Source organism: Sabethes cyaneus, chromosome 1, assembly GCF_943734655.1.
Source record: "Sabethes cyaneus chromosome 1, idSabCyanKW18_F2, whole genome shotgun sequence".
Taxonomy (NCBI): domain Eukaryota; kingdom Metazoa; phylum Arthropoda; class Insecta; order Diptera; family Culicidae; genus Sabethes; species Sabethes cyaneus.
Window position 1 is genome coordinate 119996803 of NC_071353.1, and position 141386 is coordinate 120138188.

Consider the following 141386-nt stretch of genomic DNA (forward strand, 5'->3'; position numbering starts at 1 on the left):
AAAATTTTATGCTCAAAACCAAGCGCCAGTTTTGTGCGAATTTGCAAACTACGGGACTTCAGCTGGCTACGTAATCCGTAAAAAGTCCGATTCGCGGCTGCAACTCGTCGTTTCACTTCGCGGCTTACATCGTTGTCACATGTCACGAGCGTACCAAGGTATATAAATTCCTCCACTACTGCATATCGTTCCCCATCTAACTCCACCTCGCCACCAACACCACTTGAGCTCCCACGTTTCCTACCAGCAACCATGTACTTCGTTGTGGCGGTGTTAATGGTAAATCCCAATCTCGCCGCTTCCTTTTTAAAGAACATGAAGGCTTCCTCCACTACTCTACGGTTGATTCCTTTGATATCGATGTCATCCGCAAAACCAAGAAGCATGTGAGATTTCGTGTTGATAGTTCCGTTCCTCTCCACGTTTGCCCTTCGTAATGCACCTTCCAAGGCAATGTTGAATAGCAGGTTAGAGAGTGCATCCCCTTACTTCAGTCCATCCAACGTCACGAAAGCAGCTGAAGTCTCACCCGCTATCCTAACGCAAGATTTGGATCCGTCCAGCGTCGCACGAATCAGCGTAACTAGTTTCGTCGGAAAACCATGTTCTAGCATTATCTGCCACAGCTCATTTCGTTTAACTGAATCGTACGCCGCTTTAAAATCCACAAACAGATGGTGTGTTTACAAGTTGTACTCCCGGAACTTGTCTAGCAACTGACGCAGGGTAAACATCTGATCCGTCGTGGAGCGACCCTCACGAAAACCAGCTTGGTACTCGCCGACGAAGGACTCCGCTAACGGTCTCAGTCTGCAGAACAGGATACGGGAAAGCACCTTGTAGGCAGAATTGAGCAATGTAATTCCTCGATAGTTTTTACATTCCAGTCGATGTCCCTATTTGAAAATTGGCGGGTTACAATTTTTTATAAATAATCAAACTATTCCTGAACTTAGTAATTAGAGAATATTTTTTCCATTATTCTGACCACGAAATGAGCATTTTAAAATTGTTTCAAGCAAATCAAAAATTTGGGCACTAGAGGGTTAAGAGCAGCTCATTCATATAGCTAAAGCCAATGGAATTAGCGCTTGATAAGCTTCTATACAGCCAACATGTTTCTTGGGTTATGTTGTCGGCATATATTAGTACTTTAAGCTCCTTGAGAATGAAGGAAAGAGGTCCCAAATGATAGCCTTGAGGGACACCAGAAGTGACTTGAATCGGTATCGAGCATTTTCGAATTTTGCTTGGCAGCCCAAGCAACAATGTTAGTTTTATTGTGCTCTTATGGCGGTCTCCATGGCTAATTTTGGTCTTAATCATAAGAGTGTAATAAAACCCAAAATGTTACTCGGGAGAGGTGTTACAGTTAAATAATCAAAATAGGTGCACTGAGTGCAGGACAGCCCTGCAAGCGATTATGGCAACTCGACGATAACTGGTCGGTGTTAAATCAGACCAGACCAAGTCGCAAAATTGAAAAATATGAGTTAATGACAGCAAACGATCAAGAATTTTCTAAGCTATATTTTATTCTAATCAGATTACATAAGTGATGCAAACAGCCAGAGTTAGGAGATGATTTCGAACGATTGATACATATAAACCATACAGAACAGCAAACTTTGAACGCGTTTTTCTCGAAATCATAGTTTTTCCACTTGGTTCGGTCTGACTTAACACGTCAGATTTTCAGCCAATGACAAGTTACAAAGCCAAAACAAAGGAGCAGTGAACTCCACTGGTGCCATTCTGTCAGGTCCAGGATCTGTTGTGGCATCTAAATTTTTTTTTAAAACCTGCAAAATATCCTGAGCATGGAGCTAGTTGACGCCCATATCCTTTAAAGAATCCGGATAAAATGCAAAATAGCCGCTGTAAATGTTGTATAAATAGATGGTAGGAAAATTGTGGAATTTTAATTTGGTTTTCATGTAGTTCAAGAAGTTTTTAGAACTGGACATTAAGCCGTATGAATAAAAATGAGCATTTACTCAGATTTGCTAAATTCGAGCAGTCGAGTAGTCGCCAAAAGTATTTGCTCAAGTTGATATGATAAAAGACTTTGCTCTGACAGCTATTTTCTCCGTGGTAGAGGTTACTTTTCGAACATCGGATTCCGTATGAATAAAACAAGTTACTCGGAGTAAATTTTCAGCAAATCCTGAGTAAAGCTCATGAAATCTAAAGCATGCTCGGTAGCATGCTGCAATTTTGCAGGTAAATAACGAAATTGTAATTTTTTAGTATTTCTGGTGCAAAATAACGAAAAAGTGATCTGCTTTAACTTTTCGATTAGAACTGTCGTCCGAATGAAGCTATGTGCATATTCAACAATTCGAACGCCTTTCTGTATCTTAACGGGGAACGTAAAAGCGCCGCAATATTCATTTTGGTAAAATACTATTAGACTGATGTCGAAAATTTTGTACGGAAGCTTGGATCTGTCTAAAGCCTTAACAAAATCTGAACAAAACGACTTACTGCAAAGCGCAATAAAGGTCAGTTTGAATAAGAAGTCAGTTATTCAGTAACAGTTAAGTTTGGTTACAATTGGTCTGTTCTTAACGCCTTGGTCTGTGCACGCGAGTCAAGCTAAAAAAACTATTTTTAAAGTTATTTCAACATGACCTATGAAAAACTAATCTGCAGAAATAAGTGGTCAGAAAACAGAGGAGCAAAGGCGATGCCCTTACCCTCAAAACTGAGGGGCCGAAATATTCGGAAGTTTTGAAGGCCATGAGAGGGGACGATCAGTTGAGGGGTCTTGGCGTGGATGTGCGGAGTATCCGCCGCTCTCGCACGGGCGACATGATCCTTGAGCTCAAAAAAAAAAAATGCCGCTGAAAAGGGTTCTGCCTACAAAGTGCTGGCAAAAAAAGGTTCTTGGCGATAGCGTATAGAAGCGCACTAACGCCTAAGATGAAGTCCGTTTCTACACAGGTCTCGTCGTCCATAACGTGGCAGCGTGGTTTTGTCAGCTTTTGATCGTATAACTTCCGGGCACGGCTTTTCGCGACCGTATTCTGTTTTTCGTTACGGGTTTTTGACCTTCTGTACCTTGAATATACGGAATCCAGCTCAAGTCCAATTAAACGGCAGCGATCCGGGTAAAGGGGAAGATTGGTGGGATCTCGCCAGGGTAATCGAGCTGGTGCGGGACCCAAACCACAAATAGGTACATTTTCCAGTATCGGACGTACAAGAGAGCAGTACTGGACTTTCAGGCAATGAGGATCCTCGAAGTCTTGCGATGAACCCTAGTTGTCTACTCGCTTTAGATACGATCGCCGTGCGGTGCCTGTTAAACATCAGCTTTCTGTCAAGAACGACGCCAAGGTCATTAACGTGATCCACTCTGTTTAGCCCATTAAGCTTGCCCATTAATAGCATACTCGAAGACACCCTTTAGGTATTCCTAGTCAATTAAAATACAGATATCGAATACATAAAGTATACTTTATTAAGATAAGTTGAACTGTTAAGTCGACATTTATTAATTTTTTTTTGCATCAATATATGCATAAAATATACGTAGCTTTTATTCTAAGTTCTAGTTCAGTATCTTTAAGACATATTTGCAGCATACTTTATTTTAATTGTGGCCCTACAATGGCCTTGAAAGAAATCATGCGCCAGCAAATAAGCTAAGAAAATATTCTTGAAGATGTGAATGAAGTTATCAAATTTCTTGTCTACACATTTGGTGATTCGGGCATTTCTACGGCACGCTTGTTTCATCTGCTTGCTTCATCTTCATTTCATTTGTGTAGAAAATGTTCAAGTGAAATCGTTGTTTGAAGAGAAAAGTGTTCAATTTCACCACTCGTTCGTAGAACTTAATCTCCAACATTTTGTCACCTAGACTAATAAACAGAATTATATTTTCAGTGTTACGTTTAAGTAAAACTTAGGAAAAAACTAACCTATAGAATCAAGGTATTCCGCATTTGCAAGATTCCCAGCTATTTCACCTAAATAACTAGCGCAACGGTTTTTTTTTCTACCAGTCCACTCCAATCTTCTATACCTATAAAAAAGGATTTCTATCTGTCTGTCTGTCTGTCCGTATGTTCCTTATAGAATCGAAAGCTACTGAACCAATCGGCGTGAAAATTTGCATGTAGAGGTTGTTGGGGCCAGGGAAGGTTTTAGTGATGGTTAGAGACCCCTGCCCCCACTAAGAGGGGGGGCTCCCATACAAATGAAACACAAATTTCTGCATAATTCGAGAACTAATCAAGCAAATAGAACAAATTTGGAAGTTTTCGGTGACAAGAATTTATTCTATGATAAATTGAGACCCCTCCCCTCTTTATAAGGGGAATTATAACTCCTCTCTCCTTTAAGAGGGGGGACTTCCAAACAAATTTCCTTATAACTCGAGAACTAATCAAGCAAATGGAACCAAATTTGGCATGTGAAGGTTTTTGAGGGCAAGAATATTTTCTATAGTGAATTAGGACCCCTCCTCACTTTCAGAGGGGGGGGCTCCTGTACCAAAGAAATACAAATTTTCTCATAACTCGAGAAGTAATCAAGCAAATGGAACCAAATTTGGCATGTGAAAGTTTTCGAGGGCAAGAATATTTTCTATGGAGAATTAGGACCCCTCCCCACTTTAAGAGGGGAGGCTCCTATACAAACGAAATACAAATTTCCTCATAACTCAAGAACTAATCAAGCAAATGGATCAAAATTTAGCACGTGGGTGTTTTTGGAGACAATTTTGTTTTCTATGATGAATTGGGACCCCTCTCCACTTTAGGAAGGGGGGCTCCCATACAAATGCAATACAAATTTCCTCATAACTCGAGAACTAATCAAGCAAATGGAACCAAATTTGGCATGTGAAAGTTTTCTAGGGCAAGAATATTTTCTATGGTGAATTAGAACCCCTCCCCACTTTAAGAGGGGGGGCTCCTATACAAACGAAATACAAATTTCCTCATAACTCGAGAACTAATCAAGCAAATGGAACCAAATTTAGCATGTGGGTGTTTTTGTAGGCAAGAATGTTTTCTATGGTGAATTGGGACCCCTCCCAACTTTAAGAGGGGGTGCTTCTACACAAATGAAATACAAATTTCCTCATAATTCGAGAACTAATCAAGCAAATGGAACCATATTTGGCATGTGGGTGTTTTTGGAGGCAACCATTTTTTCTATGATGAATTAGGACCCCTTACCTTTTTAAGAGAGGGGGCTCTCATACAAACGAAATACAAATTTCCTCATAACTCGAGAACTAATCAAGCAAATTGAACCAAATTTAGCATGTGGGTGTTTTTGTAGGCAAGAATATTTTCTATGGTGTATTAGGACCCCTCCTCGCTTTAAGAGGGGGGGGGCTCCTATACCAATGCAAAACAAATTTCCTCATTGCTCGAGAACTAATCAAGCAAATGGAACCAAATTTGGCATGTGGGAGATTTTTGAGTCTTGAATTTATTTTACAATAGTTAGAGACCTCTCACCCCTCTGGTAGGGGGATATGGACTCTCATATAAATAAAACAGAAATTTTTGCGAAACTCACAAACTAATCGAACTCGAGAAATTCGAGACTCTTCCGTAAAACATTAGTCAATACAAGACCACAAAAACTGTCTATAGTAACACTAGATCATTCAGGACGAGACGGTCGCGAGTGTTGCCGGTGACCCGCCGTCGGAAATGCCGCCCACTGGGGGGCTTGCATAACTCGAGATTGTAACAAAGATCATCCGAGATTCATGATTTATGTACAACACAGGTTAATTTGTGGCAATACGAAGTTTGTCGGGTCAGCTAGTTTATTATAAATGCAAACTACTTGTTTGGAAGTTCTTTGGTAAATGACAGCGTTTTGACAGAGTAAACTCTATGTTCGAAAGTTCGAACTTACTATGATTCTTGTTGAGTAAAGTAAACGTTTATTCATACGGAATTGAGTAAATGCTCTGAGACTTTACTTTACTCTGAATCGAGCTGAGTAAAAGTTTGCAGAGTAAATGCTCATTTTTATTCATACGGCTTAATATTTCAAGATCAATTTTTGAATTGTTCTCTGCAAATGCATTGCTGTTGGCTAAATTTAGCTGGTTACTTACTTACCAAATCTATTGCTAAGTTTTCACTACTGGTGTGTTTTTCACCAATTGTGTAGGCCTTTTGTTTGCGTTTTTTTTTACTTTTTTAATCTGGGTTTTATACCAGACTGGACTTTTTGTACTTTTGTGATGTTTTCTTTTCTTTAATAGCATGTTCCGTATCACTATTTCTAACAAAATTTTATAAAATATGTCTACATCAGCTTCGACATTTTCATAAATAACGAGAATAAGTTGACAGTTAACAAATTCTACGTCTAATATTTTTATAGTTTAGCTTTTCGTATTCAAAAACTTCTTCGTACGCGCAGTCGTTGGGCCATTGCCAATGGCCCATTGGTATTCGTGTATAAATGAAGAATATCCAATTCCTGTGTTAAATGCCTCATTTTTTCACAGTGAATTTAATGATTCAGTCACACAGAAGTCTTCATAAATGTTCGTGAGCAAAAAATCTAGATCTGTTAATTTGGTTCAGTTCCAAATTGGAAGATTTATCGAAAATAAGGTGCAGTTTTTCAGATTTTCAGTGTAGTACACGTTTTGGTTCTTCCAATTACAGTAATGTTCCGATTTTGTCAGCCCCATGTTGAATTTTGGGCTGACAAAATGGGGAAACTGACAAAATCGGGAAATTTTTTTTCGAAATTTTTTTCAAAATTCAAGACTTAAGACCTTGCAATATCAAAAACTTCTACTAACAATTAAATTTTAACCCTCAATTGGTCAACCAAAGGCTCAATGAACCGGGCACTGCGCACTGGTCCAGAACCTTTTTTGGTGCACATTAGCTTTGAGCGGGAAAACGTGGTTTTAGGTTAATGGAGCCTTTGGAAGACTTTCTTAAAATTAAAAGTTCTATCGTCCAGTGGAATTCAAACTTTGATTAATCCCCCTAAAAGCGAAATAAAAAAATTATTTTTCTTCAGTTTCAATATAACACATTGATGTGTTCTGCAAAGTTTTACAACATGTTATCACAAGAAATTTTACTGAAGACAGTAACCTTCTATCTCTTCACCAAAGATAGAAAAATCCTATTTCTCATAAATGAAAAATCGTTAAAATTGGTTTTTCTATTTTAGCTGTTTTTATAGTTGTTGTATGACTTTTTCATGTTTTACAAAGTTGTACAAATAGTAAAAATACACAAAATTGCTGAAAATAGTATACCTCTATGCTTGCTTGTTTAGGAACTATAGAACTTTTACTATAAAAATACCGTAATTTTGACCCTGAATTACTCGCAACAAGGCATAATTTTATTCAAAAAGTCTCCCCAGAGAATCAAAAGCAGGCTAAAAAGTTTTATAAATTATGTTTAAAAGCACTAAAGTTAAACAAAATGTATAGGCTGACAAAAGCTGATAAAATTGGGGGTAGACAAAATCGGGAGCTGACAAAATCGGAACATTACTGTGTTTCTGTATTTACTTTTTTGATTATTTTTATGTTGAAATTCAGTTCAAAATTTTGTTCGTCGTTATTATTCTGTAAAGCATATTGATGTTGCCCAATATCTTTATTTTTATTCTCTCGAATAGTTAAGAGTAATCAAGTGGCTCAAGTTTCATTGTAGTTCGTATGGACAACAATATAAATAAAAGTCTAAAATTTGATTTAACTATCAAGATGTTTGAAAAAAAAACTTACGTGAACATATACAACCCTACTATTACAAACAAATCTAAACTCCCTTCACTACAAGTCACCTTTCACCAGCAAATCTGTTCAGCGACTCTCATCCCCCAAATTGTACATAGATGTTCGTTTTGAAAGGCTCATTCAAAACATCACACCATTACCGACGGCAGACCCTCTAAACTGTTAAAAACTAGCGATCCAAATAGTCTTAATTGTACCCTATTTATAGGCATAAGCAAATATGGCAAAAGTAAAGAAAATCGCCGAAATAAATGTACTTCACAAAACCCAATCAAACAATCTCCTCGAAACCAAAATCAACCAACAAAGCACAATCGACTTTCCTTCCTCGACCTGGGTCGACGATAAGGACATCAACAAAATCAACAATAAAAAAGCGTACGTTCTTATTTTGCATTGTTTCCGATTTTCCCTACTGGCTGTGATGACCGATCTGATCTGATCTTCCGTGCCACAATCGAACCGGAAGTGTCTCGTTAGCGTGCATCTCTTGAACCGGGAGACGGTGACGGACAGCAGCAGTAGCAGCAGCGCGGATGTCGCCTTTCGTCAATTCGTAATTTGCCACGCGGAACAGGCCTAATTGCCGTTCGTGTGACGGTAAATTTGGTTCGCCCCGTTAGTTGGTAAAATGTTCGCCTGTTCGCCTATTCCCATGCATATTCAATCAACAATTGATGTCCACATCATTGGTGAAAACAACAACACAGCGTCTGCAACACAATGGCGAACCGGATAATCAGACGCATATTGTTTCCTGCCCGGTACACGTGCACTTCAATGGTGCATTGTTCCATGGCTGGTCGAGAATATGGTTCAGAACCATTGCGGAGTTTTGAATCTCAAGGGAATGGGAAAGATTTAAAAAAATATATCAAATAGGATTACGACTGTCGATTCGCTCGGAAGCATCCCTTGACTCGGTCTCTTGACTGTGGCTTTTTTGTTGTAACCATTATTATTATTGTTATTATCATTACCCATTGTGCTGCAGCGTCGTTTAAGCGGATTTGCGTGGTGCTGGCTGATTATTTGCTGGTAGGTATTTATGTGTACACTGCAATGGAAAAGGGATCGCAAACGAGTGGATTGGGAAATTAATTTTACTTTGGTAGTCATAGCAACATCGCATCGTCGGATTAGAGAAGTACAGCGTATGTATTCAGGAAGCCGGAAGCAACCGTAAGTATGCGTACGGAGATGCAGTTTCGACGGAGGGGTTTCCTCTTGTGATTGCCGCAACAGGTAAAAAGTTGGCTTTGAAACTGAAACGGATTAGGCTGATTAATTATATTTCCATTGTTCGAAGGCGTTGGATTTTTCGGTCAATGATGATTTGCGAAAGCGTGGTTGCCTACTGGCGCATTTCATCGGTAGGTACTTTGTTCCATATCCCATTAGCCAAGTAAAAGAGAAAGTACTCAACCGGAATTGTTTATTTACGTAAGTTTTTCGTGAAACTTTCCCATCAAAAACGTAAATTAGAAAAAAAATGATATTTTGCTTTAAATCTGGAAATAAGAATTGCTTTGTCATGTCTTGATGAGCATTTCAACGAATTACAAACATCCCCAACAAACATTTTTGCTGCATAACTGCTCGTTAAGTGTTTGTTACTTGGGCATTATCCATATAATAGTTGAATAAGCTTTTTTTCAAATAAAATGTCTAGCTTAGTGAAGGAATTATGTGTTAGGATCGCAAACCTATACAGTGAAACTTCGATTTTTGTTTTGAAATTCGTGTTCGTTTTAGGCAATACTAAACTTTAAACTTTCAAAAATTCAGTTATGATTTGTTTGTCATCCAGTCCGATGTGGTTCAAAGAGTAATCAATATCTGCGCACCACAGGGTCTGGGAGACAAATTAGGCTCGAATCCATTTATAATTGGCTTCCATTTATAGTTTGGTTTGATCTGTGGACCTCCATCAAGAGGAACGTTATACAATCTTACCCCGTTGCTTCAATGACGCTCCCTCTTCTAATTTTCCGCTCGACACCTTGTCTCCCCTGAGATACTATCATCGTCCTTGTTTTATTACTTTCTTCTACCATTCCCTCCATCGATTGTAAAAAATGCCGTTATAGAAAGAAAACTCCTTATGACTGTGTTATACGGATACCCCTGATCTTCTGGAGAAATCACCTAGTGGCCAATTTAGACCGTAGTCTTTCGATTGTACATTCCCAATTGATGCTGGGCCCTATTCTCACAGTCACCTCGCCTCACTTTACTTCTCTCACACGCCCTATTCTCACAGTCACCTCACAGTTTGATTTGAACAGTCACCCAGGTGAGCGGGGTCACCTAGATGACTGTGAGAATCGCAAATTGTCACCTCACCTGAAAAAATTTAGTTGAGGTGACAGTGAGAATAGGGCCCACTGTCGAGTTTACGATGAATTTCGCTTGTTGATCGCTTGTTGCACTTAGACTTAGGACCGATTTGAGTAATAAAAATTACGGAAGTTATGATCCTATTGCGCAGGAGCAGGAGGCCCTTCCTGCTGCTAATTATCGCCAAATCGTTCGGTAATATTTTGATTAGTGCTATGATTGCTCCTACCGCCTTCTCACAGGCACATAATCGACTCGACTGTTGAAGTTTATCCCTCCTCTGTTGGGTACTCTTACCACTGAGTCCAGTATTTAGAACTATTGTGGTATGCCCCGTTTCATTATTTTACCATACGCTACAAGCTTACCTACCACTTATCGAGGAAGTGACAGGCTGGTAGCTGGAGCGAGACATGTGCCAATCAGGGACGACTAGGTTTATGAACCTAGTACCCTGATCGACGACGCCAACCGGATCTCCCCTTTTTGAGATACTGCAGTCTGCGTACTATTTGTGCTCCACGATTGCAGAGCAAGTGTTCCGAGGTTAAATATCATCTTGTACGAAACTAAGATTCCGAAGATGATATTTACTGGGACAATATCCTGTCGCAAGACCGGTAAGCTTGCTGAGATCTCTCTTATTAAGACTCAGCGACTTTTGAGTAACTCTCATCCTCGACGTTATATATTTTAGAGATTGTTTGAGCGATTGTACAGCCATCTTGATGGCCATAATTGTTCGGCTCTCCTTTTGTTTCAGCCCACCCTCCAGCCCACAGTTAGAGATCAGGCAGAGTGAATCTCGACCCGTGAATAGAGAGTTGGAGCCACATCTTCGTTTGTCAACTCACAACGAGTCGGCGTGTTGAGGATAGACAAGGATCAGGACTGAACCTCTGCTAGCGCATCGTTCAAGGTCTGTTCCTCCCCTATTCTCCTCTCCACCTCATTTGTTTCTTTGTTTTTCGGCAGAGAGAGCATGCACGGTAAGAAATCATTCACTGCATCAGTGACCGGCTTGATGCAGCAAGGGCAAATTACTGTGGAGGGCGCCCTGGTACTCCACAGGCTCCGTTGCGGCGAGAGAATTTATAGAACCCCCTACACCATTCATCCCACAACACGGGTCGCGTCACGCTTTGGATTAAGGGTTTATCCATTCAAGTTTTTACATAATAGCCATGGATAACAGCTATTAAAACCATCCTCAGGGCTTTGGGCCTTCTGCTTTGGTTCTTAGTAGTCTTACCTCCTACAAGCAGCGTTGCCAACCGGTTTTTTTTTCGAAAATCTGGAAAACGAAAATAAAAATATCTGGCAAAAATCTGGCTTTCATTTGGCCTAACGGAAGACAATGTTTGAAAAGCGCCTTTTTTGTCTGATTAGGCATCAAAAAGTCTGGAAAATCCAAACAAATCTGGAAGGTTGGCAACGCTGCCTACAAGAACCGTCTTGCAGGCGAAGAGTTTACACTCAGCCTTCGCATGAGTGCCCCCTTCTCTGTCCGCATACGACCCTAGTTTTCACCGGTTGTCCGATTTCCACTAAGGAACGTATCCCGGATGGTACCAGGATGAGGTAGAGATAGGAGTTGCTGAATAGGAGGCTGTGGAACTTCGTGGTAGTTCTGGAGCGTATTATTCAACCATTTATCATCCTTTACTGTTGAAGTTTAGTTGGTCCCCAGATAACACAAGATCGTAATAGAAAGTTCACATTAAATCGTTTTCATGTCAATTTAACATTGGAATTGAATAATGAATAGAGTATGTCAAAACAAAGTAAACAATAAGTTGTTTTGCAGTCGTGCGTGTCCTCATATACAACTCATGACTGTGAATTATAAAGCAGTATAGATGATTGCAATATTTAGTTATATCTCAATCATATATTCAGGAGTATTAAGTTGCGTGTTATAAAAACCGCTGTATAAAATACAAAATAGAATTAAAAATAATCGTCAAAAATTTTCACACGTATATTGCCTCCACTTTGGTACATATATGCTCTTATCTGACGTGAAATATAACTTTTTCGTTCAGATATGATGTCGTGTTTCTCAGTTGCAATCGAGATATACAAACCATATGGTTTACTGGGTCGTCGATGATCACGTTCAAGTGCTTTTCCTCATGCTTAGAGTCGATAAAAATTTCCCAGTCTGGAAATCCCAGATCGTGATTTTCACCTGCTGAACTACATTTCGGTTGCTAAGTACTGGTTTCTCCATTTCCTGATAAGCTTGCTTACTTCTTACTTCTCGCAGGGGGGAGGGCTCTGCTGGAACCAGCATTACTCTCCACTACACTCGGTCCTTGGCTAGTCGTGGCCAACTCGTTGAGCCTCCCATCACTTGCCACAGTCGGCTTCAACCTGGTCGAATCATCTAACACGTTGGGACCCTCTATTCCTGGTGCCAGCGGGAAGAAAACAGATTTCAGTCGTTCCCTGAGATGGGGCCGTTCCACCGTAGCCTGTCGACTTTTGCCAAATGTTCGATAAGAATCTCTCCAAGTAGTATCTGTACCTCGGGGTTCATAAAGGACGGGGTAGACTGGATTCTAATTAAACTGGAATGATCGAGACCTGATGTGAGGGTGTCGTGTACTGATAGTTTAATTGTCAAAACATTTTGGCGCCAACCGAAAGAGTGTGGGTTAGAGTCCCACTCAGTAATTGAACTACGCAATATATTTTGACCTCACCTTTAAGTTTCTCAATATCATCCAGTCTACCATTCTTCCTCACCAAACGCTCCTTCACCTTGAAAGTAACAAAAACACTAATGTTTATTCTGTTCGTGAACGATTTGTGCTTTACCATACAATCTCCCAAATACATGTTTGCAGATGATCTCAAATTCTTCCGGGTGGTAAAGTCGGCAGCTGACTGCTCGAAGCTAACTGGGCGGTTATGAGGCCTAAAGTTTACGATAGATGCCACCTCGATTAGCAGTGTCCAAAACGTTTCATCACTTACCGTTTCATACCGCGGACAACGATGCTAAAGCGCTCTTAACCGACCGGACCATGCGTTCCCAGTATCCCCCCACATGTGGCGAGGACAGGGGGTTGAAATGCCTTTGCCAATTCCAATATCTTCCTCCAGCTACACCAGTAATCTCACGCGATGACTAGAGGGCGTAACTCACGTGTAGCATGGTTGAGCTGATTTACTAGTTCCCTGTTGAACATTTACACTACGTTCAAACGATCAGTCGAAATAGTCTGCTTCTTACCGTTGACATTTAGATGCATGTATTTATTGTTCCGTTGTAGCACTTCAAAGGGACCTTCATAAAGATGCCAAAATGGTTGTTTGGTAGAGCCCCTGGAATAAAGATGTACTTACAGGTTTTAAGTTCCTCCAATACAAATACAGGATTCGTTCCGTGGTGGATGTCCTCTGCAGGTTTTATTTGTTGACAACTTGACGAAGGTCGAACGAAAATATTCTGATGCGGGCGTTCGAAAAATTCCTCAGGTACACGAATGTCCAATATCGAGTGTAGTCCCTTTGCCATTTCAGCAACTGAGCAGCCAATATCTTCTTTAATGGTTGTACGTATTCCTTACATGATTGAGGGAAATTTGGTGCGCCAGTGCTTCGCATTGACACATGTTGACTTACTTGACCTAGTTGTCATGCCGTCCTTAGACAAACCCTGGTGAACATAGTTTCTCCAATTTACTTGGTTGTGTGGTACCGCTCTGTAATTCCTCGGAGACCGTATAATCTCTGCCAGATCTCGCTCCACCTGGTCTAACCATCTTGCTCGCTGCACTGCTGGTCGTCTTGTTCCAACCGGATTTGAGGCAAACACCATCTTTACAGGGTAGTTGTCCGGTATATTTTCAATATGCCCAGCCCATCGCATCCGTCCAGTTTTAGCCACCTCTTGCATACTGGGTTCACCATAGAGCTATGCGAGTTCATGGTTCATCCTCCACCTCCATTTCATTCTCCCTTCTCCTGTACACAGCCGAAGATCGTTTTTAGCATTCGTCTTTCGAAAACTCCGAGCACTCACAGGTCCTCCTCGAGCATTGTCCAATTCCATGCCCGTAGAGAACAACCGCCTGCAAATGACGGATCTCGGTAGAAGCATGTTCGATGAACCGGAAAATACTGAGAACCTGAGCAGAGGGTTCAAAGCCCCAAAAGAAGGATGGTTTTAATAGCTGTTATCCATGGCTAAAAGTAAAAACGTCAGTGGATAGACCCCTAATCCAAGATGTCATGCGACCCGTGCCGAAGGATGAATGGTGAGGGGGGGTTCTAATAATACTCAACCTCAAACACCTCAGCCTCAGCCTGTGGAGTTCCAGAGCGTCCTCCACAGTAATCAGCCCTTACCGAATCATGACGGGCTCTGATGCGGCGGGCTCTTCTTTCCCCTCAACTCGTGGGATTCTATATGAATAATCAAAATAAAACAAGTTTAACTTCTGTGAGCGCGGACAGATTAGATAATCGGTTCGCAAGAGATGGCATCCAGAGATCTCCACCGATGAATACGAGTAGAAGCGCCAGCGTAAGCGGAAAGAGAAACGGCACACCTGTCGCTTCAACTGCATCTACGCCGGACGCAGCAATGAACAGCTCGTCGCTAATAAAAGCAGTGGCAGGAAAGAGAGACATGCTACCAAGAGTAGTAGCGGCGTCTCATCAGCTCGATGCCGTGGCTCGAGTTCGTGGCGGGTCGCAGCACCCTAGCGAAAGACCTGAAATAAAGTCTGCTCATGCTTCGGGGCACCATGCGTGCTGCGACGAAGGAGCACAGCGAACTCGAAGCGCGAGTAAAAGTGGCAGAGAAAGAGATCTAGAAGGCGTTCGAATCGAGGTCTGCACGAACGGATGCTTGCCCATCAATGACTGACCACACCGTGGCCCTCGCGACTACGAAGCAGTCCAACGACAACAAGGTATCCACCAAAACGCGCAAGGCAATCCCCAGAGGAAGAAACCCCCACGGGCCCGAAGAAGCGCCTGGTCGCAAAGAGTCGTATGCCAACCGAAGAACCCACTAAGGGTAACAAGACGCTGTTAGCGTCCGACAACCAGTGAGAGTTGGTCAAAAAGAAGAAGGCCCGGAAGAAGAAGGAGGATCGAGCTCCACCGAAAGTGGCCAGAAAAAAGAGGAGCAAAGGCCTGCCCTTATCCTCAAAACTGAGGGGCCGAAATATTCGGAAGTTTTAAAGGCCATGAGCGGGGATGATGAGTTGTAGGATCTTGGCACGGATGTGCGGAGTATCCGCCGCTCTCGTACCGGCGACATGATCCTTGAGCTCAAAAAGAATGCCACTGAAAAGGGTTCTGCTTACAAAGTGCTGGCAGAAAAGGTCCTTGGCGATAGCATACAGATTCGCGTACTAACGCCCGAGATGACTCTCCAGCTTAGAAACCTGGACGAGATCACTGAAGCGGGCGAACTAGCACGAGCTTTCAAGGAGCAATGTAACGTGGTGGTGACTACCGAGGCAGTTCATCTGCGCAAGGGACCGGCGGGAACCCAGGTAGCAACTATAAAACTTCCACTGGTTGACGCAAATGCAGCCCTGAAAGTGGCTAAGCTGAAGGTGTTCCAGCAACCGGAGGCCTGCTTCCGGTGCTTTGAGAGAGGGCACAAGTCCTGGAGCTGTAAGAAGCCAGACCTAAGCCGCCTGTGTATGAGAGGTGTAGCGGTACGGCCCATATAGCGAGGGACTGTACTGCGCCGCCCAAGTGCCTGATATGTACCGGCCAACGGGACGCTAAGCACACAACAGCAGGCCCAAAGAGCCCGACAGGCGCGCCGACGACTAAAACACGGGCGTAGTGCAGGTAACGCAACTAAACTTGAATCACTGCTACGCGGCCCAGTAGCTGTTGTACCTAGGAGTTATAGAGTCGTTGACGGACATTGCCATCATCTTGGTCTGGGATAGGTCCGGGACGGTGGCTATATGGACGACAAGCAGGTTCTCGGTTGAAGAGGTTGTGTCAACTGCAGACGAGGGACTTGCGGTTGCCAAAGTGGGTGGAGTGTTCTACTGCAGCTGTTATGCTCCGCCGAGCAGTTTACACGGATGGTAGACCAAGTATCAGTTGTGCTGACTGGTTTAAGGCCGTTGGTTGTGGCGGGTAACTTTAACGCTTGGGCGATAGAGTGGGGAAGTCGTCGCACGAACCATAGGGGTTGGATTCTGCTTGAAGCTCTGGTAAAGCTTAACGTAGATCTGGCCAACGTCGGCACCATAAGTACCTTCAGTAGGAACGGTGCGGAGTCTATCATCGACGTGACCTTCGGCAGTCCTGGTCTGATAGGAGACTGGAGGGTACACAATGGCTACACTCACAGTGACCATCAGGCGGTCCGTTATGGAAGACAGCATACTTCGATCCCGAAGTATTTGTGGAAGCGGTCCGAAGAGAGTGCGGTGATCGCGGTATGCCCGATCCGAACGCTGATCACTTGGTTGCGGTACAGTCGCGAGCGTGTGACGCTACCATGCCCAGGAAAGGTCGACCCAGGTATTGGAGGTCACCGGCTTACTGGTGGACAGATGAAATTGCGCAACTACGCGGAGCGTGCTTTCGTGCGAGGAGAATTAGGCAAAGAGCTCGTTCGGCTGAAAGTCGAGTAGCACTTGTTGCTGCACGTGCAGCGCTTAAGAGTGCGATAAAGGCTAGTAAACGAGCCTGCTTTAAAAGGTTATGTGCTAGTGCCAATGCGAACCCGTGGGGTGATGCCTACAGGGTCGTAATGGCAAAGACCAAGGGCATAATGGCGCCCGCAGAGCAATCGCCAGAGACGCTGGAGCGGATCATCGAAGGCCTCTTTCCGCGCCTCGAGCTGAGGCCCTGGCCCCAGGCCGCTAAGTCGTCCCACGGCCGACGTTCCAGTATCTCAGACCATGGCGTAGAATGGTCGGCCTCCCAGCCGAACATCCAAAGTAACATGGGCGACGGCGGTTTAGAGGTCGGGGAGGAAGTGGCGATAGTTACGAACGAGGAACTCATTGAAATCGCTAAATCCCTAAAGGTGAGCAAGGCACCGGGGCCAGAATGAATCCCGAATATGGCCATTAAAGCGGCTATTCTAGAGGCTCCCGAATTATTCGGGGCAGTAATGAGAAAATGCCTGGAAGCTGGCCATTTCCCGGACAGATAGAAGCGACAGAACCTGGTCCTATTGCCGATGCCGGGAAAACCTCCGGGCTGTCCCCTCGTCATATAGGCCGATCTGTCAGCTCGATACTGCCGGCAAGGTGCTGGAGAGGGTTATCCTTAACAGACTCGTACAGTACACTGAGGGTACAAACGGTCTGTCAAGGAACCAATTCGGCTTCCGAAAAGGCAAATCTACGGTGGATGCCATCTTGTCTGTCACTAAGACAGCCGAGGTGGCAATCCAGCCCAAGAGGACAGGTATTCGTTATTGCGCAGTTGTCACGCTCGATGTGAGAAATGCGTTTAATAGTGCTAGCTGGGAGTCCATAACCAACTCGCTTCGGAATATCCAAGTGCCAGTGTCGCTGTACAGAATTCTGGAAAATTATTTCCAGACTCGTGTGCCATGCTACAACACGGAGGAGGGTCAGAAGTGCATTCCAATCACCGCAGGATTCCGCAAGATTCCATACTGGGCCCGGTGCTGTGGAATGTCATGTATGACGAGGTGTTGAAGCTAAAGTTCCGAGTAGGGGTGGTGATTGTCGGCTTTGCGGACGACATCACCTTGCAAGTCTACGGTGAATCTATCAGAGAGGTTGAGTTGACGGCTGCCCACTCTATAAGCATTGTTGAAGATTGGATGCGATCCAGGAAACTGGAACTAGCGCATCATAAAACGGAGGTTATCGTGGTGAACAACCGCAAGTCGGTGCAGTAAGCGAATATCAACATCGGGGACTGCACTATTTCGGTCGAAGACAAGCTCAAGTTCGGGAACTACGTCGACTATGCCTGCAAGAAGGTTTCCACAGCTATTTCGGCATTGTCTCGTATGATGTCTAATAGCTCTGCGGTATATAGCAGCAAGTGAAGGCTATTAGCCAACGTTGTCCAGTCCATACTCAGGTATGGCGGGCCGGTGAGATCATCGGCGTTAGCTACTAAAAGCTATCTAGCCAAGTTGGAAAGCACCTATCGTCACAAGTGCTTGAGAGTGGTGAGTGCGTATTGCACAGTTTTACAAGACGCAATCTGCGTCTTAGCGGGTATGATGCCTATTTTCATCATGATCATCAGCGAGAACATAGAGTGCTCCAATCAACGTGGAACTAGAGGCATACGGAGTACCACAAGATCGGTCTCGATGACCACATGGCAACGAGCATGGTCTAATTCCACAAAAGGCCGGTGGACACATCGACTTAGTCCTGAACTATCCGGGTGGGTCAACAGAAGCCACGGCGAAGTCAACTTCCACCTGACACAAATCCTGTCAGGGCATGGTTGTTTTAGACAGCATCTGCACAAGTTTGGGCATGCGGAGTCCCCTGTGTGTCCCGAATGCGTGGATGTTGAGGAAACTGCAGAACATGTTTTCTTCATATGCCCTTATTTCTCGGGCGCGAGAAGCAACAGAATGACAGTGAGCGGATAGGACACTACTCCGGATAACTTAGTCCAAAGGAAGTGTTCCAGCTCGGATGCCTGGGGAGTGGTCAATGCCGCTGCTACCCAGATTGTACTTGAGCTACAACACCGTAGGAGAGCCGATCAACGGCGAATAAACAGCCTAACTACCATAGTCCAGTAGTTATCTAAGAGGGTGCGTTAAGCACAATAGCCCCTCCCTTAAGTAATACCGATAAGGTACTGGTATGGTAAAAAGCTAAATCATTCAGCCTGCTTTGTTAACTTGAAAATCTGTATATAATACATATAATATAAAATATCCGTAATATAATAATAAAATATCCGATGGAATGAATAATAAATTTTCAGCTCCATAGTTGTGCAGCACATGCGCATTAAATTGTATCGTGCATATTGGTACGATAAGTGGATAAAATCAACGCGCCATCCAAATTTTGCAATTTTTTGTAACTATAGTCAATAAATATAGTCAATAAGCCAATCTCAATTTCTGCCGAAACCATTCATCTGCTTCTTGTCATATGAAAACTGATTGATAATAACTTTCTTTCTGCAACTTACACTTTGCTTTGATGAATTTTGGATTGTAGGCTAAATAAATACTAGAATATGGCAATATGGCGTCCCATAAAAAATGTTTTGGGTGTTGAACGGTATCAAACCATCCAGTTAGCTTCGTGATACGATGCTGGTCTAACAAGCCAGTCGTCATATATTCGAATTTCGGCTAGGCGGTGCTTGCTAGATAGAGTCAGTAGGATCGTTGGACTAGCCCCGACATTAACAGCCGGCTGCGAAGTTTGTCGATAAAGAAGGGTAATTTCTAAAGACGGTATAACCCAAATGTTTTGCTTTTTCGGTGTTGAACTAATATTCTTCAGAATAGCAGCAATAAATCTATTTGGTCAGTGTGTTATCATTTTAATAGCACTAAAAACTAACAAATTTATTGTGACAAGCAAACATAATAAGATTTACGTCGACAAATTTGATGATGATCGCACATTTTATGTTTATCTCTAATGAGCGTGCCTCCTATATTTAAGTCGTGTTGGTACGCCACATTTTATTGCTACGCCTTAATTTATTAGAGATGTGGTGCAGTCAAGTAGTTTTATCGTGGTAATACAAGCAACCAAAACAAATTTGCTTTAACTGTTTTAGTATCTTTATATTGCGTCTTACCGTAATACAACAAGAGGGAATGATTAAAATACCACAATACAACCGTTAAAAACTTTAAATATAACGGCTTTCGAATGGCTGTTTGGGTATGAGAGCTATTGTGTGAATCACATCGAGTGTCCCTTTGCTCGACTAGTCTACTTTTGGCATTATGTAAGTCACACGCGACACGGGTTTGTCGAGCAATTCGACTGAGTCGACCGGTTAAAAGCTAATGGCTCAACTGTCAGCAAATGACGAGTGAGCTTGCATTGTTTTGGCGGTGCATTAAGCCGCTCTGTTGTCCGCTCTCCTCGCACTCGAGCTGCTCGACACGACTTACATAATGGAGTCCTATACCAAATTGTTTAGGTATGATGTTTTTGATACGATCAAGAAGATAAGAGACCAACAAAAGGGATTTAACATTTGCAATGACAATCTCAGTGCAATTAACAATAATGCATTTTTCGTTCAGGATGAAGATAGAAGTTGAAGTTGCTTCTTCTGTGGTTTCGGGGAAATTCTCAAAATTAATATACATTGCCTCTCAAAACAAATACGTTTTTTAATAATAAGGTTAAAGCAAATTACAAACGCTTTTATTTCTACGAAAGAAAGATACAACAATTTTTATTATTGTAAAACATATAGAAGTGAACAATGTATCGACTATGTCGTCATAATTTTCCAGACTATTTTTAGAGGCATATTTACGAAATCTTAAATAAGTTGGATGTTGAGTAATAAAATAATTAGTGACTATTTATCCATCCAGGCTGTGATGTCAGTCCTTCCACTGGTATAACGGAGGAAACTGTTTAACTCCACGATGAGAATTGAATCCAGAATGCAGGCTTCTGAAATGACACTGAATAAAAGAAACCTGTGGAAGAGAGGCTAGAGAAATTTAAGTAAAACCGTGTAGTCCAAATATGCATCCTGTGGAAAAAAATATCCTGTATACTAGAAAGCAATTATGAACCATCGAAAATGTAACAGAGCTTGAGGAAACCATCAGTATCAGTCTCTTACTTCATATAATACCCGAATCGAACAAACCATCAGATCAATCAATAGTGAAATACAACTAAATTGAAAACAGTAACATACTAAGATACAACCTTGCGTGATGCTCCACAGCTCGGACGAGGTAAAGACGCCCGTCGGTGCGATGAAATCGTAGGAGAAAGCCTTACTACTTCCCTTCGAAAATTTCCTCGTAGCGTTGTGTGACTTTTCTCCTTGGTTTTCCTCATCGCTGCAGGGATGTGTTGGTTGGGTCAGTAAATCGATTTCGAGTATTATGTTTTTTTTTTGGTTTCGGGTTCGTTTTAATTCAGTGCACGGTACGAACGATGAGGAGGATTGTTGAGTTTGAGTTTGGTGCAATGAGATGAGAAAGAAAAGAAAAAGAAGGAAACAAAGTGAAGAAATGATCAAAAAATTGTCTCCAAGCACGGTTGGGTTAGAAGAGGTTTGGTAAGATAAAAACGATAGAGAGCGAGAACAAAAACTGAACCATTACTATAAACTACCACAACAAAACACTAAGCTGAGGGGTGTGTCAATGAAAGAAAGCAACTGCCGCTGGAGCAGCTGTCAACTATGGGGCAACTGCCAGGGTGGCGGCCGGTTCAATGCCCCCATTTGCCGGAAATTAAACAGATAAAAACAAATGCTAACATTTTTTTATTGGTAAAATGAAATGTCGGTTTTCAACTGAAAACCGAAATTCAACTGGTGCTATATAGATTATGTCGTTCTATGCGGGGTTTTGTGATGAAAAAGAACAAAAACGCTACACATTTAAGCGTTTGTTTGCCCGAAAACAGACAACTAAATCTTGCTACGGTGGGTGTAGTTTTGTGCGAAGTGTATGTGTGTATCAAGAGAAAACAAACTTACCTGAAACCTGTGCGAAGAAAGAACAGAAAGAAAGTAATTTATAGACTTTGCCTCAGGACGCTTAATTTTGAGGTTGGTTTGATTGTTAGCAAGATGATAGGGTTTTAATTTTGAGAACTATTCACAATTCAGCACCAATAGCAAAGATACCCGAACCGCCTCGATCGGTGGATGCAAAAATTTTAAACTTGAAGTGGTTTTTTTTTCATAAAACTCAAATTTTAACGAACAAATATGATACGGAACGAAAAAAAATCGAAAAATATTCGATCGCCTGGGAAAGCTCTCTAGCGCAGACCGCGTTTGGTCTGCAAACACAAATGGAGCTACTTCCAGGAAATCCACTCCCGATTTTAACCCGAATAAACATTGTTTTTACACTTGCGAAAACGGTCAGTATTTATCTTGTGGGAACATTTCCAGAAAGGATCATATCTTCACACCTTTCCGGGTGCGAAATGAAAACCCTGAGCGAGGTTCGATTGCCACCAAAGATAAACTACAAACCTGAAGCCGTTCAAAGAGTTAAGAGCAAAGTTGACCTATTATCTATTCTTCCCGCTCGGATCAAATATCAACACTCGAACCTGACACTGCACCGGACCGGTCGCGATCCTTTTATTTTCCTCCAGTAAGCTCAACATATTAACGAATATTGATCCGGTAAATATTGGTGCTCGAGTCTTTTACTGATTTTTCTTCAAAAGAAAGCAAATTGATTGCTTTTTTACTCACTTTTCAATACCAAGCGTAAACAGTGCACAGAGCCAAAGTTGAAGAATGAAAAAAGGGAACGGAAAACAGAACAATATGAGTCCGAAAAAGGAGAAAAACAAAATAAAACAAACCACTTTTCAAGTGGACGAAGACTCCGCCGCTCAATGCCATCATCGTAGTGAAGCGCAAGGCAAGCGGAGTCCGCAGCATCCAGCAACTAGCGCAGAAAGAAGGTGTAGGAAAGTAGCCTCACGGTGTCCTCCACAACAAAGAGCTCTAAAAGGCACACAACAAAACAAGGGGGCGCTGTTTTCTTAATGTTTGCCTCTTTTGTGCTGAAGAGACAACAGCAGAGAGCCATCCATAATAGGCGGACGAGCCACAAGGACTGCCAGCGCACGAAGGAGAAAAATATCGAAATTCAAACAACAAAACACTGGCTGAAGAAGTTTCAAATAAAATGGATTTTAGGGAAACGAAATAAAAGAGCACCAAATTATCTGGTCATCATCGCCGGGCTTCGATAAATGAGAGCTGTGAGCGGGTTGGGCCGGACAGTGGGAGTTGCGGAAAACTGCACCGGAAATTATTAAGTAATATTGACTAAATATTGCTGTTTCGAGAAGTTTTATACTTTTTATATCATAAACCAATATTTTGCTAATTCAACTTTAACGGACGCAACTTCAGAAAATTATTATGTTTTCCTAGGGGCTTAACAGCTGGCAAGCACGAATGTATAATTCTAAAACAACTAGCCCAATTAAATGTACCTGAGCTCAAAAAACCAATGCGGGCGTTGTCGGTAATCCAGACCCACTGTCCACAGTTCAAACCCGGGCAGGCATTATTCAAGCAGCCCGCAGCCCACAACCTACTCCGCTCAGGGTCAGCCGGCGCAGACAGCGCGGGGTGCGAAAATTGCCAAATCATGCCCATTTGAAAGCCTACAAATAAAAACAATCCAAAACACACCAATGATACCCTGTACTTTGATTGTTTCCTTCTTTTGGTGCCGACGCAGGCGGACCGGCCGGACTGGTCGAACCGAGAGGCGCGGCAAGTCCGGTTCGGTGAAGGATGATGATTTAATAGAATCGGCTGCATTAGAGATCGGTTATCGATGGACATCGAGACTTCCCTTTCTCGGCCCATCATCAAAGGAGCATCCACGCTAGCCACATCGCGTTGGTGTCTCGTTCTCGTAACTGCCAGCAAACACCCTAGCGTACCTTCTAGGGACAAACTTCGATGTCTAGAGCGAGACATTCTCGATTTCGGGTCAGCTTGCGAAAGTGCACTGGAACGAACAGCAGTCTGGGGTTCGTTCATTAGTATGCATGCCGCGTTGCAACCGCTCTCGTTGACCAGCAGTTTCTAGTACATATAAAGAGTACAAGTGTTGGGGAACAAAAAGGCCAGTCGAAACTGAGCTATTACACAATGCGAGGCTGACCCCAACATATAAGCCATTTGCTTTTGTAAAGAATCAATTTGCAATCGATCTTTTGCGGCACAAAAATAACGTTTTGTAGCAACACGTACTGGTGTGCCCAGCTTGGGGCACACTGGGTCACGTGTCCTTGCTTTGCTGAAATTTATTATAACAATAGCGTGTTCAGAGTATGATGCAGCTCACGAAGACGATAACTGAAGAAAAATATTGCATCATACAGTTTAAAATATTAAAATTTTTCAATTGAATTGTGAAATCTTGAATTTGATGTTTTTCAAATATCAATAAGAAAATTATACTTTGTATTTTCAACATAATCGAAAATAAGACGAGTTACATCAGTAAGAACAAAAGAATATTTTTTGACTAGAACGATCGCCATTTGGCCAATAATTCAAATTTTAATTAACGAGAAATTAGCCCTCATCATGTATTCAAGATTACCATGATTGCTTTGAGTGTGTTAGTAAATCGGTCTTAATAGCTCTTTAGTTGCAATTTTTTAAATGTAGAACAGTAGATTCGCTAGGATAAATGTTTATTTATCTTACAATATCGATAATCTTCAATATGCAAGTCAGTTCCATCGACAAAAATGTTTTTCTGACGAGAAAACTGCTTATGAGCACATGCACTTCTAAATCATCTCAGCATAAAACATAAAGCCTAAAGCGTACACACACAATACTAACCTCATCGCGTATCGCATTTTACCTAAATATTCTAAACAAAACCGGCCCTTTACTTCACTTGAAATGCAGTAGTTAGAAACATTTAATTGTAGCACATCAATATCTGGCTCATTATCCGTCAATATATCTCCGCAGTTGGCAGAAATTTACAAAATATGAAAGCACCCGAGCACCTAATCTACATTTGCACTTGCAAAAGACACTCTGCATGCACTATGAAAAAATCTGTCTGTACAACTGGCGTAAAAACTTGCGCAGTTTTGATCCACCTTTTCACTTAAAATTGGCGTTTTTGCGGCTTTTACTCATATAAGCCGTTTTATCTGAAAATCTAAGTTTTATAGTAAGCTTTATTTACTTTATTCTTAAACATAAGACGAAATACATGCCGACTGCAAACCAGATGTTTTTAAAACTATTCCGGTAATTGAACGTATCGATTTTTCAGAGTGCATCTATTTCATGCGGCAGGGGGATTCTCGTATTCTTTCTTTTATATCTTGCTCGTAGCAAGCCAGTGGTGCCATACAAAATACTAATAATGTGACTTTTTTGTCATATAATAAAGAAATTCAACGGAAGATATGGCAACATTACGTTGGGTAAAGAATACTAGCGAATTTTATGTTAAGCTCTCGCGTGACTTTCGCTTAAAAATGTTCATCATATGTTATACAATACTTCCGTTTTATAATAACATAACTCGTCAAACTACATGTACACACACAATGCGTTTGGTTATTTGTCGCTTACAGATTTTATTCTATTCGCAAAACAATACAAATATAAAATAATGGTATCTTAATGATCACTAATTTCACCTTAAACAAGAGAATATCGATGATTCAACCATGAGTTATGTTACACACTGAAAACCAACTTTTTGGATCTCTGGTAATTGTGAAATTGAGTGTACAATCGTTCCGCAATTATTGGTCACTTTAAAACAAACCGCTTGTCATAAAAATATATATTTACTAGCTGACCCGACGAACTTCGTATTGCCACAAATTAAACTGTGTTGTACATAAATCACGAATCTCGGATGATTCTTGTCACAATCTCGAGTTTTGCAGGTTTCTGAGGGGTTCAACCTTACATGATTCAATTTGGCAGTTACGTAACTATGAAAGCATCCCAGGTTACCAAAAAGCATCACCAATGCTATTTAAATGCAAGCCTATTTAAGTCGCCTTAAATGCTACTTAAATGTTATTTTGGCAAAATATAAAGGGTGTACCACATCAAATTGCACCACAGAAAAAATACTTTAGAAAATTACCTAATTGGCCGATCCTTTTCAGACAACAAAATATAACCCATTAGTAAGCTTTTGACATATTTGTTTCATTCAACTTCAATACAATTACCATATGCTCGCACCTTACGCTTAACTTCACTCAAAAAGTTTTGTACAACCTAGCAGCAACTTCATCTGTATGGAAATTCACTTTTTCTTCATGTCTTCCTCAGACTTGACCTCCTTGGGATGCTTCCGTAGTGCCTGCTTCACAAAGTCTAGTATTTTTCGACCCGCCTTGGAGGCGTTCATGTCCTTGGGTACGAAAGCGACTCTGTTGGCTTCGTACCACTCCAATACATCCTTTGAATATTGGCACGAAGGTAGATCCAGCCAGAAGATCGTAGGGCCCTCGTATTGTTTCGACAGAGAAAGCAGATGCTTCTGTGGACACTCCTTGAGGTAGATCTGCCCGATTACAGTCTCGGTAGTCACTAACGGCGCACTCCGTTTGCCACATGATGTATTTCTTGGCCAAATCATGTATTTCTTGTCAAACTATGAAAGTTTCTGCATCCTGACTTCCTCCGGAACATCAAACATGTGCTGGGTGGTGAAGTACAGTAGCCCCGGAAGCTGCCGGAAGTGCGCCTTGACGTAAGTCTCATCATTCATGATGAGAGAGTTGAAGATTTTCCAAGTGCTTGCGCAAAATAAATTCGCGACGTTGTTTTTCGGGTGACGCCATTTTTTCCAATTTTCGAAAAACTGACAGCGATAAAAATAGAGTGTAAACCATATACTACAAACTACTTCTACTCAAATTTTCCAGAGAAAATACCCAATGGGTAATTTTCTACAATGTTTCTTCCGTGGTGCAATTCGATGTGGGACACCCTTTACAGCTACTTTACTGCTAACCTTCTTATAGTGCTGACAATGCTAACTTGCAGCTAATTACCGACACGAAGAATTTGAATAGAATTTTGGATGCCAATTTACACCACATATGCAGTCAAAAAGCTGATATACAACAACGTGCAGTATAAAATGCCAGATATGCTGATTTGCTGCTTAGGTTAATGCTTATTGGTTACCTGGGATGGGTAGTTTAATAAACAAATTTGCAATTTTTCCTCACAGTAAAGTAGAAAACAACTCCCCTCATTGTTTAGCCAGAAAGCGGATAGCAACATTCGCCGGGATTGTACAACATTTCGCCGAATACCATTTCGCGAAAAACCTTAAGCGGAATGTACCATTTCACGGTAAACTTTTTAGTGGAAAGTACCATTTCGCAGGGGTGATCCCCTCTTTACTCGCTATCGCGCGTTAGGACCCAACTGAAAGAAAAAAATAGAGGCTAGTAAACCTAGGAGAACAAATAAACCAAGACAGTGACCCCCCCCCCCCCCCAGTGGCCGGCGCTTCGGACGGCGGGTCTTCGGCTACACTCGCGGTCGTCTCGCCCTGAATGATCTAGTGTTACTCTAGATAGCTTTTGGGGTCTTGTTATTGACTAATGTTTTATAGAAGCCTCGAATTTCTCGAGTTCGATTAGGTTTTAAGTTACGCAAACATTTCTGTTTTATTTGTATGAGAGTCCTTATCCCGCTACCACAGGGGTGAGAGGTCTCTAACCATCATAAAATAAATTCAAGACTCCAAAATCCAATTTGGTTCCATTTGCTTGAATGAATGATTAGTTCTCCAGTTATGCAGAAATTTGTGTTTCATTTGTATGGGAGCCCCGCCTTCTAGGGGGGGGAGTGGTCTCTAACTATCATAAGAACCTTCCTCGGCCCCAAAAACCCCTACATGCAAATTTTCGTGCCGATCGATTCAGTAGTTTTCGATTCTATAAGGAACATACCGACAGACAGAAATACATTTTTATAGGTATAGATTATTAAATATTTGATTTATTATTTCTAACTTATTTTAGCAAATATTCCATCTTTCAATTGACTAAATGAAGAAAAAATGTGGATTTAGTTAAAACCGCAATTATGGGTCAAAGTTAGCGCTATAGCAATTATGGGTCAAATTGGTACATATTATTAGTGAATCAGAAATAATTTGTTTCATTTGTTTTACATTCCGAATTAACAACGAATAACCGACAAATGGCGAAATACAAAAAAAATTCACGTCCTTCAAGAAATAGAGAAAAAAGTTTATTGAGAATATACTCACATAATGAGCAACAAAAATTCTGTTGAAGTAGTTGCGCTAAACAAAGGCGTTCATGTATTGCATAGTTTTCAGGTATGCCGTCATCCGGGGATACTTGCAACACCGGGGTTACTTGCAACACAGAGAACTTGCAACACCTTTGCGCATAGTGCTTTTGACAGCTCTAACGCATTTGTTTGTGTACATAACCATTTGTGGTCAACGCCGTTTTAAAGAAGGGACGTTTACTTATTGTTTAGTTAAGTCTAACCCAATATATTATTGTTTTGCTTGTTTTTATACGATTGGAAAGTAATTTCACGCTCAGAGTAGGAAAATGCATATGCAAAGTTGCACCAGTTCATTGACATGACATTATTTTTTATCGTCTGGTTCCTGTACACAATTAGTGCATCATATGAGCTAACAAATAGCAGCTTTGAGCTTTGTTTATATTTTGAATTTGGAGAAGAAACGATGAATTCGTGTTGTTACTTCCAATATGGCGCAGCTTGCAGCACTTGTAAAATGGATAGGTATCGTAATAGACACTATGTACAAAGTAAATTTGCACCTGTACGATGTTATTTTGTCTACTGCTATCTCCAGAAAAATGAAAACTGTGAAAAATTCCACGTTCTTTGAAACGGAAATTTGGAGTCTTTAAAATAAAAAAGCGATAGACGAAATTGGGAAACAAAACATGCCTCCAGCATCCCTTGTTTCACTACAAATACACTCAAAATATCTAAAAATAGTCATTGGCGGTTTTAAATCAAATTAAAAATCATAAGAAATGCAACATCAGAAAAGTGTTGCAAGTAACCCCGTTTACTGGGTAATTTGCAACACCCCTATTTTCGGCTCATTCTACAGATTCATTTAGCTGACATTTTTCCTCGTAATCATAAATCAAAAGTACTGACCACTGTACATGTTTTGGCCACTTACACTTGGACCTAAGCGGTACACTTCGAAAGTTATACCAAGTCAAAGTTCAAAAGTGTTGCAAGTATCCCTAAATGACCGTACCGTACCGAGAAAATTCGTATTTTAATGTTGAGCCTTTTGAAACTCAGTTAAATAGGAGTTCGGCCTTTCGCAATTTGGCAATATAACATTTCGGCCTTCTGTAACAGTTTTTGAAATTCGGCCATTTGGATTTTGGCTATTCGTTATTCGGCCATTCGGTACTAGCCCAATTTATTCAGTGATTCGCCAAATTAGAAATGTTCATCAACACGACTAAAATCTCGGCCACACGATGTAATTGGTACGTTGCGGCCAAATTCAGTACGATGAAAAGGATTAGGCAGTAACGATGACGCCCTCAGAGTGTTTTCAGAAGCGCGGAAATTCATAAGCGGAAGTAATTTCGGTAAATCTGTAAATTTTGCCACACAGAAGTTTGGCCACGAACAAAGCCTGTTGTACCTTACGTCGACAGTCTAATTCAAGGTAACCAATAAGCATTTCTAATGCAATTTAATTGCAAGCCAATAAGCATTTAAATTGCCTTAAATGCTACTTAAATATTATTTAGGCAAAATATGCGGCTACTTTACTGCTAACCCTCTTATAGTGCTGACAATGCTTATTTGCAGCTAGTTACCGACAAGAAGAATTTAAATACAATTTTGGATACCAATTTACAACAGTTCTGCAGTCAAAAGGCTGATAAACAGCAACCTGCAGTCAGGGTTGCCACATGCACAGATTATTCTGTGTTTGACAGATATTTGAAAGAAATCGCCTGTACAGAATCTGTATGCACAGAATACAGATTTTCGCCAATTACACAGAATAAACAGATTTTCGAGTTTTCATATGAGAGTGAAAGAGACGGAAATAGTCAGCAAAATGACTCTCCGTCTCTTTCACTCTCATTGTTTTGCATTGGACAGATTTTTGCACAGATATTTTTCCTCGATGCACAAATGGCCAGATTTTTCCAACAAAAAACACAGAATTTTATGTGGCATCCCTGCCTGCAGTATAAAACGCCAGGGATGCTAATAAACGATTGATTTACTGCTTATACTAATGCTTATTGGTTACCTGGGAGGTATCTATACTAAGTAAACGACAGCGGTCGTGACACGGAGGTAAATTATTCGGGTCACGCCAAGACAGATCACGCAGGCCCAATCTTCTCTGCACTTGTTCAATTCGGAGGTTCCAATAGTGCTGGTTCAGGGTTCAAATTAGACAAGCATTTTCAGAAGCGGACGGACGGGGACGAGTGCGCAATAGAGTGATTTAAAACAAGGTGGATCGTTAAAATCTCGTGCCGTTGATAAATGTGGTCCCAAGTTACTGCCTTGAGGTACACCCGATTTATTTGCGAACGGGGACGATAACTTAGATCCAAGTTACACTTGCAGAACCCTATCAAACAAATTTTGGGGCATAACCATGTGACAAATTGTTGCGTGGCACCCAGTCGTAAGATTTTGTGTTTGTCAAACAGTATACGGTGATTGATGCCGTCGAAGGCGGCTTAAACCAGTATATATCACATCCACATCCACAAACATAAGAGAATGCTTTTAAACTTCAGAAAATCTTCCCTATGTGAAAGATTTGTAATTTCTTGTGCAAAAGACATTTTTATAACAAAGAAGTACACACTTGAAAAAAGTACCGAATTCGGTAAATTATCGTGAATTTTACCGAACTCTGAGCAGCAGAACGTTCGGTAAATTTTTTTTATGATGCCAAACATTACTAATGATCCGTAAACGTCGATTGGCACCATCGAATTTTACCGAACGTTCGGCTGCTTAGAGTTCGGTAAAAAAAATTAAGTGTGTACTGCTAAAGCTTCAGCCCACCGGCAAAAGATAACGACAGCAATTCCATCAACCCCAAAACAGTACCCTGTTTTCAATTTTTTGCGGCAATAGTAATCACTTGCAGGGTAATCTCAAAGATATCGAAGTCGAAGCAATTTGATAATAAACTAATATACCTAAAATGACCCCGATAGTCGATAGCATCACCAATACATTAATGGTACTATTGTCTTATTCTTTCCAAATAATTTTATCGTTCCTTGTTTTTGAGAAATCGCTTGTGTCCGGCCATACAGGACTTCCACACTAAAAAAAAAAGTACCGAGTTCGGTAAATTACCGTAAATTTTACCGAACTCTGAGCAGCAGAACGAATTGACGATCGACACTTTTGTCATCGATCATGATCTTTTCTGGGACCAAATATCGACCATTATCTCGTCATGTATAAGATTCAGGTAAGGTTGTCGAACGCGGCGAAAGCAGCTCGCACTGAGAGAACGCTATGTTTAAACATCCAACAGATGGTGTGGCAACGGAATACGCTAGATCAACGTCAACGTTTGATCAACGAATCGCAGAACAGCAGGAAGTAAGGGAAGAAGATATAAGTGGGCTGTGGAGGAACCTTCATGGTGTCACTGAAACAACTGCGCGAGAGATGATAGACACGATGCGTGTGAGACAGTGTAACAACTGGTTCGATGACAAATTCCAGAGAGTGATAGTTTAGAAGAACCAAGCTAGGAGTCTAGGTATAGGAGAGAAAGGTAAAGAGCGTTTAGTGCTGTGGAAAAAGAACCCACTGTCTGAAAAAAAAAACGCGAGCACGAGGAGCACATGCTCGCCGGCGCAGAGAAGAGATTCGTCAGCAACAATACACAGAGTTTCTTCAAAACAGTGAGGTGCAGGAATTTTGCCATGCTTGTGATGCGCAATAATAGTGCTGGCAACCTGCTTACTGACGAAGCGGCGGTAGTAGCCCGGTGGAAGAAGCCCTTCCAGACACTGTTGCATGGAGAGGTAAACGCGGAGATCGGCAGGGACAGGATAAGAATTGAAAGTGATTACCAAGCTGTGGAGCCACCAACTCATGAGGAGGTTAAAAAGGCAATCAATGAGCTGGAAAACGGAAAGGGTACTGTGAAGGACAGTATACGGGCTAGATTTCTGAAAACGGGGAGCAAGCGGTTGTACGAAGCAATCTACCGGATCATTGTCAGAATCTGGGAGGAAGACTAAATACTGGAGGAGTGGATGGATGTCATCATTTGCCCTATAGAAAAGGACATCTATGACGAACCCCTGGTCGGCGCGCCTCACTTTTGGGACAACTCAAGATAACTGGCAACCCAGGCGCAGCAAATGTCATCATCGGTAAAAGTGAACACGAGAAGGAAGAAAGTGCAAATCATTTACACGCGGTTCGGTTCATTCTTATACAATTAAATTAAATTTGATACTTAAACGTAGTGTCTAAAATATTTATGTGATAGTGAATAAATTACTTACAAGCTAATGTTTAAACTATCTACATACTAGAGCTTAAATACGAGGTTATACTCTATGCTACGATTCCTGATAACTTAACTTAAATCGCACTGATTGGTACATAAAACATGAACTAATAGAGGAGGAAGTGTAGGAAACCAAAGACAAATCAGGAAAGGTACTAGAACAGAGAACTACAGGAAGGAAGTTTTTGGACATGGAAAACACTAAACGAAGTTTTTATCGTCCTTAAATAAACGATTAAAAACTTGGAACCACCTTTCGCTTTCGTTGATTGTACATCAACAAAATAAAAACTTCGTTTACTTGCACCTGTAAGCTCGTATGAAACCCGGAATGTCGTGAGGTGGCCAGGAGATGCAAGAGGTTGCTGCCGTCGCTGATACTAATGAGCAGCACTGTAAAATGTGCGTGAATCCGGACAACAGCAGTCGTTCCCAGTGTGATGCATGCAATGCCTGGTACCACTTCATTTGTGTTGGTGTTACTGCAGACATAAAGTATCAGGACTGGCTCTGCCCTACATGCAAAGCAGTCAAGGGAGCCAGGAGAAAACGTAAAACGTTTGCAAAAGCCCCTCCGTTCGTTCCACCCGTAAGTACGAATGCAAACGTTCAGGAAATTACTTCTACGCACACACAAGTGCCTCATTTATCAAATAAAGCAGAGGCTGTGCGTTTAGAAGCCTCCGTATCAGTTAGCCATTCGAATACGGCGTACAATAATGTTCTACCAACCATCCCCATTGTCCCAGTTATACAACCTATGCCAGTTTCACCAGAATCGTTCCCCTCTACGGTTACTCATGCTCAATTGATACGGTCGACAACCGTCATACCGTTTGATAAAACAGTACCGCCCGTAACGTTCGATCAGTATAATCCACACCTCTTGCCTAATGCGTCAGTTCCCTTTACATTACTACCGTGGGCTCAATCAAAGCCGTCGCATGTAAGTCTATCACCGTTCTCACGCGTACCGAGCTGCTATCGCGAAGTGCATCCACAAGCTCAGTGCGAAACATTGCCTTCGAATGGTAACCGGCCGATTCTATCGCTGCAGTGTAACACGTCCTTATCATCACGGAATATATCAGTCGCCAGTCTAACCGAAAGGACATCCATGAACGTTGCATCCGCAAGGACAGGAATCAACCCATCCGATAACAAGATACAAGTTCGGATGGACGATTCCAGTCAGAAATCAGGAAAAGCAACTACCACAATGTCCAAAAGGGAAAAAAGGCTGCAGTTGGAGCTACAAATTCTAGATGAAGAAAGGAAGCTGCAGGAAAAAGAACAAGCTAAGAAGCGCGAATATCTCCGGGAAAAACACAATCTTCTGAGAGAAATGGTTAATAAGTCAACGACGAAAGATGTAGGTGAAGCGGGGGAAGGTAAACAGATGCTCAACCACAAAGAGAAAATGCAGGCAATCCAACCAGCCCAGATTCAGCACGGAGCTGAGCAAGGCACATTCATCATCAAAAAGGTTCCATTCCAACCAACGGTGCGCCGGAGTCAGCCACCTCCTCATCTAACGACGCAGCAAAAACAATTGCGCATCCAGCCTATTTTAGAATTTGGCGAATTAAGGATAGGTGAACGCACACAGTTTTCTTCGAGAATCGATAACGCTAGGGCTAACACAGAGTGTTTCAATCCAGAGCAGCATTTTACTCCCAGACGAATAGTTCTACTGGAAGATGAGGGAAACAACTTGTCGCGTAGTCAAGTAGCCGCTGACCAAGCAGTATCGCGTGAACTCCTGTTGTTTAGCGGTACATCCGAGGAGTGGCCGCTGTTCTATTCGTCTTTCGTCAACATGTGTGGCTACACGTCAGAGGAGAATCTGGTGCGCTTGCAAAAGAGCATAAGGGGTAAAGCATACAAAGACAATTTTGCAGCATCTCAAGTGCAACAAACCAGCGCTATTGAAGGTGCAGTTGGTGCGGCGAAGGCGCAAGTAGCCCCACACAAGTTTGTACCAATCCCGAGGCACGACCTACAAGTCGCGGTCACGGGCGTGCGATTAGCGAATAAAGCAATCAGCAGCCTATCGTTAAGGGTAGATGAGAAATACTTCTGGACCGATTCTCGTAACATATTATACTGGATACGGTCAGGCCATCGCCAGTACTCATAATACGAGACTTTTCGCGTGAGCAGCAATGTGAAAAACAGTGAAATGGCAAAGTGGGGATGGGTCAGCACGAACGATAACATGGCAGATGACGCAACTAAATGGCAACGGATGCCAGACTTTGAAAATGAAAGTCGTTGGCTCATAGGGCCGAAATTCTTGGGGCCGGAATTCCTGAGACAGGAAAGCGATGACTGGCCTGCCGAGCCGTTCTCGTCTGATTCAACGAAGAAGGAAATGCGACCAAATTTGCTTCACCACCGAATCTCTTCAGAACCCCTTATCTCTGTAGAATGTTCCAGCAATCGGAAACTTGGATCAAGCTCGGTAGCTAGTGTGTTCATAAAGAAAATCCTGGTGGCATGTAGTAGGCGTCTCTCTGTCGCGGGGGTGAGTTATTTCGATCCGTTTACTGTTGCGGTAATGCGAATTACCATGAATTCCTGCGTGAAGGTACTGCGGAATTACCTAGTGCGAAGACATCGGTCCATCCGGGCCCATTCAGTGATTTCAAACCGACAACTCAGTTCGACGAAAGTCTTAATATGTTGCAGCGTTCCTGGCACACTTCTATGGCAGAGGCGAATGTCTTCTGATGGCGACGGGTACACGGTTATTTGCCGAAGTCCACAAGACGTAAGAAATATCTTGGCGATGTTAAGATTCTCGAAGTGGGCTACACAGTGGTCATCATAGACCATCATAGTGATCATCAGGTGATTTCTGTTGGCGAGTGGGAAAGCGGCAGTGTGCGATATACAGCGGCTCAAACAACTATCGGAGGAGTGTACGAACTTGCAGTGATTAACCTCGCAGTGCTGGAAGTTCGGCGCGAAGTAGAAGTAAGCCGAACTGGCTTACTTGGGGGGGGGGAGTATGACGAACCCCTGGTCGGCGCGCCTCACTTTTGGGACAACTCAAGATAACTGGCAACCCAGGCGCAGCAAATGTCATCATCGGTAAAAGTGAACACGAGAAGGAAGAAAGTGCAAATCATTTACACGCGGTTCGGTTCATTCTTATACAATTAAATTAAATTTGATACTTAAACGTAGTGTCTAAAATATTTATGTGATAGTGAATAAATTACTTACAAGCTAATGTTTAAACTATCTACATACTAGAGCTTAAATACGAGGTTATACTCTATGCTACGATTCCTGATAACTTAACTTAAATCGCACTGATTGGTACATAAAACATGAACTAAACACTTAATAGAGGAGGAAGTGTAGGAAACCAAAGACAAATCAGGAAAAGTACTAGAACAGAGAACTACAGGAAGGAAGTTTTTGGACATGGAAAACACTAAACGAAGTTTTTATCGTGTTTAAATAAACGATTAAAAACTTGGAACCACCTTTCGCTTTCGTTGATTGTACATCAACAACATCGATTCGAGTGTCAAACTTATCGAGGCATAACATTGATCAATTCTGCCTATAAGGGGCTCTCCCATATCATCCTGTTCTGTAGACTGAGATCGATAGTAGAGTGATTTGTCGGCGAGTACTATGATGGTTTTCGTGAGGGTTGCTCCACGACAAATCAGCTGCTAACCCCGTGTCGGTTATTAGACCAGTTTCAGGAGTACAACTTGCAAACTCATCATCTGTTTGTGGATTACAAGGTGGCGTACGATTCAGTCAAACGAAACGAGCTGTGGCAGATAATGGTAGAACATGGTTTTCCGATTAAACTAGTGATGCTAGTTTCGTGCGACGGTGGAATGGTCAAAATCATACGTCAAAATAGCGGGTAAGACGTTGGGTAGATTGAAGCAAAGAGTGCAACCTGCTATTCAACATTGCCTTGGAAGATACAATAAGGAACGGGACTATCATTACGAAATCTCACATGCTCCATGGTTTTGCGGATGTCGTCGATATAATCGAAATCAACCGCACAGTAGTGGAAGAGGTACCGAGGTGGAGGAATTCATATATCTTGGTACGCTAGTGATATGTAACAACGATGTAAGCTGCGAAGTAAAACGACAAATTGCAGCTGCGAATCAGGCATTCTACGGATTACGTAGCCAGCTGAAATGCCGAGTTTGCAAATTCGTACAAAACTAGCTCTCTACAGTAGTGTTCGACATCGGAACGAAAATTAAAGTCCGAGTTCCGGTCCGGTTAAAAGACGGCACGAACTTTGTTATTCCGACTATAAAGACTAATAATCCGGTCCGATTTGGCTCTGTTCAGGTTCCGGAACCGGAACTGAGCCAAATCGGACCGGAATAAAGTCGGAATAACAAAGTTCATGCCGATTTTTAACGGACCGGACCGGAACCCGGACCACAATTTTCGTTCCGATGTCGAACACTACTCTACAGAACATTAAACCTCCCGGCGGCCCGGCTTTACGGATATGAATTCTGGACGCAAAAGAACGCTGCTCGACGAATACTTGAGGTTTTTGAGCGTAAAATTCTGCTATCTATACTTGGTGGCAAAATGGAATGTGCCGCAGGTGCATGAAGAGGTCGTAGACTACGGGGCAAACCACACACCTGAGGGATGCGCGCTTTCGAGGACGATGCACGTTTAGCTAGTGTTTGAGGGGTTTCGAGAATGACGGCACAGAACCGACAGTACTGTTAAGGCAAAATCGGTAATCTTGTGGCTACAGAGCCCGTCTAAATAACTCACTATTTTTTTGTTTTTTTTTTTAATTTTAGGCCGAAATATAGGTATTTTTAGAAACTCGAAGACAAATCGCATTGCATTAGCAATTTGATCCGTAATTGATGAGTTTGCAGTGTTTCGTTTCCTAATTTGTATTCGAATTGTCTTATTTTTCCTGTATGGACTGCTCACTGTGTTCAGCATTGCTGATCTATAGTGATATCGCCCGGGTGTTTGCTGTATAATCTGCACCGCGTTTCATTTTTACTATAATTGATTCGATCTCACGACAACTAGCTTGTCAAAGCAGACTCGGTAACCTTGCTGTTACGGAGTCCCCCTCGATTTGTCCTTGTTGACATCTTTTGTGATTCTCTCCTAGGCTATTCCACTCGTTTGATAATTCCTGCCGGCCGTTGTTGATATTCTGATCAGGGCCCGGCATCGTCGAAACAAATAAAAGAAACTGATTTTCTCTTACCTTCGCTTCATACATGAAGTGACTTGCGTCACTTGTTGAACAGAACGTTTCAAGCAAGCTTCAGTTGAAGTTGGAGGTTGTTTCAATTGACGACGGCAGAGAGTCAGGCACGATTTTTCGACATTGACTAGGTTAACTTTAAAATGCGTTACATTGTAGCAAATGTTACTCAAATTCAATTCATTTGCATTCAAAGTTGCTGGCCTTCTTCTGAATATTTGATAGAAAAGTACAAATGAAAAGTTGAAACCGATAGTCGTGACAAAGTGAAACCCGTTTCGCTGACGCTGACTGAAGCCAGTTTGAAACGGAAGCGGTGCTGCTTCTGTTGAAACCGAAGCTTCATTGTTGAGTGACGCTATGCATTTGAAGGTGACGTTGTCGGGCCATGATTCTAATTATCTGTGCGTCGTTTACAGTTGTTTTCGCCTATTATGCTGACATTGTTTATTTTTCTGCCTTGATCCGCCTTTTTTAAGCCATCAGATTCAAAAACTTATGGATACAACGTTATTCCGAACCAGCTTTTACCAATCCTCATTGTTCAAGGGTTAGGCAACATCGTAGTCATTAGATTCGAAGCTAGTATTAGTGTCTCATTTACGTTTAGGTCCCAGAAGCAGGGCTGTCATTCGCTCACACTATGCGTCCAATGTTCCAATATTATGCCTTGTCGCACAGAGCGATTCGGCAACACACCTCTACAGCTTATATGCACACAGCGTACGAGCGAAACCGCAGTGGGCACGAACGACAGCACTCGGTGAAAATCGCCCAGTGAGTGATCATGCAAACAGCACTTGGTGCTGCCGTTTGCCACACACCGTGCGGAATTAACGCAATTTTTTTTTTCTTTTTACAAATTTTCTGCCCTTTTAAAAGAGAAAATACACGCTGCACTAAACAACTAATATAGTCTATGTTAAGTTAGTACGGATCAGGTGACGCAACAGTAAAAATGTTTTTTTCAATCACACCGCTTCAATTGACCCAGCACAGGGTGTACAATCCATCCGCGCAGAGTGCGGCTCTTGGTGTGGTAAAGCACGCAAAACAAAAACAAAAAATTACAACTTGATTAAATCGAAATTTGTTTATTGCAAACCCCACAAAATGGTTCCACTTTCAAAATATAGTATTTCACTATATATTATTATAGATAGACACAACATAGCGTATCGCTCCATAACGCACAATCGCTAACGGGTAGTTACATTAACTATTTCAAATGTCCTCATAGATTAAAAAAGAACTGGTTCACAATCAAACATTAAAGTGTTTCTTCAAATATGCACTACTCCAGCATTATTTTCACACTCGAATTAACCTTTGCCGAGACTATCATCAGTTCCTTGAAGGTCAATCCGCCCAACCAACAACCAAAAATACAAGTCGTTATAGCCGGCATCTTCCCTTTTATTATAAATCGCACAAAGCCGCCCTGAGTCGCTTACACTCAAAAGAAAAATAAAAAACCCTTCAATCAACCAACCGCCATCGGACATTGTTTTCCTGTTCTGTTTTCGATTCCCTCACAAAATCGGAAAAGATTTCGCTAAATCATCTAAACATAGTGTCGATATCTGAAAAGAATCTACTCTGCACAGGGCCAGCACTGGGCCACTCCACCATCATCGGTGCGGCAATCTGGACTCAGTCCGAATCCTGGCGCAACACACGTGTAGGTATAGCTGAGAAAGTCTCCCCATCAAAGCAAATCAACCTGAACGAATCGTAATCTATCCCTGTGCTGGCTGCAAGGTAGACACTACTACTGCTTCGGGCTTTTTTTTCATCAACCACATCGGACGGAAAGAACCCTCACTCATACGGAAAGAAACATCCTCCGCTCCGCTCCTCGTTTGAGCGACAGCTGCTTGGATGCCGACGATGGAAACACACCCGTATACTTACATTTAATAAAGTTGGCCAGATAGAGATCCAGTTCCTTAATTAATACTTGTATATGGTACGGATTAATGCACAGGCTCGGGCTGGTACAGTAGCAGGCCTTCTCGAGCCGTTCACCGTCGGTGCTCTCAAGCGGGATCGCCTTGAACAGAATCACCATCACCAGATCGAGACGCCAGACCTACGGTGGGAAGCACAATGTGACACAATACGTTAGAAGCATACATACATATCGCAATAATACCATTCTACGGATAATCCTACTTGGTCCGGTCGCACTCACCTTGTCGGCCTGCCGAAGGCAATCGATCCGGCGCATCTTGCCCTTCTGGTCCGGATTGGACAGGATGCACATCGAGGTTTTCTTTTTCGAGATGCAGTGGACGAAATTTTCCCGACTATCGTGGGTGATGTCCTTGCGCAGTTTCCCCAGCAGCCGGGCGGCCCATTTCTGCTTTGTTTCCGGATTTTCGTTCTGTGGCGCCCCCCAATGGCGACAGGTCGAGGATGCCGTTCGTTGCGATTGTGAACGAATGCATGCGTTTGGAGGTTGAGAGGGAGAGAGAGAGAAAGAGAAATAGAAATAGAATGAATGGAGACGTGTTTATGAGACTTCCGGTTACTTTGCAGGCGGCCAAGTGCGAATGGAATGACTGGCCATACGAGACGGAAGTGCGTACGTGCGGAAAATTTACAATGGTGCCACCGAACGAATGCATCGAATGGTTTCCGAAACTGGCTGCAACTTTTCCCTGCTGGTAGCCAATCGATGCATCGGAAAGTGCATCAATGATGGCCAATTATTCCGAACCCGACGGCCGCGTGAGTGGAATAACATAAATGGATTGTGCTGTGAATTGTCGATAAACTAAACAGAGCTGTGGGTAATCAAAATGTTTAAATTGTTTTTTAAAGTATTTGATTCAACTATCATCGTGGCATGGATAGGAGGGATCTTAGATAATTTAACTGACTTGTAATAAAAATGCTGAATGGACAACAATCTCGAAACAATCATTTTAGGATAAAATCACTGGCATAAACGCTTCAATTTCCTGGTGTGAACAATTTTAGCCGACATCACTTGAGCTTTCGGATAAATTAATTTTTTTGTATTGTATTTTTTTGTATTAATTTTTTTGTATGTATTTTTTTTGTATATTTTGTAATTTTTTTGTCATATTATGGCACGAATATGTCGGCAAACTCAAAATCGTCATTTGAAATGGTTTTAAGGTTTGATATTTCATACACTCAGATTCAAACAAACAAATTTCAAAGTTGCTTACATATTTTTTCCGGATTATGTGATAGACTTTACATATTCATACTATTTCACACTTCAAGTAATGTTATGTCACGAAATGCAGACATTTTCATGCATTTTAGAGATAAATGTTTTTTCGCCATTTTCTTAACTTTGTTTTCCGCCATTTATCACAACTTTGCACTGTTGAAAATACAGATGAAATGATAAAAACTGACAGATTATCTTATATTACCATAAAAGCTTTTTAATTCTTTCCGATGTTTCGAGCAGTTTTTAAGGGATTGAATATTGTCCGTTCTTTGTCGTTCATCTTTAATGTTGTTGTTATTTTATTTGAGAGGTTTTACACTTTCATTATTCATATTCATTCATTAAATTCATTCCCGCTCGATCGTCCAACTCCGGCGGACTATAGGAAACGACGATGAAATCTTTTAAAACCTATTTCAAGAAAATAATCGACTTGCTAAGTCTAACGTTGAGCTGGTGACTGTACTTGCGCAAATTGAAGTCGGTTTAAATTCATACCCTTCGTTACCGTTGTTTTTTCCTTGTTGGGTACATTTTCCATTGCGATCAGATATTTGATCTATTGTGACACCGCTAAGTAGTGATCCAAATAATCTTAATGAGTTGCAAAGTCACTTCACCGAAAAGTATCAATTAAAACCAGACAAGCAAAATCACTTTCTTGTTCATCAACCGCTCACAAGCATTCAGCTATGCTCCAAACTTAGATAATACCATGCAACAGATTATTTACGCCATAGAATTTTTAACAAACGACCTGCACTAAATGATCGAAGCATATCTTTCGAATCTGCACAATGGCACGAACTGGATCAGGCAAAGTGAAAACTTACGTATCAGCACAATAGTATTGTCCAAGAAGGAAAACCTTCCCCTTTACGCTGGCTGCTGAAAAAGTGATTCAAGTACACATCGGCGAGGGCAACGTCTATGTGGTTAAGTGTCAAGCCGAAAGAGGAAATATACAGGAGAGAAATCTCTTTGCATTGATAAGTAGTAGTAGCTTTTTGGCCAGCAAGGCGTTTTCGATGGCTGCGGAGGCCAGAAGTCTGCTCACCCTAGTTGTTTAAAAAGTAATGCGATTTGGCTTTCGCCGACAGTAAAGTATACTCGTTCATCAAAAATTCATGCGATTACCATGTCACCTGGTGGTAAATTCATCTATTAACCCTATTAAGTACAGAAAAAATTGACAGAGTTATTGGTTGACTTGCGGCAGCCATGGCGAAAATAGTCAAGCAACTACGTTCGATACTTTGTTCGTACTGTTAACTTCACCCTGTAGCGAAGAAGTTGGACATCGAGGAGCACTTCATGGCCGCCGGATTTAGCCTATCCGCTATTTTCAACGACCTTTCGCTTCAGGAGAAAGGCGAGAGCTCCGAAGGGGCACCTGCTTCCGGCCGCCCGACAATTCTGATCTTTTGGTGGACATTTGACTTCGGCCCATTACGGCAAGTGGTCAGTGGGCAAGAAGGACCGGGTAAAGTAAACATTATATCGAAGGCCGCCAACCCTCCCTACGTGCTCCATCTGCGATCGAAAGAAAAATTTTGGGCGAACCTCAAATGAAGGTTCTACTACAATAATTTCATGCACGGATAATTTCGAAACGGAGAAACAGCAGATCGCCAAGGTCACGAAAGAACTGAAGAATATGCCGCCATCCGTCATTTTGTTTTTAAACGACTACAGCTTAGGTTCCGGTCAACTGCCGTAAGGCAGAGTATTTCTAAGGCAGGTTTTTAGGAAAATTTGTTCCAATAAATAATGTTTTATAGTTATTTTTGCAATGCATTCGTTTGTTCGAAAGTCTCATGTTCCCGATCTAACAGACGGCTTTTAAGCAGCGTACGATTCAGTAAAGCGAAATTAGTTTTAGCGATAAGTCGGGCATTATTGTGAAGGGTCATAGAAAGCAAAGCCTTCGGTCTAACCGTATTGGTATTATCCTGTAATTTAGTAACAACCGGCTATGGAGCCTGCGTCGATAATGAAGGGTCAAGTTGACCGATCCTTTTCAAACTTTCAGACAATAAAATATAACCCATTAGTAAGCTTTTGGCATATTTATCAGAGTTGCGTAGCCTACACTCGTGTGGTCTAGTTTTCTCACACATGCGTACTCATTCTAACGAACACGCCGGCATAAGCATCCCTTTAAAACTCCCGCTCTCTTTTCTTCATGTACTGCAACAAGTTTTTGTGAGTGTGTGTTAATCCAGCAACTGCAGTCGTCGCTCGTCGTTCGTCGTTGCAGCCCGATCTGCCGATACCGATTACTCGCGACGACTCGTACTCCCGCCCGTGAGTAGAATCGAGGGCGAAGATGAAGAAGAAGAAGAAGAAGAAAAAGGAATGCAAAATTGTATCCCAGTGCACCACCAGTCCCACTGGCAGCTGATTTCCCACGAGTTTTTTGACTCGAGAATAAGCTGTGCAGGGAAACGATGTGATGATGTGCGTGCGCGAGTGTGTGGGTAGCAGAATGTCTGCGTATGCGGCGTAAGCGTTGAATGCTATGTTTCTCATACTCTTTCACGTGTGAGTAGGCATGATTGACTTCTTGCTCGGTTCGCAACATTAATATTTATTTCATTCAACTTGAATATCATAACCGAAAGTTCAATTTCAAGGTCAATAAATCTAATTCAAATTTTCATTTTCCATTGGCTTTTGAGTAAAGTTTAGACTTTTAACTTCCAAATTTTCACATTTGACACCTTACTTTTGATTGTTGAATCTGAACTTTGGTCTTCTGGCCTTGGTTTTATCTCTTGACTTTCAGCTTTGGCTTTTGAGTTTTGAATTTGAGTGTGCTTGGCTTTTGAGTATATACTCTTAACTTTCGATTATTAATTTTTAACTTTGAGTTCGTGACTTCAATTTTTGACTTTTAACCATCGATTTTTGACTTTCATCTTTCGATTTTTTTTTTATTATTGCCGTAAAATTATTGAGTAAAAAGGTGAATTTACGACTTTAAGCGACTTTACAAATTTTATGCCAAATTCCCATTTAATATTGAGTCCAAATTGAAATCTAATTTCAAGTCGCTGATGAATCCAGGCTGTAGCACAAATCTAACATTCTCTACACTAGCGTGCCTAGGCTGGGACACTCTGGGGCACGTGCACCACCTTTTCTGTAAAACTATTTTAAGTTTCGCGATGCCACTTTATCATGCAAAGATTTTTTGATATTTAATAACGAATATGGGTTTCGTTTGACATGTAGGTAGTTAGCGCTATGTTTTTAACCTAATCGGCTGGTATTTTTGTGATAGGTAATAAAAGATTCGGCATCCTACGATTACTCGATTTTCCTGGCCAAAACATGTTTGAAAAGTCGGTGCCCCACCTTCGGATTATATCTGGGCACGCCAGTGTTCATTACCAACAGCAGATTTTCAAAATTTTGTGTTTCTAGCTTGCAATCGAAGTCATCTTACTAAACAACAACAACAACAACCTAATCCACAAGGGACTTTTGGCAGCCAATTCAACCAAATTTCACCGTCGACAATTAGTTCGTATAAAACCACCGTCAAATTGCATTCCTTTTCGCACAATACGACGATGCCTGCCGGCTATCGATGCGTACACGTGGCATCAGGTTTCTCCCCGGCCAGCAGTTGCATGCCTCTCGAGGATCCGTTGCCTATTATGTAGGTATACATATAGATAAACGGGGAGATGTGGCTTCATCTTTCGTCTCCGCCGCTGCCGTAACAATTCACGGGTGGAAAATTATCTGGTGATTAGCGATTGTTGTATTGAATTAATTTTCGGCTTGCTGCGATCAACCACCACCCTCGGAGGGGTTGCGCTCAGTTCGTACCATAGCATAGATAAGGTGATTATCTTGTTATTGTTTGGTATGAGTATTAATATTTCATATGTTTTCATCGGCAAGGATGACGTCTGCGGTAGCGATAGACATCAAAGACTCCACGGGGTGTATTATCCGGTGAGGACGATTTCCTTTGGGATTTCAACAGCGAGTCAACGAATGGCTTCCGAATATTGAAGGAATAATGAAAAGGATTTAAATAATCAAAGAAACTTTGTTCCGATCTGGACAAAATACGAACGCAAAAATAAACGCAACAGCACAGTTTACAAACATTTACTGAACGTCAATTGCGACACATGTTGTGCACCGCCCACCAGTCAGCGAGAATCAGCATGTAAAACATGCAAATTTCCCCTCTCGCTACTTTTTAATTGGAAAATAAACGTTTCCTTTTTGAAGCCGGTAACGAAATTAGCTCGGCTGCGAACAGAATTTCATACTTTTCTCTCTAACAGCAGCCGCAGTACACGGTGGCTGGCTTCGAATTTCGTCAGCCCTCCATTAGTTGGCGATAACTTCGTTACCGCAGGCGCGTTTGCCGTCACCACTGCTGCCGACACCCTAAATGTTGCTGCAATGAGGCGCACTGATGCGCGGGTGTTGGAAAATAGGTACTTTTTCCAACCCCCCTTTCGTTTCGGTGAACTTTAACGGATGATGTGCGTTTGTTCCTATCGGTTTTTTCCCAACTCGAGCAAGCGAAAGGCCTCTCAGCGATCCCTCTCAAGAACCGACCAAACCATTTGTCGGTTGATTGAGATGGTATCAGGTTACTTGAGTGCTTCGGATTGCTCCCGAGCGTGGCCCTTTCGGCATCGACATGTTGCGAGTGATGGGTGCAAAGTAATTGAATAATTGGCGCTATCAATATATATATCGTTTGTAAAACATATCAAGCATAGCAAAGTGTTGTACTTCCCCGGCCTGTTTTCTACTCCCGCGAGGATGGTCCATTACCGAGCCGGTCGGCCAACCGGCTAGAGCAGCTAGTCTGTAATAACGAAGTTAAGTAATAGGACTTGCAACAAATAAAGTGTCTATCATCATCATCATCATCTTCATCATGATCCACACCTACTGACTGATTCGATAGTGCCCAAATAGAGCTCCGGTTCGGACTCGCGCCGGTCCCAGCTGACTCCGGACCCATCGATAGCAGAAACAGGTTTTTCTTCGTGCCCAGCAGAACTTCGGTCGGAACTTCAAACGGCCGGCTTACTGGTGTACGCCTTGATGGGTTTGTTGTTGGTTTCACTTTCCAGACCGGGGTAAAATGACTAACAGCTTTGTAATTGAGTGTTTTCATATTGTATTAGCTTTTTAATGGCCGGTACAGCGGAAGGACTTCTGCTGCTGCTGCAGAGCTGGTGTTAAGTTACACACGCAGCTGGGTCGGAAAGTTCGGTGCAAATTTCGTTTATACTCTTATAGAGCATGATTTGTATTTTTAATTTGCTTGAAGTTTTCCTTCAAACCCGGTTTTGTATAGAGTTTACTTAAGTTTGCAATGAAATGAGTAAAATGCCGTTGATGTTTTTTTGCAGTGAAGGACTTGCTAGTAGTATGATAGAATTGTTGTTCGAAAATTGATATAACTTTGCTTGAATATGTTTACATTACTCAAATATAATTAAAATATCATTTTTAACCGCTTTAGCACGTGTATTCCACGGCAGGTCAAAGTTTACACAGAATCTTCCAAGCAAAAAACATGCGTATCAGGTACTTATTTTAACTTTGTGGGTCTCATTATTATCATTGGAATTTACTGAAAGAGTTAGTCCGATATCATAGATTGGATCAACATTGTCGTAGAATAACATACCCTTGTCCTTTTCCAAAAACATCAAATAAAGATTGTCCCAAATTTCATGACAAAGATTTACCACACAGATTGAAACCAAGTTAACCTTTCTGCTTTGCTTATTTTGTGACGTTCTTTAAGTGGTACATCTTGTGCACAACATATTTCAAATGCATCCATTAAAATCCGTTTTAAGTCCAATTCCGAACCTTATTTAATTCCAATTTCTCCTCCGATTTCAAGTACAATTTAAGTCTAATTTTAAGTCCCATGTCCTCGCAGATGGCATAGAGGTATGATGCTGGCCTAATAAACCAGTCCTCGTATGTTCGAATCTCGGCTGGGAGAGGCTGTTAGACTCAACAGGATCGTAGCAACTGGCCCTGCAATTGTCCTGTACTATATCAGCTGGCTGCGAAGTCCGTCGTATACAAACAGAAGGTCAAGTTTCGATAACGGAATGTAGCACCTAGGCTTTGCTTTTTTTAAGTCCAATGTAATGTCCGATTTTAAGTACATTACAAGTTTAATTTTAAGTTTAAGTTTAATTTAAATCCAATTTCAGCTCCGATTTGAAGTCCAATACTAAGACTAATTTGAAGTGCAATTTCAGCTCCAATTTAAAGTCTACTTTCAAGTCCAATTTTATATCCGATGGTCAGTCCAATTTTCTACTCAAATTCAATTCTAATTTCAAGTCTACTATTTCATGCCTAATTTAAGCTCAACATCTAGTCTAATTTAATTTCAATTCATATTCGACTCAAAGTCCAATTGCAACTTGCATTTTAGTTCAATTTTGATCCAATTTTAAACAAAACGTCAAGTCCGAGTTTAAATCCAACTGCTACTCTAATGTCTAATCTAAAGTTCAATTTTAAGTTTGATTTCAAGTCCAACTTAAATTTCTCGTCCCACATTCCGTCTTCTTTATAATGTTTAGTGTAAAGAATCCTAATAGTGGAAGTCCATACTTTAGAGTTGTTAACCTACCCAAGTAACAATTTCTGGCTGATTGATCAATCGCTTTTACAGCTGATTTTATCCAACCTGTGGCTGAACTATGGTTTAGTTTCAGAAATAAAAACCTTTATTCAGCTCCTAAATATCTAAGTCTGGTAATTTTATCAAGCTGCGGGCTTGTTAATGGCTGCATTCGAAAGTGCACTGAAAAACTTAGAGACTACCCAGAGCTGGTTTAAGGCGTTCAAAGCTGCATAAAGTAAGCGCTTAAATGGTGTTTGAACAAGCGATGTTTAAGCTACTTTATGTCAAACAAGCTCTCTCCCAAAAGCTAATAAACAAGCTTAATAGTGGATTTTTCTGCTAAATAATCCACTTCTAAACAGCCATTAACATCAAACCATTTTACGGCTGCTTAAAGGTGTTAAAATGACTTTATAAACCAGTAGAAGTTTTCATTAGGCTCACAGCACCCATACTGTCAGAGCATTGAATTTCGCAATTCAGCTGGTAGCAACAATATATGGTTTATTTCTAATTCCCGTCGTAGTAAGTAAAGCCATTCTAATTTTCATCATTTGTTGGATGGATTTAATGAATACTCCAAAAGTTCTGCTGCTGATTTGACTAAAACACACTTACCTTTCGATCCGTGAACTTTGAAATCACTGAAAAGCGATTAATAAAGCATATTATTGAAATTACGCAACTGACTTTATATCTTAAATTCGTCGTACCGGTTCAAAATCCGTCCATCAAAAATTTTTCATCGTCCGAACGAAAAATTACAACTATGATTACGAAGCTAACGTGCATGTATTTGTGTAGGACGGCATGACAAATGTTATTCTGCAAAATTTCTGCAGGTCAGGCAAGTTTTCCTGGCTATAGAATAACAACAATGCCTTGCGTGAATCATTTTCATTTATGAATGACGCAAATTAAAACGATTAGTCGACATTTTCTTCTTCGTCTCACGAAAAAACGTAGGAAATTTGGCTGGTAGGACTTCTTTAATGATAAAAAGCATTTACATAGATCCCAGCTCACTTTGATTGATCGCGTATGATAGACAACAAACTAAAATATTAGGGAATAACTAGTTTTGCATTGTGTGTCATAAAAATGCTGATATTTTTAATAATTTGTATTGGATAGGACGGGAATAGGCAATTACGACGAAACGGCAACACACCCTACGTCAGTTATCTACATTATCGACTGCTTCAGGTGTAAAGATATTCCTACTATCTGTTCTGCAGATACAGATGGAGCGGTTCACACGGTGAGTGCTCATGGACCAGAAGTTAGCGGGTGCAATTCCCGAAAGAAGACATGCATTTTTAATTAGCTTACTCATACGAATTGAAGTTATTCGAAATTAAAAATATCTCGTTCGACAATGTTCAAGACAAAATACAAATGACGCGTTCCATTTTTTTTTTTTTTTTTTTTTGACGTAGGACTACGTCTTACGGCAAGTTTTGAGATAGGGTGTCATTCCAAAAAATCGAAAAATGCGAGCGTCACGAAAAATGAAAGGTTTTGAGCGCTAATAGCTCAGCGGTTTTCCGATCGATTTTCAATATTCTTACACCAATCGATCGGAAAATCTTCTAAGAATTGACCCGAAAGAAGAAAAGTATGGATTCTTGATGTTGAACTATTGAAAAATTGAAAATAATGAACCTATGTTTTACCAGAATTCTCGCTTCGTGATTGGTTGGAAGATTCTTTACGATGATCTAACCTATACCAATTTGATACCTGTGCTTGGGAAGTAAGCCAAAATAAGTGACAAAGTTTCCTCATTTCAACAAGATTTCTTAACACCGCGGTTAAACCTAGACCATTTTGATGTCCTTGCTTGGGAAGTATGCCAGAAAGAGTGACAAAGCCCCCTCGTACCAACAAATTTCTTACGAACGCGATTAAACCTAGTCCAATTTCATGTCTGTGCTAGGGAAGTGTGCCAGAAAAAATGACACAAGTTCATTGTCCCAACAGATCGCAAATTCTTTACTGCGAGACGATTAAACCTCGGCGAATTTGATATCTGTGTTGAAAAAATGTACTACAGCTGTTGAAGTGTTCGGTTATAATACGACTCTGTATGAATACGCATGCTTGCCATTCCATTAGAAGTGTAGTGAAAAGATGTGCTGTTGATAAAATAGGATTGAATTGGTAAAATCCCTTCAACGTGGGGAACCATGGGTAATAAAAACAATTTTTAATTTCAGTAAGGTAGCAGGAAAGCAATAGTTTGTGTTCTTGCTTTTGCTAAATTGTTTTCAAATGTACAATCTTTGGAGATGGAGATTTGGACGTATGCAATGTTACTACTTTGATAAATGTTACATACAACGCATGTAGCATGTATATATGTTGCATATAGCATGTATACATGAAGAATCGAGTGATTACAAGCATGAATACATGCTACTAAAACTACAAACGGAGGAACGTGCTGCTCGAGCCAAAGATGCTGATACTATCACTACAAAGACACTTACGTAGTCCTGCGTCACCTATATATACGGTCGTGTCTTGTACACAACCCCTCTGATTTTTTTTAACTTTAGAAATAGATTTTTTTGGCGGCATAAAGGTTGATGAGACGTTGATTAGGCGACTGGAAAAGCATAGCAAAACTATTTCTCGTTCTAAAAATAGAATTGACAGCATTACGTAAATTGGCTATTTAGTAGCTCGGAAAAGTCTCCATTAAGTTTCGTTGCAGCTGCGAAAGCAGCCAATAACAAGCCCGAAGCGTGATAAAATCACCAGATTCAGATGTTTAGGAGTTGAAAAAAGGTTTTTATTTCTAAAACTAAACCATAGTTCAGCCACAGGTTGAAGGAGGTTGAGGACCATTTTTTCGAACTCAGAATGGAACGGTCCGAGGTGACCATAGCTAAATTAAATGGTTCCCTCCCATCCATTTACCCACCCATGATAACCAAAATATTTCTGTACAATAACTGTTGATGAAGTATATGGTTCGGTAGACCATAGATGAACTATATATTTCGGTACAACCATTGATAAGTAAAATGATTCGGTAGGATCATTGTTCAATGAACTATATAGTCCGGTACGACCATAGATGCATGAAATGGTTCGGTATAACCATTGCACTGTGGTCCAGAAAGCCAAATTAGGTGGAAAAAATTGTTTACTCAGTAGTCGTTGATTTTAGACTAGCTTAAATTAACCAAAATCTAGAAATTATCTTCAAAACGAAACAAGCTGGAGCGATACTTACTTCAGCAATTTTATAGCTTGAAGTATTTTGAGTAATATTGCAGAAGACGTAATCCCTCTATCTCGAGCCGTTTCCATATTAGGGCGATTTTCCTGAGTCAAGTTAGGGTAACCCTGCTATTTTGCGATTTTTTTTTATTTTGCATTTAAGCATAAGCATAAGCATAGGATAGCGCCCGTGTGCTGCTACTCCGTTGTTGACCAATGAAAATTGCAAAATGATGGCTGGAAAGAGCATACTTGGGACAGCACGCTATTCCTCATTGTGCAACCTTATCAGGTCCCTGCATGCTGATCAATACCGACGCCGGCCACGTCCGAATGCGGGTCCTGGTGGGATGGGAAGGAATGTTAGTCCAATACTTGTTGCTACTAAAGACCAGGGCATCCTCTGCATCTTCACAAGTATTTCGGGAAAGGAATTGTTGTTAGTAGATGGGGGGAGTTATATGAAACTATCAGCATCTTTGGCTCGAGCAGCACGCTCCTCACAATCATGTGGAAGATCTGTGAGACTAACCTGACTATTCAAAAATTTTCTGGTAAAGCCAGTAGTTACGAAAATTAAGATACATTTTAATAAATTTAATATAATGCCATTGGTGCTCATATACAACCATAATTTGATAATTTATATCTAAAAATATTATGCACATGCGAGATTTAAAGTGATTCGAAAACCTCGTGACAAATTTGAATTTATTATACCTGAAAACAAAAATCAGGCATAATGAAACAAGCCAATATAGTTCCTAAGTTGATAAGCATTTCCTCCTATCAACGCTAATATGCAGAGATATAGCGCCCTACACGCTTTTTTTCACCCTACACGCTTGATTTTTTTTTTTTATTTTGCATTTCTCGCAAAACACCTCTTCAGATGACTTTTGAGGCTCAATAAGACGTAACTTTTGGTGGAAAAAGATACTGGCTGTCTACTTTACTTCTACACTTATATTACATTTTGTGATAAAAATAGGCCGTTTTCAAATGTTAGTATCTTAGAAAGATGCAAGCAGAATTAAAATCGGTTGATTGCGTTGGAAAGATCGTGATTGTTTGTGCATAATATCAAAAAATTGGAGAGGGGATTTTTGTCTATCTCAAATAAATCAACATTAAATATGGATTGGATTTGCGAGCGGGATGTGCAGAAAGTTGCTATGAGACTGTACACTCGCGAGTTCATAGTTAACAGAATGTATGCACACAGTAGCAGCAGTTGTTTGTCGTAGGCTTGCGTGAAGTAAGCTTTGGATGCTGTGCTTCTCACACTCGCTCGCCTGAGATTTTCACCCTTATCGAAAACAGATGTACAAGTAGCTGAAAGACGAAGGAATGGTGGCCTCTGATGAAAGGGGAGGTGCGAATCAGTGAAATCCCCGTCGCGGGTAGAAAACTATTTAAATTTTTCATTCGGTACTGCTGTAACCCTTAGCTTGGTGAAGCGAAATAAATTACAAACCTTGTAAGTGTTGCTTCAATGATTTTGCTTCATCTAATTTTCCGCTATTTCCCCTTCACGTCTTATTCCACTCTATGATACTATAAAACACATATGATTTTATTACTTTGTCTACCATTCCCTCCGATTATTGGAAAGTCTACCGTTTTTAATGTCTAACCTCATTATAAAGTTCAAGTCAACAAACATTAGATTTGGACCACTCAAACAACTTATAACGGTCTAAATGCAAGATAATTACAACCACTTTTACTTATTTGTACCTCCCCCTCCCCTTTTTAGCGACCACCCCGTTTTTGTCAACCCCCTGTGCTCAAGAAACGTCAAGAAACGTGTACGCCAAGTTTGACGAAGAACAGTCAAGGCGTTCCGGAGTTATGGCGCAACTTCTTTACTTCTATATACCTAAATATGTTAAAACCATTCATATTTAAAGTTGATTTATTTGAGATAGACAAAAATCCCCTCTCCAATTTTTTGATATTATGCACAGAAAATCATGTTCTTTCAAACGCAATCAACCGATTTTAACTCTGCTTGCATCTTTCTAAGATACTAACATTTGAAAACGGCCTATTTTTATCGCAAAATTTAATATAAGTGTAGAGGTAAAGTGGATAGCCAATTTCTTTTTCCACCAAAAGTTGCGTCTTATTGAGTCTCAAAAGTCATATGAAGAAGAGTTTAGCTAGAAATGCAAAATAAAAAAGGTATGGACTCAGGAAAATCGCCCTAATATGGAAACGGCTCGAGATTCCCTCTTCTGCAATATAACTCAAAATACTTCAACCTATAAAATTGATGAAGAGAATATCGCTCTATCTTGTTTCGTTTTGAAGATAATTTCTGGATCTTGGTTAATTTAAGGGTCACCCTAAAATAGCTCATGCCAAAAAAGCGGCATCCTAAATCAAGATTTTGTTGCTAACACGTAAATAGTCTAAAATCAACGACTACTGAGTAAACAATTTTTTCCACCTAATTTGGCTTTCTGCACCATAGTGCATTGGTAAATAAAATGATTCTGTATCGTATGGCATTTAATTAAAATAGTTCGGTACGACCATTGGTAAATAAGAAGGTTCCATATATCACAGAATTGAACGGTCCTGTTCGACCATAGATAAATTAAATGTCTCGGTACTTTTATTGTTGACTCAGCTAGCATTTACATATGTATACTGAGATTACAAATGAGAATTATGTACTGATATGTATGCAACAAAATCGTATTCGATGCGCAGAACTCACCTTATAGGAACCATTCTGGAGGCGACATAGGGTACGGGAGGGTATTTTCAGCCCTTTAAGCGGTAGCCTAAACAATATTCAGGAACTTCGTTGAAATTATATTCATTCGAGACAAGATTTTTATACTAGTTGATAGAATAACATTTACTGAATATCGGAGTACATTTAGGTCTTAATGAAACGCTACTGAATTTGAGTTATAGCCGCGAGAAATGATGAATTCGCTGCGGCTAAATTGGGCCCATTTTCTATAGTGGTGTCCGTGTTGTTTAAATATTCGGCAGCACGAAAATACCTGCGTGGTACAAACCATAATAGTTATAAAGCAATCCACCGAATAACTACTGCGCGTGCGCCCACCTTAATTTCTTAATTGCGCAATTAACAATAAAGCTGGTTTTTGACATATTGTTGTGGCTTATCTAAGACTTATCGTCTACCAAAAACCAGCTGTATCTATTTATATTTGTTCTATGAGGAATTACAATGAGCAAATAGCACCATTTAAGGGCCTATTCGGTGGATTACTGTTATGCAAAAAACAAAAACAGATCAAAAGAGAGACAGATGGATAACGTGATAACGGATAACGGATAACCTGTCGGTATTGTCTACATACCGGCTCATTGAAGATAATTAGTTTTGCCGTAACAACAGCTTGCTCCTGGCGCTAGTGTACATTAAATTGTTCATATGCACTAGCACCAGAAGCAACTGGTTGTCACTCAAAAACTAGCTATGTCAACACGATAGAAGAATTTCAGGCGAATTTGCATTGACTATTTGTAGTAGTGTAAATAGTGTAAATTAAAAACAAAATGCTTCAAATTGCTAGGGAAAGAAAATTGATTTATATTTCCATATCAGAGGGGAATTTTTGTGTTCTTTCGTGATAAAAAGAAGTAGAATTGTTCTGTGATACCGTATTCACAGCTGTTAAGTTTCTAGAATAAGTAAACGTGATCAAACTTGTGTGTTTTCCAAACCATCATCAAGAGCGTATACACGTAAGCGATTGCTTCTATTTTTTCAGCCGTGCTACATGCTAGTGGAAAAACAGTGGTTTTGTTGTTTATTGAATAAAATTTAGCAAATTACTTACATTTTTATAGAAATAGTTATAACACATTAAAGTCTATGAGTACTACATGCGTTTCAGTGGCAAAGTTTTCATTTAGGAAAGCGCAGCGAAAAAATGGTAATATTTGCCGAATTTAGTAGAAAGCTGGAAATACCTCCGGTACCCAACGTACTGAGGAATAATTTTCAACGATGGTATTTAGGTATTTCTATACGATAAGCTCCGATTAAGCGCAACCAGCTACATAGAGCTATACAACTTTGTGCTGAAAATCGTATGTTTATCAGCCACTATCATTATAAACGATGGAATGTGCGTGCTTTATTAGGTTTTATTTACGATTCCGAATTTGTTAAAAGATATTTATGATAATTTTCGTGCATTGATATACGAGTGTATGGTTCGGTACGACCATCTATCCTGTATGTTTGTTAGTTTCCCCCTATTTTTAACAATATTTCCACTTATTGGACTATACCAAGCAAGACTTAAAAAAAAACAAACAAAATGTAAAAACCCAATCATTTTAAGTAAAGAAGTTCGCAGAATCAAAGAGGGTTATTTACAAGTTTTGTTATCTCAAAGTCTTGCTTGGTGACAGCCCAATAAGTTTAAAGATTGTTAAAAATAGCGAAAAATTAGCAAAACGGAATACCCCCGATGAAAAACAGAAAAACAGTGGGAACCACGCGATTCGCCGGAAAATTATATATAAGTTCACTTGTATGTAATCTGCTAAACATTTTTCATTTTAAATTACAAAAAAAATCCATCATATTGACAAATTAGATAGAGAAAAGCTTTGGGCTTAGATGTCCTTTTCTAAGACTTGACCCTTCTTCATCGACAGACTTCACAGCCGGCTAATAGAGTACAGGACAGTTACGGGGCTAGTGCAACAATTCTACTAACTCTATCTAGCAGCACCGCCTAGCCGAGATTCGAACTTACGATGACTGGCCTTCTAAGCCAACTAAGCGGTTAAATTAGATCAAAACTGGTAACAGAATCCGATTGCTCGGCCAAAAACCCATCGAAATAGTACATTGGCATGTCTTGACATCAAAATAATTTAGAGATATTTGAACCCGAAAAATGACTTTCGAGAAAATCTGCAAAAAAGGAATTAGCATCACTGTTAGGGGGATTGATCAATCGGCATAAAACGTTGAGAAATTGCTTATGGGATCAGATGGCACAATTATGCCAACTTTGGTTGAAATCACTGATGGTTTTCCTGGTCACCTGAGATGGAATGACCTATTGGTTCGGTACGACCATAATTCGGTACGCCCATAGATGAACGAAATGGTTCGGTACGACCATTGATAAGTCAAACGATCCGGTACGATATTTGATATGAATAGGTAAAATAATAGATGATTAAAATGGCTTGATACGCACTGGTAAATAAAGTGGTCTTGCAGGCTTGCCATTTCCTCACTCATTGTGCAAAAAGTGCAACTTTTTTCATTCAACTCAATGAGCTGCTGTCAATGAGCTGCTGCTGTCACAAATGAGAAATACATCCACGCAATGAGAAACAGACCAAAAATAAAGAGAAATATAAACAATCTATAGATTCTCATTGTGCGAAAAATGAGAAACTTTCGAAATCGCTCGTACTGCAGCAAGCAACGATACGGGAATTACTTTGTTGCCACATCTATCATCCACCATCGTCATACGCAACATTTTTTGCACTGTTGCCGCTGCGAGAAGACTAAACAGTTTTTTTGTGCCCTATCATGGGCAGCCAAAAAGTGTATTAATACTTTGTTGCTCAGTTTATTCCGCAATGAGAAGAACAATGAGCAGGTTGCTGAGCAATCGCGATCAGTAAAAAAGAGAAAAGTTCAAACAAATCGGAGCAACATAAATCGCGACTGAGTAAAGTGTGAATTTTTCTCTTCTCTTTTTTTATTCTGAGGTGGAACCATCCCTGTGGTCTTGTACAATCATTGTCGAAAATCTGGCTTTATTCGGTATGGTGCTACCTGATTATGACGTAATTTTACTAGTTCAAGTACTTGACAGGTTAGAAGGAAAGGTAAAGTTTCCGCATTACTGGAAAGACCAAAACAGGAGTCACGTGAAGTCAAAGTTTCTCTTAAGCTTACCCTACGCGTCGAATCTTCCTCAATGCCGAAAGATTCGGAAACTTGTATTTTCTCTCAGAAAAGAAAGTCAATGATATGGGAAACCGTTTTCATCAGGTACGCCTAACCAGGTAGCAGTGAATTGTGTTCTTCATGGTATAGATTGAAAACGAATTTCTAAATTGCTAAGGATTTGAACAATGACCTGACTGCTGATCACAGTCAGTCGTCTGCAGTTGGTTAACCTTTACGTCCCCGACATAAAAAATGACGGTACTTGCAGTTACACTTTTGGCTCTATCTCTACCTGTTTCCATTCGGTTTTTATGTAATTAGTTTTAAAAGAACCACATTAGATTGGCCTTTAATGAAAAAATAATTTGATAAATTATGGTTCCATTTTCCCGGAGATATTCCAGATCGCAGTGGGATTTTTTTTGACGTCATAAGTAGCATGTGAAATAAAACTAGAAAGCGGCTTAACAGCGCGCACAAAAGTTATCCATTTCATTTGTGGTCAATAAGAATGAATCTTACATTATCCTGTAGAGCACAAATTCCTGTCTCACACTACGGAACATCCGTTATCGGTTCTACCGGAACTGAAAATTGGCCATTTTGAATTCTCTTCAGTAATATGACAAATGGGGTATCAAATTAAAGGATTTTTCAACACGAGTTCTTGGGTGGACTTTTGGATGTATTTTGAGCCGATCTGGACATTCCGGAACATCCGTTGTCGGTTCTTCAAATTTTATTAAAGGTCAATCTGATGGGGTTCTTTTAAGACTAATTGCACAAAAATCGAATGAAAATAAGTGGAGATAGAGCCAAAAGTGCAACAGCAAGTACCATCATTTTTGATGTCGGGGACGTAATGGTTAACAAGTAAAACTTGGACGATTCTTTGTGGCTGTAAAATAGACTTCACACAAAAACATAACCAAAATGCACAATATTATGAAAAATTAGTAGTTACAGAGATAAGATTAACAATGTCTGTATATAGATGACACGGGATACTAAAATTTAAAAATCGCGAAGGTCCTACCCTGAAATACCCTGTACTCTGTTGGCTCTGACATTACCCTACGTTATTGGTAATAATATGAGCCATTGCCTGATCTGGTTTCACCAAAATTCCAATAATGCTACATTAAGCATAAGTTTGTCCGTACTGCCAGTTATTAAAGAGCATTTAGATGCCATTGAATGGTATTTCGTGCCGTCCGAACATGTTCTCTCTTTTTTGGGCAGGCAGTAACTATATGAGGCGAATAATTATCGGTTGGATGAACTGCAAAATTTGATATATAGACCGAAAATATGTTAGGTTCTATGGTAAGTGGAGCTGTTCTCTTAATCCTTGGCTAGGACTGCAACTGTCAAGGTACGAAAATTGATTCACATTCGTCAGTTCGTGAGTGCAGTTGTAACCTGCTTGTAGCATGAAAGAACACGATCAGAACACTTGTACAACCCAGCTAGCATTTTCATATGTATAAAAACGATAAAAATCTGCATTACGTACAGATATACATCCTAATAAATCGTATTTGATAAGCAAAATTGGCATATCCGTACTATTTTGGAGGCGATATACGTGATTACGAATAAGTGCGAGTCGCTCCGTACTACTATACGATTTTGTGGTGAAAATCGTATGTAAGTCAGTTATTATCATTATATACGATAGAAAATTAACTTGGTCCTATTTTATCCAGCTTTAGTTACGATTTCGAATTTGTTAGGAGATATTTACGATAATTATCGTACATTAATATACGAGTTGGTGCTAGCTGGGAATGAACCTATAAACAACGATATCTAAGTCGGATTACCACTGGTGGTGTCAAGGTTGTTACTAGCTCAAAATCTTCCAGATACTTGGTAATGTGCCAGATTTTTACCAGACCGTTTTGTCAGTTTCGCCGACTTCTAATTTCAGACAAAATTTTACATCTGAATTAAGCAAAAGCTATTGACAACCCTGTGTGGGGCGCACACTTAGAACGAAGAGGAACTGGAAGTGAACTGAACAGCTTGGAAGTCGGATAATGACTCTGGTTTCTTTTTATGTCATTTCAATATTCTTTAGGTACGTGTCATGAAAGCGGGGCTATTCTTGGTATATGTAATGATCTTCCGTGCCTGAGCAGCAGGACGGAAAATGTACAGAAATTTGCCTTGCGATTGGAAAACAATATTGTTATGAAAATCGCACAATTGCTGAATCTTTTATGAATCGAATGGTACGCGAACCATCAAAATCCGTTCTGATTTGGAAGAGCTATTAGTGTTCAAATTTTATTCCGTGACACTGGCCTATTCAAATCTAAATCTCGTAATGGCATCCTATTCTGAGTGGCACCTAGCAGACTAAGTCAAAGTGCCACTTTGCCCATCCTGCACCTTACATACATAGGTATAGTTACCTGAAAGTCCCGCTTGCATTTGTTTTCCTCGTTGTGGGTCATCTTCTTCTCGTGCTTCTTGAGATAGCGCCGTTTCGCTGCCTGCAGGTTGAACCAAGTGTAACTGAACGACTTAACGTAAGGCAACAAAGCTTCGATGAACGGGTGGAAGTCTTCTTGTTGCTGTGGGAGATTCGCATCGCATCGCACCAGCAACCATTACCGAGGATGTCCCGCCGAGGAGCCATCAAACCGGAAAGCAAAGCAAAGAGTAAGAGAGAGAGAGAAAGGTGGTGTGTTCGTGGATACATTTAGTATTGGCAATTAGATTAGATTAGATTGGAAGACTGAACGGAAATGGATTGTGATCGATTTCGCTACTGATTGACTGTAGCGAAACAGACGCGCATCGGATTGCAGTCTCAAAGAAAATTCCTCCAGCTAGATAGTGAAAGATTTCATTGAATTTGCATTCCTGCTGAACGGTTTCAATTTGGAGTCCAATTACCGGGGGTGGAATTTTGCGGCTTGCCAGTTCAGGATCGAATTCCAGACTGTGCACCTCGAATTGCTCTGTGGCTCTGCCATCGACCGAAACGGATAAATTTTGAATCGAATTTCCTGGAATAGGGCATATTAATATGTATAGCAACAAAACCAATCAGACCCGTCCATCGGGTGCGCTCGGGTGCAGATTCCGGGTGTGGTACTACGCTTCTGTGCTATCGGTCGTCACACTTACCTGTGACAGAAAGGGACCTTTGATCGAAGATTTGGAATCCATGATAAACTTCCTGTGTGTGCGATGCGGTGTGGTGTGGTATGGTTCGTCGTCAGTCAGTTGTCGGTCGAGGCCATGCAAAAGGAAGAGCACAAAATAAACACCGGTAAGTGAGTTTGTCAGCTACATAATAACGTGCGAAGAGATTTGTTTGGTTATTGTCTTTATTTAATTTTTTCGTCCGAAGCAGTTAAAGGGGTTTTCTGTGCGCCTTGCGTCCGTCGGTCTACCACTGGTCGGCCCGGGCACGATCAGCGCCAGTCAGCCTGTTGCGAATTGCGGAGTGTTTGGATAACGGTGTGGTGGAGGCCTTTTGCCACTGCCACCTTCTCGAGACTCGCTTCTCCATCTCTCACTCGTTGCGAGGTCGAAGACAGACGAACGGATTCCAATCGGACGTCGATCTGCGGTAGTGAAGTGAGCAAAAACCAACTGCTCAATTAGTGTCGTGCAGTTGGCAAGTGAGAATTGATTACAAATTTTTTTATAATTTTACAAATAACAGACAAGTGCTTATGAAATTTACTAAAGAAAACAGTCAAACTGTCTTTACTACAAAAAGGAATTCTACGGAATTTGTTCTTTGTTCTTTGTTCTTTGTTCTTTGTTCTTTGTTCTTTGTTCTTTGTTCTTTGTTCTTTGTTCTTTGTTCTTTGTTCTTTGTTCTTTGTTCTTTGTTCTTTGTTCTTTGTTCTTTGTTCTTTGTTCTTTGTTCTTTGTTCTTTGTTCTTTGTTCTTTGTTCTTTGTTCTTTGTTCTTTGTTCTTTGTTCTTTGTTCTTTGTTCTTTGTTCTTTGTTCTTTGTTCTTTGTTCTTTGTTCTTTGTTCTTTGTTCTTTGTTCTTTGTTCTTTGTTCTTTGTTCTTTGTTCTTTGTTCTTTGTTCTTTGTTCTTTGTTCTTTGTTCTTTGTTCTTTGTTCTTTGTTCTTTGTTCTTTGTTCTTTGTTCTTTGTTCTTTGTTCTTTGTTCTTTGTTCTTTGTTCTTTGTTCTTTGTTCTTTGTTCTTTGTTCTTTGTTCTTTGTTCTTTGTTCTTTGTTCTTTGTTCTTTGTTCTTTGTTCTTTGTTCTTTGTTCTTTGTTCTTTGTTCTTTGTTCTTTGTTCTTTGTTCTTTGTTCTTTGTTCTTTGTTCTTTGTTCTTTGTTCTTTGTTCTTTGTTCTTTGTTCTTTGTTCTTTGTTCTTTGTTCTTTGTTCTTTGTTCTTTGTTCTTTGTTCTTTGTTCTTTGTTCTTTGTTCTTTGTTCTTTGTTCTTTGTTCTTTGTTCTTTGTTCTTTGTTCTTTGTTCTTTGTTCTTTGTTCTTTGTTCTTTGTTCTTTGTTCTTTGTTCTTTGTTCTTTGTTCTTTGTTCTTTGTTCTTTGTTCTTTGTTCTTTGTTCTTTGTTCTTTGTTCTTTGTTCTTTGTTCTTTGTTCTTTGTTCTTTGTTCTTTGTTCTTTGTTCTTTGTTCTTTGTTCTTTGTTCTTTGTTCTTTGTTCTTTGTTCTTTGTTCTTTGTTCTTTGTTCTTTGTTCTTTGTTGTTTATTATTTATTGGGTCTTGCAATCTAATATTATTTATTTAATTTTGATAAAATTTCACGTTTCATTTAGAAAATTTACAATTTGCGCTTTATGCTCAGCTCGTTCCCTTGAATAAGTTTTATTAACATCTAAAGTTATGTTCAGGCAGGTCTTGACTTGGAATTAGTTTCGACTAACGAAGCTATTAAGCGCAGTATATCGATTAACCCGGCCAACCCATTTCCCCCCTCGAATGATTCACATTACAGCACAGCAGTACCGTCATCGTTGTCAAGAAAAAACCGCTCCTCGCCAGCTAATTTGAACTTATGTCCCCATTCCCTCCCTAACAAGCCAAACGACCCCCCGCTGTAATGCGCCATCTGAAGCTAAAGAATCCAGAACATTTTCCTAAGAATCGAGCCAAATCACTTTCATTCATCACATGCCTTATTTCCTGGCCAACGTCCCAATGTCCGCTTTCCCTCGCCCTGAACCGGTTGGTTCAGCATTTTTCCTCCCGGGTTTCCCGCCCGGGCTTTCCACCAACCGAAGACTTTTCATTCATTCATTCGGATGATAACGGTCTTGGCAAAGTTCTAAAATAGTACTACGCTCCGCTACTACTGCCGTGTACTCTCCGCTGCACCGACCGACGGCGCTCAGATGGACGTCGTCGCTTTTGGCGTTGGTTTTGGATGCCGCTCTCGCTGCTTGGACAGGTGAGACACTGCCAGGTCCGCGCCAGAGAGCGAAAGTGTCTATTTTCGAGCCAAACGAAATGCAGCAGCAGCAGCCGCCGCAACTTGGTGCGCCGTACCTATGCTGCACCGTACTTGGCCAGCCGGTGACAGTAACGTCAGTATCACCAACCGGCCGATCAGGGGTATCCCAATCTCAGCCAGTGCCAACTAGACCAGCCAGCCAGACCGCGGTCAAATGAGCCAAGCCGGTGCAGTGTGTGCGGCATTGCACGCGTGTGTATCATTATCGGCCAAGTGCGCCGACAAACGCATCATCAGCAGTCGTCGTGCCAGTGGTTGCAGCGGTGCCAGCTAATTCGTTTCGGTTTCCGCTCGGTGCGAAGACAGTTTAGATAATTTAAGAAATAATTTTCGAGCGCCCTCAGGGGGACATAGAAATTACATTACCATGTTTTTTAACTGCTTTCAAATATTTTATTCTCGCCTAATAACGCGAAAGACGAGTTGAACCAGTTTCTTTTTCATAAAATAAATTGGTAAAAATCATAAAATATTTTTGATGGAATTATTAATTTTAATCCATCCTTTTTCAAAATATACATCAAATGTACGCTATACATTTAGACATGAAGCAATGAGCAATTTCACATTTAACTGGCTTAATAGAAAAATAAATTATTGGGAGACATTGTACAGGAAAATCCGGGACGTATAACCAGTTTACGGTAAGATGGCATGTGTTGCCAGATATATTTCATTCGTTGTCATTGTTTATTTAAACAATTTTTATTCAATTTATTCAGACAGCATCAATGTCCCATGCAATATTTAAAAAAAACTAATTTTGCAGTCTACTACAGACCTGGTTTAATGAAAAAGAAGAAATTGTATCGGTTTTGGGGCATCATCAGCTATAAAATTAACATAAAAGCTTGTGAAGGAATTCCAAGCAATTCGAGACGATGAATTGAGTTAAGATGCATTAGAACAAAGATGTTAGTAAGAAAGTAGAAGATTAGACACTAGAAAATGATTTTACATCTCAGGTTAATCCCTATAAACAAATCAAAGGAGAACCCATGGGATATTGCCTTTCTTGTGGGACACCTTCCAACTAAAACATACATAAACGGGCTCACCGCTGCTGGACTAATACAAGGCTGCATACTTTAAACGCTACTGTTGCTTAACGTTATGAAGCAGGTCTTAGTTAAAACCAATGATAGTTAAGCAAACCGAGGATTACCCGGGAACCCTTCGACAATGGAGCAATGAAATGATCTCCACTTGTTCGATGATATTCTCTTACTCTTCGATGCAACGACGATCTTATATACAGAGCAAGCTTGATAGTTTCTCCGGAAGCCAGCAAGCCTTGTCGCAAAGACTAAGTCGATCGGAGCGAACAACGGACGTCATAGTCCCTGGACAAGTAGAGACGCTGGAGTGCCCATTGTATTCAGGGTGAATTATATTGGAGTAATTCTCGCTGAAACGGGGCCACTACTGACACGAGGTCTTTAAATATTGGAACTTTTGCGCTTAATTGGTTGTAAATGGTTAGAAAATAAGACTTTTATTATCTCGAAATAGTGGACCCCTCGTTCGCCAAGGAGCCTAACAGTTTAAAAAAAAAGTTGGATTTTGAGTAAACCTTGAGATCTATATGATGTGATATATCATAAATTTACCATGAAACAATTAACAAATGAGCCGGTTCTGTAAAGCAGAAGAACAGGGCTTTCAAATGAAGTAAAAAAATTTTGGGCGGCCATCTTGGATTTGGTCGCCATATTGGATTTTATCAAAAAATCACCGGTTTCACCATGAGCCCCCAACCGATTTTCATTTTAAGACCACCATTGGAAAGCTGAGAAAAAATGCTATAAGGAACATTCATAAAATTAGGTGTGCAATGGCATTAACTAGGTACTTCATTTGAAAGCCCTATTCTTCTTCTTTACAGAACCGGGTCATTTGTTAGTTGTTTCATGGCAAATTTATGAAATATCACATCATATAGATCTCAAGGTTTGCTCAAAATTCAACTTTTTTTTAAACTGTTAGGCCCCTTGGTGAACGAGGGATCCACTATTTCGAAGTATTAGAAGTGCACTCAAAAAAATCGACATGTCGCATCCACGTGAAAAATCATGTAAACTTCTGTACAGCAACTTACGTGAACTTCTCTGCCTATAATCGCATATCAGTCCCATATGCACTTTCATCGTTTTTGAGTTAAATATCAGATTCTCTCTTTTTCTTGCTTTACTCTCCATTAAGAATACAAAAAAGCTGCTTTTATTCCAAAAAGTCTGAAAAAAATATGAAGACAAATTGTCCCATCTTAAAAATAATCGCACATCAGTCCCACCAAATGTTTTTCCTTGGTATGGCCATATATTTTACTTCAATCCATATAAACAATATTTGTTGTTGTTTTTTCGCTTTTTAATTATTAAAAATCATCAGTTAATTAATAAATACAGGGTTGTTTCAAAGAAATTCCACATGAAAGTTAATTGAGTAATTTTCGTTGAAACGGGGCCACTAATGACAGGTGAGGTCTTCAAATATTGGAACTCTTATACGTGATTGGAACTTGATTGGTTGGAAATGGTTAAAATATGAGAGTTCTTAAAACCTCGAAACAGTGGACCCCTCGTTCGCGAAGGGGCTCGATGGTTTAAAAAAAAGTTAAATTTTTAGCAAAATATTGAAATATATATATCATGAAATATTTCCTAAATTTGCAATGATACAAGTAATAAATGGAATAGTTCTGTAAAGAAAAAGAATAGGTTGAAATTCCTGAAGTAAAAATTAAATATTTTGGTGGTCATCTTGTATTTGGTCACTTTATTGGATTTTATGACAAAAATCGCCATTTTCACCATGAGCACCTCAACCGATTTTCATTTTAAGACCACCATTGAAAAGCTGAGAAAAAATGCCATTCGTAGCATAGCTACTTCTATCACAGAACGGTTGCGACTGAGAAGAGCTGAGACTGATATGCGATTATTTAGCTACTCGATGGCCTAAGTAATCGCATATCAGTCTCCACATTATTTTTCATTGCAATTTTCACAAAAAATGCAATGTTTTGATAAAGAAGTTATATTAAGGGTCTATTTCATTATATTATGTTGAAAAAATAGGAATAAACTGCGCTCAACAGGTAAAATAACCAAAACAAGAAAAATACCTTCAAACGCTGTTTTCTCAACTCGATGGTATTGCAGATGGGACTGATATGCGGTTATAGGCAGTTCATGTACTAGTTAATGGGAAAATTGATAAAATTTACCGGGATCGCACGTAAACTGGTTAGTATGAGTGCGAGTTGCCAACAATTCACGTGAAAGTTACATGAAAAGTGTGATGGATGAGAATTACCTATGTTTTCACATAAACTTGACGTGCTGATTTTTTTGAGTGTATAAATCTTATTTTTTTAACTATTTTCAACCTATTAAGTGCAAAAGTTCCCATATTTGAAAACCTCGTGTCAGTAGTGACCCGTTTCAGCGAGGATTACTCATTGCACAAAAGAATCTGTGCAATTAGATGCGATTTGTTGACAATTTTGCTTAAATATCTGCAGCTTCAAATGCTTAAAATGGAGCTACCATGCTGATTATCATCTATTGAAGTAACAATTCAAAAGCCGCTTGGTTTTATTTGAATTTTATAAAGGTTTTATTGCGGTACTAATCATTACCTTATTTTTGAGCAATACCAAGATAATACAAGCCAAAAACTGCTTATAGCTAGCTATCAAACCACAATAAAACTGTTAATAAAACAAATTTATTTGGATGCTTATATTACCACGATAGAACAAGTTGGCTGTGCCACCACTCTTATAAACTTACCATGAGTGGGGCGTAGTAATACAACATGGGGCACCAATCAAAATTGATCTTATTACGGGTGCTTTTCAAACCGCAATAAATCTGTTAATTTTATAGTTATTAAAACGGCAATACCCTGAACAACCAGATTTATAGCTGTCATTTTGAAGAATATTAGAGTTTAAAACCGAAATCATTTGTATATGCGAGGCCATATTACCACATTCTAGTATCTTTTTAGCTTTATTTAGCTTTTTCAAGCAAAATTTCATCAAAGCAACGTGTGTTGCAAAAAGAAAGTTTTTATCAATCGGTTTTCGTGTCACAGGAAGCAACTAAAATGATTTTGCTAGAAATTGAGGTTTACTAATTGAATATATTTATTTAGTCAAAACCACTAGTTAGCGCGTTGATTTTATCCTCCTATCATACCAATATACACGATGAAATTTGGTGCGCATATGCTGCACAACCACGGAGACTGCTGAAAATGAATGATTTACTTTGTATGTTAACATTTATTTAGGTTTTTACCAGAGCAAGCTGTGTGTTTTAGGGTAACCAACGTATTTTGGACCCCATACCCCATTGGATATACAACTGTTGATATGGGTCATTCCATCTCAAACGTACACAAGGTTTGGATTCAACCATCAGCGATTTCAACCAAAGTTGGCATAATTGTTCATTCCGATCCCACAACCAATTTCCCAAGATATTATGCCGATTGATCAATCCCCCTAGCAGTGGCGCTATTTCCTTTTTTACAGATTTAAAAAAAAGTCATTTTTCGGGTTCAAATATCTCTGAATCAGTTTGATGTAAAGACATGCCAATATACTTTTTCTATGGACTTTTGGCCGTGCAATCGAATGATGTTATCAGTTTTTATCTAATTTGTCAACATCATACATTTTTTGCAATTGAAATCTTTTTTTTGGTTGAAATCGCTAATGGTCGGATCCAAACCTTGTGTACGTTTGAGATGGAATGACCCATATATCGTTCGGCGGATACAAAAATCGGGAGCCAATTAAACGTCAAAAGCGGAGCCAAACGTTTTTCAAAATTCGAATTGTGTGAGTAATGTTAATAAACACACTTTATTTTCATAGAACTAGTCATTTTCAACACTCGCTACCGATTATTTTCCGTAAAAACCTGCACATTTCTACATAATTTCAAATTTAATTTCAAAAATCAGGGATGCCAACTCGCCTGGTTTTCTAATTCACATGCGTATAATTTTTATGTGCATTTCTGGGAGGATTGTGTTTATATGCGGCACATGATAGATTCCTATAAAAATTTACTATTAGTTATGTGCAGAATATTTTGATTGTAGAAATTGAGATTGACTAATTGAATATATTTATTTAGTTAAAATAAGGCCATTGCAAATCATATTTAAAGTTTTTGTCTCCCCCCCTTGGAAATTGGTTTGAAAATCGGGGGGCAAAAAAATAATTTGTAGGATATGAGATAGATTTCTTTTTATAAAATCAATTGTCTGTGAGCTCTACAGTCTGCAAAACTCGAAAAATGAGTCTCCGAGTTGAATTAACGCTTCTAGCACGAAACAGAAATGGAAATTCAAACAATGGAATTTCCGAAAATCGTCCAAAAAAATTTTCCTTCGTTTTTGTATTTTTTCGTACTTTTATGCATAGAAAATAATAACGTATATATTATAAGCAAGAATAGATTCGGTTTTCACGTTTAAACCTTAAATAAAAATTCTTAAAATCCATGTTTTTTTTGCTCGATAAAAAAATTCACTTTGTTTTTTTTTTCGCCCCCCCCCCTTCAGTGGCCAAACACCGGAAAGACAGAAACTTTATAAAATATTTGTAATGGCCTAACTAGTTTGCAAAAATTGCAAAAAATTATGCAATATGTACGATAAAATTTGATGCGCATATGCTGCACAACTACGGAGACTGATAACACTGATTTAGATTTTTACCAGACTACCAGACCAAGCTGTATGTTTTATATCTTTGATAGCGAAAAGCTTCATTAACCCTCAGTTGATCAACCAAAAATATTACTTTATCTTGATATTACAAGCTATGTTTACAATCAGCATTTAAAAAATAGTGATTTTTTCGGATTACAATACTTTAAAAAATCATATCTTGCGAATTTCAACAGTAACATCGAAATAAAAAAATACGCGTCGATTTTTTTTTTTGAACAAAGAACGTAAAAAAATATTCCGAAAAGAAAAAAAAATTAACTGTACATTTTCCGTGGAACGACCCATCACGCAAAATAATCCACACGTTCTTTCCACGTGAAAAATCACGTAAATTTCTCTACAGGGAGTTACGTGACTTTCAGTTGAACATTATTGGAAAATACAATAACATCTATCTGATTTCCACGTAAATGCACGCATACTAATGCAAACTACGTTAAATTCACGTAAATAGTACGGGAAAAGTTCACAATCACATAACTTTTCACGTAATTTCAACGTGAAAATTATTTTGAGTGCATATCAATCACACTTTTCATGTAACAGTCACGTGAATTGTTGGTAACTCGCACTCATACTAACGAGTTTATGTGCGATCCCGGTAAATCTGATCAACTTTCCCATTAACCAGTACATGAAGTTCATGTAAGTTGCTGTACAGAAGTTTACATGATTTTTCACGTGGATGCGACCTGTTGATTTTTTAGAGTGTAGGCCAAGAAATGCTAGAGAAAAGATTTTAGAGTTTGCGATGTCTCAACTAATAAAGCATTGCACGCAGATGTCAGTGCGTTTTTTTCGTCCCAGGTTTGACAGTGTTGTGAGGTTTGTTTTGATTACTTATTCGCAAGACCCAGTAGCAAAAAACTGCAGAAATGACAAAAATATATGCTGTGCAGAACTAATATCATTTTTCTGCTTCGGAAAAGTCGGGCATTTCCGATTTCCGCAAACAAGTGGTACGAATTACAAGTAATAAACCCACTAGCAATAAAATTAGGTTAGGCGGCATCCATAAAGTACGTCACGCTTATAGGGGGGAGGGGGGGTAGACCTACTCGTGACGATTTGTGACATAGGGGGGAGGGGGGGTATGAAGTTATGTGACGTCACATGACAAAAAAAAAACAAATGGAAAATTTGTTTATTGAAGGCTTCTATAAAATTAACGTTCTGATGGATTTTAAAACAAATAGTTAAATTTTTTGAATGAAAACTTTTTTTCAACATATGTGTGAACAGGACTCATTTATTCTTCTATGTAGTATGAACTCTCCATTACGGCTTTACAGAATATGCAGTACACCGCTGAAGAGCTGCTTGAGTACCGTCCTGCCTAAAAGATTTTTGCAACCGCAAATAGCAGTCGCACAAACTCCTGAGGGGCTACGGGGTGCTACCAGAGACCCATGGCAATGTTTTCCCTTGATATTCGTGCTGAGCTCAAACGATTAACATAAACTCATACCGAAGTTCCACGCTTGCTTTTAAGGTTTTTCGGTATAATTTATGCTGCCCCTCACTCAAAAGCTCTCTGAAGAATAGAGTTTATGCACCTTGCGGACTAAATTTCGCATCTAAGATAGTGTTGAAAGATTGCACGATTAAATTAATACACAACATGACAAAATCCGTCAGAAAAGTTCTAGGCGTGTTGCTGCAAGACGTCAGCAGGAAGTTCTAATTCTTTCAACTAGATCAGACGAATTTGAGTGGATGGATGTAAAGGACGTGGATATGCGCGAAACATTAATCGACGTCACATCAGCGACTTCTGATCATCTTCAAAATCCGCGAATCGATGACTTATAAGCTCGAAAATTTCCCTTTTTTTTATTTGCTGGAATTCATTTGATAGCTGTAAATAAAAAGGTTGAAATGAATATCTAATTTTTTTTGTTGTGAAGGGGGGGGGGTTGCCGTGACGTGACGTACTTTCTCAGGGGGGTCACCGAATGTGTGACGAAATGTGACGAGTGGGGGAGGGGGGGTCGATGTTGGTCAAAATTTGCGTGACGTACTAAATGGATGTCGCCTTACAAAGGGAATCAAAACAAAACACACAAAAACGTCAAACCAGAGTTGAGGTTAGGCACCGTGCAAAGGTTTATACGCACCTCACAATTCGGCACCAACTTTTCAAAAGGACCGATCTGCAAAATGTAAACAAACCGAGTGAGAGTTATTTTTTGCTGGACCAACATAGGGAAAGAAACCATTATTTACATTTTGCAGAGTGGCCCTTTTGAAAAGTTGGTGCCGAATAAATATTATTTCCCGTAAAAATGGCGCAGTTTTACATGCAAGTAAATTAAAACGTCACTTTTTGGTACGGAAAAATATCTGACGCATTTATTCCCACAAAAAAAGGACAGGAAGGCACGGGAGGGTATTTTCAGCCCATTAACCCCCAATTGATCAACCAAAAATTCAACGCAATCTGATCAACCGGGTACAGGTGTACCTACTTATCAATTTCATGACAAAAAGTGCTCCGATTTTCTCAAATTTTGCATGTTTATTCGTTTTTCGAAAATTTATAACCTAAATTTTTTGTTTGGCGCCTAGGGATCCCCCTTCTGACCTAGGTTTGTTCCAAAAATCATCACCCTTGCCATGAGACCTTTTTTTAAAAATTCATAACTTTTGATTCACTCGATCGATTTTAATGATTTTGATAAAAATCCTGAAAGTAAACAGTAGTTAGATTAAACTTCTCGCTCGGTGGTAATCTGCAATTGATGTAGGAAGCGGCACAATATGTGTCGATAACCCAACCAACGCGTCGCTATTCTTGAGAAGTGGATTTTGCGGTCTCCTTTTGTCCAGCGCCTCTATGGTTCAAAGGTACAAGTACCAGCGAACTACATGCCCTGGCGGGTGTTGTGGGTTCGAATCCGGTTGTAATCTCAGATTACAGCTTGGTTCGACTCATGCACCTTCCAGCATTGGACAAAAGGTAGGAGTCAAAATGACTACTTGTCAAGCATAGCTACCAATACCCCCCCCCCCCCTTCCTTTCCGCTCTTCCCCTCCTTCATCACAAAAAAAAAATTTTCATTTCTTTCCCCTACCGTCCCTTCATCAATTGTAGAACCATCGTTTCAAAAAAAAAAATATTAATATACCGTTTTGATTCAAACTTCGAACACTTAAGCCTTGCTGAAACTTTCTTCAAAGTAAAATGTTCGAAAACATCTTTATTCTACCCCCATGAATGGTTCAATAGCATGACAATTTATTTATTTTTATGGGAAAATTTTAAAAATGAGGATAAAATGTTATTTTATAATGAAAAACACTAAAAAACTGCTGTTCGGTTTTGATTCAAACTTCGAACACTTTCATGGTCGACATTCAAAGCTCGAATATTTCAGTCTCAGACATCGAATACTTGTATTACTGTGAAAAGTATTGATGCTTTTAGTGTCATTCAACTTAAATAAGTGAAATTACATCCTTTTTCTAAACACTGTCCTTTTAAATCCACCTAGCAGTGTGATTTAAATTTTTCACACAATAATTAGTTGCAATCCATATTTCTGACGTCAATTGCTAATATTCTCGAACTCCATGAACCACATCTAAAGGAAATTTACTTTCTACAGCTTTATCAATGCAGATAATTAATTTTCTTGAAGGAAAACCCGGAGAAACCGGATATTATTCGTGGGTGTTCGAAGTTTGAATCACACCTCAAAACGTGATTCAAACTTCGAACACTTTTTATTTATCTAATATCTTTAAAATAATGCATGAAATATTGTATTTTAACTATGCTTTAGTATATAAATACCTTGCACTTATCTAATAATCACATAGTTGGAAGGTAAACATTCTAAAATTGGTAAAATAATGCAAACAAAAAAACAGCTGCTTTTGCACGAAACGCTAAGAGTATGCGAACGAAGTGAAAATCTGAGTTCTTTCTTTTTTCCAGCGCCTGCTGATTTCTTACAAGGAGTCCGACAGTTCACTGTCATGCCTCACCGGATAGAGGACATTCTAACGAACACGGTGGTGTACAATAAGCATAATATTTAATCATATTAGCGATACTAACGAGCATTTTATTCGGAAGTGTTCGAAGTTTGAGACTGTTCTAAGTTTGAATCAGAACGGTATATGTATGACCGCATTTCAAGGTCAAGACTAAAAACTTGAGATTAGTCTATGATTTTGATAGCAAATGAAAGATATGATGATGAGCTTAAAAAAATTGTAGCCTACATGAGCTTTCTGTGAAAAATATTGCATCGAAACCCACATTTAAGCTTAATTTTAAAATCATTGAATTTTAGTGTTTTTATGTTGTAATATGTACCTTAAAACATCCCAGTTTTTATATTTTTTTCTGAAAGTCTGAGTTTTTTTACATAACATATCAAAATTTTAGAAACGTATCTTTTTTGTTTTGGAGATACAAATTAAAAAAAAAATAATCTCAATTATTTTTAGGGCCACCCTAACTCATTATAAGGGGTACCCTAAGCGCAAAATTAAAAATGATTATATAAAATTTCAAGAAAAGGAACAAGTACACAAAGTTTAAACTACATCGGAGCACTCTATATCGTGGAATTGCTAAGTGGGTACACCTGTACCCAGTGGATCAAAATCGGGCTATTAGACTTTGACTGTCAAAATTTTTTTCAACATGTTTTTAAGTAAATGATTGATTTTATCCAAATTCGTCTAAATAACGAGGATCAGGAGCCCTTAGACATTATTTCAAAAAGAATATGCCGAAATCGGAGTATGAAATATGAAAAGGGTACAGGTGTACCCGGTTGATCAATTGAGGGTTAAGCGATTTCATCTATTTTTTCTGCCTATGGCCTAGATCTACTGGAAGAACAGGTGGTTTTGGCGTTGTTTTAATAAAAAATAGTAAATTACTTACAGTCTTGAGAAAATAGTTAAAACATATTAAAATTGTATGTCGGCAAAGTATTTTTATTGGCGAAAGAAAAGGCAAATAAGCTGAATTTAGAAGCAGGCTGGATATCCCCTTCCAGGCCCTAGTTGCTTGCCTTGCCGTTGTAAAAATTTCTTTGGTAAATTGGCTGCATACTACTGCCAGTGGAAGCATAATTGTCCCATGTTAGATTTTCGACGTTTTGTTATCTAACGTTATATTATGAGTTCAGAGAAAAATTAGCATTCTGCGCTCATTTTGACAACCGCAACTGACAACCGAAAATGACAGTTCTCATAAAACACTGATACAAACTCGTTTCAACAAACACGTAAACATTATGCGTACACTCGAAATTATTTTTGGTCAGAACCTGCAAAAAATATATTTAATCGCCGTTTCAACGATGCAGAAACATATTCTTTTATAGTTAGCAATGTAAATACGAATTATTGACATGGAAAAGGTTAGAAAAAGCATTCCGTTAGAATCAAACATAGAGCTGTAGCGAGCTGCATGCTAAACAGAGTATCTAACTGAATCGTTACACAACTACTCAACACGTAGTTAACTACGTAGTTATTACCTCTATTGGGGCTGGTAACGGTCAGTTTCGTCACTGACGCTAAACGAAAACTGAAAAAAAATAAGTATTCTGCAAAATAGTCAATGCCATGCGTTTTTCGTCATTGATGCCATTTTGAAATCCAAGATGGCAGATTATTATTTTTCATTTTGCACGAAAACCCTTGCAATATAGACTTTTTTGAAACAGAACTAACTGTTAGTAGACGAAAATCAATGTTTGACAACATTTTGAAATCCAAGATGGCGAATTATTTAGCATTTTACTTGAAAATCTTTCCAGTATAAACTTTTTTAGAACGAGGTTCATTGTTAGTAGTCGAAAATCGATGTTTGACATCAATTTGAAAACCCATATAGCAGACCATTAGTCAGCAATATGCATCAAACCCCCTGAAACATAGACTCTATTTAAACGGGAGTGACTGTAGGAAGCATAAAATCGATGTTTGACACCATTTTGAAATCTAAGATCGCGGGCTATTCCCAGGTAACATTTTTGTTGTATAATAGTTTATTAAGCACTTGTTCCACAGGAATTAGCTGTACAATTTTTTAATAAGCTATTATATAACAAAAATGCTACTTGGGTTATTTAGAATTTTGCATGAAAACCCTCAATAAGACTTTTTTAGAATGCGGATAGCTGCTAGAAGTCGAAGATCGATGTTTGACACCATTTTCAAATCCAAAATGGCGGCATTGGCGTAGCTAGAGGGGGTGCCTGGGGTACCAGGCCCCCTCCAGAAGTTATCCTCATTGGAATCGGAAACCGGGAAAATACTCAGTGTATATGTTCCCGCTCTGTAGATATTTTCTTTTTCACTAGGCATCGCAAAAGCGTAGTTGTCGTCGTCGTCAGTAGCTTAGTAGCCACTCCGGCTCATGCTGTTTCAAGCGTTCGTCTTCATTCAGCTACATCTTGGGCCACTCGTCGCAAAATTCCCACTCACAGTAGTCGCAAATCACTTTCGACCTGGTCGAGCCATCACGTTGAGCCTCCCTGTTCCTGATGCTGGTACAGTTGTTAAAGAGAACTATTTTCGTCGCACTGTTTCCTTCTGACTTTCGCCAGATGACGATGACAACACAGAACAGAAGTGGAAGTCCGAGCGATTCGGCGATCAAAACTGGTAACAGAGTCTTTTTTGTTTTTATTTTTCTTTGGGAAGGTTTTCGCATAGAAGTAAATAACAGCAATATAAGGAGAACGCTCGCTGCCAATCGCATATCAGCTTTCACATGCTTTCGTGTGCATTCGTATGCGTTCGTGTGTTTTCGTGGACAAAAGTGACTCGCTACCGCCAGGTTCGCTAGTATCTGTAGAAAGTAACATGTACGTGTTTGGATTTCTACTTCCACTTCTGTTCTGTGATGACAATCTCTCCAAACAGTGCTTGTAGCTCATGATTCATACGTCACCGTTACTCTCCGCTTTCAGTTTGCTGCTTCCGCTCGAAAATAGCGTATGCCTAGCGTTTAGCGAAGGGCTAAGAAACCCTAATTTCCCGCCTAAATGCGCAACTAAATCTTCTTACTAGTGTTGTTGTCCGTGTGCACCAGCAATCCTAAATACACGAACCCATCTGCCACGTCAACTTCGTGGCCATTAACAGTTACCGACCGCGAGAGGCACGCGTTTGTTTCCTTTGAGTATTTGGTCTGGGCTGCATTTACGTTTAGAACACTTGTCCTAGATTCCGATTTCGTCGGATCACCCCTTTAAGTGCGATGTTGAATAGCATGCAAAATAAGCCGTCACCTTGTTCCAACTTTAGCCGCGTCTCAAAGTAACTCGAAAGTATCCCCGAGATGCACACGAAACACAACACTCTCTCTGCTCAGTTGCATCAGTTTATTCGGAAAACCGTGTTCGTGCATTATCTACCATAGCTGGTCTCGATCAACTGTATCGTAAGTTGCTTTGAAATCAATAAAGATGTGATGCGCGGACGGGTTGTACTCCCGCTATATCTGATAATTGCGCGGACCCTCATCATTGTATTTCCCTACAAAATCTTATGCTATCGGTGACAGCCAGAGTAACAAGATCATAATTAAAATTTTTTTGGAAGGCACCTCCTAGGCCCCCTCCAGGGAAAGTTCCTAGTTACGCCAATGAATGGCGGATTAGCATTTTTTCATGAAAACTCTTGCAATAAGACTTTTTTAGTCTCGCGCTGAATCATATTGGAAACATTTGCTACTGACACTGACAAAAAGTTTAGAGATTAATAAGATGAGGGTCAAAATAAGAAAAAAAGGCTTTGTTTTTCTTTAATTGTACAGATGTTTGTAAAGGAAACAAATGTACAAATGGGGCCCCAAGGCCCCCCAAGGAAATATGAACATCTAGTGGACCCTTCGTGCGCCAAGGGGTCTGACAGGTTAAAAAAAGTTGAATTTTGAGCAAACCTTGAGATCTATATCATGTGATATTTCATAAAATTGCCATGAAACAACTAACAATTGACCCGGTTCTGTAAAGAAGAAGAACAGGGCTTCAAATGGAGTAAATTGTTTGCAGCCATCTTGGATTTGGTCGCCATATTGGATTTTATCAAAAAATCACCGTTTCCATTATGAGTCCCCAAACCAATTTTCATTTTAAAACCGGTTAAAAACAAAAACCCGTTTTAAAACAACCGGTTATTTGTAGCAAGGTTCACAATTTTCATATAATTATTGTGACATTTCCAAAATTTGCTATGAAACAAACTGCAAATGACACGGTTATGTAAAGAGGAGAGATAGAGCTTATAAACAAAGTGAAAAAAAATTGGCGGCCATCTTGATTTTGATATTCCATTATATGAGAGTTGTAAACCTTCATACAGATAATAAATTGCTTTGTTTATTTAATGCCACTACACGTGTAATTTGATGAATGCTCCTTATAGTATTTTCTCTCAGCTTTCCGATGGTGGTCTTAAAATTAAAATCGGTTGGGGGATCATGGCGAAAACGGCGATTTTTTAATAAAATCCAACATGGCGGCCAAATCCAAGATGACTGTCGATTTTTTTCCACTTCGTTTATAAACCCCATCTCGCCTTTTTACAAAACCATGTCGTTTGTAGTTTATTTCATAGAAAATTTTGGAAATATCACAATAATTATATGAAAATTGTGAACCTTGCTACAAATAACTGATTGTTTTATTAAGTTAATGCTATTGCACACCTAATGTTATGAACGTTTCTTGTAGTATTTTTCCTAAGCTTTCCAATAATGATATTAAAATGAAAATCGGTTGGGGGCTCACGGTGAAAACGGCGATTTTTTCATGAAATCCAATATGGCGACCAAATCCAAGATGGCCGCCAAAAATTTTATTACTCCATTTTAAAGCCCTGTTCTTCTTCTTTACAGAACCGGTCCATTTGTTGTTTCATGGCAAATTTCTGAAATATCACATGATACAGATCGCAAGGTTTGCTCAAAATTCAACTTTTTTTTAACCTGTTAGGCCCCTTGGCGAACGAGGAGTTCACTATTTCGAGGTATCAAAAGTGTAATTCTTATTTTTTAACCATTTTCAATCAATTAAGCGCAAAAGTTCCAATATTTAAAGACCTCGTGTCAGTAGTGGGCCCGTTTCAGCGAGAATTATTCAATGATAAATTGCTGCCTGAATTTTTTCACCAAACAGGTCCCCTAAATGCACCGTCTGACGGTCATAAATGGAAGCTCGAAGTTACTTTACGCACTTCACGTTTTTGTTTACTTTTTACCAATTCAGAAATTTAACACTTTAAACAGAGCTATCTATATCTGCTATTTAATAATGTTTTTGGCCGTTTTGGTCTCATAATTGCACGCCTGGTAATTATTTGGTTTTCATTAAGTGTAATAAACTAATATATGTAAAATCCTTTTTCCGTTTCTCAGCTTTCAGCTTACCTCTCATATTTTAACCCTTACACTTTGTTAGTTAAACCACCGCACGTAAACGTCTAAAATTGTAATAATATTAATTTTGCGTTTAATTTAAAAATTTTAATTACCAGATGCGTTTAACTATATTCTACATTACTAATGACATGCAAGATAATTTATGATAGATCGGCCCGTTTAAAAATGCTAATAACATCAGAAAGAATGGAAATAAACATAAACTTTAACAAAACCATCAGTTACGAATAACGTGAATAAATAGTAAAAAATAAGAACACAGCAATATGTTAAATGATCATGAGGCTACTCAAAAAGCAAATAACCGTGCGTCCGCTTCAACGCACTGGCAACCCGGTTCCATGGTTCTGTTTGCAACATTTCGCGATGCATGCTTTCCTGGCTTCGATTTCTTGGCTCGAAGAAAGCGTCTTTCAGAAAATTCTTGGCACCGAGTTAAGCATTTTCGTGAGTTTCGCTGTACAACATGTTGATCCTCTGTGCCGCCGCCGTACGGACCGGGAACGGTAAGTGCCAGATGTTTCACGCACCGGTCCGGCTGATGTTGGGCTCTGTTTACGTTTCGATTGCCAACAAAATGAATATAGGAAAAAAAGATAAACTAAAACAGCATTCTCACTGCCACTGCTAAATACGGAAGAAAAGTTCTTAACGCCTTTCAGGCAGGCCCCCCAGCTTTTATTTTTCTTCTGTAAAGCGCATGGTTGCACCGTTACTGTGCACACTGCACACACCATGCTGACACAGAGTGTGTGGTGGAAAAGCGACATAGCGGCTGGCAAGCGAGAGAGAGATGGAGAGACAGAGAGGAAAAATCTGGGCCTCTTTCGTAATCACCACAGCTAGCTGCGATGAATTTTCTTCACCGTCATACACAACAACCGCTGTTTGCATTTCAAGCCAAATGCTCATTCGATCGCCCCTCGGTCCCACTGTTGTTGATAAGAACTGATAACAGCGTGGTCAGCGGTTTCGATTTTCCTACATCTTACCGACCGCATTGGCCGAATTTTACGGCCTCGCTACTGACACCAATAAATCAACCACTGACTACACTGGCAAGGATCAATGAAAAATATTTTTTCCAAGGAAAATCCTTGGGAAAAACGTCAGTTTTCCTACTCCATTCGGGGGGATTTCTCCGCTGGATGGTACAGTTTCCAAAACTAAGCACGGGGTCAGGCCTACTACAATTAAAAACGGAAGGAACACAAATCCTACTAGGAAACTAAAAACTGCACACAGTCTAGACACATTAATCACAGCACACAGTGGGGTTGAACACCATTTGGGGGGTAGTAGGCTACTACACAACAGTTCGATATTCTCGTTCTCGTGCAGTATAAGTCTTCTTCACGCACTGACAACTACAGATCGTGGTCGTATGTGGCTGGCCCCTTCCTAGTCGAAGAGGGGCGCCCTTCGCCACCCAATAGTTGCAGCACGAGCAGCAGCAGGAGCAGCAATAATAATAACAACAACAACACCAATAACAACTAACACAAACACAGACACCACGACGGCGACGACAACGACGACAACTATTGGATTGGCTTACAACACAGTCATCGTGGCACTCTAGGTGAACTCTAGGATTGCAAGCACATTGTCCTTGTCTCGGTTCACAGCAACACCGTAAATCACAGCCTTTTACACTTTTCACTACGTTACGATCAGTTCTGAATTCGGTCTTCCGAACGCACCACGGGATAGAGATAGAGTTGAGATAGTTGGAAAACGGGGAAAATTCTAGGTGACACAAATCAGATCAAAATAAAGAAAAACCGAAGAACGAGGAAAGAGATGCGTGCGTGCGACCGTCGGAGAGCGCTGAAGGTAAAAGAAATGCATACTCGGCTCGATAGTTTGCTGGGGCGAAATTGCAGTTTTTCCCTTCGGAAACTGCACAACTGTGCGCGCACCGCACGGCAAGCGAGATGAAAAACCAGCTGGGAAAATTTTCGCCTGACGGATGCAAGACTGTGCGAACTCGATCGTGTTCTGTCAGGATGCTGCACTGCAGGGGAAAACCGACGTCGTTTGAAATGGTCGTTGGTAGTTGTTTTACTATAGACTGCTGTGGGCAAATAGAGAACGCATCAATTTTTATTAAAAATTCGCGATTATTTTATTGGCACGCCAAACTCTATACAATTTAAATGTAAAAGGTGTCGGCGGTACAATTGCAACATACTCAAACTGCTCTAACTTTTGAACCGTTGGGTAAAATCAACTGAAAATTTACTTGGAGAAAGTTCAAAGTGCATTGTTTATACTGTGTGAGTCTTTTTATCAGGTGCGCAAAGATATGAAAAATGCCGTCAACAGAACAGCTTGTTTGCGAAAAAGTTCTGCACAAGTACATCGAAAATCAAAATCTGTCACATCGTGCCATCGGGAAAAAGTTGGGAATCTCAAATTCTACCTACTGCAAAGGACAAGTTTGATGTTCCAGAGAACCTCCGAAAACAGAAAATGTCGAATTTTGCCAAGAAATTCTTGATTTGGCAAGCAATTTATTCATGTGGAGAGCGGAGTACACCTTTCGCGACCCCAGGCAGGGTTGCCACATGCACAGATTATTCTGTGTTTAACAGATATTTGAAAGAAATCGCCTGTACAGAATCTGTATGCATAGAATACAGATTTTCGCCAAATTACACAGATTAAACAGATTTTTGAGCTTTTACATGAGAGTGAAAGAGACGGAAATAGTCAGCAAAAGGACTCTCTATCTCTTTCACTCTCATTATTTTGCATTGGACAGATTTTTGCACAGATTTTTTTCCTCGCCGTACAGATTGTGAGATTTTTCCAACAAAAAACACAGAATTATATGTGGCATCCCTGACCCCAGGTATCATAAACATAGACAGGTGTGTCTCCAAAAGCGATTTCTTCCTCTACTGAAGTCTCACAACTGTCATAGGATCTTCTAGTAGGATTCGATTTCATGTCATTGAGCAAAGGCCGTGCTGGAGTGGCATAAGGAAAATAATGACGATTCCGTGTCGAAAGATTATGACCCCTCAAATACACCGGTGCTGCGGCCAATCGAGAAATAGTAGACTATTATGAAGCAGAATCTTCTGATACATCCCAAAGTGGTCAAAATAGTTGAGGAAATAAAGAAAGTATGGGTGAATATGCAAACCATGTCGATTTTGAGGTTATGCAAGATCTCATGGGTGGGGTTAAGGCCAAAGTACCGGCATTCGGATACGGAGGCGAAATTTAAGAAAATTAAAATGCTACAAATTTAATTGTTTCATTTGATGCCCTGAAAGTTTGATGACAATCGGATAAAAACTCGCATTTTGCGAATTAATTTTGTATGTTGCAATTTTACCATGGACACCCTTTACTACTAAACCAAGAAAATACATAGGAGGGTATGTTTCTGTATTGGTTGGTAAATGGTTGGATAACGCGTAAAACAGACCCCATTGTGGCCCCTAGCCTCTCATCTAGCAACTCCTACCCCTACCTCCACGTGGTACCAGCTGGAATACGAACAACCTTAGCGGAGATCGGGTAACCAACCCCGGTGGAAACTAAGGTCGTATACCAACAGGGGAGGAGTCACAGTGTGTCTCGACACTGCAAGATGGCAGCCCCGTCACGAGACTCGGTAGCGTAAGCCCTAGTACGGCTACCTATCTAAACAAAAAAACTTATAACAAGAGTCAAGAAATATCTTCTCGGAATATTCGGCATGGACCAAGGCGAAGAAATAAGGACATGGAATGGAGACTTGGTACCTGGAACTGCAGATCGATAAATTTCGTTAATGGCGACAGGGTGCTGCTCGATCAGCTAGAACCCCGAAAGTTTGGCATCGTGGCACTGCAAGGGCACGCAGCCCTGTCGCAAGGGCGAGAAGGTGTGGAGGATCCGTGGCGGCAGAGCCCGATTTTTCCAGAGCGGTGGAGCGACCAACAAGCTGGGAACGGGCTTCGTAGTGTTGGGCAAAATGCAGGATCGCGTAATGGATTGGAAAGCGATCAACGAGAGGATGTGCGTGTTGAGGATAAAAGGCCGTTTCTTCAACTACACCATGCCGTTTTTGAACGAAAGGTGTTGCTGATTATTTTTGGCGGAGTCCAAACGGAAAGCGGAGAGTGGCGGAGGTGTATGAATCACGAGCTACAGGCACTGCTTGGAGAGATTCCCATCGTGTATATAGCAAAACGTGGGAGACTACGGTGGGCCGGCCACGTCGCAAGGATGCCGGACGACTGTGTAGTGAAATCCGTTCTCTTCAAGAACCCCACCGGCACCAGGAATAGAGGGGCTCAAAGTGCTAGATGGCTCGACCAGGTTGAAGCCGACTTGCGTGTGTCGAGACGCGCAACAAATTGGCGACGAGTAGCCCAGGACCGAGTACAATGGAGAGGAATTCTTGATACGGCAAGAGCAACCCCGGCTCTCGGCTGAATAAAGTAAAGTAAGTGTATGGTTCTATCTATCCATCCATTTAATTTATAGACTAAAATCCTATCAATTCGATAGCCTGCACTTAAACGAGAATATATTCCAGAATAAACCTAGCAGACTAGCTAAGCCCAACAAAAATTTTATTTTAATTGTAGGTTACTCAATTACATATTTATATAGCCCTTATCCAGGAAACAAGCGCTCCATAGGCTTTAAAAGAGCAAAACGCAAAATGGTAGTCTCCGAGACGCAAGTGTAACAATATTGTCGACGTAGGACTACGAAAATTTGATACAAGCTCAATACTTATATAACGGGTATAAACTAGGAAAAACAACTAAGAATGTACGCCCAACTCAGCTCTTGGTTGAAAATTTTATAAAATTTTGTAAACAGGCGTGGTTTATGAACTTATGAAAGAAAAAAAATTTAAAAAAAATCGAATATCCAAACCAGAAAAAATATATCCGGCCATCTCAAGTCTCTGTTTAGCGCTTCTGGAAATAGGTACTTTAATTTTATAAATGAGTAGACAAGCTGGGAAGTGCAGTGCCATGTAATTTTCAGCTGCCCAATTTTATAATTAAATTGTAATTTTAGACAAACAACTGAGTCCATGTGTAATTCCATACTGATGACTGATGGCTGAGGAGTGAAAACGTGCCAGACATGGACGGTGTGGTTTTGTGCTTCGTGGCACTACTGCGGATGCGGAAATTCTTCCCATTTGCTTCGAGGTACGAAGTTGATCCGATATAAGCCAGTCGTCGTATGTTCAAATCTCGGCTCGGAGAGACTGTTAGGGCCAATAGGATCGTAGCATAAGCCCCGCTGTCCAGAAATCTGAAGCTTCACTGTGGAGAAGCTGCAAAAACAGAAGGTCAAGTTTCGAAAGTGGAATGCAGCCCCTAGACTTTGGTTCCTTTAATTGTTGGCACTACTGCGGAATGATTATAGTGATGCCCGCTTACGAAAAAGTCGGATGCCTGGCAGAAATCGAACAGAAACAGTCTTCATTTTACGCTCGATTCTCTTTATGTCAAATGTGACATTTTGAGGCAGGAGAAAAGTGGTTCACCAGTTTTGCAGTTTCGGGCAAAAGGTAAGAGAATAATATGGAACATGACAAAGCAGGTATAATTTAATTGTTAACCTGTTTATTGCACGCTTCTTGCTGCTACAATCCGCTGCTGCTACCCTCCAAAAAAGGAGGGAAAGCTGAATCGGTACAAAGCCAGTTTTTATTCAAAACATCTGGCAGAAATCGAACAGAAATCGGCTAGAAATCCGGCAGAATGTCTGGCAGAAAAAGTTTTTCGCTGTCAGATTTTTGTTCGATTTCTGCCGGACGCGCCTAAGCGGGTATCCGTTAATCGTTCGATTAACTCAACTAATCGAATAATACATGGAATATCCGAATGATTTTTAATCGAATTCTGCCAGCACGAGTAGTTGAATTAATCGAATAGTTCAATGAGTACGAATAATGGTCGAATAATACTCGTTAATCGTTCATAATCGTTCAATTAATCGAATTAATTAAAGAAATATTCGAATATTTGGCTTTTACCTCTCGCCAGGACAGGTTCTCGTCTACAGCCCGGATGTCGTTGACTAAGCTCCGTCTCCATAAGCCTCTAGATCTGCCTCTTCTACGCGGTTCTTGTGGATTCCAGTCGAGTGCTTCTCTGCAAACCTCATTCGCTCCTTTCCTCAAGGTTTGTCCGATCCACTTCCACCTACGTTTACGAATTTCTGTGGCTATCGGCCGTTAACGTTTGAATTAAAGATTCGGGTTTTCGTACGTAGAGTGATCTGGTTTGAGCGCCAAATGTTTCGCAGACCTGCAAAGGCACCCCTGGCCTTCCTGATCCGTGTGGCTATATCAGTCTTAGTACCACCAAGCGTCTACCTACTGAACTTGTTGTCCCGGTACTGTGAAGTTGGTGGAATTGTCAGTGTTCACTGCCATAGACTTAGTTTACGCTACATTGACTGTGAGACCTGCTGCCTGGGAGCTCTCGGAGAGGTCATCTAACTTGCTCTGCATATCGTTTCGGCGTTGCGCGAGCAAGACAATGTCGTTGGCTAGGTTCAGGGTATTTAGCTGCTCCATCGTTAGAGGATTTCAAGGCAATCCTCGATTTGGTCTAATGTCAATTGCTCCAACTTATTCTTAGCACCCGCCGTTCAAAAACTCCGAGTAGGTCCTATTCTAGCAGTGTCCACGTTTCATGCCCGTAGAGGACAACCGGTCTAATTAGCGTTTTGTACAGTGTGCACTTTGTACGGGGGCTCAGATTGTTCGACCGCAAGTGCTTGTGGAATTCGTAGTAGGCCCGACTTCCACTGATAATACACCTTTTAATCTCACGGCTGGTTGTTGTTGTCCTCTGTTGCCAGTGAGCCAAGGTATACGAACTCGTCGACTACCTCGAACTCATCCCCATCGATTACCACGGTACTGCGGGCCCTGTCGTGCTCGGTCCCGCCCGCCAGCATATACTTCGTTTTAGACGTATTTATCTTCAATCCAATCTTCTCTGCTTCGCGTTTTAGTCTGGTGTACTGATCTTCCACCGCCTCAAATGTTCTGCCGACAGCATCCACGTCGTCAGCGAAGCAGATAAATTGACTGGATTTATTGAAAATGCCGCGCATTTCGATCGCCGCTCGTCTTATAACACGTTCAAGCGCAATGTTGAATAGCAGGCAGGAAAGACCATCTCCTTGTCGATGTCGATGTCGGTTTACGTTATCCGTGGTGATCCGTGGGGACCCGGAATTCGCGGCACTTCTGGAGGATCTGCCGCATGGTGAAGATTTGGTCCGTTGTAGACCGACCCTCCATGAAGCCGGCCTGGTAACTTCCCACAAATCTATTGGCTATTGACGATAGTCGATGGAAGATTACTTGGGACAGCACTTTGTAGGCGGCATTCAGTATAGTGATCGCTCGGTAGTTCTCACATTCCAGCTTATCACCTTTTTTGTAGATAGGGCAGATAACCCCGTCTTTCCACTCCTCCGGTAGTCGTTCCGTATCCCAATTCTTGACAAGCAGTTGATGCAAGCACCCGGCCAACTTGTCCGGGACCATTTTAATAAGTACCGCTCTAATGCCATCCTTTCCCGCTGCTTTGTTGTTCTTCAGCCGCTGGATAGCTTCTTTAACTTCCCACATTTTGGCACATTTTCGTTGCTTGCTACACCAATATGGTCACTTCCTCCGCTATCATGATCTTCCGCCTGTACGCCATTTAGGTGTTCATCGTAGTGCTGCTTCCACCTTTCGATCACCGCACGGTCGTCAGTCAAGACCGCCATCTTTATCTCTGCACATTTCGGCCCGCGGCACAAAGCCTTTGCGAGATTCGTTGTGTCTGATAGAACTTCCGTGTGTCGTGAAAGTGCTGCAGCTGCTCGAGTTTTTCGCATTCCTTCTCCTCTTGGTGGCGCTTCTTCTCCTTGAAGAGTCGGGTTTGCTGTCTCCGCTTGTATTGCTCCACCTTCTGACGGGAGGCTCTACGCAGTATTTGTACCCGCGCTGCGTTCTTCTCAGCCAGTATCTGCTGGCATTCTTCATCAAACCATTCGTTGCGTCGAGTCGGTGCCACACGGCCTAGGACGTTCTCCGCTACGCTGTTAATGGATGTTTTCACGGCATTCCAACAGTTCTCAAGAGGGGCTTCATCCAGCTAACCCTCTTTCGGCAGCGCGGTTTCGACAGATAACGCGTAGCTTTCGGCGACATCGAGTTGCTTCAGTCGCACTAGATTATACCGTGGCGGGCGCCGGTGTCGTAAGTTGTTCACAACAGATAGTTTTTAACGTATCCTTACCATCACTAGGTAGTGATCCGCATCGATATTAGCGCCCGGATAGGTTCTGACGTCGATAATGTCTGAAAAGTGCCGACCATCTATCAGAACGTGGTCGATTTGTGATTCTGTCTGGTTGGCTGATCTCCAGGTGTACCGATGGTAGAGGTTATGCTAGAAGAAGGTACTACGTATGGCCAGATTTTTGGAGGCGGCGAAGTCGACAAATCTAAGGCCGTTTTGGTCCTTTGGTGGGTATGCGCTGAACCGTCCAATCACCGGTTTGAATTCCTCCTTCTGACCAACCTGAGCATTACAGTCACCGATGACAATTTTGACATCATGTCTTGGGCAGCGGTCGTATTCACGCTCCAACTGCGCGTGAAATTCGTCTTTGTCATCTTCGGTACTTCCGAGGTGAGGGCTGTGCACGTTAATTATGCTTATATTGAAGAATCGGCCCTTGATTCTTAATCTGCACATTCGGGGGTTGATCGGCCACCACCCGATCACCCACTTCTGCATCTCGCCCATCACTATAAAAGCTGTGCCCAGCTCGTGTGTATTGCCGCAGCTCTGGTAGATGGTATGACCATCTTTATACGTATGTACCATCGTTCCATTCCAGCATATCTCCTGCTGCGCTACGATGTCAAACTTGCGGCTCTTCACTTCTTTAGAAAGCACGTGGGTACTTCCGAGGAAATTTAGAGACCGACAGTTCCATGTTTCTAATTTCCAATCGGTAGTCCGTTTTCGTCGCCTGGGTCTTTGCCGATTGTTCCGATTAGAGTTATTATTACTTACGGAGTCCATTGCTTTGAGTTTTTAGTGGTTCAGGCTTGCAAAGTCCGCAACCAACCCCACAGTATCGCCGGAGGGCCAGCGTAGCTCGAAGGAACCCTTCTCCCCTGTCAACATACGACCTTGGCTTCCACTGGGGTTGGTTACCCGATCTCCACCGAGGTTGCTCGTATCCCGGCTGGTACCACGAGGAGGTAGGGGTAGGAGTTGCTGGGTAAGAGGCTGTGGACCACTGTGGGATCTATTTTATGCCCAGAGCGCAATGCACCGATGGTACGCATTACCCAGCCGTTTACCAGCCAAATAAAACAAATAAATAATTTAAAAAAAACTCGAATACGTGCTCACCACTGCAGAGGAGCGATTCACTAGGAATGACGCACAGAATTTCCGTAAAGTGGTAATGAGCACAAATATGGGCATGCTTGTGATGCGCGATGATAATGCTGGCAACCTACTTGCGGACAAAACTGCAATATCGACCAGCTAGAAGAGCCATGTCCAGACGCTGTTAAATGGAGGAGTAACCATAGAGAATAGTAGGATCAGAATTTTAAGAGTCACGAGCAATAGTGCGAGCAAAGCGGTGGAGTCGAATTGGCGGCGAGTAGCCCAGGACCAAGTACAATGGTAGGGTTTCCAGGTCTGAAAATTACAAAAACCGGCCAGTCCGTAATGCCTTCAAAAAAAAAAAATGCTGTTGGGGGGAGCGTTTCCCGTGAAATGAGATGAGTAGTCAGTTGTGGAGAGAGCGAACTGCAGGACATCATAGTCGCAACCACAACGAACATTGCATGGATTAATAGATTATTAAAGATAGTAGCTAGTTTTAGAGTGACAACAACTTGCTTCTGGCGCTACTGGACAATTTAACACCGTCAGAAGGCAGACATTGTCACTGCAAAACTAGCTATATTCAGTAATCCGCTGCTCAGGATTGCTAATAAATTTATCAAAAAATTTAACAAATCAGGCAAAGAGTAGAAATCCGGCTCCATATGTCGGAAAACCAGCCTTTTTGCCGGATTGACCAGCCGGTCAAACCTAAAAAACCGGTCGGACCGTGCACGGAAGCAAACATTAAAACCGGATGGCATTTCACCGATTATTTTTAAGAGTTATTTGTGGGTGCAAGTACTCATTACTTGGAATTATCACATCGGCAACGAGAGCTTGGAAAGGGTACATGTTATTAAAGACCTAAGAGTGCTACTCGACTCGAACTTCAACTTTCGGGAGCACTGCTTTTATATAATACCCAAGGCCAATCAAATGTTGGGTTTTATATTTCGAGTGTCCATATAGTTTACATAACATAAATATTCTATCGTACGGTCTACCTTAGAATATGCTGCTGCAGTTTGGAGCCCTTACACTGGAGCTTGGTCTTCCAGACTAGAAGCAGTTCTAAAGAAATTTTTACGGTACGCATTGAGACGCCTTCCTTGGAAAATTCTTTAGTGCTCCCGACGTATCAAGACCGCTGTAAACTACTCGATATGCGAACTCTCGAAATATTGATAGGATAATTGATGATCGAAATATTGATAGGATAATTGATAGCATCAATCGAAATATTGATAAGATACTGTTCAATCGTGTATAAAGTCTCTTTGATTTTAATCGTTCAGCCAATTGTTTTAGACACCACTTGCAAAATTTAAATGTAATCTTCTCTAGTTATTATGTAAATTTAGAATGTGAGTTAAGATGTTTAAAAGAAATAAAGCCATGGGTGTTTTTAATTGCATAAGAAACCGAACCAAATGTTACTAACCTGTAGACATTGCGATTAAAGCTGAAGAGCACGTGATACGGAAGTCGTTATATCTTCAGCAGTGCGTGAGACAAAAAATTAACAATTGTAAAAACATTTTAGCTCGCGCCTTCCCTCGTGAATTTTGCCAGGTGTATAATGAAAATCTCAAGTACTGCCTGCAGCTGGCGGTTCAAACGTCTGCGACATACTCCGTTTTACGTTTTTACTTCGCCAAAAATAGTCTACAACATATTTTGTTCAAATACTTTTGAAGCAGCTCGTACATTTTCCATAAGCAAGGTCACAGTCTTGAGTTTGTAAAGGACAACCGATCTGACTAGCGTTTTGTATATCGCCAGCCTTGAGTTCTGCGACATCTCACAATATTGTCGTCATATTTTTTTTCTAATTTATACCCAAACGGGTTAAAGTAGTACTCAAACTACAAAACCTGGTTAAATATTTCAAAGCTTGACTATTTATTATTGTATTACTCTATCCTATTAACGCTCAGTTATTAACTATTGTTCCAGCTATTATGTTCCAACTCTTTCTCCATTTCCACCAGCTTTAAATTAACATTGTAAACTGCTTCGAACTCTTTAGCGGTTAAAAACATCGAAACCATCACATTGAATGCTAACATTACTGTCACCACTGACATAATCGGTCGCGAAAGTTTCTGGTATACTTTCAACATTTCCCGTGGTTGTTCGGTAATTGAGGGCAATCGAAACGTGAAATGGCGAGTTGCAAACTGAAAATAAGAAAAATATTACGTGAATGAAATAATTTAACCTTTTACAAAAAAGGCAAAACTAGTTTACCATAAATGCAGACATCGGAGCCATTAGCATAGGTTGAATGGTTCCGAAACCAGCTTGGATCAAAGCTGCTCTTGTTTGGATACAAACCGGACACTTCTGTTTGCCAAGAATCACCTCAGGGACCACAAAATATTTGTGGAAGAAAGTGGTCATTAAGGCTGGTAGTACAACGGCCGGTATGTAGCTGGACAGTCGACCGTAGGTGCCCAATTTCAGCTTCGATCGGTAGTGATTGTTTATGTACAAACTAGATAGGACCGTGCTTGCACCCAGCATTCCCGGGGTGTATGCTAGGGGCCATCTAAAATTTAAAAAAATATCTATTATAATAACGCACAAGGAACAGAAACTCCTGCGAAGTACATTTCCCATTTATCATCCCATTTGTCGACCAATTTCATGAAATAAATCAACGCTTCCTGTGGGCCCTGTCGTGCTCGGTCCCGCCCGCCAGCATATACTTCGTTTTAGACGTATTTATCTTCAATCCAATCTTCTCTGCTTCGCGTTTTAGTCTGGTGTACTGATCTTCCACCGCCTCAAATGTTCTGCCGACAGCATCCACGTCGTCAGCGAAGCAGATAAATTGACTGGATTTATTGAAAATGCCGCGCATTTCGATCGCCGCTCGTCTTATAACACGTTCAAGCGCAATGTTGAATAGCAGGCAGGAAAGACCATCTCCTTGTCGATGTCGATGTCGGTTTACGTTATCCGTGGTGATCCGTGGGGACCCGGAATTCGCGGCACTTCTGGAGGATCTGCCGCATGGTGAAGATTTGGTCCGTTGTAGACCGACCCTCCATGAAGCCGGCCTGGTAACTTCCCACAAATCTATTGGCTATTGACGATAGTCGATGGAAGATTACTTGGGACAGCACTTTGTAGGCGGCATTCAGTATAGTGATCGCTCGGTAGTTCTCACATTCCAGCTTATCACCTTTTTTGTAGATAGGGCAGATAACCCCGTCTTTCCACTCCTCCGGTAGTCGTTCCGTATCCCAATTCTTGACAAGCAGTTGATGCAAGCACCCGGCCAACTTGTCCGGGACCATTTTAATAAGTACCGCTCTAATGCCATCCTTTCCCGCTGCTTTGTTGTTCTTCAGCCGCTGGATAGCTTCTTTAACTTCCCACATTTTGGCACATTTTCGTTGCTTGCTACACCAATATGGTCACTTCCTCCGCTATCATGATCTTCCGCCTGTACGCCATTTAGGTGTTCATCGTAGTGCTGCTTCCACCTTTCGATCACCGCACGGTCGTCAGTCAAGACCGCCATCTTTATCTCTGCACATTTCGGCCCGCGGCACAAAGCCTTTGCGAGATTCGTTGTGTCTGATAGAACTTCCGTGTGTCGTGAAAGTGCTGCAGCTGCTCGAGTTTTTCGCATTCCTTCTCCTCTTGGTGGCGCTTCTTCTCCTTGAAGAGTCGGGTTTGCTGTCTCCGCTTGTATTGCTCCACCTTCTGACGGGAGGCTCTACGCAGTATTTGTACCCGCGCTGCGTTCTTCTCAGCCAGTATCTGCTGGCATTCTTCATCAAACCATTCGTTGCGTCGAGTCGGTGCCACACGGCCTAGGACGTTCTCCGCTACGCTGTTAATGGATGTTTTCACGGCATTCCAACAGTTCTCAAGAGGGGCTTCATCCAGCTAACCCTCTTTCGGCAGCGCGGTTTCGACAGATAACGCGTAGCTTTCGGCGACATCGAGTTGCTTCAGTCGCACTAGATTATACCGTGGCGGGCGCCGGTGTCGTAAGTTGTTCACAACAGATAGTTTTTAACGTATCCTTACCATCACTAGGTAGTGATCCGCATCGATATTAGCGCCCGGATAGGTTCTGACGTCGATAATGTCTGAAAAGTGCCGACCATCTATCAGAACGTGGTCGATTTGTGATTCTGTCTGGTTGGCTGATCTCCAGGTGTACCGATGGTAGAGGTTATGCTAGAAGAAGGTACTACGTATGGCCAGATTTTTGGAGGCGGCGAAGTCGACAAATCTAAGGCCGTTTTGGTCCTTTGGTGGGTATGCGCTGAACCGTCCAATCACCGGTTTGAATTCCTCCTTCTGACCAACCTGAGCATTACAGTCACCGATGACAATTTTGACATCATGTCTTGGGCAGCGGTCGTATTCACGCTCCAACTGCGCGTGAAATTCGTCTTTGTCATCTTCGGTACTTCCGAGGTGAGGGCTGTGCACGTTAATTATGCTTATATTGAAGAATCGGCCCTTGATTCTTAATCTGCACATTCGGGGGTTGATCGGCCACCACCCGATCACCCACTTCTGCATCTCGCCCATCACTATAAAAGCTGTGCCCAGCTCGTGTGTATTGCCGCAGCTCTGGTAGATGGTATGACCATCTTTATACGTATGTACCATCGTTCCATTCCAGCATATCTCCTGCTGCGCTACGATGTCAAACTTGCGGCTCTTCACTTCTTTAGAAAGCACGTGGGTACTTCCGAGGAAATTTAGAGACCGACAGTTCCATGTTTCTAATTTCCAATCGGTAGTCCGTTTTCGTCGCCTGGGTCTTTGCCGATTGTTCCGATTAGAGTTATTATTACTTACGGAGTCCATTGCTTTGAGTTTTTAGTGGTTCAGGCTTGCAAAGTCCGCAACCAACCCCACAGTATCGCCGGAGGGCCAGCGTAGCTCGAAGGAACCCTTCTCCCCTGTCAACATACGACCTTGGCTTCCACTGGGGTTGGTTACCCGATCTCCACCGAGGTTGCTCGTATCCCGGCTGGTACCACGAGGAGGTAGGGGTAGGAGTTGCTGGGTAAGAGGCTGTGGACCACTGTGGGATCTATTTTATGCCCAGAGCGCAATGCACCGATGGTACGCATTACCCAGCCGTTTACCAGCCAAATAAAACAAATAAATAATTTAAAAAAAACTCGAATACGTGCTCACCACTGCAGAGGAGCGATTCACTAGGAATGACGCACAGAATTTCCGTAAAGTGGTAATGAGCACAAATATGGGCATGCTTGTGATGCGCGATGATAATGCTGGCAACCTACTTGCGGACAAAACTGCAATATCGACCAGCTAGAAGAGCCATGTCCAGACGCTGTTAAATGGAGGAGTAACCATAGAGAATAGTAGGATCAGAATTTTAAGAGTCACGAGCAATAGTGCGAGCAAAGCGGTGGAGTCGAATTGGCGGCGAGTAGCCCAGGACCAAGTACAATGGTAGGGTTTCCAGGTCTGAAAATTACAAAAACCGGCCAGTCCGTAATGCCTTCAAAAAAAAAAAATGCTGTTGGGGGGAGCGTTTCCCGTGAAATGAGATGAGTAGTCAGTTGTGGAGAGAGCGAACTGCAGGACATCATAGTCGCAACCACAACGAACATTGCATGGATTAATAGATTATTAAAGATAGTAGCTAGTTTTAGAGTGACAACAACTTGCTTCTGGCGCTACTGGACAATTTAACACCGTCAGAAGGCAGACATTGTCACTGCAAAACTAGCTATATTCAGTAATCCGCTGCTCAGGATTGCTAATAAATTTATCAAAAAATTTAACAAATCAGGCAAAGAGTAGAAATCCGGCTCCATATGTCGGAAAACCAGCCTTTTTGCCGGATTGACCAGCCGGTCAAACCTAAAAAACCGGTCGGACCGTGCACGGAAGCAAACATTAAAACCGGATGGCATTTCACCGATTATTTTTAAGAGTTATTTGTGGGTGCAAGTACTCATTACTTGGAATTATCACATCGGCAACGAGAGCTTGGAAAGGGTACATGTTATTAAAGACCTAAGAGTGCTACTCGACTCGAACTTCAACTTTCGGGAGCACTGCTTTTATATAATACCCAAGGCCAATCAAATGTTGGGTTTTATATTTCGAGTGTCCATATAGTTTACATAACATAAATATTCTATCGTACGGTCTACCTTAGAATATGCTGCTGCAGTTTGGAGCCCTTACACTGGAGCTTGGTCTTCCAGACTAGAAGCAGTTCTAAAGAAATTTTTACGGTACGCATTGAGACGCCTTCCTTGGAAAATTCTTTAGTGCTCCCGACGTATCAAGACCGCTGTAAACTACTCGATATGCGAACTCTCGAAATATTGATAGGATAATTGATGATCGAAATATTGATAGGATAATTGATAGCATCAATCGAAATATTGATAAGATACTGTTCAATCGTGTATAAAGTCTCTTTGATTTTAATCGTTCAGCCAATTGTTTTAGACACCACTTGCAAAATTTAAATGTAATCTTCTCTAGTTATTATGTAAATTTAGAATGTGAGTTAAGATGTTTAAAAGAAATAAAGCCATGGGTGTTTTTAATTGCATAAGAAACCGAACCAAATGTTACTAACCTGTAGACATTGCGATTAAAGCTGAAGAGCACGTGATACGGAAGTCGTTATATCTTCAGCAGTGCGTGAGACAAAAAATTAACAATTGTAAAAACATTTTAGCTCGCGCCTTCCCTCGTGAATTTTGCCAGGTGTATAATGAAAATCTCAAGTACTGCCTGCAGCTGGCGGTTCAAACGTCTGCGACATACTCCGTTTTACGTTTTTACTTCGCCAAAAATAGTCTACAACATATTTTGTTCAAATACTTTTGAAGCAGCTCGTACATTTTCCATAAGCAAGGTCACAGTCTTGAGTTTGTAAAGGACAACCGATCTGACTAGCGTTTTGTATATCGCCAGCCTTGAGTTCTGCGACATCTCACAATATTGTCGTCATATTTTTTTTCTAATTTATACCCAAACGGGTTAAAGTAGTACTCAAACTACAAAACCTGGTTAAATATTTCAAAGCTTGACTATTTATTATTGTATTACTCTATCCTATTAACGCTCAGTTATTAACTATTGTTCCAGCTATTATGTTCCAACTCTTTCTCCATTTCCACCAGCTTTAAATTAACATTGTAAACTGCTTCGAACTCTTTAGCGGTTAAAAACATCGAAACCATCACATTGAATGCTAACATTACTGTCACCACTGACATAATCGGTCGCGAAAGTTTCTGGTATACTTTCAACATTTCCCGTGGTTGTTCGGTAATTGAGGGCAATCGAAACGTGAAATGGCGAGTTGCAAACTGAAAATAAGAAAAATATTACGTGAATGAAATAATTTAACCTTTTACAAAAAAGGCAAAACTAGTTTACCATAAATGCAGACATCGGAGCCATTAGCATAGGTTGAATGGTTCCGAAACCAGCTTGGATCAAAGCTGCTCTTGTTTGGATACAAACCGGACACTTCTGTTTGCCAAGAATCACCTCAGGGACCACAAAATATTTGTGGAAGAAAGTGGTCATTAAGGCTGGTAGTACAACGGCCGGTATGTAGCTGGACAGTCGACCGTAGGTGCCCAATTTCAGCTTCGATCGGTAGTGATTGTTTATGTACAAACTAGATAGGACCGTGCTTGCACCCAGCATTCCCGGGGTGTATGCTAGGGGCCATCTAAAATTTAAAAAAATATCTATTATAATAACGCACAAGGAACAGAAACTCCTGCGAAGTACATTTCCCATTTATCATCCCATTTGTCGACCAATTTCATGAAATAAATCAACGCTTCCTGTTCAGTTAGTTTTACAGCATCCTTTGGTATCTCAGTTTGTTTTTTATGTAACAATGCCATATTTTAATCCCACTGCCGGTAGCCAGCCGGATCCTGTAATCTTCACGTAATTTATTATTTATTTTTGATTAAAACCATTCAATTCAAACTTCAACAACACGAAAACATTCACAGAACAACCCAAATTTGACACTTCTATCAAAATCAAACAAAACGACGGTAGCCACCTATCTGTCAATGACGGAAACAGAAGATTGGTGTGCAGTGACAGCTGGGCGGCACTCACTTTTTGTTTTTTCACCCCCTAATCGAGAATGAGTGCGTGGTGAGTTTTTCCACCCAGACGGGTTGGTTGGGTCGGTTGGGTTGGATAAACTAATGTGATAGACAACATGCACACACACACATCCTGACCAGTACATTTTTCTCTCAACATAACTGAACGTATACACGATCTCAATCCGAACTGTTCTAACATCCTCGCGTCACGGAAAAGAGCAAAAATTTTCTAGATGAACATTACCGTTCGATACACACCACGACGACGACGACAACTGCCAACGAAAGTACCCTACTACCTAGAGTGTTGTCGGTGCCACAATAGCAAAACGGGGAAAAGTGAAAATTTTGAATCGAAATTCGAATCGACCCAAATCGTACGGCCATCCGCGGGCGCTTTTTGATGGCTTTGAACTGCGGGATCAGCGGATAGGTCAGTGAAATTGAACATACCGCAAAACGGCTATCGCGTTAAGTAGGGCGAGCGTGAAAAATGCACCTGTTTTTCACCGATGCACCTGTGTGTCCTGATGACCCTTTGCTTTTGGGGTGCTGGAAAAAGCTAGTGAATTTTGGTTATCCTTTCAGTGCAATTTCGTGCGGTGAAAAGAAGAATTTTGGCTTGAAGATTCCGTGGAAAATCGAAATATTCGATTGGAAGTGCGGTGGAAGAATCGACATTTCGGCTGTATTGGCAATTGCTTGACCCGAAAAGAAAATTGTGCATGCATACATAACTCACATATGTAGAGGAAAACGAGAACGATCGAGGGGTGGAAGGATTCACTGGGAGAGCGAAATCGGGAAAATGTTGAGTGCGTCAGGCGAAAAGAGAGGAGCAGAGAGAAATGTGTCTGAAAGGCATTTGGCTTCCGTTTCTGGCAAGTTTTTAATGCCAGATGTCAGTGTTCGTGAGTTTTGTCTTGCCGTACACTAAACGATAGCATGTGTGCGCGAAAGTTGGACTGGGTAGATTATAATCAATTTTTGTTTTCATACGAGTCATGAGAAAGCCCATACATGACTACCTATATGATTGAAGCAGACCGCGCGCGCTTGAGACAACACTTTCGAGACCAAGAACGGCATATAGGACAATCCAGTTTCCTAGCTATTTCCGTGTGAACCACAATCTAGCCCAACGGAAGCGGATGGAATGGGGGAGGGAACATCACTCTGACAGGTTGTCAGGTTGTGTACGTGAGTAGGTGTGCAGCGGATGGAATCCCGCCTAGCCGATACAGTTATGTGCAATAATTAAAACACGGCACACGATTGTGTAGCACCCCGATGTGGTAATCAAATTGAGGTATTATTTAGCATTTCTCATCCGTCTGTTTGTCTGTTTGTCCGGAAGGTCCGCAGGCTTAAAATAAAATGACGTTTAGCGTACAATAGCGGTGGCAATGGTATAGAAGGCACTCGGCTTCTACGTAAATTTTCGCGCTGTGGTGGATTATTTTTAGTGTTTTGCTTAATCGACTTTTCGCACTTATTTACGCTCGGTGTGATATTGCGGAATCATAAAACGAGTGATATAGGCTGAAATGGAACCTAGAGCGTGCTAGAGCTATGTTGGTATAAATTGTTTAAGCTTGAAAAGTAGTCGCGTCGTCCTTGATAATCCATTCTGAGTAGATTGATTGAATTAGGAACTTTAATTCTTTTTTAAACGGTAGTGTTTCTTTCGTTTTTGTGATTGGTTCGACTGTTTTTCGATTTTTCACCTTAACACCATGCTGTTTCGTTTTTTTTTTTTCTTATTTGAGAATATTTTTATCAGTTTTACCACTGCGATCAATTCTTTGATCTGCTGTGGTTCGCTCTATTTACTTGCTTACTTCGCACGTATGATGGAAGAGAACCACAAATACTAAGGCAAATCTGAGAATTATACCACTTTTTTGCTAAAAGATGTTATAATCAAGATTTTTAAATTTTGGTTTGGTTTGTAATTTTATAGTTTTTTCAGAAGAAACATATTACATTTGTATCTAAATATTTGCGGTTTTCTTAGCCCAAGCGTATGTTGTACAATTGGTGTCCCACCTCTGGGCACGCCAGTGCCGATCCAGGCTAGCTGATTGTCAGCAAGCGTTCCACGAGCTCTTTTATTACATTATTAACCGTTGATTTGGCCACTTTCGACTTTTTGACATGTTGCTCGAATTGTAGAATTGGTTAATAATGTGTGTATGAACCATGACTGAAGAACGGATGACTTTAATCAGATGCGATTTCATGGATTAAACCAATGTTTCAGAGGTTTCCTGCAAGCTACCCTCCCAGCACTCACGAATTGAATTTTTTGTGATGATTTACGTGGTTGCCGTTTTCGTAAACGCAACGTGTAAGGATGGACCAGAGGTTCTCGATCGGATTCAGATCCGGAGAACCAACTGGCCACTTGCGAACTTCGATTTCTTTATCAGCAAACCACTGTTTTGCCTATTTTGAGTTGTGAGCTGCAGCATTATTTTGCTGAAAAATAAAGTCTGGACCCATCAATGGCTCGCCATGTTCAATCAAGCTTTCTTCTAGCATTTGTATGTAGTCCTTCCACTTCATTTCGTTGTAATCTATGCTAAAGGCAAAAGAGTTATGGAGAGGCCACAGCCGAAAAAGAACTCTAGAAAGCTACTTTTAGGTTACAGTTGGAATGAATGAAAAAGCAAATATAATATTGACAGCTTCGCTACGCAGTGCTGCTAGTTTTGCGTAGATAGCAATGTTGTACACTTAATAAAAGGAAACCTTCCCAGAACACGACTGTACCACTGTACCATCACCAAAATTTCTGCTCATCGTAACTACGAGGTCCGGATTATTGCGCTAATCATGCCAGTAGTATTGCCTGGTTTTCAAGGTCAATCTTTTTTTCACTCGAAAAAATAACATTCTTCCATTCATCGGTCCAAGAGATGTACTTTTCTGCTAATTTGAAGCGATTCAGCTTATGTCGTTCCGTCAACTTGAGGTATCCAAGTCGACGAGCAGTGCGCAGAAGTTCCAATTCTGCACGAATTTTTGATACTGTTCTCTTTTGGTTTCTACGAATTCTCCATTTATCCTTTGGGGAGAGCTTGCTTTCCTTTCCATTAAGTTTATCACCATTTTTCAGGCAGGCAGCTTCCAACAGCCGTGTATGCTCGATGAATTTTCCGTCCAATTTCTCTGTTGGCAAGCTTCTGCAGTTTACCATGACTTTGATTCTAATAACGTAAGATGCTTCGATCGACAAACTTACTCTACTTTAGTGGTTTGCCGTCCTAAGACAAAGCCTGTTGAACGAGATTTCTCCAGTTAACTTCGTTGTGGGTTACCACTCTCCAATTCCTTGGACACCGAGTACTCTCCGCCAAAGTCGGCGTTTAGCCCGGCAAACTCGTGCGGTCGCACAGAGCCTCGCGCTTCAGGGGGCCTCGTGGTTGATGATGATGAGTGGAGGAAATGTTGAAAATTGTACTGGACAATTCCTGGCTGTACATAGCACAACAGGCAGTTCAGAAATATTTGCATGATATCCATTATTTTTTTCCTTTTTTATTTAAATGCAGACCGTAAGGTGTTGAGAAAAAATCGATGAAACTAGATCTCGCTGTTATAGAAAGTCTCGTTACATAGTTGCCAAACGACCCGACTCTGCTTGCACGTTGATTCGAGCATTCGACCAAATGGGCACTTAGCTCTTTGCAACAAATGAAGTGTCAGATCCGAATCGTATTCTACCCAGCGTTATAATTTCCGAGCTCATTGACATTTTCCACGCCGGTTTCTCTTTGGGACATTGCATGGAAATTATCACACATACAAACGTGACGATATTCAAAAAATCGTTCAAATATCAAGAGACGGTATTTTGTGTTTTCCTTGATATTGAAGGCGCTTTCGATAACACGCCTTTCGCTTTAATTAATACGGCTGTAGTATAATCATATGTGGCTCTCGTTCAAAACGAAAACGACCAAACTACAATGAGCTAGATTCAAGAAATGCTTTCGAACAGAGAAATCATAGCATCATTGGGAGAGACGTCGCTCACGTTTTTGGTGATGAAAGTCCACAAGGAGCTGCTCTGCTTCTTGCTTTGGTCACTGGTGGCAGTAGCATTCCTTCACAAGCTATCGCAGCTTGGTTATGAGACTATTGCTTACACCGCCAAAGAAAAATTTGTTGCAGTGCAGCTAGGAGCTATAAACACCATCTTGTTATGATGTTTACAAGAGTGGCTTAAGAGGGTTTATAACCCTACAAAAATAGTCGCTATATCATTCACTAGGCGAAATAGGGGTTATTCCCCTATTCTCATGTCTAACTGTCAGGTTATGCTTCAGTAATTTAGTCAAACTCCTCGGAACAATTCTGGATAAAAAAAACTGAACTGGGCCTCTAGTACATGATACATTTTGTACGGGCGCTTGCTCTGCTCGACCGAAATTGCTTGTGAAGTCCATCGTAAGCACGACGTCCGCTAATAATACGCCTCCAAATCTCACGGCTGGTATCATTGTCCATCGTTACCAGTGAGCCAAGGTAGACAAAGTCGTCGACTACCTCCAACTCATCGCCGTCGATCGATTATACTACCGCCCAAGCGGCGTCGGTCGACCTCGGATCCGCTGGCCTTTGTTTTAGACGTATTTATCTTTAACCCAATCTTTTCTGCTTCACGTTTTAGTCTAGTGTACTGTTCAGCAACCGCCATAGATGTTCTGCCAATGATATCCATGTCATCGGCAAAGCAGACGAATTGACTAGATTTCTTGAAGATCGTGCCCGCGTGTTGATATCCGCTCGGTTCATAGCACCTTGTAGTGCTATGTTGAACAGTAGGCATGAGAGACCATCACCTTGACGAAGCCCTCTCTGTGTGATTCGAATGAACTTGACAATCCACCCAAAATCTGAACACAGCACTGTGGGAACTCTGTATTTACGGTCACTTGAAAAGTTCCCAAAAATCTGTTCGTGATTGGTGATAGTTGGAGAAAAATGACTTGGAACAGCACTTTGTCCAACTTGTCGCTTATTTTGTAAATCGGGCAGATAATCCCATCTTTTCACGCCTCCGGTAGCTGTTCCGTATCCTAAATTCTGGTCCCATTTTAAAAAACTGCGCTCCAATGCCATCTTTTCCAGCTGATTTATTGTACTTTGGCTGCATGCTGGCCTCCTTAACTTCGCCTATCGTTTGGGGCTGGCATCTCTTCCCCGTTCGTTGCACCGCCGAAATCGCTTTCCCCGCCGCCATGGTTCTTCGCCTGGGTGCCATTCAGGTGTTCATCGAAGTGTTAATTCAACCTATTGGTCACCTTACAATCGTCCGTCAGAATACTGCCATTCTTATCCTGACATATTTTGGCTCGCGGCACAAAGCCTTTGCAGGATCCGTTCAGTTTCTGGTGGAACTTTCGCGTTTCCTGAGAATGATGCAGCCGCTCCTACTTTGCATATCCTTGCTCTTCCAAGTTAAATAGCGCCGTTTCTCTCGGAAGATTTGCTTTCGCTGTATCTGTTCTGTATCTTCTGTTTGTGTCTTTCCACGTTCTGACGTGTGACACTGCACATGTTAGTCGCCCGCGCAGCGCTCGAGGAGAACACATAACTTCCACCGGAAACTGAACGGATCCCGCAAAGGCTTTGTGCCGCGAGCCATCACCCTCCTACATTCATCGTCAAACCAATCGCTTCGCTGATTCTGTACCACATGTCCGATGGAGCTCTCCGCTACACTGAAGATGGCTGTTTAGATGGTGCTCCAACAGTCTTCGAGAGGGGCTTCGTTCAACTCGTCCTCTACTGGCAGCACAGCTTCGAGTGGATGTGATGCACGTAGTTTGCGCGACGTCAACCGCGCAAGATCTAAGCGACGCTAGTGTTTATAACAAATGGTTTTTCGCAACAGAGTTCTGGGCGCATCTTTACCATCACTAGGTAGTGGTTCGAGCCAACGTTACTGCTCCGTTAGGATATGACGTCGATAACGTCTGAGAAGTGCCGACAGTCGATCAAAACGTGGTCGATAGTTAATTTTGTCTTATTTGGTGACCTTCAAGTGTACTTGTGTAGGACTCTGTGCTGGAAGAAGGTACTACGTACGGCCATATTCTTCGAGGTGGCATAGTCGATAAGCCTTAGACCTATTTCACTGGTCAGCTGGTGCGCACTGAACCCTCCAATCACCGGTTTGTGTTCCTCTTCCTGGCCGCCCTAAACATTGATATCCCCGATGACGATCTTGATAGCATGTTTTGGGTAACGGTCGAATTCACTTTCCAACTGTGCTTTGAATTCATCCTTGTCGTCATCGGTACTTCTGTGGTGAGGGCTGTGCACGATGATGCATATGTTGAAAAACCGCCCCTTGATTCTCAAACTGTACATTCGAGGATTGATTCGATCGACATATACTAACTAAATTGCATTCTCAAGTAAACACAGTTTATCTCAAGTTCTGATGTTGTGAAAACAATACCAAAACAAAGAACTGTGAGCCAAGGTGACTTATTTTTCATGGTGGTGCTATTTTTATTTCACATCATTTTTATTAGATATCAGGATGAAAGGCTTGTGCTTTTGAAAATAACCAGTACATAGTGTTACGAAAACTTGAGAAAGCGTAACCAGATGATAAGCAACAAGAAACCAGAATTTTAACCTTGGAGATTATAAAAATAGTGTAAAAAGTACAGTGATGCTATTTTAGTTTTGCTCCGTGTATTAGCTATACGACGGTTGGGAAAACTATTATTCAAATAAAATGTTTGTTGGTTTGTCCAACTCTTCTTCCTTCCCTTCACAGAAACAACCAATCGTGATGTGGCATCGTAAAATTCCTGCCTTGGGAACTGCTTTGTGTACGCCTTGACATAAGTGTAGAGTAGAGTATATTATGTAAAAATTTATATAGAGACAGATTTTAGAACCATGAGAATATAGGCCTGACGATATCAAAGAAATAATCAAATCAGTCTTCGCCTCTAATATACGTGTTCTTAGTCAGGAGAAAGAAATGGCTGATTCAAGACACTACAATAAGCTCCTCGTTCATCACGACGTACTTCGATTTCGTGAACCACTCTTCACACCACAACTTCCTTGTGCGTGTTTTAGCCACCGTATTTTGTTAGTCGTTGCGGTTCGGTACCTTCCGGGGCCTTGAAGTTGTGGAAACCGCATGTTTCATCGGACAAACCAGATGCAAACATCCACCTCCTTCGCCGCGCCGAGAATCGAAAGTCTCGACCGACACTTGAACAGGCTCAACACCTTCTTGGCCCTCACCAGGCCGGCTGTTTTCCGTTTTTTGTAGCTGCCTGATCACCGTTGGGTCCTCTGGGCCTCCTTGAATGACCTCATCACCCGAGACACAGTCAAATGATGGAATCCCTGGTCTTTCCCAATTCATCTGCAGGACGCACTCGAATTTTCCACGACGGTGTACAGTGTCCAGTGAGATATGATTTTTTGGCGGATTGGCTTGTGCTCTGACGAGATCTCTTGCTCTGATCTTATTTTAATAAAAAAAGGATTTTGTTTTAGTGTTCAACCACAGACAAACAGACATAACACTCGTTTTCCATTCTTCGTACCGATTAAACCGTCATTTCAAATTTGGGCTTAGTTGGGAATGTCTCCGTTTTGGTCAAAGTGGCGCTTTTTGACGAAAGAAGGGGAATTTCCCATAAAAAATACTTGCTACTTCGAGGGATACCCATGTTGCTATTTGATATTTGGGAATGTCGATCATAGATGGTGCTAGTGTTCAGGCTAAATGTGAGGTACGATAATTTTTGTTGATTTTTCTTCCAAGAGTTATGTCTGTGGTTCAACTATCTGCAAATTCTAATTTACTTATTTGTTTAGTTTTTTAACGAAATTATTGCAGTAAGAAGTTTAAAAATATCTTTGTGTCTTTGTTGGTTGTAACTTATGAATACCATTTATACAGTAGACAAATGAATCAATTAATATCAAAAAGCAAAGTGAAAAATACACTCCCTTGCGCACTTCATATCGTGCTCCATTCTCAACCAAAAGTTTATGCTCCCGTAGTGTTATCCCTCTCTTCCTGTATCGTAGCAGGCTCTTGAAATATGCAATGGAAACGAAGGCGATCGCATTGGCGCAATGTAGCATCATTATTTCCACTTAAGCCTGCTATGTGATTCAACTAAAAGGAATTGCTCTTCTATGTTGCGGATCGTAGTAAGCAGTAAGAACGGCAGCATTAGTAGTGGTGGTAGTGGTATAGTAGTGCTGCTTATAGCCTGCTACATATGCGGTTTCCGTTTTATGCTGCGTATGCTGATTTTTCCACCGCCACTTCCCATCGCGAAAGGCCGGTAGTCTCCGAAGGCCGCGCGGAGGCAACGTGACGAGTCAGCGCTTACTCGGATTTATGTGCCATCGTGCCCGCTGTGTATAGTCGATAATTTTTGCCGTTTCTCTCTGTTTTTAATGCCGTATAGCCAAAGGAGTGTGCGGTGATTTGTGCGATGCTTGAGAAATAATGAAATCCACTACAGCAGCATAGGCATCAGAGTGACGAGGAAAGAAGAGAGAACGAGAAGAAACGCTGTGCATTTATCGTATTTTCCGTTCTGGTCGGGTTAAGTGGTTGTGTTCCGATTGATAGACGTGTTGAGGGGGAAATCTGAAGATAAACGACAACGCGATTTTCGACAGTTTCCACACAGTGTAAATATCGATTTTGTGTGAAAGTTTCACAAAACTGCTGGCTCTGCTTGGTTGCGGGAGCCTTTTTTCGGACATCATAGCAAGCGGTGAGACAGGAAGCACGTCATCAGGATGCCAGTTAAAAAGCAAGGTATGTATACACTTTTGTTTCTATGCGCTCGATGCCAATTGTCAGACACTTCGATCGAACATGGGGGTATGAGCCTTTGCAGGACAGAAGAATGGGCTCGTCGACCTAGACTCTAGCAAAAGCTGGCTGTCGCACACTGACTTCGCCAGCATTACATAATTGTCAATGATTGCAGCAGCTTGGTTTAACTTTTTCCTCCTGCCAATACTCGAGTCCTCGATACGTTTCAACCTGCCACACTACCACAGTTCACCGCGTCTGGGCAGTCTAGCAGTGGAAGGCCCATGCATACCAATATAAACCCTCTATTGTGGGCCGAACAAGAAGAGATAACTATAACAGGATGTTTTATCAGGCGACTTTCATCTATCCATAGACCTACTATGTAATGTGCTATAAAGTGCTACTGGCTCTGCACCGGAGAAAGCGATACTATCGCGTCGTAGCATGCCCATTTCTTCCATGCCTGGTCCTCGAATGCGCCAAATGAAAAAGTATTGTAGCATAAATTCAATATTAATCGACTTCAGTGCAAGCTGGTGTAGAGTTTTATTATAGCTACTCTAATACCGACAACATTTACAGCGAGTATGGTTCGGTCGATGCTAATCTAATACACCGCAGCACTGTGGCCGCTCTGAAATAAAATAAAACTCGGCTGGAATGTGGTAAACAAAGCATCCCGTTTGTAATCGTAATCAAAGTGCACCTAAATGATTTTAGTGTATTTGATTTTAGCAGCAGCATTCATTAAATCATAACAAGTGTTTGCGTACCAAATAGTAACCGAAAATTGTCTGAATGAAACCAAAGTTGACCTTTTGTGCTTCCAATTTTACTAATAGCGAATTAATATTAATTAACCTGAGTTCGTGCTAACTCGAACCCGAAATTTATGAACGATACGAGCAGTTTGACAGTAAACCGTAATGCTGGACAGTTTTAACCTGCGCTTCAAACTGAATGCTGTCAGTTTAACCGCTAATCGACCTGAGGCAGGTTAATTTATGAATTCGCTATAAGTATGTATCTCTATGCGAAGTAACCAGGGGAAGATGCGACGACGCGGGGACGATGTTGACTAAACTTGTGCCGATCTGAAATGGGGTGAATTCTGATGACACCACTCTTGTGTTGCTTTTGACTGTGAGACGAATCCGAATCCTGTCGAAAGCCGCAGTTTCCATGCGGGATTAATTAGCAGCTTGAATTAACAAATGATTCTTTAAAATATGTTCGATGTAGTAAGTGGCATTTGAACCCCTACTCCTCTTTCTCTAGCAGCTTAGAGCCAAAGTGCTCCTAGCTGTATCAAGAGCTTGTATCCATTGTACTTCGTCCTGGGCTACTCGTCACCAATTCGTTGAACGTCTCGATACTCGCAAGTCATTTTCATCTGGTCAAGTCATCTAGCATCTCGCCGAATAACACCTTCAATAACGATGTTAAGTAACAAGAATTAAGTAAAGTATACAGGAAACTCCAACAAATTGGCGTCGAGAGTCGACACAACACGCATGTCCGGAAAATCATTCTCGTGCCTCAATGTTTGCTGGTCATTTACAGGGTGTTCAATAAGTTCGAACACACTTTAAAAATGTGTTTAATAAATGAAACTACAAGATATCTTTTTCTGAGTCAATTTTTATTGAAGCAGTGTTTATAGAGAACCTTTAGGACATATTTGGTGGAAGCACTCCTACCCCCCCTTTGTGCTTTAAGACGAGCTTGAGACGTTTCTCAAAATCACACGCGGCACGCACCTGGTCCATGGGCAACTCGTCCCAGATCTTGGAAATGAGCTTCTTATATTGATCCCCGTTCGTTTGAACGATTCCTCATGCAAACTAACCAGCTTCGTTTTTAATTTGAACAACTAGCAACGCTAAATATGCTGAAACTTGTATGAACTGGCCGCCCTGCTCTTTGTTATTGTTTTGGTGGTTTGATTTAGTCTCGTTTAGTTGGTAGTTGCAAACAGCGAATATGTTATTCTCGGATCGGATTTCTATCGTAATCGTTGGGAAACGAAATGTGAAACTGATTAAACTAGGATTAAACACGCTAGATCAATACAAACAAATCGTGTTTATGTGCATTGTCTGCGAAGGCAAATGATGCCATATTGAGATTGACATTTGAACCATTTTTAATTTGCACATCAAGTGTTCAGATTAAAAACGGTCAAACGAACGGCGGTACTCACTTTATCTTCGCTCTGCTTGGCCAGAATGTTATACCATACATAATAGTCGAGGTGATTAAGATCCGGGGAGCTGGAAGGTCGTCTTATCGGGAAAATCAGTCAAATTCTCCCGCCACCACGCTTAGACGATACTCGCCGTGAGGGCCGGTGCACCGTCCTGTTGAAAGACGTAATGATTTTTCCTGCCGGGGCCACAACTTTCTCCAGAACCTCGGTCTTATAGTACGCGGCGTTGATTTTCACGTTTTTCTCGATAAACACCAGTGGAGGCTTCTAACGCTTGGATACGGCCCACCGTGGGATGAAACCCAAATCTAGGTGGACAAAAGTAATTACGCTTAAACCGTTAGTCCTAGGTATAAAGTATCTTCGGAGAAAATTTTTTATTTCAATTTCCGCATTTTTTGCTGTATATGGCATTAGGGTGACCATCATAGTAGGCGTATGCAAAATATAAACTTTTTTATGGTTGAAGTTAGCTGAATGAAATGTTCTGCAAAGTTAAAGAACATTAAATTTTGAGAAACTTTGCTAAAGAAATGAAAGCCCTATCTTTTATGGTTGATAGACTGGGGTAATTTAAAGTTTTTTGGTCGGGGTGGACCTAAAAAATCCGTTTTTCCTTAATATCTCCTTTCGTGTTCATTCCTCACAAATCATGTCTTCTGAGCACTTTCACATCCATTGAAAACGCACATTTTGTTTGAAGGAATCAGGTCGCTATCTCCTTCGGTTCCGAAGCTACAGACAGTTTTTCTAAAAAAAATATGCTTTTTTCAAATGTCAATAACGTAAAAACTGCTCAAAAGCAGCACATGAAATTTTGTATGGATGTTTAGTAATATATTGGCCACCGAAATTAATTGAGATCGCATCGGTCCAGGTCGGCCCTTTTTTGCTAGACCGTATTGAATATGAAGAAAAAATTACCGTTTTACTTACCGAAATCACAATTTTTACGGTAATAAGATGGATTAAAAAACAAAAATATTTATTTGTATTTTTTATTTGTATTTTTTTTTGCATGATTAAGTTAAATACAAATATTTTCTAAATATTCTAAATATTAGTTTTTCTAAAAAAATATGCTTTTTTCAAATGTCAATAACGTAAAAACTGCTCAAAAGCAGCACATGAAATTTTGTATGGATGTTTAGTAATATATTGGCCACCGAAATTAATTGAGATCGCATCGGTCCAGGTCGGCCCTTTTTTGCTAGACCGTATTGAATATGAAGAAAAAATTACCGTTTTACTTACCGAAATCACAATTTTTACGGTAATAAGATGGATTAAAAAACAAAAATATTTATTTGTATTTTTTATTTGTATTTTTTTTGCATGATTAAGTTAAATACAAATATTTTCTAAATATTCTAAATATTTGTATTTAACTTAATCATGCAAAAAAAATACAAATAAAAAATACAAATAAATATTTTTGTTTTTTAATCCATCTTATTACCGTAAAAATTGTGATTTCGGTAAGTAAAACGGTAATTTTTTCTTCATATTCAATACGGTCTAGCAAAAAAGGGCCGACCTGGACCGATGCGATCTCAATTAATTTCGGTGGCCAATATATTACTAAACATCCATACAAAATTTCATGTGCTGCTTTTGAGCAGTTTTTACGTTATTGACATTTGAAAAAAGCATATTTTTTTAGAAAAACTGTCTGTAGCTTCGGAACCGAAGGAGATAGCGACCTGATTCCTTCAAACAAAATGTGCGTTTTCAATGGATGTGAAAGTGCTCAGAAGACATGATTTGTGAGGAATGAACACGAAAGGAGATATTAAGGAAAAACGGATTTTTTAGGTCCACCCCGACCAAAAAACTTTAAATTACCCCAGTCTATCAACCATAAAAGATAGGGCTTTCATTTCTTTAGCAAAGTTTCTCAAAATTTAATGTTCTTTAACTTTGCAGAACATTTCATTCAGCTAACTTCAACCATAAAAAAGTTTATATTTTGCATACGCCTACTATGATGGTCACCCTAATGCCATATACAGCAAAAAATGCGGAAATTGAAATAAAAATTTTCTCCGAAGATACTTTATACCTAGGACTAACGGTTTAAGCGTAATTACTTTTGTCCACCTAGATTTGGGTTTCATCCCACGGTGCGGCCCCCTAAACCATCATCGACGCGGCGCTCTGGAACCGCGGGATGTTTATGTGGGATGGGGGGATGCTGGCCAACGTCGGCGCCCACAGCCAATCATTGTGGACATTGTGCGGCTGTTGCAAGATGAAGAGTTTCTCATCAGAAAACACGAACCCCTGACCAGCGTGCCGCGAAAGTATCAGTTTTGCTCTGTCCAACCTCTTCTTCGTTGTAGCCTCCGTTACCCCGTGAACATTCCGTTTCTTGTACGGCTTGCATCCCAGGTCCTTCGCCATGATTGCGTGGACAGTCCCGATCGACACATTCAGTTCAACAGCGGTCTTCCGGATCGAGTGGTTCATTTTTCGACGAACTCGCTCCCTCACCTCCTTGATGGCTGCTGGGGTCCTCGCCGAACGTTGCCGCTCGGATCTAGCACGGTCCTTGGCCGAGCCCGTCTACTGGTACCGACGGATGATGTTATAGATGAAATTCCGCTTCACCCCGTTCAACCGTCAAAATATGTCGCCGGGTCGCTCACGTCTCGCAAACAACTTTACTTTGACGTTGTGGTACTCCTTTATCGCGCGCGCTAAACAAATAACAAATGACATCAAGTCGACATCTTGCGCGTCTGTTAGCGTATATATAAGGCTAAAGCTGACACCAATACCAATACACAGAATGCACATGATGCGCACTTACACAACGATGAAAAGTTGTATTCGAACTTATTGAACACCCTGAATCTCTAGCTGACCCTGTGGATATCTTTGCAGGGAATGAAAGTGAAAGTGAAAGAAGTTCAACTAAATGTGGGAGTAATGTGCTACTTGGGGATATGCCAGCTATAAGGCCAGATCTCCGGTATATATGTCGCTTTTTTACCGATCCGATATTCCTGACAACGACCTCGCTACTGAGTCTGGTAATGAGGCTTAGCTTTAGTGCCGAGCTAATGCAATTTTGAACTGGGTTGCCCGCTCCGGTTCATATGCGGTCGTGAACCGTTCCTAACCGGGAGTGCAGGAGCTCACTAGTTTGAGGAAACACCAAGTCATCATGTGCTGTCCCTGGCATAGAATCTGGCTCTCATGACTGTCAGATCCGCAGCGGAAATGCCCAGTTTTATCAGAACGGTCGTGGCACTACCAACTAACTGGGAATGGGCTTTGTAGTGTGAGTCAAAATGCAGAATTGCAGGATAGATAGAAAGGCGATCAACGAGAGAATGTGCCTATTGGGGATAAAGAGCCGTTTCTCTACCTTTTTCCACGCAAAGATATTTAGATAGCCACCTGGAGATCACCTGACCAACGTACAATGAACCAGATTGACCACGTTCTAGAATTCGTTTCTAATATACTTTCCTAGATAGACAACACTAGATAACCCGCAATCTGTTGAGAACTACGCGCGAACACTGGATGAGGTGCTGCCTTCTATCGAGGAGTTAGGTGCATCAAACCTCGAAGACGGTTGAGGCAGAATACACTCGGCCATCGGAAAGACCGCTAACGCGTAAAGAACTTCGGAACATACAAAATGATTGGTTGAATGGGGAATGCCAACAAGCGGTGGAGAGAAAGAAAATTGCTCAAAAAATTATCTGACCATTACCATAATGGGGAGCACTTGGCCAAATTCCGACGAACCACGACCTGAGGAGTAAAAAATGCCAAAAGGTGGACAGGGATCATGAAGAATTAGAACAACTGTTTCAACTGTTTCAAGCTAATGATATGGGTAAGTTTTACGAGAAGGTATACCAATTTCGTAATGGCTACACCCCGAAACCTAGGAACAAGAAAGGGCATCTTATCACAAACGTGTGCGAGGTGATCGACAGATGGAAGTAGTTCTTCGATGGACACCTCAATAGCGAAGTTTCACAAGGAAACGAAACGGAAGGTAACTTAGGAGTGCCCATGGTAGATAATAATGTCCCAGCACCTGACGTCCAACAAATCAAACGAGAAATCGGGTTGTTGGAGACCAACAAAACCGCTGGAAGGGACCGCTTACCGTCAGAGCTTTATAAACATGGCCGAGAAACGCTGGCAACGATTTACATTGGGTAATTTCCTAGAGTTGGTAGGGGGAGAAGCTACCGGAGGAATGGATGGAAGAAGTGGTTTGCTCCATCTACGAAAAGGGTGTTTCGATCGACAGCTGCAATTATCGCGGCATAACGCTGGTAAACGCCGCCTACAAGGTACTCTCCCAGATCCTGTTACAACGGCTGTCACTGACAGCACAAGGTTTCATAGGGAATTATCAGGCGGACTTCATGGGGCCTCGCACCACTACGAATCAAATTTTCACCATCCTTCAGATCTGGCAGAAATGTCGGGAGTACAACGTGCCCACGCATCAGATCTTTATTGATTTCAAAGAAGCATACGATGAAGTTGATCGGGACTAGCTAAGGCATGAACAAGGGTTTCCAGATAAACTAACGCGAGAGATACATTGGATCGAGTGACGTATTTCGTGCGCATCTCGGGGACACTTTCGAGTCACTTCAAGATGCGGCGAGGGTTGAGACAATGTGACGGTGCTCCAACAAGCGGTCATCGAAACGAGAGGCACGATTTTCAACAAGAGTAGCCAACTCCTAGGCTTGGCAGATGACTTTGTTATCATAGCTAGCAACTTTACGACGGCGGAGGCAATCTACGCCAGCCTGAAAGTGGCGTCTAGGAGGATTGGGATAAAAATAAATGAGTCGAAGACCAAATACATGAAAGCAAGATGCCTCACACGAACGGTAACCGTTGACGGCGATGAACTATGATGGTATGTGAACTCGCTGGTGACCGTGGAGCATTAGAATAAAAAACGAAAAATAAAAATTAGACTGTTTCTCACCTGGTGTTACTCCTGTAAATTATCTTTGCATGGAAATCAAAACTTGAGCTGCTTTCGAGTGTATTTTTATGAAAAAATATTCATTAACATGCAATTGTGCATTTCGAAACTTGAATAGCCCAAATCGAAGTGAGGTCATTTGGCAGATACTGGCGCCGTTGTTTACATAACAGACGGTAGAATCCAACAAAGACTCAGTTGTTTAAACGGCAAGTATGAGGCTTAAACAACAATAAACTAAATTAAAAAAGTCATTATGCCTGTAAAATGTTAAACACACACGGTACATTCGATATAAACGAAAAGAACAATTATCCCAAATGTAAACAAGGGTGCCAGTATCTGTCAATTGAGACTTTTGACCAACATTAGAAAAGGACCAATAAGCCAAAGGTCAAACAAACCGAGTGCGACTGCATTTTCCTATGCTGCTCATGTAAAAAAATAAATCTCACTCGGTTTGTTTGACGTTTGGCTTATTGGCCCGTTTCTAATATTGGTCGACATTTGGTCTATACCCCTTATTTCGTAGGTGCGTGCTAGAGATGGTCGGGTATGATAATTTGAATACCCGAACCCAACCCGTACCCGATTAAGAAAAAAAAAATTAAAAACCCGTACCCGACCCGAACCCGGAAGTTTATTTGTTTTGAAACCCGACCCCGACCGGAGCCTGTCGGGTACGGGTACGAACCCGCAACTTATTTTTTTTTCAATACCCGAACCCGACCAGCTCCCGGCGGGTACTAGTACGGGTGCGAGTTTCGAGTAAATTTTCCACAACCCGACCATCTCTAGTGCGTGAGTACTGAATGATGTTCCGGCAGATCATTACACGATGACGTCATTTAGCTGTCAAATGACAATTCTGGGTGGTTTATTTACGAGATTCATTGTTTACTGCCCCGATTGCTTTGAAATACATGTTAAGCACTCTTTCTTTAATAACAGCTTGATAAAATTTAAAAATGTATAAAACCCACAGCAGAAATCATATTTGAAATTTTACCGACCATGGTTATCAAAATGGTAGTTTGTTTACCACCCACCAATGTGTAATGTCATAAAAGTTAGGGTAGTTCATCTCGTGCGGTGATCAACTTTGATTTTGATTTCTGCTTTTCAGTGACCAAAATGGCTTCCAAGCAAGAGAAGCAAGCGAACCAGCCCGAACGCTTCGCACGTCGAATTCCAGCGAAATCGTTTAAGGTGGCCAAACCAGTGTGGTCTCATTTTCTCACACACGCGTACGCATTCTAACGAACACTCCGGCATAAGCATCCCTTTTGGACTCCCACTCTTATTTATTCATGCACTACAACGAGTTTTTGCTAGAGTGTGTTTAGCTAACGACGGTTGTGCGAGCCCTCGCGAGTAGTCAGCATCAGCAGTTCGGACTGCAACGACGAACGAAAGCGACGACTGTAGCTGTTGCCATGGATGGCACGATCACTTCGACTCAATTCACATTCATTTGACAGTACCGTCTCAGCCAAGCAAAATTTGACAAACTTTTATATGAGACATTATCCCCTCCCAAAGGCACAATCACTTTGACTCAATTCACCTTCATTTGACAGTACCGTCTCAGTCATGCAGAATTTGAAAAAGTTATGTATGTGACGATTAAAGAACTAGTTATTATCTACAACTTTTCTGAATAAAGTATTGCTGTATCTTTTGTATTTAGGGTGCTACAATGGTAGTACCTCTTTAGTGACTAAGTGAACATTCATTTAGTCATTAACGAGTTACTAGCATTGTAGCGCCGTAACTAAAAAAGATACAGCAAAACTTTATTCGGCAAAATTGCAGATAATAAATAATTCTACAAATGTCTCATATAAAAGTTTGTCAAATTTTACTTGGCTGAGACGGTACTGTCAAATGAATGTGAATTGAGTCAAAGTGATCATGCCATCCATGGCAACAGCTACAGTCGTCGCTTTCGTTCGTCGTTGCAGTTCGAACTGCTGATGCTGCTTACTCGCAAGGGCTCGCACAACCACCCGTTAGTAGAATCGAAAGCGAAGATGAAGAAGACAAGAAAAAGTAATACAAAATTTGTATCCCAGTGTGCCACTAGCCTAACGGGCAGCTGATTGCTCATGAGTTATTTGATTCGCGAATAAGCTATGCAGGAAGACGATGGGAGGATGTGTGAGCGCGAGGGTGTGGGTAGCAGAATGTCTGCACACATCAACGTGATAAAAGTGTTCGGGAAACGGCAAGCTGAATCGGAGATCAACGTTTTTAAGCGTAATTTCCAACTGCCCGTCCGAAATGCTGTCGATTTATGAGAAGATAGCTGATGATTAACACAACACGATTCAGGAAGCTGCACACGACGATACTGACGCAGTTGGATTACGTGGTGATGGATGTCGAAATCTACGTAAAACAGATTTTCAACAGCTTCCTGAGCAGGAGTTTTATACGGCAACCGAAAGGGGAAAGATGGCAGACATTTTCAGGCATATGAAACCGTCGAAGCTCGTCAAGAAATACCTGATTTGGCAGGCTATCTGTAGCTATGCCCTTGCAAACTGACATTTTTGTTGCAACCGACACCGTTAATCAGGGAACTTAAGTGGAGCAGGAGCCTTCTTGACCAACACCTTGTTATCGCTGAGATACGCTTGCCCGTCGGAAGTGTTCAGTGACGGGAGAAGAAAGTTGGATGTTGTTACAGCAAAGCCTTGGGTTTAAACGTCTTTCTTAGTCTTAACCCTTCTTTAACGACAGACTTCACAGCCGGCTATTAGAGTACAGGACGGTTACGGGGCTAGTGCAACAATCCTACTGACTCTACCAAGCAGCACCGCCTGCCTAGTCGAGATTCGAACATACGACGATTGTCTTGTTAGACCAGCATCGTACCTCGGAACCAACTAAACGGTTTGCTACAATATCCGCCGGTGTCCACTTGGTGGACCGGCATCAAGAACGCCTTCATCACAACTTGTGATGAAACCCTAGGCAAAGTGTGCAGGCGGCGGAGGGAGTATATTTCGGATGAAACTTGGAGGAATATCGACGAGCGAAGAGCGGCGAAAGCCGGCTTTGAACGGGCACGAACCAGATCAGCTAAGACAGCTGCCTCTTCAACGTTACGTCGAACTGGCGTGGGCTGTTAAACGAGCTTGTATGATATTTTTTGCCGCCTTTGTAGTGCCAGGATAAATACTAAGAAGTTGCTAAAGGACAGTGCTGGTCAGTAACTGGCTGATCGTATAGAACCGCTTAAGCGATTTGCTGAACAATACCAACAAAACCAGCAGCGCATGACACAAATAGTTCGGCGCATCAATCACATCAACTCTGAAGCACCATCACTGGATGAAATTGAAGGAGGCATCACGTTGCTCTGTATTATTCTTAAAGTACTCTGTAAAGTAATCCTCAACCGGATCCAGGAGAAGATCGACGCTACTCTCCGGCGGCAGCAAGCAGGATTCCGTGCTGGTCGATCATGTGTAGACCATATCATAATACTCCGCATTATATTGGAGCAGATCAACGAATTCCAGGACTCTCTTCTGCTGGTGTTCGTTGACTTCGAAAAGGCGTTCAACCGACTCAACCACGAAAACATCTGGGACGCGTAGAGGAGTTCCGGATAAACTAGTCCATCTCATCAAGACTTAGTACGAGGCGTTCTCGTGCATGGTTTTGCACGACGGCGTCTTGTCCGACCCCATGAGGGTTACTGCTGGCGTGAGACAGGACTGCATTTTATCGCCGCTTTTGTTTCTGATCGTTATGGATGAGATATTAGTTGAAGCAATTGACAGTTGACCGAATCGAAGATTGCCTTGGATTGCCGACGACATTGTCTTGCTCGCACAACGCCGAAACGATATGCGGAGCATGTTAGATGACCTCTCCGAAAGCTCCCAGGCAGCAGGTCTCACAGTCAACGTAGCAAAAACTAAATCTATGGGGTAGTGAACACTGACAATCCCACCAACTTCACAGTAGCGGGACAACAAGTTGAGCAAGTAGACGTCTTTCAATATCTTCCTAGCCAGACAACGCCCGATGGTGGTATCAAGACTTAAATAGCCTCACGGATCAGGAAGGCCGTGGATGCCTTTGCAGGTCTGCGAAACATTTGGCGCTCAAACCAGATCGCTCTACATACGAAAACTCGAGTGTTCAATTGAAACGTCAAATTCGTACTGCTATCCGCCTACGAAATGTCAGCGGAGACAACGCAAAAACCTGACAACTGGATACCCAACGAGGAACTTCATCGTCGATGTCATCGATGGCCGACAGCAACAGAAATTCGTGAACGTGAGTGAAAGTAGATCAGACACATTTTGAGGGAAAAAACGAACGAGATCTGCATAAGAAGCACTCGACTGGAATCCGCAAGGACAGCATAAAAGAGGCAGACCCAGAGGCTCTTGGCGACGCTAACACCATTTATTATCCTTTTTTTCATGCCTGAGCTGACACGTAATTGATTGAACTTTCCTCGATTATGACTGTTTAATTTTTAGAGGGTCATTAAAAAACATCCGCTTGGCAAGTTCCACACAATTTGACTGACATAGCAATATAACAGACGATAGTTGCCTTAGGCATTCTATTCACCGCATAAAATTACGACCGGGTATCGCTCACGTTTGCCGTCTTAGTAATTTTTGTAATATAAACCGCACACATATTCTCAGCAGATTGTTTATTACTATGAAACAAATAAAAAAAAATAACATCGGCTCACGGTGAACGAGTGACCAGTGCAGATTGGTTGGTTGGTTTTTATTTTCGCGTTTTCGTTGCCGAGACCTGTGATGACTTTGAGAATCGGCTTTCATAATCTATTCGACCCTTGCTACATTCCGAGTCAGAAATTGTCAGCTCGCTACTTTGCCTATGTTGACAAACCTCAGCGAATCAAAAATGTTAAATATAGGAAAAATAATCAATGTTAAATTGAGGCTAATGTTAATTTGATTCGAACTAATATCCACGGGAGGAGCGGTGACAGGATAATCAATACACTGAAGGTTATCTACCGCCCTTCAGATTGTTTGGATAACATATCAAACATACACGCGTGCGCTCGAGAATAAAAATACTACGTGAAATATGAGAAACCAACCTGCAAAAAAATAAAGACAGTACCGAAAATAAAATTTTCTCCCACCTAAAAATAACCTATTAGGTCGCGCCGATATATACACACTTCTTCTCAACAGGGAGTGATCAAATGTTCGCGATGGCGGTATTTATCTCTGTGACCATGATGACAGCTTGTTTCGGCCTACCGGGGACCCATGATCTGACTTTCCACCACCGCCGATCTGCATACGACACAACATCATCGCGAGGATGACATAACCAGAACGGAATGACGCTGGCATTGACCTGCCCGCTTTAGCGAAGATTGATGTCGAATTGATTACTAAGATTGTTCATGTCTTTTTTTTGTTGCAGAAGCACACCGAGCGCTGGAACTGCTCGAGGACTACCACTCGCGCCTGTCCAGCCCACAGGACAGAGCACTTCGCAGTGCCATTGAACGCGTTATAAGGATATTCAAGTCCAGACTCTTCCAGGCGTTGCTTGGTAAGTACGTTTTTATGTTATCTAAATAATAGGTTCTTCGTTGAAGTGGGTCCCTAATCGATCGTAAAATTTAATTTAAAACTGACGCCAAATGGCCTCAAAATCTAATCCCGAGTGTGCATATAGAATGACTCTTGAAGTGGATAGCAAAGCAACACACATCAAGCGAAACAGAACATTTTTAGGCCAAACCCTTCACAGAACATTTGGTTTATGATGCCAACAAACATGCTCCACTTAAGTCTCTACTCCCTACCAAAGAGAAGAAGGGGAAAAACGGTTATCAATGCACCGCAGAGATAAAAATATGATGCGAGTATTTCTGTTTTTACAACCTTCAGATGCCGTGGTTTGTCTGTCGGCCAGCTGCAGTACCGCACCCGGCCGGTTTGGCATTGTTCCTTTCGCCCGACAGACCGCATATTTTTGATTTCGTCGGATTGGTTGGGAAGGCTTCACCGGGTAGCAAAATACATACCTTTTAGTTGGCAAACAATTCAATTGCATTTGCTGGGGGATGCATTGCATCATGCAATCAGTGGTGCCAGAAATACTAAATAAATCCTAGCATGATAAACCGGGGAACCGTACCGTCTTCTGGACCACCTCTTACGTTGTCCAATAAGGCGAAAGGAAAACTCGGGCAGCCCGGAAATATCCACCACTGACGCGTACTGACAGACGATGATATGGTCGGTTTATATGCTGAGCTGACTGTTAGGCAAAACTTTGACCACCATGATGCAGGCTGCTGACGGAGTTTTGTCGGTGTGAGCTGTCCATCAGCTACCCGAACTCCGTCACTGTTTTCCTATATGAGTAAACCACTAACGAAGAACTTTTCCAACTTGCATTAGGCGCACATGTTGTTTTATATTCCGAGTACGTATAGGTACCTAAAACGTTGTGCCAAGAGTTTCGTGCACACAAAGCCACTTTCTCTGACACAGCAATATGCATATTTTGGCCATCAACAATTGACGGAAGTTCATAAAAGTGAACTGCTGTGCAGATGGTTTTCATGCTCTCTTAGAAAAGGCAACATGATTTACTTATTAGCTTGTAGCTTCCTTGAGGTTTTTTTTCGCAACAAGGCCAAATTTACATGGCTTAGCCTTGTAGGACGTTGTAATCGAATGGCTACGGTAGACAAGTTTGCTTTCCAATCGATAAAGCTTTATATACCTGAAGGAAAACCTGGGATAAAAACAAATTGGTCACACGAACTGGGTAACGTTTTATTTTGATGGAAGCCAATTGCATTCATTCGGGATAGTTTATTAAGATTATGAGATGAGATAAACGTGCAATTTAAATAAAGGGTGATTTTTGAGGTTAATTTTTCAGCGTGATTGTCGACATACGTCAAAGAAAAAAATGCACAGTTTGTCAGTTTGTATTGTAATTTTATCCCTATTTATGTTTACACGGGGGATTTCAGGCCAAAACCTAGGCCTGGAAATTGTTATGATCCCAATTTGGTGGAACAAGAATGCATGTAAATTGAGTAAATATCTCTTTTTGAAGTTTTTGAAGTACAAAATACAGAAAAGATATTCAGTTAAGCTTCTAGGTGACCGTATTCTAATTGACGGAGCTTTCATTTAACTCCCGCCATTATTAAAATTCAATAATAATTGAGGGTTTTCTTGATAATTTTCGGTGAATTTATTCACCGACAAATATCAAGAAACCCCTCAATTATAAATCGCACGGTGATTCAAATAACGGGAATAATATTATTCAAACTCGTTAACAACTTCATTACGTATTCGAAGATTCAGTTATAGATGTTCGTTTTTTCTCCTTACTCGTGTTTTATGCAGTACTCACAATAACCCCGCGAAGATTGCGGGTAATCGATCTCTTTTAACATTAGTAGGGTAAAGTGGTACAGAACGCACCGCTTAAGCGAAACATCATTTTGCAGAGCAACGGTGTGTTTGTTCCACGTTTTTCAACTTCTGGAAGACTTTGGAATCTTTTTTACACTTACTCGTGGTGAAATTTCCTAACAAAAACCGGTATTTTTTGTTATTTTTGACGATTTTTGGCAAGAGTCAAAATCATTATGTGGGGCCAAACGTCAAAACCCGTGGGCAAAACGCACCTTTGCCCAGCCAGGCGTGAAACGCAACCAGCAAATTTACATATAATCACGTCTTGTGTAAACTCCTAAAACTAGGCTTCAAAAATGGCGGAAGCGTTTGTTACATAGCGTTTTTTTTTGCTGGGATATAATGGGTTCATATCTCAACATAATTTTCAATAAAATTTATTCATTAATTTTTCTCCAACTGATGTGTGTTGAAATATTGTAAGTTAAACAATGTACAATTAGGTTTAAGGCAAATTCTAAGTCCTAAACAATACATAATATTGCTACATTTTTAATAAATAATCTGAAACAAAAGATGTACTGCAAATTAAAAATATTTTATAACAGTTCGATCCCGCTGTAGTGCATTCTACCCCTTTTTTGTATTGTCAAGGTTTTTGCAATTTATGGGAAAAACATGCCTAGCTAATGCCGTTCATGCAATGAATCATCGAGTATGACAGTATATCAATTAGATAGACTGTATTTATTATGAAATTTGTATATCGACTAGTAGTAAAAGCTTAATCCGTAAAAAAGTATAAGTAAAATATAGTAAAAGTAAAATAAGTAAAAAAAAAGAGAAATCCGTGATTTCTTACATGTGGAATAAGATCGTGGATAATCACTTGATCTTATTGGATGTGGCTATGTTTGATGCATTTACATGCTACGCAATTATGAATTAGCTTGTTTTACACCAAAATAAAATGCACATTCATAATTTTACAAAATAGTGTCCCCATTTTTAAACAATTAATAGCATGGGCCATTCTACTCCCTCGGTGCGTTCTGGACAGTCTTCCCCTATTAGGTTAGGTTAAGGTAGTTCAAGTTCCCTCTCATTTATGTTCGAGTGATACAGGTCGGACTCGATTATCCGGGTAAAAAAAATTTTTTAAATGGGTTTTTTGAAACGTGTTTATATTTTTTTCTCCCGGATAATCGAGTCCGACTTGTAGTATGAATGAGTATGTAAATGTATATATGAGTGGAAGTATGAACGGAATTGAGTTTGGTATTAACCCCGATCAAACCGCGGGTAAACGGTCCCCAAAGTTAAGAGTAGTAATAAGTTAGATTAAAGCTTTCGTTATTTGTAAAATACGAATATCCGGCCGAATGTTGATGGGATTAAAATGGGCCTTTATTTTGTAATCAATAAAAAAAAACTCCTGCCATTATATTCTGGACAGTCACATCGTTTACTTTGTTTGCCATAAACTCGCTTTCAACCATTTTAAAGCCCTCTTTAAGACCCGCTTGACGATGGCCCAACATTTCTCGATTGGGCGGAGCTCTGATGTTGATTGCGAAGATTCTTATGCTGAACCACCACCTGCACGTTACTAAATACTTCGCACTTCCCAACGTTCGCTTCATATTGTTAGGATGCCTAATCCGGCCAAAACTATACGAAACAATTGTGTTACAACCAACATTCACGTAAATTTTCTGTTTGACGGTCGCAGATCCTCTGCTGAAGTGAGGCTGAAACTCAATGTCCGGTTGAGCGTGTTCATCACGTCCCGGTTCCAATGAAAATGTCGCTTCTCAAGTCACTGGTAGAGGTACAAGTATAGATATTCCTTCGACAGAGATTTCTTATCGAATTTCGACAGTTTCACATGATTGAAAATGTCGGCAACTTTTCCTCTTCCGATTGCAGTATAAAACTCCGGCCAAGGAACCTATTTAACGCAGATTTTGTCATCCATCACCACGCAACCGAACTCCGTCAGCATCATTGTATACAACTTCCTACATTTTGTTTTGTTTATGTTTATGTTCTGATTACCCGATCTTACTCGGGCCCCTTTGTCTCTCAGTCACTTGTACATCTGTTATTGTAACGAAAATTCTCATAGTGAAAAAAACACACTTTTTTCATTTTAATGTTTCTACTCTCTTTGTCAGTTTCCCTCATGTTATCCCCGAGCCACTTGTAAATTTGACTTCTTCCCGGTAATCCCTATAAATCGACAAAAAACCGTTTTTGAACCTTCTCTATGTTAATGGCCACCCCATCTCCCCTTTCAGAAATCCAGCAACTATCGTTCCAATTGCAAGAGAAACGCACCCCTTTACCCATTTAAACCTTTCTTTCCCCTTGTAAGAGACCATCTTCCTCTTTTGTTAACCCCCCTGCGCTGATTCTTTTATGCCAAAATACACGTGTTTGATAAACGACGTTTTATGAAGAACAGTCCAGAAGTCCCGGAGCTATGGCGAAACATACATTCATACTCACGTTCTTCAGTCAGCTCCCTCTTCTGTCACATAGCTAATTAGGCATTGTTTTTCTCTATGAAAATCACTATAATGGAAACTAAACAAAGGCCTTTTTTACCATATATTCCTCTTCGGTGGAACCCCCTCTTTTCTCAAAGTTATTTGCACAACTGCAATCGGTTTAAATGCAAGAAAAACGCATCCCCTTTTACTTAACCCCTTGTTAGGGCCCCTTTGGGCAACCTCTCAGTGCTGATTCCCCTATGTCAAGTGTGCCAAGTTTGATGAAAAATCGTCCAGGCATTTCGGAGTTATGGCCTCCCCTCTATTATGAACACCCCCCCTTTTATCAACCCCCCAGTGCTAATTCCCTTATATCAAGGAATATGTGTGCCAAGTTTGGTGGAGATCGGTCAAGGCGTTCTGGAGTTATAGTGGAGCATACAAACTCACGCTCACTGTTATATATTGATAGATAGATATCCCGGCGGGTGGACAGGTTGGCAATGAAAGACAGGTCCGAATGAAAGTACTGGCCACTCCCTTCATCGTCGCTATGGCTTTCGGGTTTAGATTTCTTCGCGATCTAGGTTTCCTGGTAGCAGGGTTGACATGCACAGTTTGATAGGATTTTACTCTTTTGACTGTATCCCCTCAGCCAAGCAGATTTTCCAAAGGTTATGTATGGGACAGCTGTAAAAAAGGTCTGGATACTTACTTACTTACTTATCCTGGTGCGATGTCTCACAAGATTTGACCTACATAACAATGTTCCGCCAACAAACTCGGTCCATGGCTGTCTGTCTGCAAATTCTGGACTATGCCATACTTTCCGAGTCATGCTCCGCTTAGTCTAACCATCGAGCACGCTGCACCATAACCATATTTACGAGGTTGTTGTTCGGCATTCTCACAACATGTCCCGCTGGATGCACCCTTCCAGCTTTAGCAACCTTATGGATACTGGGTTCACCGAAAAGCTGCGTCAGCTTGTGGTTCATCCTTCTCCTATATACACCAGTGCCCTCAAGTCCGTCGTCGAGCATTGTGCACGTTTCGTGTCCGTAGAAGACTATCAGGCTTATTAGCGTTTTATACATTGAAGCTTACAAGACCTAAGGGTCTTGTTGAGTCCGTAATAAGCACGACTTCCGGCAAGAATACGTCTGGGTGATTCTCTGCTGCACTTGTTATCCGTTGTCATCAACGACCGGAGGTATATAAATTCGTCCACTACCTCGAACTCGTCCTCCTCGACTGCCACACTATTGCCTATGAGAGCTCGGTTACTCCTGCTAACCGAAACCTTGCCGAAGTTCCCTGCGAGTCTCAAACGGGCTTGATAACGCGCCCGATATCCGTGAAAAATGATCTGAGAAAGCACTTTACAGGCGACGTCGAGATTGTGATGGTGATCGCTCGATAGTTCTCACATTCCAACTTGTCGCCATTCTTGTGTATTAGGCATATTACTTCCTCCCTCCACTCCTACAGTAGCGGTTCTATTTCCTAGATCCTGACTATCAACCGGTGTAGACAGGTAGCCAACTTATCCGGGCTCATCTTGAAAAGCTCCATTGTAATACCATCTTTGCCAGCATCCTTGTTGTTCTTGAGCTGTTTGATGGCTTCGATGACCGACCAATCATCCGACAAGATCTCTCCGTCTTTATCCCGATATGTTTCGGCCCGCGGCACAAAGCCTTTGCGGGTTACGGTCAGTTTCTTGTAGAATTTATGCGTTTCCTGAAAACGATACAGCTGTTCCATGTCCTCGTATTCCTTTCCTGCCAAGCGGCGATTCTTATCCCGGAAAACTGGGTTTGCTTCTTCGTTTCTCGTTTTGACGGATCCCCTGCTGTCGCTCACGCTTCATTCTTCTCGTCTAACATTCTCCGGCATTACTCGTCGAATGCCAGTCGTTATGTCGACTCCTTTCAATCAATGCAATAGCACTTTTTGCTGCACTCTTCAGGTAACTCGAGTCATTCAACACTCAGTAGCGACTTCAGGTAACTCGAGTCGTTCCGGGTTGTAACGTGATGGGTGACGGAACCGAATGTTGGCAACAACGCAATGTCTTTGACGCTGTGTCGATGTTTGTGCAACGATAGGCTCTAACGTCGATGATATCCGAGAAGTGCCTTTCATCAAACTAAACGTGGTCGATTTGCGAGTCCGTCTTTTGTGGTGATCTTCAGATGTACCGATATGGGAGGCTGTGCCGGAAGCAGGTACTTCGAATGGCCATATTTTTGGAGGCGGCAAAGTCAATGAGACGATAGCCATTTTCGTTCGTAAGCGGGTGTGCGCTGAACTTACCAATAACCGGTCTAGACTCCTCCTCCTGGTCAACCTGAGCGTTGAGGTCTCTGATGACGATTTTGACATCATGTCTTGGGCAGTTGTCGTTTTCACGCTCTAGGGCCTCTAATGCTCATCATCATTGGCTACTACCCAATCAGACGCTTTTGCATATGTTGCCCATCACGATACACTACTGCCGCGGCGGCTACGAGCTGTACCCAGCTCGTGTGTATTGCTGCAGCTCTGATTAATGGTGTATCCATTTCTATACGAATGTACCGTAGCCGTAGACCCCTTCCAACATACCTCCTACAGTGGTAAAATGTCGAACTTGCGAGCCCTCAATAAGTTGGAAACAATACGGTTACTTCCTAGAAAATTGAGAGACTTGCAGTTCCATGTTCCAAGCTTTCAATCGTTAGGCCTTTTTTGTTGCCTTGGTCTATGCCGATTGTACTCACTTAATCAGCTCCAGGCCGTGGTTTTCTCTGCTGTACGAAGAAGTCGTCTCCATTCCACTCGGTCCATGGTCGCAATTCGCCAACCACGTAGTCTGCGTAGGGTCCGCAGGTCGCCTTCCACTTGATCGATTCATCCTGCTTGCTGCGCGCCTCGCCGTTTCGTACCAGTCGGATCATTATTGAGAACTTTTTTAACCGGGCTGTCGTCTGAGATCCTTAGGACATGCCCAGCCCATTTCAGGCGACCGATTTTTGCGGTGTGAGCGATGGGTGGTTCCCTAAGCAGCTGATGCAATTCATGGTTCGTTCGCCTCCTCCACGTTCCGTTTTCCATCTGCACTCCGCCGTAGATGGTGCGCAACACCTTCCGTTCGAAAACACTAAGGGCGCGTGGGGCCTCCACGAGCATAGTACATGCCTCATGGCCGTAAAGGACTACCGGTCTAATCAGCGTCTTGTAGATTGTTAACTTCGTGCGGTGGCGAATTTTGTTCGATCGCAGCGTCTTACGGAGTCCAAAGTAGGCACGATTTCCTGTCATAATGCGTCTTTGTATTTCTCTGCTAGTGTCGTTGTCTGTGGTAACCATTGAGCACAGATACACGAACTCTTCTACCACCTCGATTTCATCACCGTCTTAATGAATCCGGGGTGGGAGGTCAGCATTCACTTCTCTAGAACCTCTTCCTTTCATGTATTTTGTTTTCGATACATTAATGACAAGTCCAGTCCGTTTGGCTTCAGCTTTCAGTCCGATGTACGTTTCCGCCTTCCTCTCAAAGTTACGTGTAATGACGTTAACGTCGTCAGCGAAACCAAGAAGCTGGACGGACTTCGTGAATATCGTGCCACTCGTGTCTAACCCCGCTCTTCTTATCACACCCTCCAAAGCGATGTTGAACAGCAAACATGAAAGCTCATCACCTTGCCGTAACCCTCCTCGAGATTCAAAAGGACTCGAGACTGCCCCTGATACTTGAACAACACACATTACTCGATCCATCGTCGCCTTGGCCAATCGAGTTAGTTTATCCGGAAATCCGTAGTAGTGCATAATCTGCTATAGCTGATCTGAAGTCCACGCACATCCTGGTAGTAAATCAGCATTGAAGGATTAGAGGAGTTCTACTGCGGGTCAGGCATAGAGCTGGAAGCGAGGACTGCGTCATCGAAGGAATTGTTATTAAGAGTTGTTGCACTTGCCTGGTGTGGAATTTTGGGTGCCCCGTTCCGTCACTCACACGTAGGCCCGATAGGAATTAAAATTTTTTAATGTAAAACATATGATTGGAAATATACAGTCTACATTCAGTATTGTGCTGCTATAAAGAGAACGTTTTCCCATTTTCTTCCCTCAAAAATGGTTAGCCTACAGTTAGAAACCGCTCACTTTTCGATGTTTTGCAATCTGGCTCAGAAACTACGAGTGGATTGTTGTCAAACACATTGTATAGCAGACTGAAGCAATTTCTTGACAAGATTCCCTAATGCAGTTTAAATTCATAATTATAATCACTCAGCTATTCAACGGTAAAATTGATGGTGAAGGAAACGGAAAGCCAACGCAAGAAAAAAATTAATGGCAGAAAATCAAATTTATTCATCCGCTTAACTCCTAGGTGGTAATAACGTTAGGAAACGGGTTCTGCTTGGAGACAACTAGCTTATTATGCTGCAAACTAATGTAACCCTTGATACGTCCCTCGTAGATCAGATTCGCCACAATACAGTGCGTCTCGTCCATGGTTAATTCTTCCTCGCCGACCCACTGCAGCGCCGTCAGGAAGGCATTCAGATCGATCTGATGCGTCTGCAGGATGAGATAGACTTTCTTGAACAGATTGCGATAGGCCAGAATCTTCAGTTTCTCCACTATCAGATAGATTCCCGCGTTGATGAAAAATGACTCGTGCTTTTGGATGACCTCGTCGAACCGTCGCACATTTCCCTCTTTCAAAGCCATAGTAAGATCATGAAACTGCAAAACATTGTAACGTTCCAACACTTCCTTGCGTGGCATGTAACCAAGCAACATCTTAACCGGCACTAAGTAGATCAGGATCAATCGTTTGTTGTGCGCAAACCGTCGCGGGCAGTTCTCGAAAGCGAAACTCAGATATTCATCTGCATTGCGATATTCCGAATCGAACATGGCTTTTCGACCGGCGAAGTACTTGTAGGTGATTCGCTGAGCTAAACTAAACGAATCCTTATAGTTGGAACTTTCAATAGCCCGAATCAACGGCTTGCACAAGTTCAACTTGTTAATGCGAAAGTACACCTTAAACAACTGATTGACCAAATTGAGCATTCCAAGTCGTTTTGTGTCCGCACCGGAAGCACGATTGTCTGCTGCGCACACCCGAAAGCATCCCATCAAACATTCCGCTGCCTTCTCGAGGATTTCACCTGGTTTAGAAGTCTTTAGCTGTTCCTCGCACTTGGCCGCTAACCGGCGCAAATCGATGGCAACGGTGTACATGATTGGCAGAAACCAGTTCTCGTCCTTCAGTGATTGCAGCATCTTGACAACCGCCTGAATGCAATTCGTTTGCTGCCGATAAGCTTCGCTGTAGTTACGAGCTGTTGGCGAAAAAATAAAGCCGTAAAAGTCGATTCAAATCATTCAATAGATCAATAGATAAAGTGAAGGGTAACTCACGTTCTTTAGTTAGATAGTAGAGCACTTTTAGGTGGCAAGAGACGATTTCGTCAAGCGGTGATTCCAGCTGCCGATCCACGGCCGTTTCCGGATGTTCCACGTACAGCGTAGGATTGTTCACATGATGATCGGAGAGCGACAGAAGCCGGCCGACGGCCTGCCCTTCGGTGGCATTCCAGACACGTTGGACCGAATTTAGGTAGTGGTACAGGTTCATTCTGCAAATTATTTTAATTTAGTAGTTCAATTAACGTTGGCTGAATTTCAATTTCAATTACCTAAATGGATTCGGCACTGTGCATCAGCCAACCTTTGTCTGGGTTGTAAATTAATACCTAAACAAAAAACTAAAGAACTAATCCAGAAAAAGTTAAACTGCTAAGCAAACGCTACTGAAATCAACCGCAATAATTATTGATCGAAAACAAACTTTTGACATTTGCCGAGCCGGCGCACAAAAATAAAAGGAATGCCAGAGGCAGAGATAGTGAGAAAATTTTCCTTGCTCTGCCGCTGGTAGTGTGTGTGAATACGTGAGTACGGGTGGTGAATTAAATTGGCAGCATACTGAAGTGAGTGCCTGAAACTTCTTCAAGGCGACATCTGGATTTGAAGTTGAAACATAACCTTTTCTAATCGAGTCAGAGATGCCAGAGACATGGTTTTGTCTTGAAGTCAAACTGTAAATCCTGTAAATCATTTGGTGAAACATTTTTGAAATATTCTGCTAAATACTTTTGGTCGGTTCGGTAGTAATATTTCCCCCAGCTAACTGCATCTTTATCTTATTTACTTTGTGTTGACAAGAGCAAACATTGTTTCCGGTTCACGGGCGAGGCCGAAGCAGAGATGTCAGAAGTGAAGACATGTCTTCACCATGCAATTCAAATGGGCAAAAAATTCTGGAAAGCCGGAAGAAGACAAATGTAGACATTTTTTCTTAATTCGTGACTTTCAAAAAATCACCTGGGCCGATGGGCTTGTGTTTAGCGACAACCACTGAGAACAGACATCCATTCAGTATTAAATTTTTCAGAAATTCTTGGATAAAATTTCTAATCAAAGTCGCCTAATATACAGTGGCTTCCGCTCACTCTAAGATGGCAGCCCCGTCGGCGAAATGGGGAACTTTTTTTGGGGGTTCTGTCAACGTAAATTAATTATTTATCAAATTTGTTGGTTATTTTCGGCTAAATTTAGGCTAAAACCTACTGTTCCCGAAAATTGTACCTTACAGAAAATGAAAGAACAATTCGATCTGGATTGTTGGCAACGACTTTTAGTATGAAAAAACGGACCCGGATCAGAACATGAAATATACTGACCTTTACCGAGCAGGGCAAGCTAGCTCGACTTGCAAGGGCAGCTAGTCGCCTAAAGTTTAAACTCTGGGGCTGAGCGAGGTCCGCTGACCTCGGTTACTGGCGAACACAAGACATCATCCGGGTAAGTCTTGCTCTACTCAGGCTTGCGAGGTGAAAATGCTACTCGAGAAAGAGGAGTTGGATTCCTGCTGCGCACTGGGGCACATGCGGCCCTCATAAAGTGAAAACCGATAAACGAAAGAATAATCGTTGCAAGATTCAGAACTAAGGTTAGAAATTTTGCAGCAATCCAGTGCTATGCGCCAACAGATGCTGCCGACCTGCCGAATTTGGGTGACTTCAATGCAAAGATTGGTTCAAACAACGCGTCGAAAAGCAATGGACTGGCATCAAGAACGCCTTCATCACGACCAGTGACGAAGCTGTCGGTAGACTGTGCAACGGGCGATGGGAGTGAATTTCGTATGAAACTCAGAGGAAGATCGATGCTCGGAGAGTGGCGAAAGCCGACATTGAGCGAGTGCGAACCAGATCGGCTAAGACAGCTGCCCGTTGACGATACACCAAACTGGAGAGGGCTGTTAAACGAACTTATATGCGGGACAAGACACCCTGAACTAGCTCCGTAACTGGAAAAGAAGAAACCGTCATCGCCAATAATGATATTCGTTTGTTGTATGATATTTCTCGCCGCCTTAATGGATCATTGTAGGTAGCTTTTGCCCATGCTTACCGATAGATGGACACTAAAGCCCCACGTGGCATATTTGGAGTAAACTTTAAGGCTGATACAGATTACACGTCATAATTTCTTGCCGTTCCGTTGTTGTTGACGGTTGATAACGGTTAATCTGAACCGGTCTTTTTAGGTGGACCAATCAGATTGCAAGGCAGTTTGACAGACGTTTGTCGAGTGTGTTTGACAGAACATGTCTATGCTGGAGCCATCTGTGAAATTTTTTAGCTTTTCCAATGATCCATTGTCCCAGGATGAATACAAAAATGCCGCTAAAAGACAGAACTGGTCAGCTACTGAGTGATAGTTCAGGATACCTTAACGGGAAATTAGCAGTCATTAACTTTTCGTCGGAGAGCTTAACTTTGGAAGCAGTTTTTGGGCCCAAAAGCGGGATTCTTTTTATAGAAATGTATTCACTGCATTCTTCTTGCTAATCTGAACACAGCAAATATATTTTCATGAACAGCATTTTTGTTTCAAACAAACTGCCTTTAAAATTTGCAGAATCGATGACGACTAATTTCACCTTAAGCGGGTGGAGAAAACATTTCGAATAATCCTTTCGAGTTTCGTATGTCAGAGACCAAGAACACCAGCAGTGTACGACGCCAATATTTCGTCGTATTAGTCGTACCAACTTGAATAGCCTTCACTAGATGAAATTGAAGCAGCCATCAAAAGTATGAAATCCAATAAACTGCCAGTAATAGACTGTATTTCAGCCGAGATGCTCAAAACTGACCCATCTTTGCGGACTGGATGCAGGGCATATTAGTCAGTCTCTAAAAAGGAGATCTAACTCTCAAAGTACTCTGTTAGGTAATCTAGAACCTGATCCAGGAGAAGATCGACTACTACTCTCCGATGGCAGGATGCTGGATTCTGTGCTGGCCGATCAAGTGTAGATCATATCACAACGCTCTGCATTATATTGGAGCAGATCAATGAGTTCCAGGACTCTGTTCTGTTGGTGATCGTTGACTTCGAAAAGGTGTTCGACCGGCTCAACCACGAAAATATCTGAGGCGCACTTAGGCGTAGAGGAGTTCCAGATAAGCTAGTCCACCTCATTGGTGCTCAGTACGAGGCCCTCTCGTGCAAGGTGTTGCACAACAGCGTCTTTTCGGACCCTAGACAGGACTGCATTTTATCACCGCTACTGTTTCTCATCGTTATGGATGAGATATTGATTGGAGCGATTGACCGTAGACCAAATCGACGACAGCTAGATTACCTCGACCTAGCCGACGACATTGTTTTGCTCGCACAACGCCGAAACATTTTACGTGCAGCACATCAAATTCGTTTATCATAAAAAAACAATTCGTGATCGGTGGGGATAGGAAGATTTTATCATTGCTTTTCAGAGATGGAGACGAATGAAATCTCAGGTATATAAAGATGTCGCCCCAGACCATGTATCAACTAGCGGTATCAGAGTAGTGCAGAAGTTCCATGCTAAACCATAAGAAGAAATATGCTTGCCAACAAGTAATGTGTGAAAATCGAGGTGAAAATGAACATTTCAGCAGATGTCATCTTAAGCGTCACGGCTTTTTGCTCTTTATTGCTAATAAAACATTCTTATGTATTTGGCATTCGTTTTGGTACATTGTTGATACATGTGCTGCCAATATCTTTACGACTATCGTTTAGTTGCTTTAGAGTGTTATATTACTTGCTATAAATGCAATGATTTATTATTTTTGTAAGATCATGCCTACAAAATCCTTAGCTAAAAAAAATAATGCATTAAACCGCCTTTATTTTGCACTACATGAAACGAAGCTAAATTATTAAATACTGAATATTCAGCGATACCAATTTCACTTAATAAGTTTATCGAACCATCTCATAAACGCGTTATCGTGGTAGACAATTAGCTCACCACAGCCAGCGTCTAGCATTAGTGTAATGTTCATACACAGACTAACAGACGTAACACTTCAAACAAATTTTCTAACAAAACATCGTTTCAATGACACCCCTAAAACTTGGAAAAAACACTAGCATCACCTGGTGCAGTCTTCGCGCCACGCAGAGTAGGTTGCTATAAATTTGGCGATGCTATAAATTTACTTGTATATTATCTGACAACAGCGCCAGCGCAGGCGAGCGGCGTTCTCGTGCAGCGACTATTGTTTGAGTCTTGGCTTAAACGAAAATTTGAAATGATCGTTTTTATTGACGATGGAATGAGGCTCCAGTGTTACGTCTGTTAGTCTGTGGTTCATAGTTTATATATATATAGACGTCTGCCAAGTTCGGAAGCGAACGAAAGCAGGTCTGATGTGATTCGCCCAACAAACATATAACCTGTAAAAATCCAGTGATGCCAGTGCCAGTAATTATGTATAGGGGTTATGAGGTCTGTTTAGCAACATCATGTTGTATCCAGCTTTTTACGAACCATAATGGCGAAGCGCATAATCTGTGTTCGTAATAACAGCATTTTTGATTTTTGAAAGGAACGTGCGATGCACACTCAAAATAATTTTTACGTGGAAATCAGATAGATGTTATTGTATTTCCCAATAATGTTCAACTAAAAGTCACGTAACTCCCTGTAGAGAAATTTACGTGATTTTTCACGTAGAAAGAACGTGTGGATTATTTTGCGTGTATGTATTTAGGAAATGTCAAAAATGCTGTTCAACTCACCCCATTGACATCTCTATATCGAGCTGCAGTGAACGTCAGCGACAGCATGTCCGGGGCTCAAAATTTGACAGCGGGCCCAAATCAGACTGCTGGCAGTTGAGTGAAACGCAGTGCTGACATGGTATCTCATTTTCGCACACACGAGATGTTGGCAGCGAAAACATGGTTGCCTGCCTACGGGGTGGTTCAACTATTACGAAAGCCGTCCGCCATTATGGCTCGTAAAAAGCTGGATAGATTGCCACTGATTGTTCGAGGGGCACGACATCGAGAATTTTTTTTTACACACAACGAGAATTTTAAGACACTTCTGATCATTGTTTATTTAGTCTGTTCTCTCCCAGTAAACCATTTGGTTTGTATATCTCGATTGCAACTGAGGTATACGAAATCATATCTGAACGAAAAAGTTATATATTTCACGCCATATAAGAACATATATGTACCAAAGTGGAGGCGATATACGTGTGAAAATTTTGACAACTATTTGTAATTCTATTTTGCGCAGTTTTTATAACACGCAACTAAATACTCCTGAATATATGATTAAGATATAATCAAATATTGCAATTGTCTATCCTGCTTTATAATTCACAGTCATGAATTGTATATGAAGACACGCACGACTGCAAAACAACTTATTGTTCACTTCGATTTGACATACTCTAATCATTATACAATTCCAATGTGAAATTGACATGAAAACGATTTAATGTGAACTTTCTATTACGATTTTGTGTTATCTGGGCTGTGGTAATATGCAGCTGAAAGGTTACTTTTCTCTTTTACATACATAAAAGTCATAAAATCCAACCACTTACCGGACAATTCTTGTTTCTCATTCACAGACATTCAAGAATTTTACGAGCTGACTCTGTTGGACGATTCAAAATCTATACAGCAGAAAACGGCAGAAACGTTGCTCATAGCGAGCAAGTGGGAACAGGACAATGCCATCAAAGCGAACGAGGTAACGTACCGTATTCTGATACTTTCAGTCCCGATTTCCGTTTCCCTGTGCAAGAACAAAGAATGAAACGCCTTTGCAGTTTTCCTTTTAAGTATTCCTTTCTATCCTTATTTCATCTGTTACGAGTTAATTTACACCATTGTCGTGCATACACCAATTTGGTACATCCTCAAAAAAACATCACAGGCATCACCCCCGACTATCATCTTATCAATGTTTGCGTGTGTGTTATTGTTTCCCCTTGTATGTATTGTTGTATTCTAGAATGGCACCATCACCAACCATATCCCTGTCCTGATGCAAACTATCTTGAATGGCCACCAAAAGCAGCAGCAGCAGCAACAACAGCAACAACAACAACAACAACAGCAACAGCAGAACCACAACAATCAAAGCAACCAATTGCAACAAGAGCAGCTTGACAATCAGGTAGGGAAAAAATGCTGTATGCTATTGTTTTTCGCCGACAATTGCCCGCCCATAGGCTCATGTACTACATTGGCTCGATAGGAGTGTTGTGCTTCTTGCTGATGTCCCATTTTTCAGCCGCTGCCGCCGCTTGGAAAGCGCACTTCGGTTCTGCTGCCATTCAACGTGAATTGCTCGCATAATGCATACTATATTGCACTTTATCATTCTAACAGTGTTTGCTTTGCATTCATCATAAGATTTGTTTTTGGTTTGCGCGTTTTGTCTTGCTTTTTTTCTATAAGAACAAGAACGTGTTGTTTATATATTTACAAAAAAACGTAATTCTAAAACCTCGTCATCTGCAAACGATGTCTGATTGCAATCGGTTTTCATGGATCACTTGAGATGGCTAGTGTTGGAGTGAATACAACTTACTGCTGGCGCTAGTGTACAGTTGCTGTCACTCCAAAATTGGCTATTTTTAATGATCCATTTTTGAGACTACTTCGGCCCCCGACACGTGGCACGTCGCCATTTTTCCGTTACTGAATCTGAAACGTCAAAAATGCTGGGCAGGAAATCACTTCATAGAAAATCAATGCGACGACCATTGTTGTTTGGGGTACAATACTGAGGGGTCCATCTTAATAGGGGTGCTGTCAAACTCTGTAGATCAAGATAGCGATGTCGAGGAGGTGCCCAACAAACATTTTTGTTGAATAGTAGCTTTTTCAACCATCGTACAGCCAATTACCGGGTAACAAGCGGTTGATAAGCTGTTATTCAACAAAAATGTTAGTTGGTTGGTCTACTCGTTTCCAAACCTTCGACGATCGAATTGACGGCTTCACGATCGGTAACAATCGAACCTTCAAATTCGGGTTACTGCAATGTCTTGACGAATTCGCTATGTAAGCACAAATCGATCTCTTGTATACTACTATTAATGCTACTTAAATTACTACTTTGGTAAAATATACTACCACTATACTGATGCTGATGACCCTGTGACGGCTGATGACAATGCTTATTTGCAGCTGATCCTGCATGTCCGAAATTTGGATGCCAATTTTCAACAACCATGCTGTCAAAAAACTAATTCACAGCAATGCGCAGTAAATGGCTGGCTGACATACCAATAAACGGTTGATTTACTGCTTATTGTAATGCTTATTAGTTACCTGGTAATAATCTTTCGCAAAAATAACGCCAACGTCATCTGGTACACTGACGTTACGCAAATTTAGTTAAACCGTAAATTTACTCGTCTATTAAGCCTTTTGTCGAACTATAGTGCCGTGTATTCGCACTGCGACTGTTACCTGAATGAAAATAGTTGTTTTTGTTGGCCAGACTTGGCCCATTTGGTAAATACCGGTTGGTTTTGGTTTTTTCCTTCCAAAGGGCAAAGTGTTCGTAATAAAATTATCTATGATCATGAATATATGTACTTCTTTATCACTTTACTGTCCTAAACTGCTTCGGATTACATTTCATCGCAACTCTTTTGTCCCCTGTGCCTTCGCAAATGCACACATGGCGGTGCTCGCGCGAAAATATCCAAAACATAAACAAAATATCCATCTTGTCCGACCCGATGATTAGCAGTGGTGTCTCGAGCTGCTCCTTTCATCCAAGTTGATCTTGGCAGGCAGTCAGACGCTGCGGTTGATTTCCCGCACTAATGGTCGCTCCGCGTTCCGATGTTTGATGCATGAGTTTGGGTTTTGTTCTCATCGCTCTATGGTAATTTCTTATTTTCACCGACCGGCGCAAACCAGCGAGACGATCATCGAGCGGGGTGTTAAATTTAGAAGCTCTCGAGAATGTGCTGCTCGAGCATTACAGGTTGTCAGTATTCCGATGGATAAACGAGAGTTCTGTTCCCGAATGCTTTAAATGACTGAGCTGTCTCTGTCAAGTGTCAAGTAGAGGCTTGGTTCTTAGTATAGCGATGTTACTCCTGCGAGTTGTGTGATTTGATTAATCAGTGGACTTTGTCAGCAAAATAATACAACACAAATTCTTCTTTACGTTCTCAGCTTATCTCATTGTCAATAATGACATTTGCGGCGTCCGGTTTGTTCTGCCGTTCAATTTATTAAGTTCGCATGGAAGCGGAGACCAATCGAAACGAGTGTTACGTTAGGATTGCATCTGCATCAATCTACTTGTCTGTGAATGAATGATACATCCGCGTTCAGATTGGCACAATCTGCGAAGTGAAGAGCCATGGCTTGCCCGCTGATTGTAGGTTGTGTATGATACGATACAAAACTGCGGAAAGCCAAGCAAGTAGGGATTTTCTGTGATGTTTGTTTCAATGCTAACAATAACATCTCAAAATAAAACGGACGAACTCATATTGAATTATATGGGTAGGCAGTATGATATCCCTCCTTGTGATTGTTGTTTACAACCAAGTATCGTTTGTATATATGTATGAAAAACTGTAACTATTTTTATTGGGGTAGGCGAGCGGATGGTTGATTTCTTAGTAGCGATGTTCAATAAAAGCTTATGTGTGTGACACATTTCATTGCAATTTTCGTATTGCACATTTTGCCTCTCAATTCAAATAGTGTTATTACACCAAAATATGCTCACATCAATTTTGAGTACGCTTCAAATGTTTAGAACTTAACATCAATAGTGTAAATTAACTTTATTGTTGCTCAAACATCAATGTTGGTTTTTCTATCCGATTATATTATCAATTTCCCACCCTTTCGTATGCGATGAATTATAACCGTCGCGGGCGAAACCGTCGCCAGAATCGTCGCGGCGGCAAATATCGTTTATTTTGTCAAGTAAATCAATAGCTTACGTGCTAGACAAGCATAATATATACTTATACCTTACATACAGCCAAGCAGATTCTCCATGCGACGATTTCAAGCTATCATAAAAGTGAGCAGCGCGTTTTGTTACCAAAGAAACGGGCAGTAATATTATAATATTTAAATTATAAAAAGTGATGCAAAAACTGTTATAAACGAATTGCGCTAAAATTGTAGGTAATATCTGGCACAAGTAGCGAGTGTTCACTGTAATTCGATTTCCCTCTCTTGAATTTTAAAGGCTTTGAAAAAAATAACATGAGCCCCCGCTGGTATGACCTTCTTTAACCTGACTGAATGTTTTTATCTGAACCCCGGTAACATGACGTCAAAAAGTAAAGTAAAACCTCAGGCTTAAACGTATTGCTAAGACTTGACCCTTGTTTATCGACAGACTTCGCAGACGGCTGTTAGAGTACATCAGGACAATGCTAGTCCTGGATTGCAGAAGACGAAAATATACTTGACAATTACGGCTAAAACGGTCTATTTTGGGCGCTGGAGAGTGGTAGATTGTATGTGAGGTATAGTGCCAGAGCCGCTAGATAAGAGAAAACGTATTACTTTTTTTTTGCTTTTCTTCAATTTGCTCGGCCAAGGGAACTGTCAATTTTGTATGACGTTTGGTCATTTTTCTATGTAAACATATCCCCAGAACCTCCCCAGATCTACCGCAAGGTATGACGTCTTCGACAGGCTGTGTTATCGCACTGTTCCTTATACCTGTCGTTACGTGTACCGTTCCAGAAATGGCGACCAACACGATTTGTCTAAAGTCAATCCTTTCGTAGCTTTGCGAGGTTTTTTGACACCCGGTTGCTTCGCTAACTATCAGTACACACGACGAGACGTGTAGCGATGCAGGGATGGTGATCGTCCTGATTTCCATCCCCTCACGGCCGCCCTCGCATGACTTCTCATCAAGCTCAGTGCTACTTTGTAGTGCACGGCGCTCCGCTATCGCTTCCTGTACGTCTGGTTAGTGTTGCTTAATCGCTGTTCGTTCCTCCGCATTCATTGCAGCTGCACCATAATCTATGGTAAAACGCTGCTGACAGCATTCTAAATGCTCTCCTCCTGACACGTTCCGCCGCGCGTTGGGGGCACCGCGGTAAATGTTGGGTATTCGAAAACCACATGCTCCGATGTTTCTTCTGCTTCTTTGCATTCTGGACAGACAAGTGTCGCTGCATGTCTGAACCGATTCAGGTATTGCTTGAAGCAACCCTGCCCTGACACTATTACCTAACTGTGTTTCCTGTTTAGCTAGGTCGACAGCACCGGTCTGAGCCTGTGCGTCCATCTGCCGCTTAACCCCACATTCCATTCCTCTTGCCTCCACTCGAGTTAGCTCCCTAACTCTTCTAGTTTCCCTTCTCGTGTAGCACTCCCTATACTCCTCGAGAATGATGCTAATAGAAATCACCCCGGCAATGACGCATGACCATCCTGTATGCACTCGCTACTCTCATGGTCATAAGTCGGAATGTGCTGTTCAGCTTCGCTACGTTTCGTTTGTTTTTCAGCGCTGGAATCCATGCCGGACCTCCGTTTCTGAGGATCGATAAGGAAGTATTAGCCAAAAGACGACGCATACTTATATACTTTATTTACCAACAGACATATTGTCTGTTTGAAGAATGTTTGAAAAGTTTTGACGAATAGTCCTACGATTCAGGTGAAAGTCGAACCCAGCTGACACTTAGCTAAAAATTCGTTGTAGCCCGACGATGGCCCCGTTTGCTGCATAATTTGTCCTTCGAAATGGGAGGAATATTCTGCTACAAAGAGGTCGTGGTTGAGCTCGCAGACTAATATGGTTGAGAAGCCATGGACAATCGGCCCCCGCCATCAGGATATCAGCTACAAGGATTGCTCGGCATCGATTTCTCCTGGTTGCTAGGATGTCCAGTCCAACTAGCATCCGGGGCGCTTCGTATCTTGGTAACTGGAGCGCGTTATTCCACGGCAGGTGACGGAGGGCGAATCGAATGAATTTGTGTTGTATTTTTTCTAAGCGATCGACGCCGTTGAGATAATGGGAATTCCAGACCGCCGAGCAACATTCCTGCGTCGAACGGACAAGCGCGTAGTACAAGCTCTTCAAGCAATGTATATGCTTTTCGCAGTTCTCATGATTAGGCCAAGACTGCGGGATGCTTTAGCAACGATATAGCTGATGTGCTGCTTGTAGGTCAGCTTTGAGTCAAGGAAGACTCCCAGGTCTTTGACGCAGGATTCTCTTTTAATTAGTACACCTTTTAGATGATAGTTGAAAAAGATTGGCCGTTTTTTCCTGGAGAACGTCACCACTGAACATTTGCTAATGTTGAACCCCATTCTATTTTCGTAGCACCCTCTAAAAAAGCTCTCCAGTTGCTGCTGCAAAAACATGGCGTCTTCAACTTTTTTGACCTCGAGATAGATCTCAAGATCATCAGCAAAGGAAAGCCTGAGTCCTCGTAGCGAAAAGTTTACGTCGTTGAAATATAGTACGAAGATGAGCGGGCCTAGATGACTGCCTTATGGAATACCGGACGTAGCAACAAACTCGCTAGATAGTGATTCTCAGATTTTAATAGCCAAATGCTTACTACTGCTAGGTCCGTAGCTGTTTGGCATCATTCACAGGCATAGCCCACGTGGCTGTTTAAGTTAAGCCGACGCTAGGTGCTTCACCGTTCGCTTCGAGAGTATGAAATCCTACTGTGATTTCTGCTCGCTGCACCGCTTTGCAGTTACTGACCAGCAGCAGTTCCGTTTTGTGATGTGCACCCCATTTTCTATCATTCCAATCGTTTCGATGACCAGCATTACAACCTCCTCCAGCGTCTCTTCTGCTACCGACAGTACTATGTCGTCTGCAAAACCGATGATCATCACCCATTTGGGTAGCTTCAGCGTTAGCACACCATCATACATTCCGTTCCAGAGGTTCGGTGCAAAGATGGAACCTTGAGGAACTCCCGCCATTACGGCATTACGTGAACATTACGTTCACCGATCTCCGCCCCTTGGCAGTCTCGTCGACTAGCACGCTGTTTTGGAAGTAAGATCTTGCACAGGATCTTGCACAGGTAGCCAGGGACCCTCTTTCTGCGCAGTGATGCGGCGATGGCCTCTTAGCTGGCGCTATTAAAAATATTTTTAACATCGATCGTTATCAATATCGATCGCTTCTTCGTTTCTGCTTTGCCAATTTTTTGGCCTTCTTCACTACAGTACGAATGGCATCAATCGTTGAGCTGCCTTTCTGAAAACTAAATTATATCTTAGACAGACCGCGTGTGCTCTCCGTAATTTTCGTCAGCCTATTGATGATAATCCTTTCTAAAAAATGTATCCAGCAGACAGATTGGTCTGTACGATGCTGGATCTTCAGGGGGCTCTCCCGGCTTCGGTAGTAAAACTAACCTCTGCGTGTTCCACATGTCCGGAAAGTGACCTTCCTCCAGACATTTCTGTAGCATCGTCCTGAATACGTCCGGAAATGCTTGAGCTACATTGAGAATCCCGTGGGGGTCTGGCGCTTTCTTTCCCTATACTCCTTTTGCCACTGCTGAAAGGCCCTCATTGGAGACCTGCACACCCTCTCGGTATCTTCGTCGTTCAAGTATGGTGAGGTGGACAGAGTGTTGGGTTGTGCCTCGGAACAAGTCTCTCTACAATGACCTTCAACTTTTCTGGGGATAACTCCATTGTTATCTTTGGTCCTTTGACTTCCGCCATAATAATACGGTACATTGTACCCCAAGAGTTATAATCAGTGTTACGTTACAGCTCTTCATAGCAGTACACTTTGCTTGCTTTTATTTTTCGGAGAATTTCTGCGTACGTAGTTTTGTTCGTAGCTTCGACAATCAGGGCATCGTCCCTATATTTCTCCCGACGACGCTTGGGTTTCTCCTTCGCTTTGTCGTTCTTATTTGTTCCCTCCTTTTGCTACTCTGTTTTCTTATTCTGGTTTCCGACAGTACGCCAGCCGTTGCTTGCGCCAACCTCCTCGGGAGCTGCGACGACCCTCTGGTCATCCTGGTATTTTTTGAACTCCTCATTCTCTGCAAGTTTTTCCCTTTTCCGTTTCTCTAACCTAGGATTTGGGGCTCCCTTTGGCGTCTCGTTTTCCATCGCTAGTTTTTCGGAGGCCTTAATCAGGGCCTTCTTACCATTGTCGGCTCCACTCCTCAGCTCACTCTGCTCACGCTCTGCCGCAATAACCGCGGATTTGATGCCGGTTACAAGTTGCCTAATTTTTACATTACTCCTGTGCTTAATGAACTGTTAATTAGAAAAAAGAACTCATAAAGTTCATTCGCCTTCCGTTTAACATCGAGCATTGCGGATCCCTCAAGCTGCAGACCAACTTAAGAACCACCGCTAGTCTTCGGAGTAACCAGTTGGCTTGTCCCAGAACCGTCCACTCCTTGAGCTCCTTGCCTCCCTTGTTGAGATTCTACCCTATTGGAGCTCGACTTCTCCAAGTTCCCATGTTGTTTGTCCGGGATGTTCTCCACATTGCATCTCTCTCTCTCTCTCTCTCTCTCTCTCTCTCTCTCTCTCTCTCTCTCTCTCTCTCTCTCTCTCTCTCTTCTCTCTCTCGGTCTCAGACTATTCATATAGTGTACTGGAGGATATTTTCAGCCTCATTCTAGTGGAAGAACAGGTAGTTTAAATCAAGGTTGCAGCCAGCGCCCAGTTACGCTCAATGGTACAGTCCACAGTGCCTCATAAAAGCAAAATCTGTAAATATCCTGTATGTTAATTTTTGTTGAGCTGAGTGCAATCTATGTATCATTTTTCTGAATAGAGTACTGCATTACTTTTTTAATTTCTGCTGCTAAAGGTCTGTAAACTTGATTTATGATAAGTCAGCATTCGTTTGCCAATGAAAAAATTACAGCCTTACTACAGCGTAAATACAAAAAATAATACTGTACTTTATTCAAAAAAATAGTAGATTACACACAACTGTACAAATGTTACAAACATGACTTTTACAGATTCTGCTTCTATGAGGCAGTACAATCCAATCCAGCATAACTGAGCGTTGCAACCTTTGTTTTAATATTCTTTCAATAAAAAAACAGCCGATTACTTACATATTTAAGAAAATAATTATCACATATTTAAGGTGTATATCGGCTAAGGATTTATATAACGAAAAGAAAAGGAAAATCGACTGAATTTAGAAGTAGGCTGAAAATACCCTCTTGTACCCCAGTAGGTGATTAGTCGGAATAACTATCCAGCTTTTTACGAGCCATAATGGCGGACGTGTTCGTAATATTTGAACGGAATTTTTGCATTTCCCTACTACATCGCACGTTTTCTTTCCGTACATTCCTTTAGTTTTACCGCGAACGCGCGGAAACAAGCCGTGCAATGTATTAGTGCAATGTCAAAGATGCCGTTCAAATATTACGAACACGTCCGCCATTATGGCTCGTAAAAAAGCTGGATAGCTAGGGCACAGACAAACAGACATAACACTTGGAAGAAAAATCAACAAAAATTATCGTACCACACATTTTGCCTGAACACTAGTGCCATCTATGAACGACATTCCTAAATATCAAAGAACAACAGGAGTATCCCTCGAACTAGCAAGTATTTTTTATGGGGGACATCCCCTACTTTCGTTAAAAAGCGCCACTTTGACCAAAACGGAGACATTCCCAACTAAGCCCAAATTTGAAATGCCGGTTTAATCGATGCGAAGAATGGAAAACGAGTGTTATGTCTGTTTGTCTGTGGCTGGGGTTAGAATTAAGATTGTTATAGCGGGGCAACTAAAATTCCTTTTTCGAGTGTTCAGTATTTCATATTCTACTATAAAACAGATGAAACTGGGCTATTTATTATATGCTGATAGCACATAGCACAGGAAAGTCCTGGTGCTACATTTCGTTACGGAATTTTAAAAACCTTTTGATTTTTTGTTCGAATACTAAGTCTATTTTCGGGGCTTGTGTTAAGATCCTAATATTGGACTTCAGAAGCCCCTCTTAGCCGAAATTCGAACATACCTCGTCTGATTTGTTCGACCAGTGTCGTATACCTTAAAATTCTGGTAGATGAGCGTTTATTGCAATTAGCGTTGATTAATTAATATTACCGTCGCTTTAATATCAATATTTGCTGGGATAAAATTTGGCGGCTGAAGAATAGCGTAGTTGTGTTTGTTTGCATCTTACCACACAAAGATTCTTGAAAATAATACGTCGAAAAATGATGAAGCAAATCATTACGGCAGGTTTGTTTTCAAACTTTTACAACTCGAAGACGTTGACATCGTTTTAATTCATTTTTGGAATCAAAATA

At 41.3% G+C, this 141386-nt stretch overlaps 5 protein-coding genes across 5 annotated transcripts; 1 reads left to right on the top strand and 4 right to left on the bottom strand.

Annotated features, from left to right (window-relative positions):
* Positions 1 to 18710: 18710 nt before the first annotated feature.
* On the bottom strand, positions 18711 to 88198 carry LOC128746172 (nuclear factor 1). Its single transcript, XM_053843215.1, has 8 exons — positions 88084 to 88198; positions 59752 to 59803; positions 59031 to 59192; positions 39794 to 39985; positions 39514 to 39691; positions 21761 to 21767; positions 20966 to 21113; positions 18711 to 18785 (listed from the first exon to the last, which is right to left on the bottom strand). The coding sequence occupies exons 2-8, from the start codon at positions 59791 to 59793 to the stop codon at positions 18711 to 18713; spliced, it is 804 nt and encodes a 267-aa protein (XP_053699190.1). The 5' UTR covers positions 59794 to 59803; positions 88084 to 88198.
* A 342-nt stretch (positions 88199 to 88540) lies between these two features.
* LOC128746173 (uncharacterized) lies at positions 88541 to 91895 on the bottom strand. Its single transcript, XM_053843216.1, has 4 exons — positions 91821 to 91895; positions 89256 to 89320; positions 88893 to 89193; positions 88541 to 88822 (listed from the first exon to the last, which is right to left on the bottom strand). The coding sequence occupies exons 1-4, from the start codon at positions 91893 to 91895 to the stop codon at positions 88583 to 88585; spliced, it is 681 nt and encodes a 226-aa protein (XP_053699191.1). The 3' UTR covers positions 88541 to 88582.
* Positions 91896 to 93706: 1811 nt separating this feature from the next.
* Positions 93707 to 94628, bottom strand: LOC128732534 (uncharacterized). Its single transcript, XM_053825801.1, has 3 exons — positions 94422 to 94628; positions 94059 to 94359; positions 93707 to 93988 (listed from the first exon to the last, which is right to left on the bottom strand). The coding sequence occupies exons 1-3, from the start codon at positions 94538 to 94540 to the stop codon at positions 93749 to 93751; spliced, it is 660 nt and encodes a 219-aa protein (XP_053681776.1). The 5' UTR covers positions 94541 to 94628; the 3' UTR covers positions 93707 to 93748.
* Positions 94629 to 103570: 8942 nt separating this feature from the next.
* LOC128746174 (disks large 1 tumor suppressor protein-like) lies at positions 103571 to 131880 on the top strand. Its single transcript, XM_053843217.1, has 3 exons — positions 103571 to 103589; positions 116228 to 116359; positions 131693 to 131880. Exons 1-3 carry the CDS (start codon positions 103571 to 103573, stop codon positions 131878 to 131880), a joined length of 339 nt encoding a protein of 112 aa, XP_053699192.1.
* LOC128732906 (PCI domain-containing protein 2 homolog) lies at positions 125073 to 126540 on the bottom strand. The gene is made up of 3 exons (XM_053826350.1): positions 126398 to 126540; positions 126120 to 126337; positions 125073 to 126040 (listed from the first exon to the last, which is right to left on the bottom strand). Exons 2-3 carry the CDS (start codon positions 126334 to 126336, stop codon positions 125073 to 125075), a joined length of 1185 nt encoding a protein of 394 aa, XP_053682325.1. The 5' UTR covers position 126337; positions 126398 to 126540.
* Positions 131881 to 141386: the final 9506 nt, after the last annotated feature.

Excerpts from the sequence above, each read along its gene's own strand:
- LOC128746172 (XM_053843215.1), bottom strand. The coding sequence starts at position 59,793 with ATGGATTCCAAATCTTCGATCAAAGGTCCCTTTCTGTCACAG. Across the intron at positions 39,986-59,030 it reads AATGCAAGCGGGACTTTCAG|AACGAAAATCCGGAAACAAA; the intron begins GTAACTATACCT and ends GGGGCGCCACAG. Across the intron at positions 18,786-20,965 it reads TCACGCAAGGTTGTATCTTA|CTCAAGTACAATCTGGGTAG; the intron begins GTATGTTACTGT and ends ACGGTGTTGTAG.
- LOC128746173 (XM_053843216.1), bottom strand. The coding sequence starts at position 91,895 with ATGCCCATATTTGTGCTCATTACCACTTTACGGAAATTCTGTGCGTCA. Across the intron at positions 89,321-91,820 it reads TGAATCGCTCCTCTGCAGTG|GGCCCACAGGAAGCGTTGAT; the intron begins GTGAGCACGTAT and ends CGAGCACGACAG. Across the intron at positions 88,823-88,892 it reads CTCCGATGTCTGCATTTATG|TTTGCAACTCGCCATTTCAC; the intron begins GTAAACTAGTTT and ends TCTTATTTTCAG.
- LOC128732534 (XM_053825801.1), bottom strand. The coding sequence starts at position 94,540 with ATGGCATTGTTACATAAAAAACAAACTGAGATACCAAAGGATGCTGTA. Across the intron at positions 94,360-94,421 it reads TGGGATGATAAATGGGAAAT|ATGGCCCCTAGCATACACCC; the intron begins GTACTTCGCAGG and ends TTTAAATTTTAG. Across the intron at positions 93,989-94,058 it reads CTCCGATGTCTGCATTTATG|TTTGCAACTCGCCATTTCAC; the intron begins GTAAACTAGTTT and ends TCTTATTTTCAG.
- LOC128746174 (XM_053843217.1), top strand. Across the intron at positions 116,360-131,692 it reads ACTCTTCCAGGCGTTGCTTG|ACATTCAAGAATTTTACGAG; the intron begins GTAAGTACGTTT and ends TCTCATTCACAG.
- LOC128732906 (XM_053826350.1), bottom strand. The coding sequence starts at position 126,336 with ATGAACCTGTACCACTACCTAAATTCGGTCCAACGTGTCTGGAATGCC. Across the intron at positions 126,041-126,119 it reads CTACTATCTAACTAAAGAAC|CTCGTAACTACAGCGAAGCT; the intron begins GTGAGTTACCCT and ends TTTCGCCAACAG.